At 43.3% G+C, this 114,956-nt stretch overlaps 1 protein-coding gene across 9 annotated transcripts; it reads right to left on the bottom strand.

Moving 5' to 3' along the window:
• Window positions 1-8,533: 8,533 nt before the first annotated feature.
• On the bottom strand, window positions 8,534-110,222 carry PRRC2C (proline rich coiled-coil 2C). 9 transcript variants are annotated; one of them, XM_066622889.1, is made up of 35 exons: window positions 110,135-110,222; window positions 92,646-92,796; window positions 91,849-92,026; window positions 89,472-89,581; window positions 87,207-87,344; window positions 83,264-83,505; window positions 82,816-82,895; window positions 80,249-80,382; window positions 79,553-79,640; window positions 78,711-78,828; window positions 77,385-77,462; window positions 75,910-76,429; window positions 75,156-75,316; window positions 71,229-71,475; window positions 68,783-68,996; window positions 64,122-66,497; window positions 62,141-62,346; window positions 61,793-61,947; window positions 60,346-60,703; window positions 58,993-59,078; window positions 58,438-58,623; window positions 55,282-55,533; window positions 51,211-51,300; window positions 45,884-45,985; window positions 39,323-39,548; window positions 37,052-37,255; window positions 36,556-36,668; window positions 30,738-30,874; window positions 25,679-25,913; window positions 24,813-24,935; window positions 23,160-23,372; window positions 21,069-21,172; window positions 15,490-15,610; window positions 14,227-14,463; window positions 8,534-10,276 (listed from the first exon to the last, which is right to left on the bottom strand). In XM_066622889.1, the coding sequence occupies exons 2-35, from the start codon at window positions 92,758-92,760 to the stop codon at window positions 10,019-10,021; spliced, it is 8,205 nt and encodes a 2,734-aa protein (XP_066478986.1). In that variant the 5' UTR covers window positions 92,761-92,796; window positions 110,135-110,222; the 3' UTR covers window positions 8,534-10,018. The 9 variants fall into 9 exon arrangements, with proteins under 9 accessions (XP_066478986.1, XP_066478987.1, XP_066478989.1 ...); XM_066622890.1 differs by having other exon boundaries at window positions 24,828-24,935; XM_066622892.1 differs by having other exon boundaries at window positions 24,813-24,890.
• Between the last annotated feature and the right edge of the window lie 4,734 nt (window positions 110,223-114,956).

Genomic DNA, 114,956 nt, shown 5'->3' with positions numbered 1-114,956 from the left:
CCATCCCAACTACTGAATTCTGAGGCCTTTTTGTTGGACCAGCAACCTTCAATGAGTCAAGGGATAGCTAGCATGTAAAAGGAAGCATCAGATGTTGGAGACAGTGGCGAAGCTAATGGGGTGCAGGGGGTAGCAGTTGCACCGGGCATCAAGCTTTAGGGGGGGGAACAAGCTGAGCTTGACACTAGTGACCAAAATTGTGAAAATCTTGATATATATGATTAATACCATCATGTTATATATCATTGGAAAGGTAATTTAATGTAGAATGCAATGAAACAAACCCCATTGAAAATAGCTGTAATCTATCAAACATTATGGCCAATTAACCAGAAAATGAAAACACCATTGCCTTATAGAACAAAAAGTGGATTTTCTTAACTCAGAACTGGCCTATGAGAATGACTGTTGTTTAAGAGGTGCCCCTCTTATATTTAGCAAGAGAGGAATAACCATCCCTCTTCACCCCAACACAGTGTCTCAAACCTACCAGGGGCACACTTTTTATTTATTTACTTAATTAATTTGATTTTGTCGAGGGGGGGGGGGGCTATAAATCTTCTTTGACCCCAGGTAGCAGATAGAGGCCTTTTCACTTTTGAAAAAGCCCAGGCAGGATGTCACTTCCAGTTGTGACATCATTTCTGGGGCAACATTTTGAGCTTGGCACCGGGCTACACAATCATTAGCTATGCCACTGGTTGGAGATGTTGATGAGCCCTCACTATCACCCAACCCCTTAGATGTCAAGTTAAGATTCAGATTCATAAAGTTCATAGAGTATATGGTGAATAGGATTTGCTGGAACCTAACCCCATTTTTCTCACAGGGTCAGTGATTCAGCATCTGCTAATTTGGTATCCACTAGGTTTTTCCAGGAACCTAACCCCAGCAGATAATGAGAACTGACTATATGTAATGTACTAATGGCTTTTCTAATATACCTAGGGCCCTGTGCAAGCTAACAGAAAAATGAATATATAAAAATTTTGTTCCAAGAAAAGTCAGATTCTTTAATTTTATAAACAGATTAATTTTATTTGATACTATTATTCTGCTTATGGTTGTCATGGAAAAGGACAAGGAGCTTGTACAGAGCTCCGTAGCCCCTCTCTTTTAGAATTGTTTATTTTACTTTTATATCTTTGCATTCCTATCCAGATGTCAGCTCAGGATGACATACAGAAAATTTTAAAAAAATAGTATTCAAATAAAACCAGCAGGACAGACTGCACATCTGGATCAGCTGAGAGAGAGAAAATACTCTGAGATTTTCCAAAGGGATAAATGCTGCAGCCAGTACCAAATGTGGGTCTTATAAAGGATTCATATGGAATGCTGGCAAATAGTTCACCCTGAGTATGAAGATCACATTCCCTATACGAGGATAAGTTTGTAGAGTGTGATTGGGGATTGAAGAAACAAGTCAACTACTTGCTTTTGCCATGTGACCTTTGTGCAAATCAGAAATTGGTGGGAGCCTGAAATACAATGACAAAGAGGAGCCACAACTCCTCTAAACTAGCTCTGCCAATGTGTTAAGAGTATTGTGAAGCTCAGGGTGACACAGAGAATTAAAAAAAAAAAAATCAAGACCAGATCCTGTCCATCAGTGAGGCCATCACCTCACACAGCGGGTTGGTGGGGGGGGAGGGCTTACCACCCACCTGCCTCCATTGCTGTTTCTCCTGCTCTCGCTGGATTGAAGAAGGAAGAGGAAGTTGGAACAAAAGAGGAGATGTGGAGGGAAGCAGAGTGGTAAGCTGGGGTAGCGAGTGCCAAAGCCCAGTCTGTGAGTCAGAGCTGGCACCTGCTGCAATCCTTCCCTTGAGTGAACAGAGTTAACCATTCCAGCTGGGGCCTTCTTCATTATGGCGCAGTTTGCCCCTGACCTTTGCAGCGACCAACCGTGCATGCCCGGAAATCTGGGTGCAAAGCCTTCAGAGTCAACAAACGGCAGAAGTGGCTGGCTGCCATGAAGGTCAAGGTGATCTGCACCAGAATCCCCTGGGCAGAATGGTAAGCTCCATCTGTACTGGAGGTGCTTTGACTGGGTCCCAGCAGTCTCCACTATGGAGACTGCTGGGCTAGGGTAAGGATGAGGAAGCTGGAGCAAAAGAGGAAATATAGAGGGGAGCAGAGAGAGCTCATGGCTAAGGTGCCATTTACTCTTCCATTGTTGGGAGAAAAAGACCCCATCATATTCTCCAATGAGGAGGTAAAACATACCGATGCTTATTCCAAAAGTAGAGGGGCGAACAAGCAACGTTTATCAGGAATGCACGTTAATCACTGGCTATAGTTCTTTACCTTATGCTATACAGTTTGCAGTAAATAATAATTCAGATCAGACTATGCCTGCAGTCTTATAACTGGAATTCTGCACATACTTCCAAAAGCATATTAAGGGGGCAGACCAAGAGCTTTCTTTGCCACAGGCATAGAAAAGAGAGAAATGAAAATAGTTGATTGCAAGCTGCCACATATAGACAATGCAATGTTATCCAAAACAAATAACCTTCTTCAAAGAAGAAATTGGTGTTCACCCCCCCTTCCCGTGCTTCTACTCTGCTTCCTCTTCCTCCTCTCTGCCCTTAACCAGAGAGGTATCCTTAACCATCCATTTATGTGGAAGCAGGCTGGAATTGTGTCTGACATCCAGTTGACAGTAAGTCTAGTTCGGCTTCACAAATGCAAACACTGACAAGTCAGAATTCTGTGCTGAGTCCCAGCTTGGAAAGCAGCATCCTCCATCTCCCTTCTTAGTTACGCAATAATTAACAGCCAGTCAACAGAGCTCATGACAACAACACCTTGATGTCAATAAACAAACCTGAGACGTGTGTAATGTTTAGAAGACCAGAGTGTAGCTGAAAGGGATGGCAAAAGAACCGTGCTCTCTGGAGCCAGTTGCTTTTCCACACACCTCCTCATTACATGAAGGCTCAATTGCTGAGTTTTATTTTAAGGGGTCTCCTGTGCCTTCTGGAGTACGTTCTCCCAGAACATCAATGCACTGTATATTAACAGATGGCTTTCACTCCAAGTGCCCCAGCTTTATGAGATCACTTATTTCTAAACAAAGAGTGGGTGAAGCATAATGGCTAAGCTGGTGGGCTATAAGCTTGCAAGTCCCATGATGAAGTCTCACCTCTGCCACGGACTTAGGCAAGCTACTACCTCTCAGCACCCCAACCAAAATAATACTGTCTTACCTTGCAGGGGTGTTGGAAGAATCACAGTGACTATGAAGTGCTTCAACCACTGAAAATTGCTAAGTATTATATACACAATTGTTTGATCTGCATAGCTAGTCTGAGTCCAGAATAACTTCCATGCAGCACTGATGTTTTTTGCAGGCTTACTCACATTTGGCATGATATGGAGCTACCTGTATGGAAGTTAATAAACAATAAATCCTTAACCGGTCTTGGTGTGGTGATCTCTTTTTCTTTTTTTCTTTTCTTTTTGGCACTATTTCTTGCAGGAAAAGACATCACTGTGTGCCAATGGAAGGAAAGAGAAGTAGCAGCCACATTTCTGAAGATGTTTAAAAACTTGGGGAGCAGAAAATCAGGTGGTTGCAATGGGGTTTGTAGGAAAACAGGATGCGCATCCCCAGTTGTGTTTGGGGAGTCCAGACAGGTTGAGAGGCAGGTGTTATGTATTATTGGACCTTATTGAGCAGAATATTTCCACCTTACAGCTATTCAGCTGTTACCACTAGAGGGACACAGAGAATTTCCAGCTAAGTGCCTTTGGTTACTTAACTTCCTTCTTTTTCTTAGGGCTATCTGAATCTCTAATTTGGACCTTTCCTTGCTCCTTCCTTCCCAGTTTTCCCTGGGCTTCAGAGGGTGTCAAAGTATTTTTTCTTCAGTATTTACTCCATTCATTCATTCTGCAGTATAAACTGCTTTGTGAACATTTCTGTTGAAAAGCATTATTGTACATTTCTACTAATAATAATTAGCAGGACATCCAAAATCATCAACTGTTCCTGTCCTTACACTGCTCCACAAATGCAGAGTTTCAGGAGGAAAAGTAATTTCCTAAACTGGCCTTCTTAGTATAGCTGCATTAATTCATTGGAACTGAAGATACCTGGGGCTGTGATTGTAAAGAGGGAGGGGAGCAAGTCCCATTTGTTTTGATTGGACTTATGTCCAAATAAGGATGCATAGAAAAGCTGAAAAACAGGATTATCAACTGCCTACTCTCTTCACATTTCCCAGATGAAAGCGGCCAACACTTATGGGTCATTATAACACTCTGTCCTCAGGAGCACTGTTGCATCAAGGAGACCCACGCTTTTTTTGCACATACAGTACTAAAATGAATGACAGAGAAATGCCCTCGACATGGATAAGGCTCTTGATTTCTGGATCAAGGAATTAAGAAAAGGCCCTTGATTTCTTCCAAATGGCCAGTGATCAGAAATTTGGTGTATTCCATTTGGAAGGTATCAAGGCATTTCAAGGGCTGGGCTCTTGTCATTTTAGCATGCTCCATTACACATCACTAAAGGGTCTTATCTGCTTGTTGGAAGCTGTATTAGTTTACTCTGAAATAGCCTGCCCTGCCATCTGTGTGAGGAAATAGACCATACTTTCTTTTTTTAAAACTGACAACTGTTTTAAGACCATTAACCTCACAGTGGAGCAGGTTGTATTTTACTGCTGCAGCTCAAATAGCTTTATCAATGTATGTGCTCTTGGATTGGCAGTGATGAAGGTAAACTGAGAGGTTTACAGTTCGTAATTAGCTCTGCAAATGAGCAGTGGTCTTTTTTGAAGACGCAGCAAGCCTAGTTCCTTACATCAGGTACTGTTTCACTTAACTTGAAATACTCCATCAAAAGAGGTGAGTGGTGTTCTCAATACCAGGTCCTGGAGTAGGCCCAGTGTCAGGGTTTCAGCCTTCATTTTCTCAGAGTTCATGGGAAGGAATAAAATGTGAGGAGAGGCTATTGTCTCCTTGGCTTGATTTTTTGCTGCTCACTCCACCCCTTCCTGAAGTATTACACACCACCAAGCTCACTCCCTTCAGTTGCCATCTTCTACCCCTGATTTGCCAGACATTATGTCTTGGCTCACAGTTTCTAAGTTGCTCAGAAGACTTGGCAACCCTACCTCTTATACCTTATCGGTATTGGCTTGGCCACAGCAGAGTGTGCCAATTTACTCTTACTCTGAAGATAAACATGACAATTTTTCCATAAAAACTGTGGGGGACATGGTACACAAGTGTGACATCATTAAAGACTCCTAGCTAGCCAATCAGAATGAACCACAGGTGACAAATTCACACCTCAGTGACCAGGGTGGGCACCAGGTTAGATGCTGCTTTGAGACACCTCTGATGAGATTAGTGAAGTTTAACCACCAGACTAAAGTGATGCGATCAAGTGGAACCCAAGGGATATCTTACCATTCTTTGCCAATCTCAGAAGCTCCTGGAGTGTGGGAATAAAGCCATCTAGGGAGTCCCATCTAAGCAGCAGTTTGGAATGCAAAGAAGCAAGCAGATAATTCACAGTTCCATCAGGATCAGAGTTTGGACGTGCTGCTGTGAGTCTCCTTCAAAGCTTTTGTTAATATGGCACTGTTGTCTTTGGAAATGGCTTTAAATCAACCTATGAATTTGATGGAAGAACAATATACAAATGTAGCAATTGCTTCTGGCTTTGCTGAAGGCCATTTCAAACATTACCAGGTGTATCTCTTGCCAAGGAGCTGAAACTAATCTACACAGCCTGACAAAGGTACCGTTTAGCAAACATATTTGTTATGTTCACACTTGATGTTTTTACATGTACATGAAAAACATCTTAAGGACATGAGAAGGCCAGTTGCATGACATCGCACTGATCCAGTCCTCCCCCCCCCCACCACAGTGACCCACAGTTGCCTCTGGGATGCTCACAAACAGGCCATCCAAACAATAGCATCTCAAGGAATACCAACACATTCTAGTATTGGAAACAGCATCAATGCTCTGCCTGCTTCTTTGGATCAGACTTCCTCATACAGCTGAGATGCCCTTATGAAGTACACATATTTCAACTATCATCCATGCAAGGTTGTTACCTCATCTTTTACACACAGCCTGCCAGGGCAGTCACAGAATTGTTGAAGCTTCTACCAAGTGCTGACATGGAAACCTTGCGCTGTAGGATACAAGGTGGCAGCAGAAATGCCTAGGAGTATTTTGTTCAAATTCTCCCCAAGGTGACAAATTCCTCCCCATAGATGGGGTACAAAAGCATTCTAGGTTGACTTGCTCTCTTGTCAAAGACTCTATTTTTTTTAATGTTTATTACGGATACAGGACAGGGAAATGGGCTAGACTTAGGGATGGGGAAAAATACACTCAGTTGCACATACTTTGACACAACAGTAGTTCTCCTCCTCTACTGAAACTAAGCTGGAGGCCTCATGGAAGGGGGGAGCGGGGCGGCTGTTGAAGGGATTCAGAGTGTGGTGTTAGGGAGTTCTAGGTAAAAGGGGCAGCCATAAAGGGCAGAATCATTAAGGCTTCAAGATACTGAGGGTGGTAGAGTGGTCACCTGAATTTATCTGGATACAAGAGAGATGACAGGCAGCAGTTATGGCAGGCTTTGAAAGAAGGGATAAGGCATTTGTACTGTCTTTGGATAGTCAAGATCTCTTCAAGTTTCTTCAACTGACTGGAGACCAGCATGGCTTTGTTGTTGATGGTGTTGCCACAGTTCTAGCAGTTAGGCACACCTTTTAAACAGGTGCTTGCAATTAAAGACAGAACATATGCAGACTCTTTTTTTTACAGGCAGAGATGCACCTATTGTGAGGAACATTTGGTAGTTACCTTGAGGCAGATTTGTGGTGCTGTTAAAAAAAGTGGCACAGTGCAATAGATACTGATCCCACAGAAGTGCCCCTGTGTGAGCACCACCAAAAGTATGGAAGCTAACCAATAGTGTAGCTGGACAAATAAATGTCCAACCACATCCAGTGCAGGATGTTGTGCAGTAAATAATTTTGCAGACCCACAAGAGGACACTGTACTGGACTTGGGCTGATGAAACAGATTCAAATATTGGGTTAGCACAGACAAATCTTAGCTCAGTCTGTGAAATTGGAACAATTATTGCAAGGGTGGTTGACATAATTGCTATATAAGAGCATGTTGCACACTAAAACAAAACTATAGAATCTACTACTAAAAGTTGGCCTGCATCTTTTCGCGGCATGCTAATCTGAGCATTAGCTGAAACCAAATAAATCTTTGCGTTTGGGCATAACAGGTAAGCCTGGCTTCCACCCATTTGAATTACTCCCGTTTTCCCCACAGGTCAGGCACCAAGGGACTATGACCAGCTATCCAGAGGTACAGAGGGATGGATGTGAGCTGTGCCTTGTCAGACATCTCTCCTGCTTTCCACTGTGGTGCTCACAGCTCACCTTCTGATCCAGGAGGGCAGAGTTCAGGGCCTTGGCAGCCCTGCAGATGCGCATGCCACTCTGTAGGATTTCACCAAGGGCTGTGGAGCCATCTCAGTCACAACTGCAAGAAGCCTCCATCAGGGATTTCAGCATTTGCCACTAATGATCAGAACCCATACCTGTGCTTCATTAACAGCAGCCCTTCAGGTCACATTCAAAAAAGTCAGTGTGCTGTCTATCCTGATAGATGTGTCCATTTTAACCCACAGAGGTCTGCAGCTCATGTAGATCGGAGAGGAACTCCACCTGTTATAGCCAGCTGGGCTGCATTCTCAAGAGACCACATGCAAGAGGCAACTGATCTGGCTGAACATGAAGCTATACCTGCAAAGTGCACCATTTACTCCCTTGACACAAGAGACATGGATCCTACGGGACAACATGGTTACTGTGCCCCTTCTGCTCCAATGCATTATGCCATTTATTCATCACCAGTTTCCTTGAGCTGTTCATCAACTGGTCACAGATTCTCTAATAATGTGCCACCAGTTCTTCTTGCAGTGTACCCTGGTGAGAAAGGTTCCCCCCCTCGCATGGAAAAACTAGCCCAAATTGACCGGAGCCCCACACCTTGCATCTCTTCCAGCTGTTCAGCCTTCTCCAGGGATTATAATACTTGTCAAGTGTAGGGATGGGATGCTCTTGAGAGTCACAAATCAATGAGTCAGTTGTTGCAGCAGATCTTATGCTTGGTTCCATCATTTAATGCTTCCTGTGGTCAAATGAAGATGGCTTCCTCCATTGGGCAGGTTCTTCATGTACTTTAGCAGCATTCACTGCAAAGATGGATTCTTGAAACACTGCCTAGATAATTTCTATTGCAGACCATATTGATTTTTGCAATAAAAATTGAGGGGCATGGAACTTAAGTCTCTTATAGGCATTCAGTCTCTAATCCTAGCAAGTATTTTGCACTGCTGCCCCCTCCCCTGCAAACACCGGTTCCCAAACTCTCCCTGATAATTTGGGAACTGGTGCCTTAAGGCCACCATAGCCCATTATTACAGTGGGATTTGAATATGGGTAACTAAGCAGGACAATCACAGGCATTTTATTTAGAGAATATTTATTAGTTTCTGTAATCAAACCCATGTAAATAAGACCTTACATATTTAATACAGTGCGTTACCCCTGTACAAATGAAAAAAAAAAGTTTAAACATTTCTAGACCAATATGGCTGTTAATTTCTGTACAATGCAAACTCACAGTACAAGTGGATATCTTCTTCCCAAAGCTGACATCACAGCTAAGTTTCCAAAAATCCAAATTATAATATTTATATAAAAAGATAAACAATAGCATTTCACTAGGCATCAATAGCAGCAACAGACTTTTCCAGCTTCTGCCATTATCCGAACAAATTATACACATTCGACTTTTAACTTGCTCTTTGTTCCAAAAAAGTGTTAGGGAGGGGAAGAAGAGGAGGAAAAGGAAATTTTCAGAGAAAACAGCCAATTCTGTTACTGGTGTGGTGTCTGGTGCCCTCTTATTGACTTCCCAATCACTGCCTGAAAAAAAAGGGCTAGATTTAACATCATTAAAACAGCTCTACTAATAGCACAGTCACAACTACGTATCATAAGCAGGTACAGGATATTTTACATTCACAGAAGTTATCATACAGTACTCTCCTACAGCTAGAATACTAGAAGATACATTACATTAAAAAGGCATTATCTGACTTGATTCTATTTCTCAGCACACAGTGAGCAGGAAGGAGGTGCGATGCAGCTCTGACAGAAGAACGTGCTGCTCTCTTGTGGCACCAAGTCAAGTGCTTGCTGCTCTATACAGAAGAAGCTGAAAACCGTTCTGAGGCAAAGGTCTTCCTTCCCCAAGTATTACTGAGACAGCTCAAATGCGCCTGGCAATATGACTCCTAAACTCTACGCTTTCAGTTTAAGGGTAAAAGGGGGATCAAGGAGCATTGTTTTTCAGCTGAATTCAGCACCATATCAAACCGCAGCAGCAGCCACACTTGGCCTATAGGGAAGTGTGACACAGAACATCAACAAAATGAAGTGTGAGGAGTGCAGGTGTGTGTGTTTCGGAGGGGGCAATTAAGCAGCTCTGTGTGACTTGCCAATTGCATTAAATTCTCTTGGTTCATTATTAAGGGCCAGTGTCCACTCAGGACACTAAGCAATGTAAAACTAAACCCAGTTCCGCCCATTATGGCATTCTCCTCTCTGCCTCTCTTCCCAAAATGAAACAGCAGCAAACAAACGAACAAGAATAGGAGTGTTTACCATCAGCTAACATGCCTCAGCAGCATTATTTCTCATTTTGCATCTCTTGAAGGCTGGACCTGTCTAATAGGTCACACTCATTCATGCAGTGGCATGGAAGCTGCAAGCCCCAAGATCTCCAGACCTTTAGAGCCTATAGCCATATATGTTTGCCAAGGCTAATTAGCATCCACATCCCTTTATGCCACTCTGAGCTTTGAAGGGACACGTCTTGCCCTTTGGGCTACAGGTTTGTGCTACTGTCATTTCATTCCCCTTGTTGGCATAGGTGGACACAGCATTTATGATTTCGTTTCTTCTGTCTTGATGGCCTGAGGTTTGATTGGTCCAGTTCTAACAGGCTTGGGGGCTGTTGTAGGTGCAGGGTTCGGCTTCTCCTCCACTTTGTCCTGACACGCTCCAGAGGAGTCTGCCATTACCTCAGGGGCTTTATTCCCACTGTCACCCACTTTCTGTATTTTGCCTCCAGCTGGTTTGTTCTGCTGCTGCTCAGAGAAGAATCTCTGTGTGGACTGAAGAACTTCTGCTCTCTGCTTTGCCTTAACAAACAAGAAAGAGGTGTTAAAACAGAGCACAGGCCAGAAATAAAGCTACTTATTCTGTGTTTTCAGGTTTTAAGAGAGTCTCATTTAAAGATTCTCAAAAACAGAACCTTGTGTCACCAATTACAGTATGCATCTTGGAGATTTTCTAGTACTATAGCTATTGAAGGCAAGAAAAAATTGCTTGTTGCAACGCTAAGTATTCAGAATTCTTGTGGCTTTAGATCCTATTAGTAACAGTAGCACGGGGATTGGAAGGGACAATGTGGCTATTCAGACCAACAACATAAACCAAGACCATCCACTCCCCCTCCCTACCCAGCTCAGTGTACTCCACAACATGTCATGAGCATAAAGGCACCTGCAAAACAATCAACTGTCAAACTATGTGTGGCACACTCTCCATCCTGGATGCGGCTGGACTTGTTGGAAATTCTGGCCAAGGCTTAATATGGTCTTAAGGATGAAATTGGAAGTTATATCTGCATCCCTATTGTTAGAAATCTTAAGTTTAGAAACGCTCATATTGGCACTAATTTAAAGGCAGCTCCTGACTCTAAAGGAAGAAAATGAAAATTATAAGCAAATAATGGTATCAGAAAAATTTTATGATACCATGGGGTATCAAGGAAGGCCTCTTGCATATCCTTAAACTGGATTACATCAGATTAAGTAACTGCTACCAATGCCTATAAACTCATTAACCTGCCAAATATGGTCAACATGTGATGAGGGCAAATCGCAGAATGCTAGCTATCCAGGCTCCCGTGTCAATGTGCTAGCTAGGCATATCCTTGGACTCCTGCCTATTTGGGTGCTTAACTGCAAAGGGCAGTGCACAAAGAAGATTCCTTCATATGATGTGAAAGGTTTCTGAATTGTGCAGAGGAATTCTGGGAGACATAGTGAGCAGGTCAACTTCTGCTTCCTGTTTAGTGTTAGAATTAGTTTCAAGGCAGAGCTGGAGTGGGAAGAATGGGATGCCCCCTTTAGTGGTAGAATCCAAAACTAGTCCAGCCCAGCCTTGAGCAGTGGAGGGGCAACCCATGTTGTGACAAATGCCCCCTCTTCCCTCCTATAGAGAACAAGAAAACCTTGGTCCAGTAAGCTTTATAACAATGATAAGGAGTATGTGGGGGGGTGGGAGGTGGGGGCTGATCTGCAGATTTGGAGGCCTGCCTATATAACAATTTGTGCTGAATGTAGCTTGAAATGTAACAAACATCAACAGACTGAGATCGCTATGTCCGGAGAAAGCCCTCCTGACTGGCACTTAGCATTCCGTAACACTGCTTATTTCTCAACCCAATCTCTGCATAGGGACACTTTGGGCAGTCACATCTATTGCCCAGTGCTCCAGTAGGCTGTGCAGCAGGACGCGCAGGCAGACATGACTACCTGGAGCATCCCTGTGCAGAGAAAATAAGCAGTGCCATGACGGAAGAGTAAGTGCCATTCATGGGGGGAGGACTTTTTCCAAACCCCATATCCAACCCACGGGCTGGGGTTTGGACAGCCCTGCTCTAAACAACTCTATCTAAGAAAGGCTTACTTTAAAATGACCTTAGAAAATATGAAGACATGGGATTCTGTTCCTGTGAGACAGGAAGTGGGCAAATTTTGAAGACTGGAAAAACCTTGTATTCATGTACTCCCAGGGACACTCAACAGGACCTTTAGGGGTACTTGAAAAAGAATGGAATAATGGCAGAAAAAGGCAGGTCGTGCTCTAGAATGCCTTGCAAGGGCCAGCAAGGCTGTGAAAGCCCCACCAATAGCTAGTGTTTGGTCATCAATTCATGTATGAACCAGTGATTGAAAACCAGCACAGTAAAAAAGCTGGTGCAAAGGCAAAGTCTTCTGATCTTCAAACAGATGAAAAGAGAAAATAAGTAATACATGAAGTCTGGGTATTCATAGAGAGGAGATGAGGGCTTGTATTATTACAAACATTTTGCTAATATGAAGGGTACAATTTATGGAAACGGGCTGCCAAGGGATATGCAAGTGAAAAAGGTTGGGAACCACTGCAGGAGATCCATGAATCAAATCCACCTTTAAGGGGTCTGGTGTGTTAAGCCAGAAGCTGTACATACAAGATACAACCCATAACACATAACTGGGAGTGTGCAATTCAATTCACAACAGAGAGATGGAGCTGCATATATTTGCAACCCTTTTTACTCAGAAGTAGACCCACTGCTTTCCATGGGAGTTATTCTTAGGTAAGGGTGCACTGAATTGTAGACTGGGACTTTATTTCAAATGGAAAGGAGGATCCCATCCTGGTGTTGAAAGAAAAGAAAAAAACCTCTACCAAATGCCCACATTTGCAAAAAGGAACCAGGTTGCAGCAGCATTTGCAAAAGGGAATGGAGGAGAATAAAAGGTTCTTTAGCTGGAATTTCCCAGGAAAGTTACTATAGAAACAAATAATCTCTGCATTGCTTCTAATGAGTCTTCTTTTGCAAGAAATGAAACTTTTCAGAGTTGAAAGGCTCTGCCCTCTGACCCGGAGATAAGGCGAAGTGAGAATTGGAGCTTGATTACTTGGTAAAGATTTTAGGTACTATAGGCCAGTATCTATGGTATTTTAATCCTATATGAACTTTCCAGGAGGTATAAACATATTGCTTTTATTGAATAAGCATTTATCACATATGGCAAAAGCCTCCTTGAAGATGTCCACACCCTTGGCTACTGCGAACCTTCTTCGAGTTAAAACAGCGAAAACACAAACATGGCCTGGGACTCCCCAAATGCAACAGCTGAGTATGCTGCTTCTTGCCTTTATGCAGGCAAAGAATTGTACTGCAAGTAACAGGTGTATGCTTTGTCAAGGACCAAGCTCTGAAGTCATCTGCATATATATACTGTATACGTCCCCCCCCACCCCAATCACCATCAACTATGATTGGACAAGGAGCAGAACTGATTAGAAATTATGGCTATTGTGCTAATGTAAATATTTACCAATCATATAAAGACAGTTCTCTGTCATCTCAGAAAAGCAGTTTCTTCTGTAAGTGTGTAAAATGGAGGATATGTTCAGGAAGTCCCACATTTGCTAGTAAATTGATTGGGCTTTTTGATTTCTGATTTCATTTGATCCTGTGGCAACCTCACACAGACTCTGTATCACAGCTCACATCTAAGGGAAAGAGTGTCTTTTGATTCATCCAGAAGGGTCTCCAAGTGCTTTTCAAGAACAGCGTAATGCAGTGAAATGCAGCTCTGGGTGGGTGAATCTAAAATGTAGGAAGCCAAACACCTTCAAACTGCTGGTAACAGGTGGGACCTTGGGATCTGCAGGGGTTCCTTTCAGGAACCCACTCAAGATACCAAAATCCACTAATCCTGAGGGCCAAATTAAAAGGGTTTTGTTTTTAAAGCATGCCGAAATTGAGTTTCCTGTCTTTGCATGGCCAAACCAAGTTGTTTACAGCTATTTTTAGGCTTGAAAGACCCACTTTTGGGTCTTATGTGGAGGTTCTTTGCTCCTCCCAGGTTCTGGTTGGGAGGGGAAAGGAACCCCCATGTTACCCAGAAGTCAGTCTTTCAAGCCTAAAATAGCTGCAGAGGCTAGGAAATGGCATAGTTTGGCCACATGAAAGTAGGAAACACAATTTTGGCACAATTTTTTTAAAAAAAGAAACCCTTTAAATTTGGACCTTGGAATCTGATGGCATCTGCAGTGAGTTAAATCCATGGATGCCAGACCTATGGATACACCGTACTTCACTCAGCTCCTGCTTTCTTCTAAGACTTAACTACAATTACAGATGCGATCTATAATGCAATAATTGAGTCTAAGTTTCTACTTGGCCATTGCACAAAGGAATGTTTAAAGGACCCAGAGGCAACCTATGTCAAAAATAGTATCTTGCCCTGCAAGCTGTTAAGACTGAACTGTGGTTAACACAGCATGGCCATCCAAAAATACTAACCTTCATGTCTTGTTCAGCCTTCATCGCAGCCTGGGCCTGATTGCCTCTGATTCCAGAGAGTGATCCACAAGGACCCCTGGCCACATGTGGCAAACGAGGGTGGCTCATAAGGCCTGTGGTCATCTGAGGTGGCATCTGACTAGCCAGTGCCATTGGCGGCCTCTGAACAGGCGCTGGGAAGGTGTTAGTATGTGGGGCTCTGACCAATGGAGGGACCAGGTTAGGCTGAGAGAGAATCTAAGTTGGGGAAAAAAACAACAACAAAAGACAGACATTTAGCTGTTAGAAAACTGCCAACCTGATAACACGGTGGCTTCTCTGGGGCAGCATGCCTCTGCTATGCACCAGTGCCAAGCAATGGGTGTATTTTGTCTGTAAAGACTGATCATGTTTAGGGATCTCTAGGAGGAAAAATCCTAAAGGAGGAGGTTGTGCTTAAAAACTGTGTCAGCACACAGACCAAAAGGAGGTGAGGCAGGACCAAATAAGGACAAGCACACTCCAATATATTTCAGAACACTGAAACTGGCAAAAAGCTCGTTTATTCTTTCAAACAAAATTCAGTGCTCTCCAGTTGGAAGAGCAACATCCCAGATAGTAGAAGTCCAAAGAACACACCTCACCTCTTCCTTACAGCTTCTTTACTTCAACTGCACTGTGGATGTACCATCCCCTTTAAAAGGTACTCAATTTTAAAGATTTGCTTTTAGAATTTTGGGTGACTGCTTCACAGCTGCATTTCAAGAGAGTGGCTAAGGCACACAAGTCACTGGGAATTTCTGTGCAAGCCCCAAAGGTAGAGGCTGGGCAAGAGGACAGCTCCACTCTTGCGCCATTCCTCTTATTCACAGTGGAACCTGCACTGTAGATATTCCAGGTGGATTGTGCCCAGAAAGCCTGCAATAATCTTAAGGTGCGCACTGGGACCCTTCTCTCAGGCACTATATTTTCCCCCTCTCCCTTCAAATGTTTAATACTCAGTTGTAGTGAGAGCTGTGCAGAGAAACCTGTGGTTACCTGCATGTGCCAGAGCTGTCCAATTCCTTTACTTCAGGAAAACAGACGTTATTGAAAGACACTTTTACCTGGATATTAGGATGCTTACATCATTTAGATTCAAAATTATGGGAAGTGCAATTAATTGAATATTTGACTGATAAATCTGCTTTTAGGGGCTCTTCATTTGAAACACTAGGTCAAGCTGCACAATCAGTCACACACAGGAAATCCCAGCCCACTGGCAGAAAGCCACTTGCTGCCCACCTGGGGTGCAAACTGAGGAGGAAATGGCTGCGTCATTCTCACAGCTGCCGACTGAAACTGCTTCTGGTAGACAATGGTATTCATTTTATTGGACTGACTGTTGGGACTTGTAGAAGCAGCCCTTAAAGAGAAAACATTTCAAGTCAGTTAACATTCTGGAAATCTCTTTGGTGGTACCTTTTGTTACAATTTTCATATGCTACCTAAATTCAGAAAGAACACTTGATATTTCTTAATAAATGCTATTTGCAACCAATATGACTAGTTAGCCATTCATGGTATATCACTACAATGAGACAAATTCTCCACCACCACACACAAAGGCCCCACAAACAATATGAGGATTAGTCATGTGCATTTTGGTAATTTCTTCTCCATGTAAATGAATATGCACGCATATCTCCTACATGCAGGCAATTCTGCAACACAAATTTTGCTCATAGTACATCTTGTGTACAAGGGTATACAAATTCAGAGAAAAGAAAGCAGCATAATGTGACAACATAATTTCTGAACAGCAATTTAGGACCGGGCATTTAATCAACTGAAGAACATCTGGCTAAATGTGGCATTAATTTGAATTTCTACAAAGAAAGACATGCCAATCTCAACAGCTTGAAGTCTAACTTTCCTTCTGTAAACACAATGAAGTGTTCCCACCCACCCTTTTTCTCTGCAGTCCCATAAAAATTTACTTCTAAGGGTTCAGACCTCCCCAACACCACCAACAGGATGTCATGTGGTGCAGGGTTCTGGAGCGAGGGAAGAATATGTGAAGACTGCAGGTTCCTCTTCGTGCCAACACCCTAGGATCCAAGCCATACACTCCCAAGACCACACTGGGACCTCTTATTGCAGCTACTCTGTGCAATGGGCCTGGTGGCAATCCTGATTACTGGACACCTGTGACACAAATGCTTGTGTTGGGTTTTGATTTTTGAGATCCCTTTTCCTCTCTGGACAAGCCTGCATGGAAGCTTTTCTATAAAGTGGCTTTGCATTCACCCTCAGTATAGAGTGGAACCCACAGGTTTAACAGAGGCAGGGATGGGGGTGGAAATAGGTGAAATAATCATGACAACATGATAATGACCAGAACCAACAGAAAGGCTATGGCTAAATATAATCAAGTGTTTGTGCAACATTTGATAATATTCTACTATAGCCGTAACAGATTTTCAACTGACTGTAGTCCCAACTCCTCCAGAAATTCTCTTTTTCATGTAGGAAGACCTGCTTCTTACCGGGAACAGAGAAATGGCTTTTATAAGTATATGTTTCAACAAGCTGTGATAAATTATCCTGAATCACTAGGCAATTTTCAATTGTTCATCACTAGATGATAATGCTTCCTGTATAAAAATAATCTCCAGTTTTGATTAACAGTTAGAATCCCCCAAATGGTGAAGCTTCTTATGTGAGCCCAAGGGGAGGTTGAGGGCCCCTGACTCCTCCCAGTGCTACGTAGCAAGAAACTTTTACAAGTGAGAGGAATTTCAAAAGCAGCTGGCAATATGGCATGAGAGCAGCAGTTCAAACAAAAACAGTCTAGGTCCTGAACAAAAATTTGCACATATAGCCATCGTAATGTTGTCTTAGGAAGTAGTGAATTTCAAAACAGAGAAAACTTACTGCTTGCATTTTAAAAGGGAGCTGCTTCTATATTTTCACTTTGTCTTAGGGGACACTGAAATTCTGGTATAGGGCATGGCTGTAAATCAGCAAGCCCTCCTTCCTCTATCCTAAGACCAAGCACTAGACTATCCTAATATGAGGTTTTCTCTCGTGCTCTGTGACTCATCCAATCTTCAAATGTTCAATTGTGCAATACTAGGAGTTCAACCAGGACTCTGTAATGCACCTTGTAGAAAAATTTAAAGGGAAGTGAAAACAAGTTGATCTAAGCAACATCCTCCTCATAGAACATTTCACCCAAATAGTGCAAGGTTTTCAGTAGCAGCAGCAAACTATTGGTTGGTTCTCTTTATTCACAGGTTCGGAACCCCCAGATTTGACTCACTGCGGGTTCTGAACATACTGCACTCTCCCGAAGTGGTCCCTTTAAATTGTTTTTAAAAGCAGTTTCTTACCGTTATAGTGCTTCAGGCAGGCTGTCTCCAGTGATAAGAACATCTATTTTTGAGTCATGCCAAGGTTGGCATGACCCCCTTTCTTGGCCATACCAGAATGAGAATCACTTCTGTGTTGTTCTCTTCAGTGTGCCAGGGCCAAGAGAGGGGGGTTGCTTGCCTCAACACAAACTGAAAGTGGCCATTCTAATCTCTGGAGACTGTCTGTGGCTCTGTAAAGGTAAGAATCACAGTTCTGAAACTGTGATTTAAAAGGGACCCCCATTTTTTCAGATTAATTATGGAACAGAACCACCACAGATGCCAAGGGTGGACTGTACAGTCAAATTACCATTCTCAAATATTTGGGGTATAATTCTATGGAAAGACAACTGTTCACATGTGCAGCAATCCATGTTTCCTGCAAAATGTACTGTCCTCCATTTCAAAATACAGGTTGAGTTTCATTAAAAACAACCACTAAAGCAAATCCATTTAAAGAACAAAGTCCCTTTGCTCCAATTTAAAAACAATCTTGCTGACCTTTTGAAATGCACACAGAGGCAATCAGTCTCTCTCCAGGCACTTAGGCTTCACTAGGAGGCAGCAAACCCTCCCTTCACCAGGAGCCCATTATAATCACTGCCATTTAGCCTTCTTTCACGTGCTCGGGGGAGGGGAGGAGTGAAGCCTGGACTGAAGCCTGGATTGTCAGTCCTCTCTCGAATTAATGAGGCCATTGCTAAAAGACTGTTTTGCTTTAAGGGTACTTATGTTGAGATAGAAAAATCTGTGGATAATTAGGTTATACCTGTGATCACTCACATGACTGTCTCTCTACAACAGTAGAAAGCAGTTTTTTAAACTGTGATTTTAAAGGGATACATTTTTCCCCTTCTCCAGAGATCAGCACATTCCTTTCCATTTGCAGTGGTCATTCAGGTTGAGTCAAATCCGTGTATAACAAGGTTGGACCTGTACACCTACTGAAAAAACTCCACAGTCAGGGAATTAGAGGGCAGGTCCTCTCCTGGACTGAGACCTGGTTGAAGACCAGGAAACAGAGAGTGGGTGTCAATGGGCAATTTTCACAATGGAGAGAGGTAAAAACGGTGTGCCCCAAGGATCTGTTCTGGGACGGGAACTTTTCAACCTCTTCATAAATGACTTGGAGACATGGGTGAGCAGTGAGGTGGCTAAGTTTGCAGACAACTCCAAACTTTTCCGAGTGGTGAAGACCAGAAGCGATTGTGAGGACCTCCAGAAGGATCTCTCCAAACTGGCAGAATGGGCAGCAAAATGGCAGATGCGCTTCAATGTCAGTAAGTGTAAAGTCATGCACACTGGGGCAAAAAATCAAAACTTCACATATAGGCTAATGGGTTCTGAGCTGTCTGTGACAGATCAGGAGAGAGATCTTGGGGTGATGGTGGACAGATCGATGTAAGTGTCGACTCAGTGTGCAGTGGCAGTGAAAAAGACCAATTCTATGCTTGGGATAATTAGAAAAGGTATTGAGAACAAAACAGCTAATATTATAATGCGGTTGTACAAATCTATGGTAAGGCCACACCTGAGTATTGCGTCCAGTTCTGGTTGCCACATATCAAAAAAGACATAGTGGAAATGGAAAAGAGAGTGACTAAGATGATTACTGGGCTGCGGCACCTTCCTTATGAGGAAAGGCTATGGCGTTTGGGCCTCTTCAGCCTAGAAAAGAGGCACCTGAGGGGGGACATGATTGAGACATACAAATTATGCATGGGAAGGATAGAGTGGATAGAGAGATGCTCTTTACACTCTCACATAACACCAGGACCAGGGGACATCCGCTAGGTTTCTAGGTTTCCAGGCATAAGAGAAAGGGTCTCCTTTTCTTTTCAACTTTTCATACCTCCTCTGCTTTCCTTTACTAGGAAAGTAAAGGAAACCTTTCCCTTTACTAGGAAAGTAAAGGAAACCTTTCCCTAGCTATGGAAAGGTTTCCTTTTTCTATCTGTCCATCTCTGTTTGCCTCTGGCTATTATTCCTCCCTGCTCTCATTGATTCTTCCCTTCAAGCAATTGTCTGTGGCTGGAGACTTCACTTGGCAGCCTAAACTGGGGAGGGGCATACCCCAAGGCGATAGGAGGAAGAATTTGTTGCATGGCCCTGTCTCTAGAAGGGACAATCTGTACAATGTAAGTTCAATGTTAGTTCTCCCAATTAAAGGATCTCAGTAGGACTGGAAAATACTCCTTTCTGCCCAAAACCTTTGAGATCCACCCTAGGACAGAGTAAACTGAGACAGACTCTCTGAGAAGAGAGCAACTAAGGGCACATTCCTAACCCACTTTCCAGCACCGGCATAAGGGCAATGCAGCTCCGAGGCAAGGGAACAAACATTCCCTTACTTTGAGGAGGGCTCCATGAGTACCACCGAACTGCAGGATGAAGTACACGTCCCACTGGCACAGCTACGCCAGTGCTGGAAAATTGGTTAGGATTTGGCCCTAAGATGATTATTGGGCTGGGGCACCTTCCATTTGGGCCTTTTCAGCCTAGAAAAGAGGTGCCTGAGGGGAGACATGATTGAGACATGCAAAATTATGCATGGGAAGGATAGAGTGGATAGAGAGATGCTCTTTACACTCTCACATAACACCAGAACCAGGGGACATCCACTAAAATTGAGTGTCGGGAGAGTTAGGACAGACAAAAGACAATATTTCTTTACTCAGTGTGTGGTTGGTCTGTGGAACTCCTTGCCACAGGAGGTGGTGATGGCATCTGACCTAGATGCCTTTAAAAAGGGATTGGACCTGTGGGGTCCTGGCTTGAGGGGGACCCTCATATTTGTACGAGGCAGCGGCGGGGCACTGGAGGTTCTCTCCCCCAGAAAAAAGGCCCAGCCACCATGGCCTCAGCAGAGTGTGGGGGGAAGGGGGTTGCGTCACCCGGGCCCTACTCCCCCAGCTGCTAGGGCTTTCTGGCTCCTAGCCAGTCTTTGGTTCATGGGCAGGCTGGGTTATGCTCCCTCCAGCTGCATGCTCCAGACTGACTTCATCCTTGGCCCAGCTGGGCTTTATGCCAATGACCAGCCCCTCCAGGCCCCGCCCCTTCCTCCATGGGAGGGTTAAAAGGCTGACTGGCCTCTCCCAGCCCCTGCCTTCACTGCTTGTGGTAGCCAAATGGCTGGAGCCTGGTGTTCCTCCCCCTCCTCCCTCTCCAGACCAGTACGCCACCTGCTGCTGGCCTTGGAGCCTGTCTCCTCCTTGCCTTGAGCTCCCCTCTCGCCCTGCAAGACTGTTCCATCTGACAAATGTTGATGCAGATGAGCCCTCACTATCACCAATTCCCATATATTTCAAGTTAAGATTTAGGTTCATAAAGTTCATTGAATGTATGGTGAAAAGAGTCTCCTGGAACCTAACCCCATTTTCCCCACAGACTATTTGCTAATTTGGTATCCACTAGGTTTTCCAGGAAAACCTAGTATAATGCTGACTTGTTTTAGAAAGATTTGTTTACCGGAAGGGACTAGAAGTTGGAGTGGTGCTTCTTCCAGTAACTGGGGGTGTGCCTGGTTTAACATCAATGCCGCTTCCAAAGGCCTTCAGGTCCATTTCTGACATCTGAAGAAAAACATTACCCACATTAACTCCAAAGAATAATACATTAAACATAGAGAAGCTCAACAGGGATCCCACTGCACTCATTTAATCACAGAAGCCATCTCTATAAGGCCTTTTGTACAATGACAATAAAGGCTAACTGACAAACATCACACCTTTTCTGAAATGTTTGAATAAAGCAGCTGTTCATTTTCTTACTGCCTAATCCTAATCAGGCCTAGTAGTGCCAGAATGCTCATTCCAGTGGCATAAGGCCCTTTACGGATGTTGCAAAAGGTGATAAGCCATTCAGCATGGCCTGACCACCACTGCAAGCAGTAAGTGGCCAGGTTTGCACACCAGTGGATCAGGGATGCCTGATGGAACTGGTAGGTCAGTGCATGCAATTGGAGGCAGGCGGGAATGGAAGAACGTGTGCTCAAGATATTGGCCAAGCCTCCTGGTGTCCACACAGCAAACATACAGAACTCCCTTTGAGTATAAGTAGTACGAAGGTCCCTTTTCTGAGATCCATGTTCATTCTTTGGACAGATGTAACCATAAATATTATTTGGATGTCATAAGCCCCTTGCATTTACATTCTGAAACAGCGTATCACTGGTCTAAACACACTGGACACAATCAATCCAAGTTGAGCTCCTTTGATTTCCACTTTAAGGAATTTCAGGAGGTGCTCATGTCTGGCTGGATTATGCCCAAAGTCAACACACACACACACACACACACACACACACACTGTTCTGGAGTTTCAATATCTGCCTGCAGCCTTTTGAAGGTCAAGCATACACAAGCCTCCCAAGATAAAATCTCTCTCTTCCAAAAGTCTTATAGAGCAGCGCTTCCCAAATTGTGGGTTGCGACCTGGGGTCTCTCGCCTACCCTTGCTTCTGGATGGCTCCAAATCAGAGCCATTCTGGAACCATTAGGAGGCCCAGAGGCCTCTTCCAGGCCAGCAACCCACCCTATCAGCCTTCAGAATAGCCCACAGAAGTCTCCAGAAATTACTTCCAGAAACCAAAAGTGACTTTCTGAGACTTCTGCAGCCCGCAGAGGCTGATAGAGTTGGTTACCAACCTGGAAGAGGCCTCTGGGGTTTCACAAGACAGAACACTGCATTGCAACCTGACGGGGAAGATGAGTGCCAAAATGTTTGGGAAACGTTGATATAAAGCAGGGCCCCCATCTGGCCCCCAGGAGGTCCCCCCATCAGTGGCGTTCCTAGGGGTTCCCAAGTCCCAATATTCCACCCCATACCCCGTTTCGCCCCCTTCTCCACCCCAACCCCGCGCACCTGACCTGGAAGTAATTGCGGTGACGTCATCATCACCGCAATTACTTCCGTGCAGCTACCTCCTCCATGCCTCCTTTGAAAACAAGGGGGAAGGGAGGAGGCAGCCGAGGCCTCCACAGAGCCTTCCGCGCTGCAGGGGTCTCCATGGTAGCAGTCTGGGGCTGCGTCCAGCAACATCCTCCAGGACATCCTCAGAGGTGAAAGAGGCGTGCCCTGGGCCAGGAAGCGGCACGCACATCCTCCAAAGTCGGAGGAGGCGCGCGCCGCTGCCTCTCAGTCAGCGTCTCTGCGCCAACTGGGCCGCCCCCCTCCTTTATAGGAGGAGACAAGATGGGCACCCTAGAGTGTCAATGCCTCTCTAGGGCGCCTGTCTCCTATCCTCCTATAAAGGAGGAGGGGAGGGGACGGCTCAGTCCATGCCTCTCCGCAGCTCTCCTGGGCGTTACTCCTGGGGGGGCAGGGGCAAGGGTCCAGAGGTGCTCCTGGAGGGTCGCAATTGCGAGGAGTCACAGAACGGAACTAACGCTGATAAACAGGCTCCACCTGTATATTCATTTATGTAAATTTATTTAAATTTGAAATGTAAATTAATTTTTTTTTACCCCTACAACTATATTGTAGATACCCTTGACTAGAATGAGAATTAGCCCACACTTCTTTCTATAGCCATACAGCAACATTTACAAGCACACTTACCTTGCCAGCTATAATGCTGTGCTGAGTTCCAGCTGGAATTAGTCCTCTGAAAGGCTGACCTACTTGTGCTGGCCGACTCAGACTCTGAGCCTGAGGCTGTGGTGGTGGATGCTGTAGTGGAGGTTGGAGAGATTGTGGAAGAGCAATTAAAGGTTGGCCTGCTGATCCAAAATTGGGCAAAGAAAGCTGTGATCCTGGTATAGGTACTGTCACCTGGACAAAAAGACAAGGTAATTATTAGAATCCTTAAGTGCTTCAACTGCTTAAGTGCAGCAAATCAAATTTAGAACATATACATTTTGCTCCCTACACATTGCTAATATTGTGTCTTTTCTTTTAAGCATCTGAAACAATATCCAAGTTCCTTTGAAATCCCCAAGCTTCTCAGTATTTTGTAATTATTCAGAATGCAAGCTGAGGTTGGGCAGGGTTTTCAGAAAGCTGAATGATTTATTGCTTCTTTCCCCTGTCCATATCTCCATGCTCTGTATTCATCTCTGCCATCACTCTTATGAAAATTCAAATTCCAGAAGCAGAGTTCTTGTCTTTCTTTGGGACAGACATGTTTGAGAAATTCTAAAGGCAAGAAATGGTCTAGACAGGAAAATGTTACAAAATTTCTCTTTAGGAAAATACATCTTGGAAAAACCTCAATGTTTTGTATATCTTCACCCCCAGAAATATTTCACCAAGGTCTAATGTAATATACTATATGGGTGACCATATTCATAACAAGGATGCTTACATAATTCTTGTTTCACTGAAAGCAAATTGTGTTACAATAAACCAGAGCTCATTTCAATGGATCCTATCCAGGAGGAGTTCCTGGTGGATTATGCTCAATGTGTACAGATGTGCACCACTATACTAAAGTGGAACTGTGTGCCATCAACAGGAAGCAAGGCATTTATGTTATTGGGACTTCCTGTGGAAGCCACAGTCCCCAGTTCTGGCTTTGAGGAAAACTGTTAAAACTCAAAATTACTTTGCACCATGTTCTTACGTAAATGGAAGTTCTCACTGCTAGCTAACGGTTCCATCTAGATCAGGGATATCAAACTCATTTCATACAGAGGGCCAAAGTTTGCATTCATAGTGCTTGCTGAGGGCCAGAAGTGCCATCATGAAGTAGAAGGTGACATTATTAAGCAGATGATGGTCAGAGATAAGCTCTTTATTCTCAAAGAAGAGAAAATGTGCAAACCTTGATCGTATTTTCAAAATATGAGAGAGCCAAATTATCAAGCTGGGAGAGCCCAGTTATAACAGGGAGGAGATAAATTGCTTCTGGGGGCTACATTCAACCCGTCCTTATGTTTGACACCTCTGATCTAGATAGTAATAAAAGTAATGGGAGTAGACAACTGCCACATTAACACTGGGATGATCACTGGGCAAGAGAATGCTTGATTAAAGAAGCATTCAGGACACTTCTGATAACATACTGAGGTCCATTTCAAAGAATGCCAGCAGTCAGACAACTCTGGATATATTTTAAATATTCTTTGCTTACAACAGTTCTAAACTGCTGTCACCCAGAGCAACTTCATCAAAAGCTAACATGAGCTTTCAAAAGGATATTCTCTTGTCAAGAGAGCATGGTACTACACACAATGCACACACAAACATTAAATACAATTGAAGGCAATTTACCGTGCCATAGTTTACCTGCTGCAGAGCACTGGGAGACTGTGCAGTGTTATAGAAGCTTGTCTGGCCTGGTTGCTGAACCTGTCCAGAATACAAATTTGAGGCCTGGGTAAGAGAAGCTCTGGCCTGAGAAGAGAGAGGTTGACATTTTCTAGGTGACTGACTAGACAAAATTTTTAATCTGAAGAACAGAACAGATTTATGGGCATTTTACTTTGGATTTAATCATTCTCCTTACTAAGTATATTTTATCTGAAGCAGCAGCAGCAGCAAGTATGATGAAAGATATTCCAGATTTTAAACTCATATGCTGCTGTATTTCAAACCCCAGAAATATGTCAAATATGAGCTCTGTAAAATATGAGAGCAAACAATTTTATAAATATGTGAAGGATTTAATGTGTGAATTAAAACTGCACCAGGCTATGCAGCCAAACATTAACATTCTTCTATGAAGGATCTGAAAGTTATGCGAATCCTGCCCCATCAACAGTGTCTCAAACAACATAAATGTAAAAGAATACTTATCAATGATAAAACAGATACAAATAAAGGCCCACACAAACACAGAATGCTGTCTGAGTTACTGGGCAGTGGGTACCCTGATATAATATGGACAGAAAGCCACAACTCTTCCATCAATTTTTGAGGTAGAATAACCCCAGCAGTGGATACATGTCTCAAATCAAGTTCTTTTCTATCCATAGTAGGGATCTGATGACTCACGATGTGGATGACTTTCCATTTTATATACACTTAGAAGTAGCCTCAGGAACAACACAGCTCCAGCACATTTCATTTTATTGCATTAAAACACCACGTAATTCTAACTCCTCAGTAAAGTCTCTGGGGAGTTCTGGCTCTCTGACCTGGAGTAGATGTGTATCAATAAGTTGGGAGCCTCCTAGCCCAGAAGCCTGACTCAGCTGATGCTCATATAGGATAGGAATGGGCTGAGTGTTAGATGTCTGCTGAAATGCAAGGCTTGACTGCGCCTTGGCAAGCTCTTGATGCTGCACTGCTGGGAAGTTGTGTAAGGCTGTGCCAGAAAGAACCACAGGTGATGGCTGAGACAGACCACTTTGCATAAATGCCTGTTGGGATCTAAAAACACAAATTTGGTATGAATTAGTCATTGATGTAAGTATGGTTAAATTAGTAAAAAAGTATCTTTGAGATAAAGATTTGACAGTGCTTGCACTGGGCACCCATTATATTAGACACACATACACACACACCCCCTGGGTGAAAGTCATGCAAATCTCCAAACTGACTATTATTTAATTTTTTAAGAAATTGATCTTTCTAAAACCTTGACTATTTTATAACACATGGATTAAAGGTCTACAACATAGCAATTCTTGACCAATCATTTAACACATATACTTGCTAAAAGTCGAGGCCAACCAACTATTCCAACTTTCCTGCAAAAAGATGCAACACAGAATTTGTAACACCCCCCACTCATTTACATTATTTCAAGTGCTTCTTCTCAAAGTTGAAGGGGAACCTGATACTGTAGACAAAAACAAGCAGTAAGGTTCTTAACAGTAAGAGGGGTAATACTGCAAAACCATATCTACTACAGAGAACCCCATCTTACCCCAATCCCCAGGTGTCCCAAACCTTTTACAAAGTTTGAAGACTGAAACCTAACACAAAAATCCAGCCCAAACCACTGTATTTTGCATGCATCTTCAGCTGATTTGAATATCAAACAAATTAAACAAAATTTCAAAACTTGCATTTCTTATTATAATATAGTAGAAATTTTAGGGCACCTGTCTTGCACAACGTAAGTGGAATAAGTAATTGTGTAGACAAATTTAGAAACGCTAGAGCAGTGTTTCTCAAACTGTGGGTCAGGACCCACTAGGTACCGTATTTTTCGCTCCATAAGACGCACTTTCCCCCCCCCCAAAAGTGGCGGGAAAAGTGTGTGCGTCTTATGGAGCGAATACTGCGGTGCGTGGCCCAGCGAGGAGACCAGAGACGGTAGGAAGCCGGGTGGGTGGAGGAGCTGCTGGCCAGGTAGGCGCCTGGGCGCACTTCGGCAGGGACAGAGCCGCGTCCTGGGCACGTCTACTCAGAAGTAAGCCCCATTCTCGTCAGTGGGGCTTACTCCCGGGTAAGCGCAGCTGGGATCGTGGCCTCCGGGAGCGGAGTGCGCCTCCCTCAGCTGCCACTGGGGAGGAAGGGAAGCGGCTCCAGGCGGTGCTCAGGGTCCTCTCCAGCGCCTCCAGCTGCAGCCCTGCCCACACTGTCCCAGGAGCACCTTTCTTCCGAGGAGACCCGCCAAAGTGCAGACTGCGCTCTCAGTCGGGCACCGGCCAGTCCCCCAGGGGTGGCAGCTCGCATGTCTCGGCGGGGACAGAGCCGCGTCCTGGGCACGTCTACTCGGAAGTAAGCCCCGTTCTCGTCAGCGGGGCTTACTCCCGGGTAAGCGTGGCTGGGATCATGGCCTCTCCAGCGCCTCCAGCTGCATGCCTGCCCACACTGTCCCGAGAGCACCTTTCGTCTGAGGAGACCAGCGGAGGTGCGGACTGGGCTCTCAGTTGGGCACTGGCCGGTCCCCCAACCAGGCTCCTGTTTGTGGCTTGCGAGGCGTCGAGCTGCGGGAGCATGAGGAGGCGATGCTGCCTCCGTGGCTGCCCCGTTCCGCTCGCTCGGGCGCCTCTCCGGCCCGGCTTGTTGCAGAGCACGAGGAAAGCGCTTCCTTCCCTGGGAGCTGCGTGGAGCTGGCGGGCAAGCCGCGAACTTCCTGCCCTGCTCCGGCCGCGGCTGGTGGGGTGGAAAGCCGCTTCCAGAACCAGCCGACCCAGCAGAAGGTCCGCCTCCGCTGGCATCAGAACAGGCAGGCCGCTCATTGCCTGCGCGCTTTCTGGTTCAAATTTCCCTCGCTTGCGCCCTCCCACGCGCTCTCCGCACACCCAGTTTGCGACCCATGTGTGTGGGGGGGGAGGGGTGGACGGCAGCAGCCTCTGGGGGGTTGGCCGCCCCCTCCCCGACTGTCCTGGGATCCCTCGTTCTCCCATGCAGAGCCCTTCTGGCATTCGGGGGCCATGGCCTAAAAGCTCGAGCCTGTGCACAGCTATTCAGAAGTAAGTTCCCTTGTGTGAAACGGGACCTACTCCCTGGTGTAGGATTGCAGCCTGACAGCCCAATCCTCAGCAGGTCTACTAAAAAGGAAGTCCCATTATGTTCAGTGGGGCTTGCTCCCAGGAAAGTGTGCATGCGAACAGCTCACGAATCTTTGAGATGAACTTGAAAGAGGTTGGAATCCTATCCACGCTGACCTGGGAGTAAGTCCCATTGACTATAATGGGACCTATGCCTGAGTTGATAGGCATAATATTGGGCTGAATCCGTTAGGTGTTGTGTAGCTGGACCCTAGCAGTGGTGACAGTGACATTCCTAAACTGTGGGGGGGGGGGGGAGGGGATAAACAGTGTGACACTGTTGGGGGGGATAAACTAGGTGGAGGGGATAAACAGTGTGACACTGCATTTCTTGGTGTGGCATAAACTCTGTGGATCACACAGACTTTAATAATAATAATAACAACTGTAGAGCCGGAGATCTGGAGCCTTCTCTGTTGTTCAATGGTCCCGATCCACAGGCCAACCAACGGTGTCATTCTAAGCACAGGAGCTGGTTGGCAAGGCTGCAATCCTTTGCACGCTTTCCTGAGAGTAAGCCCCATTGAAGTTGGGCTTCTGACAAGCAGAGGATTGTGCTCAAAGGCTTCAGGGATCTCTGGGGAACTGACTTGCGAGTAGACACTGCTTGGGATCCGACTGAGAGCCGAAGCAGAAGGAAATTGTGAAAAAAGCCTACTCGGGAGAAAGGGGAAGAGTCCACTGGAATGTCTACTCAGAAGTAAGCCCCATTATGTTTAATGGGCTTTACTCCTAGGAAAGTTGTGTATAGGACTGCAGCAAAAAAGTTAAAGCAAATGGTTAGTGCTCAACGGTAAACACTGAAGAAATGATACTGACAGTTCCTTCATTTCTTGCAGAAAAATACTACAGTACCTCATTCTATCAGTGCAAGGATGATAAAGCAGAAAAGGCTAGCATATAAAATTCCTTTTAAACTAGAGGTAGTAAAATATGCTAAGGAGCATGGAAATAGAGCAGCGGAGAGACATTTTGGGCCTCCTCCAACTGAAAAAATGATTAGAGAATGGAGGAAACAGGAGGATCAGCTGCAAAAAGCAGATAAAAGTACCAGTAAGCACACTTTCCGTGGGCATGCTGCAAAGTGGCCACAGTTGGAGGTGGACATGAAAGAATGGATCATACATCACCGGAATAATGGCTTCTCTGTCTCGACAAAAATGATCATATTTGAAGCGAAACGCATTTCTATAGAGAAAGGCATTCAGGATTTTACAGGATCACCATCATGGTGCTACAGATTTATGAGGCGATGTGGTCTTGCTATGCGGACCAAAACTAGAATTGCGCAAAAAATGGCAAAAGAATATGAATCTAAGATTCTGTCCTTTCATAAATTTGTTATTGATGCTAGGAAGAAAAATGGCTTTGAAATTGGCCAGATTGGGAATATGGATGAAGTCCCGCTAACCTTTGATGTGCCATCTAATACGACTGTAGATCTGAAGGGTGCCAAAACCATCACTGTGAAAACTTCAGGGCATGAGAAGACCCATTACACTGCTGTGCCGATGGCACCAAATTGCCACCCATGTTGATTTTCAAAAGGAAAACATTTCCAAAAGAAGTGATTCCGCAAGGAGTGGTTGTACATGTACATGAGAAAGGATGGATGGATGAAAATGGAATGAGAATATGGGTTGAAAAGGTGTGGTCCAAACGTCCTGGAGGACTTCTGAAAAAACGTGCCTTATTAGTGCTTGACCAGTTTAGAGCACATATTAGCGAACCAACAAAAAAATGCTTCAAAGAAGTGAAGACTCATTTAGCTGTAATTCCCGGAGGTCTTACCAGCCAGTTGCAACCTCTTGATATTTCCATCAACAAGCCATTTAAGGTCTTAATGAGAGAAGAGTGGAACAAATGGATGGCTGCTGGTAATCATGATCTGACATCTACTGGACGAATGAAGAGGCCCACCATCACTCAAGTTTGTGAATGGGTGAAAACATCATGGGAATCAGTAAAGGAGGAGATCGTTGTACAGTCATTCAAAAAATGTGGCATTAGCAATGCCTTAAATGGAAGTGAAGACTGTATCTTATATGAAGACAGCGAAGAAAGTGATGTCAGTGATTGTGAGCAAATGAGCTTCATAAATTCTGACTCTAGCGATGATGAGTTCTTGGGGTTTCCAGAAAACTAGAGTACTTAGACCTAGACTACTCTCTCCATTTGTTAATGACAGTGATAATGGTTCTTAATGCCACCATTGACTGCTGTTCACTTTACATGGTTCAAATGTTATTCTGTTATAATTTATTAAATATTTATTACACTATTTGGTTCAGAATATTTTTTTTCCTGTTTTCCTCCTCTAAAAACTAGGTGCGTCTTATGGTCAGGTGCGTCTTATGGTGCGAAAAATACGGTAGGTCGTGAGCCAATTTTAGTTGGTCCCCATTCATTTCAATATTTTATTTTTAATCATTAGACTTGATGCTACCATGGTACGTGCCTGCATTTGGGGAAATGTTACAGACCTGTACTTTTAACAAGCTATAATGTATGTTTTTTTAACAATGATAATAAATGGGACTTACTCCTAGGTAAATGTGGGTAGGATTACAGCCTAGGATTGTAAAAAATTTTCCTGCTTGATGACATCACTTCCGGTGGGTCCTGACAGATTCTCATTCTAAAAAGTGGGTCCCGGTGCTAAATGTGTGAGAACCACTACACTAGAGAAAAAGTTTTATGTAAAGGATTGGTTTCAGATTTTGCTTTTTCGCCCCCATTAAATACTTACCTATAGGGCTGCAATGAAGAGTTAAACAATTCTTGAGCTTGGGACACGGCAGGTGCTGCTCCTAAACTCAATTGGGCTTGATGCTGCCCTTGCAGAGGTGCATATATGGGGATTGGAATCTGCTGAACTGAAGTAGGCTGTAAGGAAGAAAGACCGATTACAAGATTTATTTATGAAGCTGCCTAACAAGTAACTCAACCACTAGTCCATCTGGTCATAAGAACAGCCCCGCTGGATCAGGCCATAGGCCCATCTCGTCCAGTTTCCTGTATCTTACAGTGGCCCATCAAATGCCCCAGGGAGCACAACAGATAACAAGAGACCTGCATCCTTGTGACCTCCCCTGCATCTGGCATAGCCCATTTTGAAAATCAGGAGGTTGGACATACACATCATGGTTTGTAACCCATAATGGGTTTTTCTGCCAGAAATTGGTCCAATCCCTTTTTAAAGGCATCTAGGTCAGATGCCATCACCACCTCCTGTGGCAAGGAGTTCCACAGACCAACCACACGCTGAGTAAAGAAATATTGTCTTTTGTCTGTCCTAACTCTCCCGACACTCAATTTTAGTGGATGTCCCCTGGTTCTGGTGTTATGTGAGAGTGTAAAGAGCATCTCTCTATCCACTCTATCCTTCCCATGCATAATTTTGCATGTCTCAATCATGTCTCCCCTCAGGCACCTCTTTTCTAGGCTGAAAAGGCCCAAATGGAAGGTGCCCCAGCCCAATAATCATCTTAGGGCCAAATCCTAACCAATTTTCCAGCACTGGCGTAGCTGTGCCAGTGGGACGTGTACTTCATCCTGCAGTTCGGTGGTACTCATGGAGCCCTCCTCAAAGTAAGGGAATGTTTGTTCCCTTGCCTCGGAGCTGCATTGCCCTTATGCCGGTGCTGGAAAGTGGGTTAGGAATGTGCCCTTAGTTGCTCTCTTCTCAGAGAGTCTGTCTCAGTTTACTCTGTCCTAGGGTGGATCTCAAAGGTTTTGGGCAGAAAGGAGTATTTTCCAGTCCTACTGAGATCCTTTAATTGGGAGAACTAACATTGAACTTACATTGTACAGATTGTCCCTTCTAGAGACAGGGCCATGCAACAAATTCTTCCTCCTATCGCCTTGGGGTATGCCCCTCCCCAGTTTAGGCTGCCAAGTGAAGTCTCCAGCCACAGACAATTGCTTGAAGGGAAGAATCAATGAGAGTAGGGAGGAATAATAGCCAGAGGCAAACAGAGATGGACAGATAGAAAAAGGAAACCTTTCCATAGCTAGGGAGAGCCTAGTAAAGGAAAGCAGAGGAGGTGTGAAAAGCTGAAAAGGAGGAGACCCTTTCTCTTATGCCTGGAAACCTAGAAAGAGAGACTGGCATACTGTTTCTTACTCTTTTGTTCCACATGCAGCCCATCTCAATGGAAAATATGGGGAGAGTATAATGCCCATTCACTGCTGAGAAGGAACATATCAAGTCTCTCTACATAGTATGTCCAACAGCAGTGAATTATGCAATGCGGATTGATTTATTGCACATGAATGACATGCAACATTTGGGCATAGAATCATTCACCATCTGTTAAGGCATACTTAATTTGTTATGTTTAAAGTCAGAACTAAGGACTGCACTGTAGCCCTGTAAATGTCCAAAAGTAGGGCACACAGGAATAAACTTTGGGTAGAATGATTCTCTTGGGTGCACAGAGGTAAACATTCTTATAGGCTGGGGATACATAGGCTTGTATTCATTTTTGACAAGGTAGACAGATTTTCCTCCTTAGGGATACTGGGTAAAAAGAGATTAACAAGGCCTTCAAGAGCCTGAAGTCTGCCTGCCCATGTGGCAAAACCTCAACTGCCCCGTGAATGTCTAGAGTATGCTACACTGTCTTTTTGTGGACTGGACAGTGGTAGAAGGAGGGGAGAATTAATTCCAAAGGGGGATATAACCTGAGATGGGTCTGAGAACACACAGTCCTTAAGGAAGATGCAGAGATCATGTTGCACAAAGTGAGAACCACGGTCTGATATCCTGTGAGCAAAAGAGATTGTCAGGATTTTCCAGTATAACTAAGTGGGATGGAGTAGAGTGGCTCACAAGGTAATCTGGTGAGAGCAACATGAACACTATGTTCAACACCCAGGTAAGGATCTTGCAAACTAGGCAGAAATTGAGCCACACTGTGTGTTTACTTGCAAGTAGCTGACTGTGCTTCAATCTGTTTTAAAGGGGAGGCAGGGAGGAATGCAACACCACCAGAATAGTCCCAATATGATGAATGCAGGCCCCCCAAATCACTCAAGAAGGAAGTCCCCCCTCAAGCTGACAAATGTATTTAACCCCAAAACAGACATATGTGCATGTTTACTCATGAGTAAGCAGTCATGCTGTAGCTCCTATTGAAGGCCAGGCAAAGGGGAATGCTAGGCCACCAAGAATGGTCCCAATTCGATGATAATGTGGAGCTCATAACCACACTCCAGAAGGTCCCTTCTCCACCATAGGAGAAATGATAAAAACAGAGGCTTGAGCTGGTAGGATGAAACTTTTTTCTGTCTTGGAAAGGTAGGTGGATTTCGATAGTGTCATTTTTAAAAAGTGGGTCCCAGTGCTAAAACCACTGCTATAGATCAGGGGTGTCCAAACTTTTTGGCAGGAGGGTCACATCATCTCTCAGACACTTTGTCGGGGGCCGTTGGAAAAAAAGAATTAATTTACATCTCAAATTTGAATAAATTTACATAAATGAATATATCAGAGATTAATCTTATATGAATTAAGGTTTTGCAATAGCTCAAGGCCTATAAAAGGCCTTGCACAAAGCAAGGCCAGCCTTCCTTTGCTGCTGCAGCATCATGGATGTGAAACAGCAAGCAGTGGAGGGAGCCCTTGTCCCACAACTCATGCGAGAGGTCAAACAGTTGGCCATCATGCAGAGAGTAGTTGCATCAGGCCAGCATGGGCTCCAGCAAGTCTCCGGAAGGCCAGAGGCTCATTGGAGACTGGGGCCTCCCTGAGGGCCAGACCGGGAATTCTTGAGGGCCACAAGTGGCCCCAGGGCTGGGGTTCGGGCACCCCTGATCTAGACCATCTTGAAGGAAGGTTATGATGGTTTTGATCGCAGCTTTATAGTTAGTGAATTACTCCTTTCTCTACCAGTGAGATTGTGCCTGCTAACTGACAATAGAAATTCTGTCCAGCAGAACTTCTACAAGAAGTCAAAATGATGTGGATAATCACAGAGCTGTAACTCTTAGCTGGCAATGCTCAGTCCTTGCAAGGTCAGATAAAGCCAAGAAAGCTCTGGGTGAAGGATGGAAACTGGGTTGGGTAGATTTGCAGCAAGAAGAGAAAGAGGTCAAAATGTTCCTACCAACATCTGGATTAGTGGTAAAAAAAATCATGCTTTCCTAGGTCCACTGGGTGTGATAGTATAGTTTCAGTCTTTTCTAGTCTGGTCTTCTGAAGTCCTCAGGCTATGGCTGCTGTTGGTAGGAAGGTGTACAAGAGGTCTCTTGGCCATAGTGCCACTGTGCATTCCCACCATACATTTGTGTTTTCTACTTGGTCCATCTGGTATCAAGAGAAGTAGCATTGGAACTCGCAATGAGAATGGTGCAAAGACTTCCAGAGAAGATTTGACACCTTTTGAAAGAATTCCACACCAGTTACAGGACAAGAACTTGAAGGTGAAGCTGCATCATTCTATGCACCTAGAAGGAGAATCCATTGTGGAAGGTTGGAGTGGAAAGTGGTTCAGGATTCAAATCAATGAAGGCAGATATTGAGCCCTGGAGAAATGCGAGTCTCCATTGCAAAGTCCTGGGATCCTTCAGGACATATTCGTCCTGATCTTGAATCCTTTGAGATTTCTGCTGGGAGTGATCTTCTGCTTCAATTGCTGATGACTGCCCCCAGAAGCTGCAGCATCTGGGAAGGCTACAGAGAGCTCTTCTGAAAGTTGATGAAGCTGCTTTTCTCAGTAATGGCTTGCTTACAGAAGTAAGGAGGATCACAAAAGAATGTTATTGAGATAAGGATATAGATGAATCCCCTGGTACTGCAAGTGTGCCACCATGACGTTAGTGAACACTTATGGCACAGAAGAAAGATCAAATAGGAGCCCTGAACTGGAAGCACTAACTATCATCTGTGAATCAGAAAAAATTTCTGAAGGCTGGGTGCACAGGGAGGTGGTGGCAGGCTTCCATTCCATTATGGAAGATGAAAATTTCCTGTGTTGTAGGATGCCCAAGATGGATTTGAGCATTTTCGTGCAGAGTGTCCCTTTTCTTTTAAAAATAAAACTGTGGAGTCTCTTGAGATTCAGAATGACATACCAACTGCTGTTTTTTTTTTGCTATGACAAAGAAAATTGAATAGATCCTGGTATGCATTCTTGTCCCCGAATCTGCTTGATTGCCCGTATGTCTGAAAGGTGACTTATGGCCTTAATCTGAATCTTGATGGGGGTGGGGGTGGGATGTATTTTTTTTTTGCAATTCTAACTGTTACCTCTTGGGCAGGAGGTCTGATCTAGAGGGTAGAGCCTCCATTTGCCTGAAGATAACATCCGCAGGTCGCCAGTTTGAGGCCACCGGCACCATGCGACCTTGAAGCAGCTGACAAGCTGAGCTGAGTTATTCCATCTGCTCTGAGCGTGGGGGGATGGAGGCCAGAATGTGAAACCAGATCAGAAAGAAACATCTGAATGTTGTGGTTTCTTGAAAGATAGAAACCTTCTTTCAAATTGTAAAAATCCCTATGGGGATTTAATTACCCTGCCTATGTAAACCGCCTTGCATAAAGTCCGAGGAGAAATCTGAGGACCAAGAAAGGCAGTATAGAAATACCTGTATTATTACTACTACTACCACCACCACCACCACCACGTTACTTAATCCAGCATTGGCTCAGCCTCCACAATGAGGGGTGGTGGTTCCTTCGGTTGTTCCAGTGTCACTGGTCAAATTCTTAAGATTGTTTGCTTATGCCTGCTGCCTTAGCCCTGAATGAGTTGCTGGGACTTCTGTCACCTGCTGGACTGTTGCATTGTGACTTGTTATTAGTCCAGTACAAAAGCGAATGTTAGAGACTCTGGTGGTTGCATCTTATCTCAATGAAAAAGCATGACTAGAGTTAGGAATAGCCCATGCACTATCTAGTGTGCTGGGGAAAGCACAGATCTTTGGGACCACTTTTCCCTTTGGTGCCTCCCCTGCTGTCTCTGGTACGCTTACAGAGAGCGAGAGATGGAGTGAGTTGTGGCGAGACAGGATCAGATTGTCACTGAGTGGTGGAAAGAATGGTTGATCTGATTGTCTGTGAGTGGTGGAAAGATCGTGGTGGTGGTGGTGGTGGTGACTGTGTGGAGTTGTCCCCAGTGGTTCCTGAGTGGTGATCCTATGGAGTTAACCTGCACAAAGACATCCTCTTCCATTGCTGGAAGACTTGGGGAGATCTTTTGTATGCAAAACTAGTGCTCTACCATTGACCTATATGGCCCTTCAAGGCAACAATTTGTGTGTGTATTTCACCCCTAGCTAAGAAGGTTAAAGGAGCAGAAAGTACTAATGGCGCTTGTGTTATGGCTGATGCAAACTGAAAGCTGAAGCAGGTACACCAGTAGTTGTAACCAAGCAGCATAATCTTGCTCAATACTATGCCTTCCATTTTAGCAGGCAATACTATGCCTACTAAAAATGTTCCCATATGAAGCACAAGCTGTGGTTGCAACTCACTGGTCTGGACAGAGGGATATTCAAAATAGAGAATGGATGAATACAAGAACCAAGTTTTGCATTTGCTACCCCATCAGCCCTCTAAATACCTGTGAGAGTCCTGGTTGAAAGCCTTGCTGTTGGGCCAGGGAAGGGGGAGCCAGGCGCGCGTGCTGAGTGTTGAATAGATGACTTGTATCCATATAGAAAGCTGGAATCTGAGCTACAGAACCATAACAAAAGATAATCAGTCAACTGGTGCCCATTATATTTTAAAATAATATAAGGTACATGGATTCACCTAGCTGATGAATACATGAGACACAATTTCAAAGGAAGAAAAAAGACTGGTACCAATTTTCAGAAGTCTATGATCATTTTAAAAAGTGTATACATTCTTACTGAACATCAAAATATTTAAATAAATTCGGCTGCAAGAACAAATAGACTGCAAGGATGCATACAAAATAATGTTTGGTTTCTCAGATTTAGAACCAACAAACGAGCAATTTTAAGCAACACTGACCTTGCATATAAGTCAATTTTACATTTAAGATAAGGATACTAAGCTCAGAAACAATGCAATGATTATTCCACACTATTTACCTGCTGCTGACTGAGACACATAGACTTGTGGACTCTGCTGCTGCTGGGCAATAAGGGATGGCATACAGCTTAGCTGGGAAAAGTGGCCAGCAGATGCCAAATTACTGGTCTGTAACTGCTGAGGCTTCACTTTACAGATGTTGGGTGGGTCAGAGGTGGTGGTTGTTTTTGTACTCAGTGAAGAGGTAGTGTATGTTCCAGCTCCTACAACAACAATCAGAAATGTAATGTTTCAATGGTTACTGAAAGCCAGAGTATTAGTTTATATAATTTATATCCTGTTTTTCTACAATAACATGAGCTCAAGGGACCTTCTACACTGTTTTGCAAAATAACTTTTTAACTGACCAACGGTGATTAATAAAGGGCGCCTGGGGAATACGTAACTGTATTCAAATCTCTCATATGCGCTGGTAACTACCTGCAGCTGCTCAATTAGCAGCTCCTTCTAGAAGCAGAAATAAGATTTCCCCAGGTTGTTAAAATAAAGCAGCCAAATGTTCAGTGCACCCTAGAAATACCAACTGCTATTGTAGCAGTGCTTTGATAAAAACATTTCCAGTTCCACTTTCCAGAGATTGAAAAGATCACCTTACACGTCCCAAGTCCCTCTTACAGAGGCATAAATATTGGTATTTATGACAGTTTTGCCAAAAAACAAGCATTTTTTGAAGTCCTGTAAGGTCCCTTTACTTGGATTAACCATGTGCCAGCATTAAATCAGAACTGGATAGATCTAGAACAGCCATTTTCAGTCTTTTTCATCTCATGGCATGCTCACAAGATGCTAAAATTATCAAGGTACACCATTCATTTTTTAACAATTGACAAGGCATACCACACTGCTGGTGGGGGCTTACATCTCCTAATGGCCCTACTATAACTCCTGCAGTACACCAATGTGCCATGGCACACTGGTAGAAAATCATTGATTTAGAACATAATGTTAAATGAGCACAGGGCCAAGGAATATTTGGAACACATGCAAAAAAACCATACAAATACAGATGGGCCCTTTTTACCCTCAGGGTTGGAACATGCAGATTTGACTCACTGTGGGTCCCCAAACCCATGTTAGAGGGCCCCACCTGACCTCCCAGACATGACAGGAAGTGCCTGCCGGTTGTGTCCAGAGGGCATTCTGAGGCCTGGAGAGGCCACGCGTGGTTGCCAGTAAGGGCCCAGACCCATGAATTTGCTTATCAGTGGGTTTTGGCTTATGTGGGGGTTCCAGAAATGGAACCCTTGCTGATGTGGAGGGCCAACCATAGCCAGTTTCTTTAGTAGTTTTCACTATAGCATCTCCAACAGCTGAAGCAGCAGGTTGCTTTTTCAAATGAGTAATAACTTGCTTCATCAGCTGTGGGAGGTACACCATTAAACACAAAGTATGTGTTGGTTGTATGCATGATCCCCTGACACGTAAATAATTAGAAAATTCCTCTGAATCACAGCCCAATTTTTTTTCTTTCAAAAACATTAAATTCTGTACATCAGGGATACCCAAACTGCATGCTGGGGTTGAAGAATGCCATTGACAAATTAAGTTATCACATTTTCCACTCTATGCCACTTTGAGTGGGAGGCCTCTCTAGTAGTCAAAATATTTCAGTATCATCCTGAAATTATAAAGGACACTGAAGAATTCTTGCAATGTTCTCTAAAAGTATTGGTATGGACATAAACATAGCTTTTTGTGCCTACAGAACACCTCCTTCGGGATACACCAATGGTTTTCTTTGCTTAAGGTTGCAATCCTAACCACATTTTCCTGAGAGTAAGTCCCATTGAACAAAACAGGACTTACTGAATAGAACTGGTTAGCATTGTGCCCTAAATTACAATTTGTTTCATTGCTCCAATATTTGATAAAATGCTAGTTGTGCAATTGCAGTGACATGATCTATCGATTACAGCTTGAACCTAAGACTGATTTTCTTTCTAACATCTGGTTGTATAAAAGTTTAATCTGACTTAAAAAAAAATTAATGTGCGTTCCTAACAGCATTTAAAGAATAATTGAATAAAGAATAACAACAACAATAATTATTATTGTTTTGGGTGGAAGGGGAAAGATTAGAAGTCTTCTATTACTATGGTTTAGTTAAGACCCTAGGCTTAAATAAACCAAACCAGCATAGACTAGTTACATATTTCTTTCTAGAACAGACATGAGTAGAGTCTGATGCTTAATTGAGGGTAAACAGCAAGCTGAACAAGATGACGTGAGGGTACCAAGTAACCATCAGGATGTAGTCAAAAGGATTATACCCGACAATGAAGTTGTAGGTGTAACTGAAGCCACTGGAATGGGAGGCATTGGTGCACTTGAGAAAGAGCTGTATGTACCACTGGTTGGTCCACTACTGCTACTGCTGCTCCCACTTGCACTGCCAGCACTACTACCAGCAGTAATTGGAGATGCTGTTGAGGTAACTGGTGAATTCTTCTCCCCCACATTTGGTGAATTCTCCCACGCTTTCCGAGCAGATTCCATCTGTTCAGAAAAAAGAATGGCTTTACTTTAAGAGAGCTATTTAGTAGGTCTTGTTTTCACACAGTTTTATTTTCACATCAAATCACTCTAGAACGTATCTAAATTCCTCTAAGGAGCTGCCAGGAAATGTGAACTGTTGTGAAATATTCATTTGGAATTTCAGATTTTTAAAACAGATTCTCAGTATCTTTCATTAAAAAAAATCTCTTAATGTTTGTTAAGAACACCTGATGAAAGTATATACCTCAGCTATTCCACCTGCATGTTAACAGATGTTAGTGACTGCCAATTCTCCCCCTGCAATTTGTAGCTCCAGACTTGAAAGGTCTCTACCTTTAAGAAAAGAATGTGAACTGAACCAAATGCAGGATAATCCTGCATACTGACCACAATAGATAAGAACAAGTCAGTCAAACTTTTGCTTTTTATACCACATTTGCTGCTTTTAGTTTGTATAACAGCAAACAAAATATTAAATAGGCTTGTGTTCTTAAATATATTGTACTATAACAGGAAGAGCCAAACTGAGGGTCAGATCTGTAACTGCATGTAATTTGCATAGATAAAACAGTGACAAATGATGCCTGTTTTAAGTATTGAGGTGTGCCAACTCTTCAAGAATCTGTACTAAATTTACTTTCTAGGCCTTTCTGACCAATATCTTGCAGTGCAGTGTTTAACAACAACAACAGTATTTATATACCGCTTTTCAACAAAAAGTTCACAAAGCGGTTTACAGAGAAAATCAAATATCTAATGGCTCCCTGTCCCAAAAGGGCTCACAGTCTAAAAAGATGCAAAGGAATACCAGCAGACAGCCACTAGAACAGACAGTGCTGGGGTGAGGTGGGCCCACCAGGTGGGGTGGGGTGAGCAGGGCCCCCTGCTAAATAAAAGAGGAGCACCCACTTGAAAAAGTGCCTCTTACCCAGTTAACTGTTTAAGCTTTGCATAAGTCATTATATGAATACCATCCATGCCCTAAATACAGTTTAACAACCATAGGTAAGGCCCTCATCACGTCTGAAGCAGAAACTCCATCCTACAGATTCTAGAAAAGCATTAAAAAGTTTGTTACCCATTACAATGTCACAAGTTGCCTGTACTAAATGTTTTTAGTGGATATTCAACATTTGATCAGTAATACTATACTTTACCTCTATAGGTTTAACACAAACCCTCAATGTTCTAAGGCAGGGGTGCCCAAACCCTGGCCCCGGGGGCTACTTGCAGCCCTCTGGGGCTCCCAATCCTGCCCATGGGGAGCCCCCAGTCTCCAATGAGCCTCTGGCCCTCCGGAGACTTCCTGGAGCCCATGCTGGCCCAACGCAACTGATCTCAGCATGAGGACGACTGTTCGACCTCTCACCTGAGCTGTGGGACGAGGGCTCCCTCCACTACTTGCTGTTTAACATCTGTGATGCAGCAATGGCAGCGAAGGAAAGACTGGCCAGGTTTTGTGCAAGGCATTTTATAGGCCCTGAGCTATTGCAAGACCTTCATTCATTCATATAAGTTCCAACTCTAATATATTTGTTTATGTAAATTTATTTAAATTTGAAATGTAAATTCTTTTTTATCGGCCCTCGACACAGTGTCAGAGAGATGATGTGGCCCTTCTGCCAAAAAGTTTGGACACCCCTGTTCTACACCAGCAAAGCATTGCAAGTTGTGGAGACATTGATCAGTATTTTACAGCACAATCCTCTGCATACTTACTTGGGAGTAAGTCCCATTGAACATTGGGAAGTTTACTTCTGAGTAAACATGAGTAAGATTTATCTACTAACAGCTGCCTTGGTTGCAAAGGAAGCACAAGGGCTAGCATGATCTTATTGTGCCAACATGTGTTTGAGTTGGCAACCTTCAGTCTCTGAAGACTATGGTATCACTCTGAATGGTGGTTCTGGACGGTCTGTAAGACCGTCATTCATTCATCTAAGTTCCACCTCTAATAAATTCATTTATGTAAATTTATTCAAATTTTAAATGTAAACTAATTATTCTTTTCCCACGCCCCGAAACAGTGTCAGACAGATGATGTGGCCCTCCTGCCAAAATGTTTGGACACCCCTGTTCTAAGGTAATAGCTTTTACCTACAATGTATGCTACAACTTAGCTTCCTGTTGGAATTGGAGCCAGCCATAATCATATTGTTTTAAGATCATGGAACTGACAATTAACCTTTCAAAGCTCTTTTTACTCTGTAAATCTGAACATAACATTTTTCTATATTAAATATTCAATAACCACACAAAAGGCACAACATCTGAATTGCAGAACAAAGTTTCAAGCATACAACATTAACTGACATTGTGGGGGAACAGGGACCAATATCAAAGAATTTCAGACCCTGATCATACCACAATTGAAAAATAACAGATGTACAACACTTTTATCTTTCTAATGTGCATGCTGGCCTTTAAATCTAAACAGAGCCAGGGCAACATTATATTCACAATAACCAATTAAATATACATTTCTTAATATTATGTGTTAAATGTTCATACTGTCCCTGAGATCACCACACACTTTTTTCAGAAGGGAAAAAAAAATTATCACAGTCACAATTTCAGCTAATTAGGCAGCAACATAATTTGCTAATTCAGAAGCACAAGAGTGATACTTAAATTGTACTGTATTAACCTGGAATGCAGTTTAGAGAGGTCTGACAGAAAAAGGCATCACAGCCATGTCAATCTACCACAAGAAAGTGGATGTTTTGCTTAAGTTACTTACATTTATAGGTATGCCCCATTATCTGCGGGGGTTCTGTTCCAAACACACACCCCTCCCATGGATACCATGAATCCGCAGATACCAGGGATGCCCTTTAGAAAGCTAGGGAAAGTACAGAAAAACATTAAAAACAGCTGTGCTTACCTTAGCGCAGTGAGAACACTGCGTTTCGAGGGCTACAGGCAGCCTTCTGAGCTGCCTGCAGCCCCTGGTCTCTCCAAGTCTCCTTCCTTCCCCCAATGTTGCCCCAAAATACAGAGCAATACACTCTCTTCCTGGTTGCAATGCATTCTGAGGTGACACTGGGAGAAGGGGGAAGCCTCAGAGTAACCAGGGGCTGCAGGCAGCTCAGAAGGTTGCTTGCAGCCCTCAAAATGCAGCTGTTTCACTATCCAAAGATAAGCACAGCTATTTCTGGCATTTTTCTTTACTTTCCCTATCTTTATAAAGGCTGTCCCCAGTAATCTCTGGATTTGCAGATAACTGAAACCGCAGATACTGGGGCCTGCCAGTACTTTAAAAATAGATTTCAGTCCAGTGCAATGTCAGTAAAGGTATTTTTCAGAAGTACTTTGAAATGCATGTACTTAATTTCACTTCATAAGAGGCCTAACTGTATATGTATCTAAACGTTATTGATGTATGCCAAAGGAAATAAATACCTCAAACCCTGCCATTATTTTTCAAAAGGCAGAATGCACACTGAAATCTCTCCCACAAAAACTCTGCGGAAACAAGTTTTTTATGCAAATATACATGATCCTGGGAATATAACATGTATAATCAACTATACCAGGATAAAATGTGTAAGTGGAATAAAATTAACTCTAAAAGTTATAGCCTCATACTAAAAACTATTTATTTGTCAATATGGTTCTGGACAACTATCCAATATGTGCTCAAACATTTGCCATATTTAGTAACATCAGAAATGTTGAGTTTCTCTTGCTGCCCCCCTTCAAATAAGCTAATAGCCAAGAGAAAAGTGGGAAAGATTTTCGGTATACCATAAAGTCATTTTCATGATCTACAAGCCTGCAAAGAGTTGCCTGCAAATACTGTATCTGAGTGCTCCTTTCTCATGTATCTGACTGAATGTACAGGTGGCTGCCACAATGAATATTCCCACAAAGATGTGTAGTGGTGCAACCCATGCACCTCCCAGTCAAGCTCTGCACAGCACAGAGCTTGGCAACCTGGAAGTTCAGCCATGACATGACAACATCATTGCCAAACATCCAGAGGTGGCACTGCAATGAGTCATGATGCCGCAATGAGTCGTGATACCACTCGTACAGAGCCCTTATAGCAGCAGTTCCCAAACTTTGCATGGAAGCTGAGACCACTGTAAGTATTTGCAGGGTGGGGGTGACAGTGGTGATGGTACTTCTGTGATTGCGCCGCCACAAAAAAGTGGCTTTCCACATACCTAAGGGTCACTTTGGCCCTCTGGAGGGTGTGGGGAGCCCACAACCCCTTATATAGGCTTCCCTGCTCCTCAAAAGAGCTGATGCAATTGAGACCCACTTCCGGTTTGTAACCTCCAGGTATGCGGGGGGAAAACAGGAATTTTACTTGCCAGGTGAATTCCTGTTCCTGGTAGAGGAAGCGCATTCCAAACTTTCTGGGAAAACCCCTCACGCCAGCACGAGGGAGGGTCAACTGTTAACGATTTTCTTTCTCACAGGGCTGACCATTTTTCCAGACTATATTTTTGGCAACCTTCAGTCTCGAAAGACTATGGTATCGCGCTCTGAATGGTGATTCTGGAACAGCGTCTACTGTGGCTGAAAAGGCCAATTTGGGAGTGACAATCCCTTCCACACTGGGAACAAGTGCAGTCTGTCCCTGGTCTGTCTCCCTGACTATGGGCATTCCTTCTTTGCCTCAGACTGTTGGCCAAGTGTCTCTTCAAACTGGGAAAGGCCATGCTGCACAGCCTGCCTCCAAGCAGGCTGCTCAGAGGCCAGGGTTTCCCACTTGTTGAGGTCCACTCCTTCAGATCCCTCTTGCATATACCTTCAGATACCTCTTGCAGATGTCCTTGTATCGCAGCTGTGGTCTACCTGTAGGGCGCTTTCCTTGCATGAGTTCTCCATAGAGGAGATCCTTTGGGAACCGGCCATCATCCATTCTCACAACATGACCAAGCCAACGCAGGCGTCTCTGTTTCAGTAGTGCATACATGCTAGGGATTCCAGCACGTTCCAGGACTGTGTTGTTTGGAACTTTGTCCTGCCAGGTGATGCCGAGAATGCGTCGGAGGCAGCGCATGTGGAAAGCATTCAGTTTCCTCTCCTGTTGTGAGCGAAGAGTCCATGACTCGCTGCAGTACAGAAGTGTACTCAGGATACAAGCTCTGTAGACCAGGATCTTGGTATGTTCCGTCAGCTTCTTGCTGGACCAGACTATATTACCAAGCTGAAAAAGCAATCAAGCCTCCAACCAGAAGGACACCTTACATGTCCACCGTTGACATGTGATTGTGCATCTTTTTTTCCTTTTCTCTCTCTCTCTCTCTCAAAAAATCTCATTCAACCTCATAGCTTCAACTCTAAGCAAATCGTACTACCCACCTACTATGCTGCAAACACCATCCTTCAATAGCACTTACAGAGGAAGTGGTGAGTGGAATACTCTTTCTCTACCAGGAACAGGAATTCACCTGGTAAGTAAAATTCCCATTTTCCCTGTCAGAGGAAGGGCATTCCGAATGTTCTGGGAAAGCTCCTCGTGCCAGTACAAGGTATGGTCGACTGTTAATGATTTCTCCACACAGGATTAACCGTTTCTCCAATGTGGTTAGGTATGTGGGAAAAACCCCTTTTTCATGGCAGCAGCGCGATAGCAGAAGTGCCATCGTCACCCATTTCCACTGGCTGGGGTGTCGTGACTCCACAGACTGGGAACAGCTGCATTTAGAGAAATGGTGGCTACCATGACAATGTTTTGCCTTTTGAACCAAAGTGACAAACCTTCCCATTTCAGCATCTGAGATCACACTGGGACAGAAATGCAATGTTCTACCTTTTCATTCATTTATAAACACCAAGAATAACTGCAAATAATGCCATCTTTAACAGAAGATAAACAATCCAGTCCAAAAAAAAACAAACTCAATAAGACAACCTGCTTCCACTGTCACTGAGAAGATATAAGCTACTGATACACACAAAAGCTGTTAACATATCAGCAACCATCACCAGTCAATCTCCTATTCAATGTTTCCTACATCAGCCAGCCAATATGTATTACATATTGCTAGATTCAACACTACTTGCTGAAATCAACACACAAGCTACTTCACAGAAATGTTTGTAAGTGCCTATCTATAAGCAGACTGTTTTCCAGATGTTTGTTATGGGGGGGGGGGAGGAAGCATACTTTAATCATGGTAAATCCTGCCTGAAAATCCTACTTGGTGTTAGTTACAAGGTGAGGTTAATTTAATGCACTCCTTTAAATATGCTTGCTCTAAAAACCAAAAAGCTGCTTTTAAAGTTGCTTCTGTGGTTCTGTAATCAACCAGCAAGATCTCAATTAACTCTTTCCCCTGCATGCAAGAAAATGACTCTTAGAGGGATGCAGTACATACCTTGAGGGTGAGGTCGACGGTAGCGGGAGAAACTGGAGTTAGGCTGGAGCTCTGTTGTAGAGTCTCCCTCCTAGGGAGGGGAAGGGTGTGGGGCAGGGGCACCTGAAAGGCAGGCAACACACATCACATTCTAGCTAACTATGATAAAAGCCCCAAACAAAAAGCAAGAGCTCAAGCAATTCTGCTGAACTAGATTGTTTTCTAGGCTTGAGCATTTGGCAAGGATGCTTTGACAGAAGAGGATGGAAAAACCTGACAGGTGGGGGGAAAGGCAATTTGGTTTGTGATCTTGGAAAGCACCAATTACCTTTTGGAATTAATTCCAAAAAATAAAAAATTCATGAGACTTTTTTCTAGTCTGATCCTCAGAGAATCCAAAACCAAGCCTATCAGCTACTGCAGGAAAAGTACTATTTTACCTGACATTTCCCTGACTGGCTTCATAAATTCAAGTTTAAGAGAAACAATCTGAACTTTACTAGATGCTTTCAATAAGATTATTCTCAATGGATTTTCCTGAAGACTTAAATGTTAAGACAAAACGCTGATGTTAAAATTACTTGTCTGTGCTCTTACAATCATCCTTCCTTACACGATTCTGCCACAGAACAGGATGAAGCTAATTTAAAGAATGAGGGTAGATAAAATGTTCAAACCCCATCCATAGGTAACTCTAACTCCAAAAAAGCAATAAGCCAAGGTTGCTAGCACCCAGGAATTACAGAGTGATCTACTGTGGATGTAATATGTCCTTTCAAAAAAGTTTAGAAAACCTTTCAAACCATTATGAACAGAAGGGATGACACAGAAAGCTACACACAGAGCCATAAAACAGAATAAGGTATATTTAAAATCACTAAATCCAATAAAATGGCAACAATTCATCAACTGGAAAGCCTCTTAGAGATGTTACAATCTTGCTCTACTCAAAACACACACTGTAATTAAAATCAGAGATGTAACCTCAAACCAAAATAATTATAGTCATAAAGCTTGCATGTCAAGGAGACACTTTCTGTTGCCAGACATCATATGCCAACTTACACCAGTAGCAGCAGATAGTAACCTAGCAGGCAAATCCATAAAGCCTCTGCAGATTGTTAAAAAACAGACACCATGTAAAAACATTGTGAATTACTGCTGTAATTAACATTCTGTTTTTCAAAGTTCCATATACTGTAAATCCTATTTGGTAGCTACAATTAGCTTCAAAAGCTATTCACAGCTTTTTTAGATGTTCACATATTACAGCAGGAAGCAAAATACTTGGTGGCAAGGAGACATCTGTAGAGGATCTGCGCCTCTGTCAGGAAGGTGTGGTTAATTAAACATAGTGCTTCTAGAATGGCTATTACTTTCATCTCTACACAGTGGTTCCCAAACTGGTGGGTCACGACCCACCAGCCAGGGAAGTACTTGTCCTTGCCCCTTTAATCCCCAGGATTACACTGCTGCTAGGCACAGGTGGGTTTTTTTTAACCTACCTACAGCCAGTGTTGCAGTCCTAGTGGGTCTGGGGGGTGCAGGGAGCCATCATGAAACCAGAAGTGCCTGCTTCCCCCCCCCCCGCTTTTTACACTTTTGCAGGCATGGGGAGCCCTGCAGAGGGTTCCCTGCATCACCTAGACCCCCAAAACGGCCTTCCCCTCTCCTCTGCATTAACATACTGTGCTCCCATCCCCTGTAGGAGTTTGGGAAGCACTTCTCTAGCATAATCTTATGCCAACATTGCAAGGCGACTTAGGGCATAATCCTATCCAACTTTCCAGTGCTGATGCAGCACTGCCAAAGGAGCATGTACTGCAACCTGTGGTGGAGAGGCAGTCACAGAAGCCTCCTCAAGATCAGGGAATGTGTTTCCCCTACCTCGGGGCTGCATTGCAGTTGCATCAGCACAGGAAAGCTGGATAGGATTGGGGCCTTAGAGGTAATCACCCAACTGCTAACCAACTTGCTTCTGATGCTCCTGCTTCTTCTAACACTTAGAGGAACAGAAAGCTATACACATACAGCTTTGAATTCTCTCTGATCATAAATCACTGATAGGCATTTAAGGTTTAAAGTGAGAAATAATAGTTCAATTCAGATATTGTGCAGCTGCTCACCAGGATCAGGAACATCATTTCCTCATGCACTTCTCAACCTTAAGGCACACTTTTCCTCCTCTCTATGGTTTGGGCTAACTCTCTTCCCATGATGTCTGAATTAGGCAAATATTCCCTTGAAGGCCTAAATCCTACTTCAAACTTTGGTTTCAATTTCTGAGTTGAAAGCAACCTATGACATAACCATAATTTTCCCACTAACCATAATTTGCCAAATCCAGATATTGCCACAAACTATAGACATCTCAGTTCTATGCACAGGAGGGGGAAGGAGTGACGGAGAGGAGTGTCCAGGGATATTCCTTACAGGTCACATGACCTCCAAGTTTAATCATGTGTGTTGCAACCATGCATCTGCATTAACAGTATTACACTGTGGAGTCTGCCTGCATTCGTTGAGAGTAAGAGTGCTACTCCTGCAAATGCAAGCATGAAAAACATGCACTCTGCCATTTGTATACTCCATTATTTCCCAAACTACAGATTGCACCCCACTGCTGAGTCTTGACCCAATTTTTGGTGGGTCCTGAAGTGCTGAGCAGAGCCTCTAATGCATTGGTTCTCACACTTTTAACACCAGGACCCACTTTTAAAGAATGAGAATCTGTCAGGACCCACCAGAAGTAATGTCATGATCGAAAGCAGGGAAATTTTAAAGAATCCTTGGCTGTAATCCTACCCACACTTACCCAGGAGTAAGTCCCATTTACTACTATTGTTAAAAGCATATACATAGTAGCCTGTTCAAAATACAGATCTGTAACATTACCCCAAATGCAGTCACATACCATGGCAGCATCAAGTCTAATATATTAAAAATAAAATATTGAAATGAATGGGGACCCACCTGAAATTGGCTCGTGAACCACCTAGTGGGTCCCGACCCACAATTTGAGAAACACTGCTCTAATGTAAACACTGATGGGCAAGATCAGGTAACTAATTGCCTCAAGCCCTGAGGATATTCAAAAATCAGATAGCTGCTAATTACCATGTAAACTGCTCAGTCCCTGGAGTTTGCAACATAGCTACTAATTGCCCTGCAAAAGAGCACAACAGCTATTTTGCAAACTGCAGGAGGAGAGGTCTTTTCAGAGCAATTAGCAGGTAGTCCTTTCACCTTATAAGTGAATTTTGGGAGGGGCAGAATTGGCATCCACCTCTCATTATCTGCTGAATCTTTTCTCATTATCAGCTAATATTGTGCTGGTGCACTCAGGGTGGGGGTGCTTCCTGCAGCTGTGAGGCAGGTGCGTGAGGGTCTGAGGAAGGAGGAGGAGGAGAGAGACAGTGGGCTCCTTGTGAACAGAAGGTAGCACCATGCAGTGGGGATAGGAAGAAACACTTGTATAATAAACAGCTGACAGGGGAGGGGGTTGCTGTAATCATGTCCAGTCAATTACACTCTTTGTTTATTACAAAGTTTGGATTGGGTCAATTTTCTGCATCAAACAGGTATTGGCCTGTGGAGAATTGTTGGGCATATTTGTGTCCACTTCCACACTTGCCCCACCATCTTGGGTACTCCAGCGGAACCTTCACAACCCTAGCAATGATGAGAGATCTCTGGAAGGCTACCTGAGGGCTGCTCTGGAGCTAGGGGGAGTCCAGGGAAGGACCCAAGAGACAGGTGGAGAAGGAGGAAAGGTGAAGCAACCCCCTCCCTACTGCTGAACTCTAAGGTCTAGTTGTTGGGCCAGCAACCTTCAATGAGTCAAGCAATAGCCAGCAGAGGAAGCATCAGATGTTGGAGATGTTGATGATAGTTAGCTATCACCCAGCTCCACTGACTTCAAGGTAAGATTCAGGCTCATGAAGTTCATATGGTGAAGCGGGTCACCTGGAATCTAACCACATTTTCCCCATAGGCTCAATTATTCTGTATCCGCTAATTCGGTATACACTAGGTTTTCCTGGAACCTAAAGTAGCGGATAACAAGATCTGAATGTACCTTGCAAACTCCAGGAGCAAATTGCCCTGCAAAGAGCTGAGCTTCTGCATTTTGCAAGGAGCTGAGCTTCTGCCGTCTGCAAGCAAGTATAAACACAGAGATAAATGTGCCTTAGCCAATGTCGCCGATTAAAATTTTTTGAAGAACCAGAAGATTATATATTTTTTATTTTTCTGTGGAAAAATGGGAAAGTAAAGAAAGCATTCATGAAAGTTCATCAGGGCTGCCTCATCAGGAGAAATGGATCAACTATTTTGTAAATAAAAATATAACTTATAAATAAATAAGTTACTTCTTTCCAGGTTTTGTTTTTTTTTAAGTCTCAAAAACCTAGGTGGGTTGCAATAGAGTGTCATTTCAAAAAGTGGGTTCCAGTGCTAAAATGTTTGGGAACCACTGACATATTCAACTTGGGGAAACTGCTAGTAGGTGAGTAGCACACACAGGCATAGTGTGAGAGGGTAAGAAGATTTTTCATTAATTAAAAAAAACATTTAATCAGCTACATGGCAGAGTGATAATTGATAGTACAGAATCAGGCTATAACAGCGTGAAGATAATATCAAAAATTATGGTACATCGCTCCTGAGCTGCTGGGGATTACATCACATCTCCATATGTTCCCTATTTAAGGATGGCTCCCTACTCATGAAAATGAGGCATATCAGAGAGAAAGCCTAGGCCAAATTTTTTTCTAGTGTGTTAGTTTTCTACAAAGTAAGAATGTGTGTGTCTCAACATGGGGAACAATTCTATGCAATCTTCCACTTGCATTCTGAAGAGGTACAGGCTGAAGAGGGATGTACAAAGTCTTTCCACTAAATGTGTAGCCAAATCCCTAACAAATGCAGAATTAAGCGTTCTGTAAATACAATGTGCACTTCCTTACCGCATGGTATTGCACAAATTAGTATAACATTAAATAATATGTAATGTAAATCATTCTTGGCCTAGCTTGCAGACCTCAAACTTGATTTCTATTCTCAAACAACCCTCAAAATGTTTTCCGAATTCTGGTCACATGGAATAGCCACCTCCCCGCCAACCTTAATTTATCAGGATTCCAAAAACAGATTTTCAGTGTTGCTGTTACCTCACAATATGTCTTATGACAAAGTTTATACAAAGTTTCAACCTACCCCAGTGAATATGTAGAAACAGGGGCTGTACGGTCATAAGTTAGGCTGGAATGGAAACCTAAAATACTGAAACAAATTCCAATACAATAAAAAGTTTATAAATTATGCTCTGAAGACACAAATAAGCTTACATTTGTCACTAAAGCTTCTTCCATCTTTGCACTGCTTGTAGCCACTGTGCTGGAATGAGAAGAAGGTGTTGTATAGTCTGTTACAGACTCCTGCAAAGAAAAGGAGTTGAAGAAGTTAATTTAGATATTCATAAGATCATTCTCTCCTGAAAGAGAGGGATTTGAACACACAAAAAGCTAACCAATGTTTTATTTCACGCCTCTATATAAGGAATTATTATATTAAATGAATAAAGCTTTTTGTATAACTCCACATCTAATTTTATACAAACAACCTTTTTTTACAAAAGCAGTATTATTCACCATTTAGACCGGGGTCTCCAAACCTTTTGGCCGGAGGGCCGCGTCAAATATCTGGCGTGGTGAGGAGGGCCGGAAAATTTTTTTAAATAAATAAATAGAGATGGAACTTAGATGAGTGAATAAATGAATGAATGGGCTCATTCATTCAACCTCTCTGGCCCTCAGAACACCCTCCAGACACAACCAGAGCACAGCTCTGGTCATATTCAGTTGAGTGAGCCAGAGGCTTTCAGGGGACAAAAGGATGGCCCTGGGTCAGAAAGAGGCTTGCTGCAGGCTGCATCTGGCCCCTGGGCTGGGGTTTGGAGACCCCTGATTTAGACTAAGGTCAAACGTAAGGCCCGTGAGTTGGATGTGGCCCCCAGAAGCTCCTTATGTGGCCTTTGGGCACTCTCAGCTGCTCTCAGCTTCTGAACTATGTTGCGGTGTCACTGCTGATGCACGATAATTCGGCTCTCCCATATTTTGAAAATATGATCAAGATTTGTATATTTTCTCTTCTGCCTTTTGCAGCTAATGAGTTCCTAAGTGAGAAAGAGTGCTTATTTCTGATCATGATATCTGCTTAATGATATCACTTTCAGACCCCAGCAGGCATAAGGAATGCTATTCAGCCTGCTGCATGAAACAAGTTTGACACTTCATAAAGGCATATTGACTTGCCAAATGAGTAAATAATTTAAGTAGGTCAATGAAGAATCTTTTTTTGCAGAGCTCTGAATAAGACAATGTGGAAACCTACTACAAATCTTTAGAAATGCATAAGAATGCTTAAAACAGTGGTCCTCAACCTTTAGGAGCCTGAGGACCACTGGGAGACAAACTGGAATTGGCGTGGACCACATGCAATCAGTGCTTCCAAGAGCAATTTCATCAGGGCATACAATGTTTCTTTGGGGCCCTTCCCAAGGGGGGGGGAGGGGAGGGGTGAAACAAAGTAGGAGTGGCAACAGGGGTGGAGAGGGGGCAAAACAGGGCAGTGGGAGGGTGGCAACAGAAGGATAATTTTTGGAGCCCAGGTGTACCTTGTTTCCCAATGTGCAACCCAGGTCTACCTTCCCACACAAGTGTTAGCAATTAGATACAATAAAACCAAACACTCAAAGTATCTAAAAATTTGTTTTAAATATCAAAAATCATTGCAGAAAATTAGATCATCATATTTAGACTCGCACTAGAATGGAAAGTGTCCCGGGTGTACCAAAACATACTTTTGCAGTAGCTGTAGTCCCACAGCTGTGAACTTGATACTCTTTCATGGTAAGCAGATCCACAAGCTAAAGAGCTACTGTAGCAGGCCAGTTTCCTCCTAGTTTTGACAGTGTGCAGGAGAGTCATGTATACATTCCTTGGCCCAGGACATATGGCTTTGTGGCAGCCGCAGCCACTGTGCACCTAACATCCCACAAGAGCAGCAAAAACTTTGGTTCTTAGGCCCCCTTTTTGATCCTGGACCCAGCTACAAATTACCCCTTGTACCCACTCTAATGGGACCTGCATGCAACCATCACCCTTTCACACAAAAAATACAATTAAATTTGTAATATTAGAGAAGATTTCTTAGAGATTTATTTTTGTATAGTAAAGATTTGTGGGTTGCTGCTTTTATTGCTGACTGTGGGCAATTCATTCTCTCTGGTGGTTCATAGGGGAGCATGCTGGAAGTGATCAAAGGCAATCTTTTTTTCCTGAGACTTCAGGATCACTTGCCAGGGTCTCACGGACAACCTGTGGTCCCCAGACCATAGGTTGGGAACCAGTGCTTTAAAAAGTTCCATAGAGCTTTTTCATAAGTTAAACAAACGTAGGAAACAATACACTTCCATCAATTCAAAACAATGCAGAAAAATATTAGGTACACAACAACTACCACTTCTGCCAGAAAGGGAGGTGAGCTGAAGCCTGAAGGAATCCTGTCAACTGCGTCCTCAGAGAACACAGTGAACAGATTTCTCTCTAGATGGTCCCAGACATTCTAAAGTTTACATTGAAGCAAGAACTTTGCATCAGAGTCTCCAACTGCTTCAGTCACATGGTGAAAAATCTGAAAAAGTTGAATCATTTAAATTTCTACAGAAGTTCTATCATATACGTCCAACTTGCAATCTTCTTCTCTGTTAAGAACACATGACTTCTTTCCTATCTTCTGACATAAGAAATTGGGAAGTGAACTGAGCTACTTTCAAAAAAGCTGAATAATTTTATGATTTGCTTTTGTTATCAAACATTGCATAGGTAAAAAACTAACTGGCTTGGAAGGCTGTAATAAGGTCCTTCTATTCACTGCTTAGACCAGGGGTGTCAAACGTGTTTCATACAGAGGGCTGAAGTTAGCATTCATGATGCCTGCTGAGGGCAAGAAGTGACATAATTAAGCAGAAAGTGACATCATTAAGCTGATGATGGCCAGAAATAAGCACTTTGTCCCTACATAGAAATCCATTAATTGCAAATGACAGAAGAGAAAATGTGCAAATCTGTTCATATTTTCAAGATATGAGAGATTCCAATTATCATCCTAGGAGAACCCAATTATAACAGGGGCCAGATAAATTGCTTCTGGAGGCTGCAATCAGGTCACAGACCTTATGTTTGACACCCCGCCTTAGACCAGTGATTTTCAACCACTACATCATGGCACACTGATGTGTGGGAACTTAGGGATAGTCATTTATTAGTAGGGTCACTGTGGGATGTGAGCTCCCCATTGGAGTGTGGTCCAATGTCAATTGTCCAAAAACTGATGGGTGTGCCTTGACAATTTTAACATCTTATCAGCATATGAAAAGATGAAAGTTGACAATCACTGCCTTAGACTGACCACATGGGGGCAGGCATGCAACCATAATGTTATGTATTGAAACCATATTTCCTAAAGCAGGGGTGTCAAACATAAGGCCCGGGGGCCGGATGCGGCCCCTGGAAGCTTTTTATCTGGCCCTCAGGCTCTCAGTTGCTGAGGTGTTACAGCAGAAATGGCAGCTCACATGAAAATTGGGCTTTCCCAAATCTTGAAATATGATCAAGATTTGCTTACTTTCTCTTCTGTCATTTGTAGATAATGAGTTTCTATATGAGAACAGGGTCTGATTTCTGGCCATTAGCTGCTTAATGATGTCACTTTCTGCTTAATGACATCACTTCTGGCCCTCAGCTGGAGCCCTGAATGCTAACTTCGGCCCTCTGTATGAAACGAGTTTGACACCCCTGTCCTAAAGAGCTCTCAAGAAGTCATAGTTTAAGGATGTAAGGAAATTGAGCTAAAGTCACATTTTCAAACAAGCGCAATTTGTTTGAAATACTCCCACCCCCATGAAATCAGAAACAGTCATAATAGTAGCCGATATGTTTTTGTCTTCTGCAGATGTTCTTATCCACCACTAACGTCTGCAATCACAGTGAGCAAATTTTGCATTGCCTGAACTGCTGTCAGGGACTTGCAAGGTATTGTTATTTTCTTACCTCAACCAAGATGTACAACAGGGAAAATCTGGGTAGGGGTAGGCTGTACAATACTCAAGTGTGTTCTCTTATTCATATTCACTTTCAAAAGCAAGTACCATAAGCTTCTGAGAGCAAAACTACAGAAGTTGTAAAACTGAAAATACAACTTCTCCATGAAATACCCCGACATGTTTTTTTATGAACACTATCAGACAAATTCCCACCCCTTTGCCAGTTCAATTCCTTTAAGACATATTCTGCTATACTGAAATTCCAAATATTTGGTGTGACAGGTTTGCCTTTTCCTTCCACTTTGTTCCCTACCTTTTGGGTTGTTCCAAACTCTGAAGTAGACACAGATATCATTGTTCCTATTTCAGTACCAAGTTCAGCAGCTGCCTTGGCTTCTTTGGAGGTGACAGGGTCTGGGCTTCTGACCACAGTAGGACTGGATTTTTCTTGCCCTTCTGAGTCACATTGCTGAGCCTCTTTTACTTTTTTGTTCTTCAGTGATCGCTCTTTTCCAATTGGACCAGGTTTATATTGTTTGCTTTCTACTGGACTCAAATCTGGAAGCTAAACATATTGAGAAATCTTAATGAAAATGTATTCATGTTGAATATGAGAAGTAGGTATGGAAAAACTATGCAGACATGCTATTGTCTTTTAACAGGGCTCATACTCTATATTCAGGTCTGTTTTAGGGACTTTAGGGTACTTTCAGATAAAAAAGGGACCAAAATAGGGATCTCATAAAAACTATAGGAACAAAAAGGGCACTCAAAAGAATAATTAAAAAACCCTACCACTAAGCCAGTTAACCCATTTCTGCTCAGCCCACAGGTGTACACATTTGACCCCTGTTGCGTATATACATTGGGCAGAAATGGCTTAAGATCAAAGCCCCCCCCCCAATCTTTTCATTGCACTCTTTTAGTTAAATTTTTAGCTTGTCTTAATTTTAACTCAACCTTTAAGTTAGATTATTTTAGCTATATTAAACAAAAATAAGGTGTTTAAAAAAAAATTGACCTGGGAGGGGTGTGGGGCTAATTTTTTTTCTAGTCAAAATACAGAAATATACAAAGTACTTTTACACCCCTACTCATATTATTTCTTTTTAATATTTTAATTACATATTACATTTAACTTTGCTTAACAGTTAATTGGTCTTTTTAAGTGGTCCTATTTTGTTAATTGGTCCTTAACAAAGTTAAACTTTTGATCTAATTTTTTGTGTTTTCTGCAAGCACCTATAATCTTCCCATAAAAACAAAACAAAAAATTAGTATAAAATAGTATAAAATAATTTTTAAAAATGTTAACAAGAAGAAACAGCACAAAGAGGCAGTTTAACGATGTACCCAGTGTCAAGGGTAAACCCTTCTGTAAGGGTAAGTCTTGCCTTATGAACCTTTTAAAATTCTTTGAAAAGGTCAACAAGCATGAGGATGCAGACAAACCCATGAATATTGTATATCTGGACTTTCAGAAGGTGTTTAACATGGTCCCTCACCAAAGGCTGCTGAGAAAACTCCACAGTACGGGAATAAGAGGGCAGGTCCTCTTATAGATGAGGATGGTTGAGGATGAGGAAACAGAGAGTGGATATCAATGGCCAATTTTCACAATGGGAAGAGATGAAAAGCAGTGTGCCCCAGGGATCTGGCCTGGGACCAGTACTTTTCAATTTGTTCATAAATGACCTGGAGTCAGGGACAGCATCAAGGTAATCAAGTGCAAGGGACTTTTAGGGACACAGGATTTTAAAAAGGGGAGTTTTAGAGAAGCGCACTTCACATATATTAATTGCCATTTCATAAATGCCTAATGCAGTGGTATTCAAACTTTTCCGGCCAGTGGCTCCCTTGACCCCCGAGGCTGTTGGCCATGACTCCCTATCATGTTCCTGAGGGCTGGAAGTGACATCATTAAACAGGAAGTGGACAGAAATATTAACTATATTATATTATATTTATTATAATATAATATTAAATATATATATTAACTATATTAATCATATCATTAATTAAATGCAGATATTAAAAATATATTATTAATACATAGCAATATACAAGCTCTATAAATGATCAGCTGCCGATCACTGTTGGAGACAGGATGCTGGAGTAGGTAGATTTTGTCTGGTCCAACAGGACTCATTTTTTTAAACTTTGTAAGTATACCAATAGAATTGTTTTATCAAATGAACTTTGTGAACAACCAATCTGACCAACATTACAAACACACACCCCTGTGGACCCCAATCCAACTAGTCATTTCTCCCATTCTCGTTGGACAGGATTGAACCCTTTATTAATTTAATGAAATTAAATTTTTCCAGCAGCTGGCAGGGAAAACAAAAATAGACCATGAAAAATATATCAGAGCTGATAAGGGTTTGGTTAGGAAGCTGATTTGTCTCCTATACTAGGAGATGCACAGCTCAAGCCTATGCATGTCTACTCAGAAGTAAGTCCCATTACAGTCAATGGGGCTTACTCCCAGGAAAGTGTGGATAGGATTGGGCTGGCAATCACTTCATCAATGGCTGATAAGTATTCCCTTCAAATAGCAAGATTCATCACTTTAAAAATACAGCCTCTTCAGTCAAACAACAAGATTAATAAATCACTTTAAAAACAGTGCCCTTTTTCTGCTTCTGGCCAAGTAAAGTGTGTGCTTGTCTCTCCCCTCCCCCATTGCCAACTGCATGGAAGCAACTTTAAGAGTCTTGATACTGGTAAAATAGGAAGCGTTTTATTTGGGGAGGGGGAGGAAAGTGGGACAGTCTGGAGACTGAAAGGGGGGAGTGGAAGAGGGAGGGGGTTGAAAAGAGAGATTTCACTTTGATGAGAAGAGATCCCAGGCTGGGAACTAGGAACCAACCAGACAAGGATCAGCAAGGGTTGAGGACTGCAAGCTGAGCCTGCTCGGTAATTGCCAGATGGGGGTTGGAGTCGAAGAGCTTTGGAAATAACATGCAGTGAACACAGAAGGCGGCAGCCTCGAAGTGGAGGGAGAAGAGGGCGGGGTGGCAGCAGCCACTCTCGCAGTCAACTCTCAGAGGGAGCAGCTGAGCAACTCCTGTTTCTTCTGCTTTAAAAAAAAAGCAGAGGATGGGCAGTTTTCTGCCCAGGGCTGTGACTGTATCTCTTTGAGAGGACAAGAGCCATGCCTCACAGTTTGAATAACACTGGAATGGATTCTTTGTTATACAGCTTGAGACCTAGATTGCATTTGAGTGCTGATTCTACTTTCTTAACTTATGGTGGTGGGGGCTGATGAAGCATACTGGCTAAGACTGACCTGCAGATTGGGACTTCCCTGGCTTGAAGTTCACCCCTGCCATGAATTCTCATAGGCGGATTTAGGCAAACCTCCCCCTCTCATCATATAAACTGCATACAGAGCTTAGCCTCTGTGACCATTGCATTCTCTCTCTTTTTAAAATAAATTACGGAGTAGGAACATTTCACTTACTTTTTGTGCTTTTATAGGTCCTGCCCGAGGCTGTTTTTGCCTTTGCTCTTTTGGTTCAAGAAGCTTTTCTGATGGCTTCTCTGAAACTGGGCCAATTTCATTGTCACTCCCACTAGACACTGGTGCGCCAAACTGAATAGTTTCTATTCCCATTTCAATTCCACCTTCTTGCCCAGGTGTTGTTCCCTAGGAAAATTCCAGGCATTTTACTTTTAAACATAAGCAAACTTTTTACTATAATGCTGCATATTAAATGCTTGAATTAATGCTATAAACAAATATAAATTATTAACATGAAAGGCGAAATTTCACATGAATCAGGTTATATTTCACTCTGATTGCAAGATGCAGCTTACAACCAAAGTTTTTAACAGCCATAAGCACAACAACAGGTGATTATGGTACTGGTTGTTTCACTTGTGAAATAAAACAGGTTAGCAGTTTGAAACCCTACCAGTGAAAGGATACACATATTGCATGCTTGAATTTCACTAACTGGCAAATTACAAGTAAGAGTCTTTTCCACTGGTTGTATTCTTTATGGTTGTTTCTTACCTCTGGAGATGTAGATGACCCAAATGATGTCAAAGGCTTTTTCCATGCACTGACTGAGGGAGGCTGTGGAGGACTAATGGGTCCCACTGAAAGCCCAGACAAGAGAATCAGAATATTTGACAGTAAAGGTGCTGGCTGCAAAGTGACTAATCCACTCATATATAAATTAGTCAAATACTGCATGATATTAGCAACATACCTAATACTTTGGCATGAAAAAGCAAGAGAAAGTTGAAGTAAACTAGTTTTCTATTTAGAGAATATATTAATGAAGGGTATGCTATTCCCAGATAGATTTCCAAGTTATCTACAGCCTCCTCTCATATACGCAGGAGCCAATAGAAATAAGCCAAAAGGCTCAAACAATTAGCATTTGGGGCAAAGCAAAAAAGTTTTTCTGTGTAGTTCACAGCCAAACCCCCATTGTGAAAATTTGAAATATTTATATCCAGTTTCTCCTACATTAAAGTAGCTCTATAAACACTATAACATGATATAAATAAAGCTAAGGGTAACACTACACAGTTGGTAGTAGTAACAAGAACCAAATGCTGCCTGGGATTAATTTAGGAGAGAATGGAACAATGATATGCCAGGAGAGCAAAGGCAATCATAGCTCCAATTATTTAGTCTATCTACAATATTTTTATGTCACCTTTTCCTCACTGATCAAAGTGGTTAACCACAGCTCAAAGTGGTTAACAAAATATACCCAAGAAAAATTATAATTTGACAATAGTCTACATATGCAGACAAAGGACAAGTGGTGGGCTGAAAACTCACCAACCTTCAACTGCTCAAGCAGTCATACAATACTGAGGAATATTCAAAAATAAGGACTGGCAAATGATGCTTTTTTTGCCTGTGTACACAAACCTCAGAACACTTTCATCTCAGAAACTGCTTTGCATGGTGATCCTAAAATAGGTTACTACCTTAATTAGACCAACTATGAGTGCAATCCAAACCCACTTTCCAGCACTGACAGAAGAGTAATGCAACTTCAAGGTAAGGGAACAAACATTCCCTTTGAGGAGGCCTCCATGAGTGCCACCCAACTGCAGGATGCAGCACACGTCCCATTGGCACCGCTATGCCAGTGCTGGAAAGTTGGTTAGGATTTGGACCTAAAATAGTCAGCATGCTTTTGAGTTCTCCAGACTGGGTGTTAAACAAAATAAGGGGGGGGGGGGGGATAGACAAATGACATGTATCATTCTACAAGGTGAAAACCCAAAGTTTCAAATTAAACTTCCAGAACATGGAAAGGTAAGTCAGGTAGGCAAAGATTTCAAGTATATACATATTCTTGCATGTCTAACGAGCTGGAAAAAAATGAAGAATTCTGCTTACATTTTTTAGAGACGTCACTGAGGACCGCCGTAGGTTGCACTTTATTATCCCACAATTCAGTTCCTACAGCATTATGAGAAGATGCGTTTTGAAGAGCTTTGCTTGTTGCTGAATACTCTGTGCTGCTGTTTGTTGTACAAGTTGCCTGTGTTTGTGGCTGAACTGCAGCCTGAGGACTTGGAATCTGAGGGACACACTGTGGTGGGAGCTGAGCCTGAACTTGTGGTTGAGACTGAGCTTGAACTTGTTGAGCAACGGCAGCTGCAGCAGTAGCCTGTTGTTGCTTTTTAGCAAATCTTGGTGGTAGTTTGGAATTTGGGCCCCTTCCTTTTTCATTTGAACTCTTTTTGGTCCAGACCTAAAAATAAAACAGATTTTTAAGAGCTTGAAGACTGTCAAGGAAAGTTGGAATGCTAAATACTGATTTTTTTTACTTGTTAATAAGTATATGCTCTTAACAAATTTCTTGAATTTTTAGCTTAATAGCAACTAAAATGGCTGACAAGAGATTTATAAAATCAGATGGTATATGTAGGAAAGAGTGAAAACGTACATAGACACAATATAAAAAAAGCCATCCACTAAGATTGACTGGAGGCAGTGCAAGACCAAAACTATCAAGTACATTTTAAAAACCCATTTCCATTGAAGGAGGATGTCCACTAACAAAAAATCACTTAAAAGTAAAGAGAAAGGATTAGATGAACAAAGGGGCAAGGCATATCGATTACCTGTTACAACTTGCCACAAAGTAGCCACAACTTACTTTTCCAGAGCCATTATACCAACTACCACCAGATGCTGGGGGTTATCTTCAACAGATTCTGGCTGTAAACTTCCCTGAGGCATTGGGTGAACACTTCCAGTTAACAGTATGCTAGGCAGGCCATATATTTAACACAGTGCGGCAATGGTTATGACTTGCAAACAGAACACTGGAAAATCTGCTATAAAGCCAAGCAGCAGATTCTGTTTGTAGGTGAAATGACAAACCTCAAAATGACTGTCTTTTGGAGAATTATAATAAGTCTAAACATGCCCTTTAACTTTTTTTTTTTTTAAAGAGAACAACAAATATTGTCAGGGAACATGACAGAAATGTGTTTTAATGGAGTATTCACTATGTCAGTAATGCCTAATGTTTTGTAAATTTAAGGGTTTTGTAATTCAGTTTTTTAATCCCTGTTCCTACTGCCCAACATTTCCACTCAAAGGAAGCTTCCAACAATAAAATCATGAATGCATCAACTCTGCTTATTCTATACGATTCCAAATGCTACTAAAGTCAGTGCTTATTCTGAAGAAAAATTGTGTCACTGATTTTCACTTAGGTCAATGAGAATGACCCACACAAACACAAGGGCAGGAATGCTCAACGTATGTACAAAGTTTTAGAATGTGTAAAAATACCTATTCAAAAAAAGTGATAGCCTGTTTGATCTTTTACCTGCACTGTTTGTTCTTCCTTCTTCCTGCGTTCTTCGTCCTGCAAGCGTTTTTGTTGCTTTTTTGACACCACTTCAGTAAAGCCATCATTGTTTAAATTGGACTGGGAATCTTCAACTACAGTTACTTCTGGGTGGTCATCAATAATAACAACACCTGTACAAGATACACATTTTAGTTGGAAATGCACACAACTCTAATTGAAATCATCACTATCAACCAATCGGTTGGTGTAACTGCAAGGAAAAAAATTACAAAACTTAGTATTGCTTATTCTACTTTAGACTACCAAGGATGCTTCTTTCAAAAGAATACAACCAGACCTTCAAAAAGAACCATCAATACATACTTGCATAGTTGTTGAGGTCGAACTGAGAGATTGCGTCTACTTTTTCCTTGGGTTTCTTGGGACCAGTTTTAGGCTCTTCTCGCTTCTTATTGTTGGCATCCTTGGAGCCCTTCAGTGCAGTAGTGCTGTTCCCACTTTCTTCTAGGTGTAAACTGCTGCTAACTGGCTCTGCACTGATCACAACTGGTGCTTGTTCTTCAAATGGTCTGTAGCAGGAAAAACACACAACCCAGACAGGAAATCATTAGAAGCATCACAGACAAGATGTGTGGGGGAAAAATAGTTCTATGAAGCACTTTACTGAACAAGGCAGTAGTTAAAATAATGAGCGTCACTATATGACCAAAATACTAAGAGGACGCTGACAAATGTGAAATGGCTCAGAAGATTTATGAAAATGGCAAAAGGTCTCTAACAACATCACAGGGAGAAAACGGACAGAGTTATGTACCACACCAGAGGTACCAAGATTAAGGTGGAAGCATATACTGACTTTTCCAAATAAATAAAATTGATCACTTTATCCAGGAGGACAGGCGATGCTAGCAGATTTAATTTTAGTTCAACAAAAAGGCCAATGGGAGTTATTCTAAAAATGATATCTCTTGTTCTGAAGCTTATCCATTCTTTTTCACTGCTCTCAGAACTGACTCTGCTCTTCTCTCACTAAAGGGAAACATACTTTAGATGTGAAGTCCTTGAAGTACATTTCTGAAGGATTATAAGCAGTTACCCTCTAGTATCCCATGTCTGCTCCTTGTAAGAGGGCAAGAGATTTCCTGTCCTAAGTAGTTGGAAAAGATGACAATACCACCATGGTTTATCAACTCCAAGGAGCACACATTTTTTCTAGAATTCTAAGTCCACACTGAGGAAGGGCAGCTACCATAGCACTGTTCTTCCATCAATGCTCTCCTGGTAGTGGTATACTGATATTTATACATAGTGACTTACCAAAACATGCCTGAATGTGTTTCGATTAAAAGAGATACTGAAAATATGCCAGCTATATACAGGACAACACATATAGAATGCTAATGTTTCATTAGCAAATTCTTATGCTTTCAAAAAATCCTCCTGCTATTATTAATAGGCTTTCTGGAGAGCAATTACATTTATTTCAAATGGGGGGGGGGAATCAAACTTTTTGAGTTTGCTAAATTTTGAAATAAGTGCAAAAGAGCTTTATTTCACAGCATGCTGTAACATAGAGATGACCCATTACTAAACCATCCGCAGCTTGTCGAAACAGTCAAAAACCTGGTGATTATGAGTTCAAATGCTGGAAAATGAACAGTTATTTCAATATTTATGGTTGGAGACTAAAATTTACTACATGCCTGTGAATGCACTATAGCTATCAGATTCCTAAGCACACCAATTTTCAGCAATGAAACGACCCAAATGCAAAAATCTTGTTAACTCATAACCAAGGATATAAGCTCAAAAAGGTAAAAAAAACTGGAGTTACAGGATTTTTTCCAACTAGAGCAGTTATTTTCAACTAGTGTGCTGTAGCACATTGTTGTCCCATGAATGGTCTGCACTTGTGCCTCGGGAGTTTGGGAGAAGGTCATTTATTAGTAGGGCCATTGTGGTATATGAGCCCCCTACCAGTAGTGCAGTGTGCCTTATCAATTGTCAAAAAACTGATGGCATGCCCTGACAATTTTAGTGCCTTGGCAGTGTGCCACAAGAAAAAAAAGGTTGAAATGCTAAGCTAGAGACATTTGCTTTTTGGGGGACAGGAAATCATTGTTGAGACTTTCATTTTACATAGCTTCCTGTCTCCTCCATAGCCTAATGCACCATAATTGTAACTTATCCTTTTCTTTTCCAATGGGAACAATGTACTTAGCATATCTATTTCAAACAATTACAACCTGTTGAATAAAGGTCATGTCTCTTCAATCTAATACAATCCATTCTAATTTTAAAGCTCATAATGGACTAAGAATTTGGCAGAACTGCACTAACTTACCCCCTTTTCCCACTTCTTGTTGGAGGGCCACTTCTTCTTTCATTTCTTGGCCCCGAGAAATTCCGTCCAGATTTTGGTGGTCCACTGTTACCACGGCGATTCTGTCGATCAATTCCAGGTCGCTGGCTGGAAAAACTTCTCTTGGCTATTTCCCTTTTGGGGACCAATGTGGTTTCTCCCATCTTAACAGCTACCTGTGCAGTCACATCTGCTAGTTTTTTCTCATCTCTCTCACGTCGCTCATTGAAGTCACTACTTTCTGACGCTGTTTCCCATTCTTCATTTGCTTGGTCTGAGGAGTTCTGATTGGACAAGTCTGGAGTCTTACTTCCTGAAACATCCAAAGTAGTGCTTGATTGCTCATTAACAGCATTGCTCACTCCAGCATTTGCTGAGGAACTGGGTGTAGTTTCATTTATTTTTGCTGCCTCTCTTTCTTTAAGACGTCTAAAACGAGGAGGCTTGTCTTGCCGGGGAGGTCGAGCAGGCCTTTGCCTTCGAGGTCTCTCTCTAGTAGGATCAAACTTCCTTTCAAACTTTGCAGGTGGTATTTTATCCAATGGTATGGAACCATAAGGCTCATGCCGTCGAGGGGGCTCCCCGTCTTCAACTTTGGAGGCTTCTATCTGCCTTGGGTTCCACTGATTCTCTCTGTATCCTGGTCTCCTAATTGTAGATGGCCGAGGTGGACGACCAACTGGATCTCTACCCCCACGTCTAAACATCCCCCCTCTGCCACGTCTAGAAGGTTCTCCTTTAGGAAGAAAACCTGGTTTAGGCTTATTCTCATCATCTCTTCCATATGTTTTGTCTAGCATTCTACTGTCACCTCGAATACTATTTTCAGGTTTGAAAGACAAAAGGGCTTTTGTAGGCTTTTTGACATCTGTCTTTTCTTCTCTTTTGGGGTGTTTGCCCTTATTTAAGCTGTCCTTGTCTGAAAGGAGGGTGTCACTTGCACTTTCATGTACTTCACTGTCAGAGTCAGTTTCTGAGCCTCTCTGCCGTCGCCGTTTGGGAACAACTTCAAAATCAGAGCTCTCACTACGGGTTTCGCTCTCTTCTCGCTGCCTAAGAGGACCAGAAGGTACATGCTCCACTCTTGGCTTAGTGTCTCTGTAATGTGGATAGTCTCTATTGTGACCTCTCCCTCCCCGGCCTCTGCCTCCATAAGAGCCTCTATAACTGCGCCCCCTAGAATAATACTCTCCACGACCTCTACCTCTGTATCCTTGGTCTGGGAACCAGTCCCTATCCCTAGCTTCTTTCCAGTAGGTTCTGGGAGGCAAACCAGGTTCTCTCCTTACAGGTCTGGTTTCTATACGAGGTTTCTCTACAGTTTGTTCCTTGCTGATCACTTTATCTGGCTGTTTTTCTTCTTTTATTGTGCTGACAGGTTGCAGGACTGGTGGCTGCTGAACAGTAAGGGATGGAAGTTCAATTTCAGTTTGTGGACTTGGTGGTTGGGGTACAGTAGGTGGGGGTGTGTGGACTGCAGGGGGCTGTTGAGATACAGGAGGTACTACTGTTGCCTGCTGGACAACATGAAGCTGCTGAGTTGTGGGTGTAACTGTAGTCTGTGCAGGACTGTCTGCACACTCTGACATTTGTAGTGTGCTTTGCACCACATTTTTGCTGTTTGTAATGGTCTTCTCTGTTTCTAGCCTAGGTGGTGGCACCTGAGGTTGTTCCCTTTTCTCAGTCTTGCTAACTCTTTCACTTGTGAGTTTTTCTCCCTCCCTCTCCTTCTTCTGCTCACGCTCTTCTCTTTGTTCACGCTCTTCCTTCATATCTCGAAGGATAGGTTTTTTAATAGGACCAGACCTTCTCACTGGCCTGTCACTACCTTCTTCTCTTCTGCCATAACCTGGTCTTGGTCCCCACCTAGTTTCAGATTTTGGCTTGAAAGGTTTTTCTGGTTTTGGTCCTTCTGATAGTCTATTACTTGTGAACCCTTCTTTTTTTGGTTTGCTATCCAATCTTTCCAGTACTGGTTCTTTCGCCTCAACGCGTCTGTTGTTTATTTTGGAAGCAATTCCTTGTGTATCATTCCCTTGTTCTTCTGCTTTCAGAGAATGGCTTGACCCATGAGTAACATTCCTCTTCAGAGAAGAGCTACACTCTTCTACAAGTACCTGTTCTTCTTGGGAGAGCTGCGTGACATTTTCCACAGTTACTTCAAAGTTGACTACAGGAGAAGGTGTGTCAGTCTGGTGGGGCTGTGCATCTTCCAAAGTTTGCCCTGAAGATTTCTGTGCGCTCACTTCACTGGAGTCTTTGAAGAAATCTGTCTTTGTATGCGAGTCCAACTGATTGTGTTCTGCAGAGTAAACTGCCTGAACAGTCATTTGTTCTTCATCCAAAAGGGCTTCAGGTCTAAATGAAAAATAAAGCCACATTTTCATCTGAAACATTATCAGTATCTATTCGTTGTAACATGTTAAAATGAAATTTTGTTTGCCTGCTGTAGTTTCTGATCACATCTATTCAGTTAAGAGACCATTTCTATAGAAACAGACTAAAAAGCTACAAAAATTGTAGGGCCAGGCCTTCCAAAACTTTGCACACTAATAGATTATAAACACAACCAGAAATAAGTGATGAAAGCATTAGGCAACGAAAGCATTATGAACACCTTTTTAACCAAGAAGTTTAATCTGGTCATTAAGTCATAAGTGCAAAAGTACAAACTATGAAATTAAATACTGAATATTTTAAAAAGATTTTTTTTTACAATCGCAAATCTAATTAGTAGTTTGATTGACCTTCAGAAAGAATTGAAATGCCTCCGAAAATAATCACAGATCCAACAATTTTAATGTGCAAGGCTTTAAAAAAAGTTTTTAATTCCTCTCTGATAGGGAGTACTTCTTTATAGACAACAGCCCATCTGCAAATATACTGCTTAGCAAAGATTCAAAGCCAAACTAGACATTTCACAAAGACACACAAGGAGACGGACCACTTAGTAATAGATTCAAATGCACAGAAACTCTGAAAATTAAGAACAGAAGAGTGAAGTTGCAGGAAGGGACATTTATGCTTCTCTGCTTAACCCTTCTCCCAAAGAGGAAAAGATACAGAGAGCTATCTCTTCCCACCCCAACATGGTAAAAAGCAACTTGGAAGAGAAATATTTTGAACAAATAGGATGGGAAAGGTTAACAGCTCCCTCTGCCCTCTATTTGTCTTACAGTTTCCTGTAGCTGCTTTTCAGTTTCAAAATGTTTTTTTGGGAGGCTGTTTATGCATTTCCTATGTAATGTCTAGTATAGGTTATAGCAAACTGTGGGTCATGACCCAATGTCCAATGGGTCCCCCTACCCATGTCTAAAATGGTAAAAATGAAATTAACACCACTATAACACAAAAGTGATCTTATAAAATAAATTGCAACATCCTGTTCAATTAATGAAATAACACCAACATGTACCTATTAAAGAGTCTGTGGATCGTACCAAGCGCTTCTGACTGTGTTTCTATGCTCCTAACTCCCTTAGAGCTCTGTTGCTTTAGCTGGCTGTAGAGTCTTCTGAGCATGCTCAGAAGCTGCTAAGGAAAATGCATGGAGCCCTATGGAAAGTGAAACAGCCAGTGCGTGTTTACTCATGAGTAGGCAACTGTGCCTCGATTTATTGGAAAGGGCAGGCCAAGAGATTTGTTTCCATAGCAATTCAATGCTATGTTCAATTCCATGGGTTCTAGTTGCTATTTTCTCAATGTTTTAATTTGTTTGTGTTTGGCAGCATTAGGTTCACTGTAGTGCAAACAAGTAGCATGCAAATCTTAAGTGGCTTCTGTACGTTTAATTCAAATAGCTATGTAGTTAAATTCTTTGGGTGTGGGTGTGGTGTGAGCGAGAGAGGTATTTTATGCCTGTTTTATTCCTGTGGCTATGTCTGACAGCCACAGGCATAACACCACTTTCAGCCTCCCCCTATTTTAGGAGTACACCACCACCCATGAAAAAATAAAACTGTTTTAGACTGCCTGTACCAATGGGTCCTGGGTTAGGTCCTTCCACCCACCTTTGCATCTGGCTGGCTCCAAATTGGAGCTCTCCAGATGCAGATGGAGGTCACACTGGGCTTCCACAGGCCTTCAGAAGCAGCCAGAAAGTCAATTCCGGTTTACTTCCAGATTCATGAAAGTGACTTCTAGTTGCTTTCAAAAGGCCACAAGCCTTCTGAGGCCTATCAAGGTGCGGGAGAAGGCGGTGAATTGCAGTGTCCTCCGCCACAGTGGATTGCGGTGGGGGGAAGTTTGAGAACCCCTGGGTTATAGGTTTCGCAGGCCTACCACTCAACTAGTAGAAGATTAGAAAAAATTCCATGACTCCAGGAAGGTCTCTTTTGAGACGTCTTGTCATCAAACACATGATGCTGCTAACCATCTTATTAGCTGAACTATAGCAGATTGAGTTGGAATGTCATTTCCCTTTGAGTATGTATTTATTAGCTGACTAACCAACACAAACATACCCAACAGAATGTACGTCTTCCTAAAGCTATAAATACCTGTTATAAAGAAGGGATCTGACAATATCTGATACTTCTGACAGTAAGGGATCTACAACAATTTTTGCGTGAAATGCATAGGATATGATAGGGTTGGGTAAAAATAAATCAAACACTGTATGGCAAGATATTCCTGAAGCTTACCTTAAATCTTCAGTTTCTTCTAGGATTTTGGGAGATGTACTAGCTTGCTGAGAATCCGTATGAGGATACGGATCTGACCCCCACATCATGCGTTGTTCTGACAATGGCACAGCATGCTCCCTTGCTGATCGAGGCATGTGATCAAAAGACTCTGAACCAGTTCCTGCCCCTTCTATCTGGTCCCGCCTTAGAAGCGGCTTAGGTGGTATAATTCCTGTGAAGAAGATATGTGGATTAAGAAGTGAACCAAATTTGTCAAACAGGTATTTAAGGAGGTAGGTTTGGGGATAGACATTGACATGTAGTGTATTAGCAAGCCCCAGGTATTTCCATTTTGCTATGGTCTTTCAACCCTAGTTTGTCTGCATTTTGTTGATGTGGCCTTGCCTCCAAGCACCTAGAAGTAGCAGAGAAGACAGTAGCAGAATGGGTGCCACACACTAGGATGAAAATGCTCCAAGGTATCCCCCCCCATCCAGTTTTAGCCTTTGTGGTGATAGCAAGAACCACAATTTTATTCTAGAACAGGGTTATCCAAACTTTTTAGCAGGAAGGCCACATCATCACTCTGACACTGTGTTGGTAACTGGGAAAAAAGAATTAATTTACATTCCAAATTTGAATAAATTTACATAAATGAATATATTAGAGATGGAACTTATATGACTGAAAGAAGGTTTCACAATAGCGCAAGGCCTATAAAAGAGATTTCTTGCTCAGTGAGACACTAGTGATCAAAGGCAATTTCTTCCCTGAGAGGTTATGGATCACTTCTCAGGATCTCGTGGACCACCAGTGGTGTAAAGGAATGTTATATTGACAACAGAGTTGAAAAGAAAAGATACTAAGAGTGTCATCCAAACTGGAGGGTCGCAAACGTGCTGTAAAGCACATTTGCGCATCCTCGAGGGGAAGCCAGACCAGCGCTCCGAGAAGTGCCGGCCTGTGGAGGCTGACATAAGCCTCCACACCAGCTTCCCCTCAGCCGCTTGCGTCAGCCTGCCTGCGCCAACACAAGCAGAAAAGGTAGGCGGGGGTGGGGAGGAGGAGGGAGGGAGGCGTTCCTGAGTGGGGGAAGGGAGGACGATGGGCGGCCCTGGGGGCAGGCGGGCAGGGAGCGGGAGGTGGGACTGGGATCTGGCAGTTATGCCGATCCCAACCCCTGTTCCCGGGGAGAACGGAGCTGCTTCAAGCTGCTCCGCTCTTCTCGGACTTGCGCCACCTCCAGAGGTGGTGCAAGTCCAAGGAGACCCATTGTGGCCAGCAGCCCTTACCCAGGAGTAAGGGGAGACATTTCCCCTTACGTCTGGCTGAGCCACTTCTGGCCACAGTCCTGCGCTGTATACAGTGCAAGCCTCCTGGTTTGCCTGTTCCAGCGCAGGTTAGGATTGTGTCCAAAGGCAAATAAAACTGCCTCAATATTGTGAATTTCCATGGTTTTTTTTTCTTCTTCCTAAAAAGAAGAGAGCAGAATTTCCTCTTGCAATAAGACTTCTGATAAAATATTACTGATAGACTGTGCCTGCAGACAATGCCATTTCTACAACAGGGATTTTCTAAGATGTGAATTTAGATTAAAAGGTCAGTAACAGCTGGACTTTCTGTTCTGAGGTTGAAAGGCCTCCAACAGCTTTCACTAGGAATAGAGATCAACAAAGAAACCATAGAGCAATCACGATGTCTTACCATGTGTAACCTTAACTATGTAGGTGTGCTTATCTGTAGCCACTGAGAATGTTGACAAGCCCAGTGGCACCACTGTTCCTACATTAAGAATTCTAAGAAGCAGGAAACAAGCAAAACTCAGTTTATGCTGTGAATGAAGGCTCAAGGCAATCATCTCTCCACAAAGACTGCCATATAACTGCCATATTTAAAACAATTTAATTTAAAAACTAGTCTTTCTGCCAAAAGGCATTAACATCCCATAAGAACAGCCATCATAAGAAAACAGCAAACAAAAATTTGTCATTTTAGAAGCACTAATTAAACTAATTCAGAAAAAGTCAGTTACCTACTGATCAAACTGTGTACACCAATATAGTGAAGAAAACAAACACTACAATAAGTTAAATAAAATCACAAGATCCCATAATGGATAGGCATTGCCTAATGCTTAAAAGAATAGTAATGGTCTGGGTAATTTTCCTTAGGAGAGAATTTTTAGTCAGGGCACAACCACTGAAAAGGTCCCTCTAGAAACCGAATGTACACAGGTGAGGCAGCCTCCAAAACTATCTTAACTGCCAGCCAAGTTCATGAAGGAGGAGGCACAAAGACCACAAAGGCTTTAAAGATCAAAAGCAGCATTTTTTGCATTATTTCAATGAAGTCAATGAATATAGGTGAAATATGCCTACTCACACACCAAGTTTTTAAGCAACTGCCACATGGTTCCTGATCAGCGGTTTCTATTTTAATACTGATAATATACAGTGAGATGTACCTGGATGGATGGGTGGCATATCCATAGCAGGTCTCCCTGACATCATTCGTGGATCCACATAAGACTGCATCATGAGCCACCGTGGATCAAAGCCCATAGAAGCCAAATGTGGGGGGTGTGGCTGCATGGGTTGGTACAGTGGTCGATGTGATGGTGGGGGGACAGGACCGCCAGAAGGCTGTGATGGTGTAGATTGTGGTATGACCCCCTGCTGCTGCTGCTGCCATTGCTGCTGTTTCATCTGCTCCTTCAAAAAAAAAAATCAATATGATGAGTTTTGATACACTAAGAAATCACTTGAAATAACATTTGAGGCAAGACTGATTTCTGGAACAGGTTTCAGAGCCTTTTCAGTCACACTCATGTTACTTATGTTCACTTCAAGGAAGATACACCCCAAAATTCACTGCACACATAATGCTCTCAATAACAAAACTTTGAATTGTGATTATAATGGAAACCTTAGTCAATATTCACCATGGTGAAGGGAATGCAGATCCATACCTTAGACACAGTTAAAGATGTCAGCAGAAAAGCAGATGGTGAAATTAGAAATCTTTTTTAGCATTAAGAGTCACAATAGAAAAATATTGGGCTATATCCTAACTTGCACAAGCAAACTTCTCTGCATCTCTTTCTCACAAAGCTGCTCTTAGGAATTGGCCAACAATCAGGAACAGCCTGGAATTGGGCCTTGGGAGTATTTAATTTAATGTAGCTTTATTTCTATAGAAACAGAACCTCAATCTTCTACTGAGATCAGGGGACAGGGACACTCTGGGCAGTTATGACTGCCCGGATGCCTGTTGCACAGCCTGCTGTGATGCTGGGCGGAAGGTGTGTCTGCCCAGAACTTCCCTGTCCCCTGCTCTCAGTAGAAGTCATGCAGCAACCTGGCAGAACAGTAAGCTGTGGTCTGAATGGCGACTGCATTTTCGTTACACAATGGGCACGAGTTTGGCAACCGCTGTCCTTGAGCACTGAGAGTGCTTGCTTTTTCAAAATCCTGTCTTCCCCCTTACAGTTCCCTAACCTGTTCCTGAAGTGCCTGCTGTGGGAAGGAGGGGGGTCAGGTAAAAATTTGTTTGTGCAGATTTTCTTTCTCCTACAGGAGTCCCCTACAGGAGTTTCCCTTCCACTAAGTCAGTGAACTTGGAAAATATGCATGCTTTAGTTACACTGTGTAAATATTTGCATACCTTTATAAACATGACAGGTGGCAAACTAATAACAGACAGATTGTTAAACCAAGCTTACAAAGCACTACTACTTAGACTTATGAATCAGGAAGGTTGCCACCTGTCAGCAACCGGATGTTGTCCCTGTCTACCTTACAATAAAGTTGAGTAACTTGGGTCTGCAATCAAAAATTTAATGAAATATTTAGCCTAAAACTTACCACACTCTTTAAGATTCCACATCCACACTCTTATTCAAACTCAAACAGACCTTTATTAGCATATAATGTTGGCATATAATCTTTATTGGCATATAATGTTATAATATAATATTGGCAATATAATATATATTGGCATATAATATGATGCCATATAATGGCACATATATAATAATAAAAACAGCAGATACAGACCTAAGATAATTAAGATTACTACAAACAGCTACATGATGATCAAGGAGGTTCAGGGTAATTACCTCATAAAGATATACTGTCAGTTAGATGTTATCTCTTAATCCTTTTTACCACCACTTGCTGTAAATAAACCACCACCCTCTCAGTTACATTGCTGGAAACATCATTCAACAAATACTGTATTTTAACATGATCAGGATATTCCTTTTTGTCTATTAAAATCGGGTTTAAGTATTTGGCTCTGATATCACCATATATAGGGCATTGCAGTAGCATATGTTGGAGAGTTTCAATGCAGCCCTGATTACAGAAGCAGCATCTAGTGGAATAAGGTCTCCCGCTAAATCTACCAAACAGGACTTCTGATGGTAAAACATTAAATCTAGCGAGTGAAAAAACACAACGTTCCTTAGAACTACTTAAGAACGAGAAATATGCAGCCATCTTTCTGGGTTTCACACCCACTATCAGATTCAAGAGGGAGCAAACCTCATTTGCCATAGAATATAGATTCTGATTTTCTATATCTAAAAATCTTCGCTTGATCTTCCAGAATGCTTCTATTTGAGATAGTAAGCACAAGGAAATTAAATCTATGCCCATGGTTCTGATCTTATGTTCCACAATAGTCAGCCAATTTGGGACACTGCTTTCTAGGAGCATTTGATGGAGAGAACAATAATGTACTCAGAGCCAATACTTAACTGTCCTCAGCCATGCTTTTGTTCCAATTAACATTTGTCCAGTTTCCAGACAGATAGCAGCGTTATGGCACACAGCAGGGAGGACCCAATATTTTTCTGAGGAATTTAGCCTGTACTCTCTCCAATAAATGATTAACAGCTCCGATCCAAATCGGAACACCAAATAATAGTTGGGAAACCACCTTGGCATTAAACATCCTTACTGTCACAGGGACAAAACAGTTGCCCTGGTTATAATAAAAGTGTGTAACAGAATGAGCAGTAAAGTTGGCTAAATTGATTGCTCTATTGCGTTGAGTAGTCCATGCGGTGCTATGCTGGAGATGGACGCCCAAATACTTGAAACTCAACTTGTTCTATTATTTCCCCCTTAATTATCCAATTTTGAGGCTTCCATGTTTTAGAGAACACTAAAATTTTTGATTTTTCAAAATTCATTTTCAATTTATTAATAGCCAAATACTCAAGAATTCTATTCAGTGCTTGTCTTAGCCCAAAACAGGAGTGAGAAAGCAGTACTGCATCATCTGCATACAAATTTATTGGTATACATAAAGAACCCAATTTGGGGTAATGTCCCTCAACTTGGCTTAAAAAAGGAGCAAGATCGTTTAAGAAGAGAGTAAACAAAGATGGGACCAGGATACATCCTTGCTTAACACCTATATTGGTTGTTATTTTGGGAGTCAATTCATCAGATGACGTACATCTAATTTGGCAGTTCATCCCAGTATACAAATTCCTTATTAGGCATAAAAGCCTTGTATCAAAGTTCATTTTAATTAATTTGTTCCAAAGTAGATTCCTATTGATGGAGTCAAAAACCCCTTTGAGGTCCAAGACTGCTGTACAGAATTTCCGATTTGGCTTGGTAGTATATTTCTTAATCATGTGAACTAACATTAAACAGTGATCTATGATAGAAGCTCCCTGGCGGAAACCATTTTGTTCTGGTCCTAGAATCCTCTGTTCCTCCATCCAAACAGTAAGTTTGGACAGAAGAGGTTTCGTGTAGTTTACCTGGTATTGAGAGAAGACTTATTGGTCGATAATTCGCCGTGCTTGACTGGTCTCCTTTTTTATGTATTAGCACCACCAATGCATTTTTCCAATCTTCCAGGATTAGGTCTGTCTTATCAATTATTGTAAACAAGGAGGCAAATAAGGGAGCCCACCATTCCATATCAAATTTTAATACCTCTGCTGGAATAACGTGCAGTCCAGGGGCCCTCCCAGGTTTAAGAGAAGAAATCAGCTCTTTGACTTCTTCTATATTTACAGGGGGCCAATTTGGGACATCCTTCAAACCTGTATCAGAAGTTCTCGTGCTAAGTTCTTCACCCTGATAAAATAGGTTTGAAAAATGTTGCTGCCACATCTGTGGAAGGATTACAGATGGACTCATAGTATTATCTCTGAGAGATCGCAAAACAATAGCCCCAAATAATTTGCTATCATTATGAATTACCACCACTAAAAGTATCCTCCATTGAACCATGGCAAATTCCTGTCTTTTCCTTTTCAGGAGTAATTGGAAATGTTTTTTTAAATCAAAGTAGCTAGCTCAGATGGATACTACCCCACACACTCTTATTAAACATATACTTGAGCCTTCAGATGGCAGCACTTTACCTGTTGCCTCTGAAATCTTGGAGGCAATGACTTTTGGAACTGTTTTGAATACCCAGAGGAAATAGCAGGGCGAGGCTGAGCACCTGAATCAGGCTCACTTTCATGAGAGGTTTCTTTTTCATTATGATTGCTTTCTTGCGTGGTGGAAACAGCCTGACATTCTGCCCAAGAGAAGAGGAAGAGGTAAGATTATCATCACATACAATGCAAGTCAAAGAAAATCCCTGACACCAATTTTACAAATTGAAATAAGAACCAAGAACTTTAAATACCAATACAGGTGGATAGTTTTAGCCCTGTTGGGCAGTAATAAAAAGAGACTGGAGAAAACTGTACAAATAGTACTGAAAAGAAAAATGTTACCCTTGTATCACATTTGGCATGCAAACTGGGCACGTGTGGAATAGGATTCAGTGGGCCTCATAGGGCACACTGGCCATTAACTTACACAGTACAATTGTGTAAGAAATTTCATTTTAAATAGCACATTCTGTAGGTGTAGCTTCTCCATAAAGCAGTAATCCATGGTCAGGATATGGAACAGCAACATACACCTGCAGATTAAAACTGTGTTTGCAGATACTTTTTGGAGAATAGTCACTCTTTCTATAAACAGGGCAATTATGTCTGTTTTTGCCAATGTTAGGTATCTAAAATGTCCAAAGAATTATGTGGCACAACTTAGAAAGGAATACATGTAAAATTCTGTTTTGGGGTCACAAAATGTTACTTGCTTTAAAAAAAATGTACAGACCTCTTTCCTCCTTATTGCTACTTTCATTTTCTTGGGATATCTCTACTATCACAGGGGTAGCAACTGGTTCTTGTGGGTCAGCCACTTCAGGTTCAGATTTCAATTCCACTTCTTTCACCTCCTTTTCCTGCTCTTTCTCCTGTTCTTTTTTGCTTTCTTGGATTTCTTTTTCTTCTCCTTCCTGTTCCACTTCTTTCTCTTTCTCGTTTGCTTTTTCCCTCTCCTTTTCAGTGTCTCTGTCGACTCTCTCTTTTTCTTTCAGTGGGTCTTCCCGGGATGGTTTTGGTACACAGCCAAATTTTTCATTTAACCGTTTGAGCTTCTCAGCACATGCTGCTTTTCTTTGCTCTTCCATTCTTCGCTCTTCTTCCTCTCGTCTTTTACGGGCTCGCTCTACTGCTGCAGATATTTCAGCTTGCTGTCTTCGCCTCTGCTTCCAAATCTCATCTTCATCAGGTACTATCCTAGGAGGAAAGGGTCCTTGTCTTCCTGGTCCTGCCAGGCGATCTGGAAGTGGATGCTACAGATTTTTTTAAATAAAAAAGAAAAAATAGAACCTTGAGTTTCTTCAAATAATGAAAAGGACTATATTTTAACTAGGAATATGTTTACACTTAAAAAGTACTACAGCATGCTCGATAGCTCTAAAGGGGATTTTAAATTACAGGGGCCCTCCCTGTAGCTGCAGATTCACTTATCCACAGATCGGGTCTGCTCCCTCCGCGCCCCCTCCAGAGGTAAAGGGAGCTCTGCTCACCTCATCTTTGAAAGGTCCTCTGAGCCCTACAGTGAAAAAAATGCAACTTCCAGTTTCATGGAGAAACTGGAAGTGACGTTTTTAATGCCTTATGAAGCATTGGGAGGCCCAGGGAAGCCTTTTGGTCATGCCTGTACATAGTAGCCTATTGAAAGTACAGATCTGTAACATTTTCCCAAATGCAGTTACATACCATGGTAGCATCAAGTCTAATATAGTAAAAATAAATAAAAATAGTAAAAATAAAAACACATTAAAACCTACCAGAAATGGTCTCGTGACCCACCTAGGGGGTCCACAATTTAAGAAACACTGATTTACTGCACTGTGGCAGGGAATCAAAGGTGTTCCATCAGAGGTTCTAATAGTGCAGCCCCAGCACTCCTGAAGCCTTCAGAACCTCATGAGGGGCTGCATTTGGGAAAGAAAAATCAACCACAGTGAAGTTCTTTCTATAGTTAAAAGAATACTTAAGAATCACTTCCTACACACTCACAGGACTCTTTGTATTCTGACCTATGAATTCAAACAAGGGAAAGGGGAACCAATGAAAAATTAAGCTGCTCAATATATTACATGCAATATATATCACTGCCACTGCATGTTTATCATATTATTCCTACCAAGCACAATCAACTAACAGAGACAAAGGAATGTACACATTCGACGGTTATACCTAAAAGGTAGGATTTCTACTCGCAAGTTGTTTAGCTCATACCTGATGAACAGATTTTGAATGGATCCCAGAACTACCCCTCTCAAGCACTGAAGACTGTGCTGGTGACAGACCCCGCTCCTGTTAGTTCAAATAAACCATATTATAAATATTTATGAAAACCAAAACATCATAGTGTTAACTATTTTAAACTAGGTGAAACTGATTTTACATAGGGACAAAAGTACATTGTAGAGAAGTAAACTTTGTCTTAACATACTCCAAACTTTAAAAGTATAGAAACAATCTAATATATGGCTCATGTCATTCATCCTCAGTACCTATGTCTTAGGTATTAGACATAGATCTTAGAAAGCCTGTTTTTAGAGTTTTAAGTCAATTTTCAAAATACTGCTTCTTTTTAAAAGAAACAAACCCTGTCAGCAGGCTCACATCTAACAATCAATAAGAAAAAAGTAAAAGAGGGGAAATCTGGAAGCTGAAACATCTTAGCTTGGAAAGACAGTATCAAAGAGATGAATTTCCAGGTGCTGTTCTTCTGAAGCCTTTCTGAAACTGACAATATTAGGATCAATACATCCTTAGTCTTGTGGGAGGCTTATCTACACAGCAATTATTGTAATGAACTCGTTTCCCATTCCACTGACTTTAATCCCTGGAGTTCATATATGCAGAAGGATTCCAGTTGCAATGATCCCGAGTGGTAGGTCCCCCTCCTGGCTAACATGGGACTGTAAAACCACTGTAGAATGCATGTTCTCCATGATCAACTCCCATATCATCACAGGGGAGAAGCTGTATTTTTCTTTTCCAAGGGCATTTAACTGCACATTACAGTCACAAACCAAGGACACATTTGCCATGCTAATGCCACCTAAAATGAATTTTAGTGAATAGGTGCATGTGTAAGTAAAGTCTTAGGTCCCAATCCAATCCAAGTTTCCAGTGCTGATGCAGCTGCAATGCAGCCATGGTAAGGGATCCAAGTAGTTAAAGAAATAGACAAGTTATGACAGAGGACAGGGGCAAGAAGGAACAGAAGTTGATTAAGTAGACAGCTAGATTTGGGCAACCAAGCACAAGAGGTATGAAAATCAACTTGGAAAGGTTCTAAAGGTTGATCTGGAGGTTTGGTTTGCACTATAAGAACACAAGAACAGCCCCACTGGATCAGGCCATAGGCCCATCTAGTCCAACTTCCTGTATCTCACAGTGGCCCACCAAATGGCCCACTATGAATAGAGTTTTCTCTTATTTGCAGTTTGTTCTACAAAACTTCCCAAGTTCTCCTGAGAGACCACAAAATGATGACTTATTCCCTCAGGAAATGTGCAGACAATATACTTGGCAATAATAATAAAAACATACCTGGTCAAACGGACTGCTTTTGCTATAGGGTCCTCTGGAGCTGACTGACTGTAGAGGAGTGGGGGGTGATACATGTTCTTCTGTATCTTTCTTCTCCAATTTTTTTGTAGGTTCATTACTGGAGAAAGGTCATTCAGAAAAAAAGACATGTTCTATGTGCTAGCCTGTTTAATCACATCTATTTTTTAATCCTTGTGTTAAAGAACCTTGTGTTAGCCAGCTGGTTGACTGGCAGATATCTGCTTTGTAACTACAGCTGATAACAAGCTATAAATAATCACAAACTGAAGAAGAAATAATAGCATGTACAGCTCTCAAAATACAATGCAATCTTGGTATCTTTAGGCTTGAAAACCCACTTCCGGGTCATATGGGTTCCTGGCTCCTCCCAGGATCACTGCAGAATGCATCATGATGCATTCTGGGGCGACTGTGGGAGGAGCCAGGAATCTCTGTGAGACCTGGAAGTGGATCTTTCAAGCCTAAAAATCATGCTGGTGGGTTGGAAATGGTGTGACCACGCAAAGATAGAAAAAGCAATTTTGGTGCTCCTTTAAACAATGCTTTTAAAGTGGACCCCAGTATCTGCAGATATCCACGGATGCTGGACCCATGGATACTGAGGTCACACTGTACTATGGATGATGGTAATGCAAGAACAGTGCTGTGAAGCAGGGTAGACCAGAGCTTTATAGCACAGCATATATGAACACCTCCACCCACTACATCAGCTTGGATTTCTGGATATTTGTTGCTATATCTCACACTGACATATAACTTGCTCACTGTTAATGTTCCCAAAACATATTAATTTTATAAATGTGCATATTTCAATAAGTCACCTGCTGTCCTGTTCTTTCTGGCTACTTCCTTGCTCATCATCATCACTGAAGTTCAACTGTTCCGTATAATCTACTTCACTTTGGGCTCCTAGAGTGAAAAAGAATGAGAAGTTAGCAATGCAAACACTTTCTACACCCAATGAGCTAAAGCAGTGGTTCTCAAACATTTCAGCATAAGGACCCACTTTTTTTAAAAACAACACTATCCTGGGACCCACTTTGCTTTATAAGACTTTAAAAGAGGTGATCTAGAAAGAAATAATATTTTTATTTACAAGTAATATTTTATTTATGTATTTGCAAAAAACTCTACCCATTTCTCATAATGAGGCAGCCCAAATGAACAGCTACAGAACTTGAGGGGTTTAGTTATGTGACCCAGCCTTCACCCCCCACCACAACCTGTCATTGATGGACTGGAAAAAAACACATCAGTAAAGACGATGCTCAAACATTTATCTCCCTAAATTTACACAACCTTGCAAACTGCTGGGGTTCAAGTCTTTGCAGGGCAGTTAGTTATCTGATTTTTGAAGAGCCTCAGGACTTGAGGCAATTATCAGATCTCTCCATCACCCGTGTTTTTATTGGCGGTTCTTTGGGATCCACCAGAAAGTGGGTCATGACACACCAAGTGGGTCCCGACCTAGTTTCAAAAATGATGAGCTAAATATTTTGAGAGATTAATATTCTTACCAGCCCAGCCCTCATCAGCCTCAGCATCCAAATTATCAAATTTATCAAGTTCTTTGAGTTCACTAGCACTTAGGATGGATGGGCGTTCTACAGTTTCTGAGCTCCGTGAAGAGGGTCCTCTTCCCCTTAGTCCTCTAGGATAAAGGAATACAATGAATCAGTTTGGATTAAAACACCAATATTTAAGTTAATAACTGGAGAGATTTAATCAAATAGTTTTAGCTCAAGATATTTCAGAAAAGCACAAGTTTCACAAATAGAATTATTTACTATTGCTAAATGTCAGAAATCAAAATTTTTAAAAGCCACTTTGGTACTGGACAAGAAAAACACTGAAGTTCTTGCTAACACATAGGTGTCTGGGATTCCCCCAGTTCTGCTGAAAGAGCATGACAGAGACACAATATCAATCATAATAGAATACACAAAGCATATTCATCAACAACATATAGCACAAATTATAATTAATGTTTATACATGTTACTGTAGGGAAGAGTGTCCAAATCCTGGCCCGGAGGCCAAATTTGGCCCTCTGGAGGATTTTATTAAGTCCCCAAAGTTCCCCAGGGCGCAATCCTAACCAACTTTCCAGCACTGACATAGCTGTGCAAATGTGGCGTGCACTATATCCTGCAGTGGGGAGGCAGTCAAGGGGGCAACCTCAAGGTAAGGGCATGCCTGTTGCCTTACTTTGGGGCTGCACTGCGGCTAGGCCAGTGCTAGAAAGTTGGTTAGGATTGCACCCCCAGTCTCTCAGGGCTAAAAATAACTCAGACGCACTTTCAGGTATATATCACATTCAGCCACTAGAAGTGCTGAATGTAACGAAATTACATTCAGCACCTCTAGTGGCTGAATGAGTTACATGACAATGCTGAGACACCAGGGCTATAAATATAAATACAATGTTTGTTAAACTTAAAACGGAGCAGAAATCAAAACAAAAAGTTTAAGATTTGCGTTGTAGGATGCTTGATGCTCTTTCAAAATTCATTCCCTCCTCATCCTGTGCAACTCAATTTTGCCTTTTGTTCCCTTCCTCCCACCCCCACTCAATTATTGTATTCAATCATCAGTTCTCCATGTATTTATTATTTATTTCTGGCCCTCAGAACTGAGTCAGTTACATGATATAGCCCTCCTGCCGAAAAGTTTGGACACCCCCACTCCTAGGGGATAAGGTCAGTCTGGCTCTACTATCACATAACCCAGTGGTTATCAAACTTTCCCGGCCCACGGCTCCTCTGATCCATGTGGTCATTGGCCACGGCTCCCTATTACATCACCTCTCGTCAGTTACTCCCAAAATGGGGATGAAGGTGTTATAATTATACACTAGAAACAAAAAAACAGCTGCCAGCACTCTGAGGCTGCAATCCTGACCACACTTACCTGACAGTAAGCCCTACTGAACAAAATAGAACTTACTTCTGAGTAGACCTGGTTAGGAATGTGCCCTGAGTTTGTTATCAGCACACCTGGAGAGTTTTGAAAAGGGATGTTTTTTCTTTCTTGTAAGGGGGGGAAAGTGATGAATTTGCTGGGGGAGGGGAAAACTTTGTTTTGTGTGTGTCTGTTAATTGCAGACTGATGTGAAACTGAGACCCAGAGACTGTTTGGCTGCAATCCTAACCTTACTTTCCTGGGATTAAGTCCCATTGAACACAACAGGACTTACTTCCGAGTAGACCTAGCTAGGATTGTGGCTTTTGTCTTATAATAGCACCAACATGAAAAGTACCCCCCCCCCCCAAGAAAAGAAGGCAGGAGAAAAAAGGGGGAGGGCTGAAAAGGAATGGGTATTTTTATTTTATAATCAATTTTTGGAGACAGCTTGACTGATCAAGAGCGGCTTTTTTTTCTTTTTTTGAAGGGGGAAGAAAAAGAGAAAGGTGAAGATCCTTGGTTAAGCTGACACAGACCCCAAGGCTATGTGGGTCTACTCAGAAGTAAGTCCCATTTGAGTCAATGGGCTTACTCCCATGAAGGTGTGGATAGGATTGCAGCCACACAGAGCAAGATTACAACTCACCCCCAAAGTAGATGGGGGCATGCTCACACATATACACCCCAACTTGCAGATGCCACCCCTATTCCCCCCAGGCAAGACGGAAGAATGCAGGCTGTGGCATTTGGACCCCCCCCCCACTAAGAGCAGGCTGGGCTCCCTCCTTCCCAAGTGGAGGAAAGTGCTGCGTTGCCTGTATTTACTGGTGGAGCTCTCTCTAGGTCAGGCTTCTCTCCTAGTTTGAAGCCTGCCAGGAGCGCGCCCTGTGCTGATGAGATGCAGCACCTCCGCAGCTGCCCAGCCAGCCTTCTCTCCACCACCTCCCCCCACCATGTTTCACACACCCTCCCCACCTCACACTGCCCCAGCCCAGCAAGTAGGGAGGCAGCATGTGTAGCTGAGCAGAGCAGCTATGGCCTCCTCTCTCCCCAAGATGCCTAACAACGCCCCAGGGGCTAGCCACATCTCCCTAGGGAGTCCGATGCACAGATTGAATACCTCAGACATAACCGGATGATGAATTATTATTCAATGGAAGTTGAGCCATGGGCATTCTTACCTACTGGCCTCGGATGGAGAAGGGAACCTGCTAGGTCCGGACACTGGAGGATATGCCAATTTAGGGTACTGACTGAACATCTAGGAAAAGAAATCAGATAACAGCTGCAACAACAGAAGCATGTTCTGTTCACAAGTACCACAGAAACAATAGCTTATGAAAGTAAAAGATTTTGCATCCAGAATTGAAGCTTACTCAAATTCAACAAAGACTACAGACAGCTTCAAAGGCTACAGAACATTTACACATGCACAGTGGCCAGTTATTTAAGGGTGCTGGCTTTCACAACCAAAAAGACAATAGAAGCAGAGATGGTGGATGCATAACTTGAGGAAACACCTCACTTTGTCTCTGGTTCCATCGACAAACACATCCTCTATAGTCCACTTTCCTTGCAACTCAAGAACCATGCAAGATGCCATACAAGATTTTGATGCACATTACTTACATACGGTGGGATCATTGCTCTGTATTGAGGAAGGATCCCAGGCTGCTGTTGACCATTCAACTTGGGTGGTAAAGGCTGTGCTATTCTAATATCTCTCTTCTCTGTTGCTTTCAGGCTATCATTCTGTTCTACTGGTCCAGGCACAATACCATCTTCTGAACCAAGAGGTTTTGCTTCTTGATCAGTTGGTGAATTTGGAGAGTTCATATTCCTGCCTCCACCTTCTCTCCAGCTAGCAACATCTGTGTTGGAAAAGGGGAGACCAAGTTTTGAATCACATTTGTTTTGTGTTGTGCAGAGAAGTGGATTTTTATAAAGGACAATCTAATGGCTTGGTTTATCTCTCCATTAAAAAAAAAAAACACCCTTCCAATTACAGAAAACTAGCAGCTGAAGAGAAACTGCAACTTGTAGCTATACAAAAAGAACAAATCAGAATCACTCCTGAGAGCCAATTACATTGCTGCAACAACTTGGCTGCAGTTAAGGGTGGAAAGAGACATTCTAAGAGACACAGGACTGTACTCAGTGGCGTCGCTAGGGGTGTGTGGACTGCACCGGGTGACACGCCCTGGGGGTGACGTGCTAAAATTGGGGCTTTAGGAGCTACCCCCATCATGCCATACACCGTTGGATGCGGAATTCCCAGCAGAATGCAATGCAAAAAACGGAATTGAAGTATCGCCTTTCCTTCAAAACTTATGGCCAAAAAACCAGAAATAAAAAAATGCACAGAGCCCTATGGAAAGTGAGGCATATCATGCGTTTACTCGTGAGTAGGCGTACTTGCCATAGTTCATCGGAAAGGACAGGCTGAGAGAAATCCAACGACATCTGAATGGTCAAGAGCCAATGAATGCAGCCCGCCAAAACACAAAAGGGAGAAGGAGGCCCCTGCCTCCCTCCCAGCTGCAGTCTACTGAGCCCTATGGAAACCAAAGCAGCTTCACAGTCGCGTTTACTCACGAGTAGGCAGACGTGCCTTGGCTGGTGGTCAGGCCAGGCAAAGGGGAATGTGAGGACACCAGAACGGTCTTAATCCAATGGAGCTGGAGCACAAATGCTCCAGAGGGCAGCCTCCCCCCTACTAAAAAGGACAAAAAAGAGGCTTCAACTGGTAAGGGGAAAGTTTCTATTTTGCACTTGTAAAGCCAGGTGGGTCTTGATATGCTTAAAATAGAAGAACTTTAAACTGGGCACTGGGGAGGGCTGGAAAACTCAGATTCTTTTGGAGGGGGGGTGTTATTGACAACTATGGGACTTACTTCTGAGTAGACATGCATAGGCTTGAGCTCACAGGCTGCAATCCTACCTACACTTTCCTGAGAGTAAGCTCCATTGACCACAATAGGACTTACTTCAGAGTAGATTCACTTGGTGAAACAGGACTGGCTCCCCCTTATTTAATTATTTCTTTCATTTTAATTTAATTATTTATAATTATTTATTTTAATTTCCTTGATGATATCACTTCTGGCCATGACATCACTTCTGGTGGGTCCTGGACAGACTGTCATTCTAAAAAGTGGGTCCCAGTGCTAAAAGTCTAAGAACTGCTGCAATAAGTTGTTACTAAGTTGACATAGGGGTGTGTGTGTGTGTGAATCTACAAGTTTTCAAAATCATTAAAATCAGAATTTGGAGGAATAATCCCATCATGTTATATATCAATCAATGCGTAATTTCGTGCAGAATGCAATAAAACAAACCACATTGAAATATCTGTGTCCTAACAAAAGGTACAGCCAAAAAACCAGTGGGGGCGGGGCGATGGTACATCACTACGCCCACCACCTGGGGCATTGCCCCGCCCACTGCACGAGGTGATGCGCAGGCCTCCCACATCGGGTGACACGAATCCTAGTGACACCACTGGCTGTACCCTTGAATGTGACTCCCTTCTTCTACAGAGCATAGCTATGAACGGAAGGATGGATGCTTGCCATGCTAATGTGTGTGCTATAAGAGAAGTAACCAGGCTTTCCCCTACAAGGAATAATAGTGTGTGAACTTGAATAAAGTGCTTACCTTAGCAGCACTGAGCTGTTAAATGGATAGCGCACTGTGGCCACTGTTTGAGCTGACCAAACTAAGCCCCCTGAAATCTAGAACTTTAAATTTTTTGGGGGGGGGGACGGGGACTAGCTCAAAGTACAGATATCATCACATCATGATTAAAGAAACTGAACTATGGTTCAACTGATGTTTGAAACAAATACCCATGTTTTGTGACTGGTTGGCAAACCAGAATCAGAATCTATAGTTCGAAGTGGATTTATAACCCTGATTCCAGAGACCACTGCTCCAAAAAATGAGTAAGTTCAGCATACTAGAAAATGAAAGACAAGAAGCAGCTCTCAACTATGTAGGTTTGAGTTTCATCTAAAGTTGAATTATGCTGCATTCACAGCATGGTTCAGCACAGTGCCTGAAGGGAGCTAAGTAGCAACATCCTGAACAGTCAACTGATAAAAGATTTCTAATGATTTTAAGCATTAAGTTCCATCTAAGCTGGGGAAGTTTAGGACATGACAACAGTGACAAAAGAGCACTGGCAGTTTTTAGTTGCCTGTGGTGATAAAAGGAAGACAAACTACAAACAAACTGTGTCTATAAGAGATCTGTTCCCAGACCCCCCACTACGGATACTGGAACCCATGGAGAAGCACATCTGCAAGTTGAGTCGAAGAACTACCCAACATGACCAGGGATATTCTCTTGTCACATTTGGAGATGTTCTGAGAGTTGAAGGTGCTGCAACTCTGGAGGCCTCTGGAAGTGTCTTTTTGGCACTTCTGGAGGAGTTTCTGAGGCCCACAAAGGCTGCACGTGGCCTCTGCGGGCCTCAGAAACACCTCCCAGATGTGACCAGCGAATCACTCTCATCACTTCTGAGAGATCAAACAAGGCCCTCCACTGTGGGGTTCTGAACTCACGGGTGAGTAAAATACACGGGTTCTGAACCAATGGGTAAAGAGACCTGTACAGGAAACTGGAAGGAATTTTTTCTGTTTTTAAATAACATTAGGTCTAGTGCAGAAAAGAACACCTTCCAAAGCCCTAAAAATTAAAGTCTTTGTCTATGCACTTCCAAAATAATCAATGAAGGCAATAAGAAACATATTTCAATTTGCAATTAAAATGCTAATTACAGGTTGAGCCTCATTATTCGCCTGGGTTCCTTTCCAAGCGCTCACGTGAATGGCAAAAAAAATGCACTATAGCAAATCAACTTAAAAAACAAAGTTTCTTTGCTCCGGTGATTTAAAAACAGCCTTGCTGACCTTTGTGATGTAAGATAAGTGTCATTAAGAAGACAATCCATCAGTCATCCTCCAGGCGCTTACAAAGGCGCTTCACTCAGTCCCTCCCTTCACCAATGCAAAGTGATCATCTTTCTTTCACATGCTCAGGGGGAAGGGAGGGGTCACTTGGAGAGAGGTTTGATGGACTGTCAGCCAGCTGCCCTGTCTCTCTCTCTCTCATTAAAAGTAGGCTATTGTTAAAGGACTGTTCAGTTTTTTAAAATGATTTTAAAGGGATGCATTTTTCCCCTTCTCCAGGGATCAGCACATTCCTTCTCATTTGCAGTGGCCATTCATGTTGAGTCAAATCTGCGTATAACAATGGATATGTATAACAAGGCTGAACCTGTATATAAATATTTATTAATATAATAACTCTTTTCAATAAATGGTTTCCTGTCCTTAAAGGATTCACAGTATAAAGAGATGGAAGACACCATCGACAGCCATGGAAAAGACGCCACACTGGGTTGAATGGAAACAAATCGATTAAACAAAATCCTAGATATGTTACAGTCTTTCAAAGAACAAATAAGCATTTAATTCACATATTAATTGAAGCATCTCAACATGGAATACAGCTGTCATTTTGGTCTAAGATGAACACAAAGATATTCCTACAGTTTACATTTACTTACTTTGAGGTCGTAAACTGGGACCAGGACCATAAGGCTCTTCTACTGCATCCTTCTCTTTACCTGTCTTTTCTTGATCACCTGCTGCCTGCAAACTAGGAAACTCTTGCTGGAAATAGCTATTTATTTGAACTCCAGGACCTGTGTCAGGTGTAAAAAAAAAAAGGCAAGCAGTCACTTGGACTGACTCTCTGACTAACTGACTTTCTGACGCACTAATTCACAGACTGGCAAACAAAAAACTGGCACCCTGACTGACGAACTGCACACTAGAGCACTGACTAACCGACTAACGGAGTAATCCAACAGACTGCTGAGTGGTGGAGAGCTGAGGTGGTGCTGCTGTACCCGAAAGGACTGCTGCTTGAAGGAGGGACCCTCCAGATTTACAGGCAAGCCAGCCACCTACTAGTCTCCTTCCTGCTGGTGCTGGGGTACAGTGGTAGTTTTTGCAGTCTGCTAGATCTAGCTGTGGTTAAGCTGGGGGAACTAATTAGTATAAAGTGGGCATAAGTCCTTTACACAAAGAACAAGAGCTTGGCAGAACAATTATGGATATTAACACGATATGGATTTTCATTGAAGTCCCAGAATTTGATCACTTTCATAAAGTTCATTCTAACTAGTCTTGAAATAACTGCTGACTTATTTGAAAAGAAAAAAACTTCAGCTCTCAAGATGACTTTGGGGCCAAGTGACACAACTATTAAACATTCTTACTGCACTTTTCTCTCAATGAACAAAAACAAATTTTTTAGATTGCTCTTGATGGCAGTGTTTTTTTTTCAAAACCAAGGGAAAAATGCAATGATAGATGGGGTAAAACCAGTCAATGCCATGTCAACACTATTTGCCCCACAAAACAACAATGTTATGCAAGAAGATATGCATCCAAGTGTTAAGTTTTAAACACAAGCTCAGTTCAGCTGTTACTGAACATAATGTGAGAAGACAACTGTTCAGAAGACTAGTTTTGCAAGGAAGAAACTGTAGCAACTGAATTGCAATGGCAAAGCTGTTCAGAAAGAAACAGCTTTTCAACACAGGAATTCCCAAACTGTGTGTTGTGTGCCAAGATTAAATGGGCCTAGAAAGATGAAGATACTACAATGGATTAATATACCTTACTGTGCTTAGAGCAGGAAAGCACTGTACAGTACTGTTCATTCCCCAAATAGTAGTAACATGATTCTGAAGGTACACTGAGATTCTCTGATGGAGTTGCAGGTACAGCTGACAAACACATGAGAGGGTCAGAAGCATCCCTACTGTCCCAAAGTAGGTTCCAATCCCAAATTCTGACTGATTAGGCAAAGGTGGGACCGCAAGTGGCAAAATCAACTGGGCTAGCTCCAGTTGCAAAGAAGATCCCTGTCCACTGGTTTGGAAACTGATTAAAAGATTATACATTTTCTTTTGAGTGTAAAAATGAAACATGACAAATTTAATCCATAGAGGAGTATTTATAGTCTAAATAAGTTTTTAATTCAATACGGACTAGAAGACTCTCAGAAGTACCTTTCTCAGTTACTGTACTCAGTTCAATCCACAATAATAAGACCAAACTTAGTCCTATCTACACTTAGATCTATTAATTTTTAGTATATTATGTTGTCAAGAGCCTATGTTAGGATGCTGTGATGGGTCGTATGTATGTTCAGTTGTATACTATGAATGTATTGTTTTTAAGCTGGTCGGTGACCGTAATAAAACTGAACTGAACTGAATCCAAGTCCATACAAAGACAAATTTTAATTTCTTTCCCAGATATCCGATGTATTAAATATTGGTGAAATGCTACTGCATTGCTAGAGAATTTAGGCATTGGATTATACTCTTATGGAGCATACGCAACAGATATAGAAGTCATGCATCCTCTTCTGACCAGAAGCAAAACAAAGACCCAAAGCCTTCAAAGCGCAGCTACAAGTAACTGTACATCCACCTACATCTGGGCAGCTTGGACCTGTTACCCGCAATGGATAAGCAGGTTCATTCATGTAAAGAGCACATTAGTCTCCCCCTCCCCCATTGTATGAAACCACCATCCAACTGCTTTTCAGAAAATGTATTCAACCTTCACTGCTACTAATTTGTTACCAAGCTACCATATAGAGATGCATAAGACTATTTTAAGATTAGTTGAATGGACATACAAGCCTCCAAGTAAAAGACTGTTTTTTTTTTTGCCAAGTACAATTTTCTCCTATGTAAGCTTTTAAGCAGAAGTACTACTCCACTAGACTAGCCCTCCCCTTCTCCACTTACCATCACCCTGCCCACCTTGCTTGGTATTGGCCCATGATTTGGCAACAGGAGCTACTTCTGGAGGAGCAGGAACTGTAGGTTTGGGCTGGGGCTGTGGCACTTCTGGCTGTCTGAATGACAAGAGAAATGATATGTGAAGAAATAAATCTTACAATAAAAATGTTGAAGAAAGCACTGACTGAAAAAGCAAGTTGCAATAGCAAAATGAGAGTTCAAATAGGCTGCCTAACTCTAGGGACCAATCCTATCCAACTTTCTAGCATTACTGCAGCCATGCTAACAGCATGTGTGCTGCATCCTGTGGAGGAGGAGTAGTCTCAGAGGCCTCCGCAATGTACAGGAATGTTTGTGCCATTACCTAATGGCTGCATTGTGACTGTATTGACACTGGAAAGTTGGATAGCATTGGGCCCTTAGTCATTAAAGCAAATGTTTGCAGTTGGGACAAGGTATATACAACTCTACAATTTGTGGTATTGCAGGACAAGATAAAAGCAAATTTTATTTTTCACTTATTTTTTATTATTTTTCATTTTTCAGACTGCCTTTCCTCCAAGGAGCTCAGGATGGTGTGCATAGTTCCTCCCTTTCCTCCTTTTATCCCCCATGTGAGGTAGGTGAGGTTGAGAGATGGTGACTGACCAGTCACCCAGGAAGTTACATGGTTGAGTGGGGATTTGAATCTGGATCTTCCAGACTGAAGTCTAACTCCCAAACCACTGCACCATCCTGGCTCTCCTCTTCGGTTTGTTCTCAATACTTCTCTTCATTTTCCCATAATCAGCTTTCGGAAGTGGAGTCCTCCGTCCAGGGGTTATCAAACTGGTGGACTGCGACCCACCAGACTGGGAATGACTGTTTCTAACCCCTTAAGGGGCAGGAATGATGCTAAGGCAGCAACATGATCCCCAGGACTGGGCCACTGCCAAAGACAAGTGGCAGGGTTTAAATTTACTTAAAGGCAGCTCCGACCTCAGGGGGGTGCAGGGAGTCCCAAGGAGCCCTCTGCAGGTCTCCCTAAGTCTCCAAAACACTAAAAACAGTGCTCGGAAGCCACCTCCGGCTTTCGATTATGAAACTGGAAGTTTCCAATTGCTATTTTTACTGTTTTGGAGGTTGGAGGGGCCCTGCAGAGGGCTTCATGGGACTCTCCGGAGGCCGGTGATGACTTTAGGGAAGTTTAATCCTGGGGATCATGTCACTGTTGTCGCCACTCCCCTGCAACAACCTTCTGTGGTTCTCAAACTTCCTGGGAGTTTTAGAACCACTGCCTTAGCCAACAATTTTCTCTCTAAAGCCATGATGCAGAACAGGCAGAAAGAACTGCAGGAGAACACATAATGGGAGTTTGTGTGAACATGATGTATTTAAAGTCACAGCACTATCATTTCTACATCTGCTTTTCAGAGCAGACAGAATGAATTAGCCTGTTAACAATTGGGGTAAATTTTTTTTGGTGTGGTGGTGGCAGTGAATGAACCAATCCAAAACTGCTTTAATTAGAAAGCAAATGGTGAGGGCAAGTGAGGAAATGGATGAACTGATACAGCCACTGATACATTTCTTATTTGTACATAAGCCACAGTTGTCATGGCAATCAAGGGAAAAAGGACAGTTCAAGATGGACTATTCTTTAAGGTTCTCCATGTTTTAGAGGGGCTACTCTCTCCCAAATTTCAGTAAACAATCTTCACATAAAATTTATTGATTTACTGACTTTCATGAACATGACACTCTTGAACCAACCAGAGATTATGCAAGGAATGGACAGAGTGGATAGAGAGATGCTCTGGTAGAGATACCAGAACCAGGGACATCCACTAAAATTGAGAGTTAGGAGAGTTAGGACAAAGGAAAGTATTTATTTACCCTTTGTGTAATTAGTCTGTAGAACTCCTTGCCACAGGAAGTAGTGATGGCATCTCGCTTGGATGCCTTTAAGAAGGGATTGGACAAATTTCTAGAGGAAAAGTCCATCACAGGTTACAAGTCATGATAGGTATGTGCAAGCTCCTGATTTTAGAAGTAAGCTACCCTAGAATGCCAGATACAGGGGAGGGCACCAGGACGCAGGTAGTGTCTTGTCGTCTTGTGTGCTCCCTGCTCCATGGTGGGCCACTGTAAGATACAGGAAGCTGGACTAGATGGGCCTATGGCCTGATCCTGCAGGGCTCTTATGTTCTTATTCCTGAAAGGTGCCCCAATGCAAACATATCTATCTTCTTAGCAAGAGTGTCCCTATTTTCCCCCCAATAAAGGGGAGATCCATATTTTCACAAGCTCCAAGAGCACACATCTGTTCCAGTGCTCCAAACACTATTTTACTCTCTATCCTAATTCTCCTGTAGCATATCCTATCACATAAACTTTAACTCACTTTTCTTCCTCATGTTGCTCTTGCTTAGAAGCCCATCCGGTGCCATCCTTCGGCACAATGTTTATGTTAGGATCATTGCCTTTGTTTTCTGCTTTGAGACTGGGGAGGTTAGCAGGTGGAGGCATCCTCCGTGAAACTGCAACTTTTCCAAGACTCTGCAATCCATGGCGTGCTGTAACTGTACCATAAGTCAACAGTTTAAGCAGGTAATATACATGCACATCGATAAATGTATACCTTTATTTCAACTAATTATTATTCCAAGCAACACTCACCAATACGCAGTTACTTTCTGTGTGTGTACACCCTCCATACCCCACAAGATGAATATGAGGAAAAATCAACCTCTGTTTCTAAGCTAACATAAAGATAGGACTATAATATTTAAAAAACCAACACTGTTAAATTGCTTGATAATAACATACATTGAACAGCCACACATCTATTTTCTCAATATCCTGACCCAACATAAATTATCTACTTAAAATATTAAGTAATATGACTCCTTAAGAGAAGACCAAATAGGTTTCTGAATTTCCCATTCTGAAATGCCTACACTTGTTCTTAGAAATCTAATGTGCAAATAGATCATCCAGTCTTGACACGACACATGAAATGCAACTATTTACAAGCACACAGTAGCTTCAGATTAAACTAAAAACTTTTTAGCTGTGGTGTTCGTGCGCATAATGGTAGCTAATATGAAACAACATGAATTCTAAAGTGTTTCACCTCAAACAAGCATATCGGTAATAAGGATATTTCACAAGCGCAATAGCAGCTCACAGTTTACATACCTGTAGTCTTCTGTGTTTCCAGAGTCTTTCCCTTGTAAGTATTAAATAGGCTAAGGGTTGTATATTTGGTTTTTCCATCCTTTGCTTTTGTGCTCTGGCCTGACTTCTCCGACATTTCAATTCATCAAGTCCGGAACCTCTTTGCTCACCCCTCAAAACAAAATGGTGAAAAAAAATTAGACAAAAAATCTCTACAATGAAAATAATCTCTTTTGATAAGTTCTTCTAATACACTAATTTTTTTAAAAGGCACAGCTGCTATGAGAATTAGGGCATCCAGAAAAAGGTACAACTGCAACTGTCCCATGGAAGTCTTGCTGCAGTTCCATATTATGATTTATTAATGTAATTGAAAGCACTCTTCTCCCAAAACATATAGTCATTCACCACTATCATGAGGGTTAGGTTCCTGCAAACCCCTATGGGTCTCAAATTTGTGGGTACAGAACCACTAATCCTATGGCATCAATAGGATTCCATACTAGGAGTTTAGGGGGTCAAGGATGTCTTACCTGCTGCCTCCTGAAGTTTCCCAGCTATTAAAAGCACTTTCTGCTAGTCAAGATGCCATTTGGAGTGTCCCTGCTATACACAGGAACTTCCTGAATGCAGTAAGGACATTCAAAATGGTGCCCACGACCAGTGCAGAGCGCTTTGAATTGGCCAGGGAAAACCTGAGCTTTCCCTGGCCATTCCAAAAGCACTGTGCACTGGTCGCAGGCAGCATTCTGATGTCCCTGCTGCATCTGGAAGGTCTCTGTTCGCCAGCAGAGACTTTCTGAAAGCAGCAGGGATGGTGGAAAAGAAGGCCCACCTCATGAATGTTGGTCTCAATCTTGCTCCTCCAGGATACGTGAATTCACAACTAGCAAATTCACATATGCCGAGGATTGACTATATGTTTGCTTTGCTCTAGCCCAGTGATTTTCAAGCTTTCTGAACTCACAGCACAATGACAAGGTGCTAAATTTGTCAAGCACGCCACCACTTTTTTATTACATTACAACTAATAAATATAATCAAATTAATTTAATTAATAGAATTAAATTACACTAAATGATTCCTTATTATCTAATTTCTGTTTTTAAATTACAAACCCATCCATGTCTAGTAAGTTCAGGGGTCCCCTCAGGGATGTGATTCACTCACACATACTGTGCATACAGAACACCCTGCTCTCCAAGAGGTTGTTACAAGAACTGCAATGCTTCTCGTGAGGAAAGTAGGAATGGGAAGCAGGAATGTGCCAAGTACATCACTAAGCCCAACATGTGACTCAATGCAGCTGTTTCAAACTGCTTGTTCTACTTGTGCAGCTGCGCAAGGCTCCTCTGGTCGAATGGCATACTTGAGACCAGTGGTGTCACTAGGGTTCATGTCACCCAGTGTGGGATGAAAGCGCATCACCCCCCATGCAGTGGGGCAACACCCCAGGTGGTGGGCATGGTGACATACCATCACTCTGCCCCCACTGGTTTTTTGGCTGTACCTTTTGATAGAACATAGATAGAACACATTCTGCATGAAATTACGCATTAATTGATATATAACATGATGGTATTATTCCTGGGGGCTGGGGATAAGAATAGGCCCTCTGTTTGGCTGTACTTGTCGTAAGAGGCGACTAAACAGCCACCGGGTAGATGGGACTCGTCAGCCTGGGAAGGCAGCTCATCTGAGAGAAGGAAAACTCTGATCCCAAACCTCCACTGCCTTGTGGCTACATCCAGTTATGGAAAAGGCTTCAGGAGTCAACCTCGAGGCAAAATCAGGAGCCGGAGTCCCTGAGGCAGTTCATGGCTGAACACAGTCACGTTCTGGCAACTCCTGCGACGCCGCTGGAACCAACCGTATTGGCCTCTGCCTTTCCATTGGACCATTCCAGCGACGTGGAGAGGGGGGATTTGCTGCATGGGTAACAGCCTATCCTCCATACCTACTTTACCCAGGCTTCGCGCACTGGAGAGGACACTCTGTTCCAGAACCACCATTCAGAGCGCGACACCATAGTCTTCTGAGACTGAAGGATGCCAACAACAGGTATTATTCCTCCAAACTGTGATTTTGATCACTAGTGATGTCGCATACACCCCCGGGTGTCAGCTTACTAACATCTTATTGCAGCAGTTCTCAAACTTTTAGCACTGGGACCCACTTTTTAGAATGACAATCTGCCCAAGACCCACCAGAAGTGATGTCATGGTGGAAGTGACATCATCAGGCAAATTAAAATAAATAAGTATAAATAACTAAAGTAAAACAAATAATTAAATAAGCCGAAGCCAGCCCTGTTCCACCAAGTGAATTTCCTCTGTTGCCTACCTGCAATAACACCCCCCCCCCTCCAAAATCAGTAAGGTTTTCAGCTCTACCCAGTGCCCAGTTCAATTTAAGAACTTCTGTTTAAACCAGATCACTGTCAGGATCCACCTGGCTTTGCAAGTCTTAAAAAAGTTCACCTTATCAGCTGAAGCCTCTGTTTTGATCCTTTATAGTGTGGGGGGGAGCTGCTTTCTGGAACATTTGTTGAGCTCCAGTTCCAACAGATCAGGACCATTCTGGTGGCTTCACATTCCCCTTTGCCTGGCCTGACCACCAGCCAAGGCACGTTTGCTTACTCACAAGTAAACTCGACTGTGAGGCTTAGTTTCACTTTCCATAGGGCTCAATACATTCATCTGCTTGGAGGGAGGGACTTCCTTTTCAGGTGTTTTTGGGGATCAAGACCATTCTGGTGTCGTTGGATTCCTCTCAGCCTGCCCTTTCCGACGGACTAAGGCAGGTTCGCCTACTTGAGAGTAAACATGTGATACGGCTCAGTTTCACTTTCCAAAGGGCTCCATGCATTTTTGGTTCTCCGGTTTTTTTGGCCATAACGTTTGCCAGAAAGGAGATATTTCACTCTGGTTTTTTGCATTGCATTCTGTATCCAATGGTATATAACATGACAGTATTACTCCAAACCACCACAATTTTAGCGTGGCACCCCCCAGTGCGCATCACCTCCCCTTTGCGCATCACCAGTGCGGCCTGAATCCACCACACCCTCCTAGATGCCATTGCTTGAGGTACATTTTTTGCACAATGGTCTGACACAGCACACCGGTTGGAAACCACTGCTCTAGCCACTGCCAAAGCACAAGGCAGACCCATTCCAGTTGCAACACTTCAGCCAAACTGAAAGAACGTAGCCAAAACGCTGATGTACCAAGTTAGCAAGTAAACATGGTTTCACCTCACTGGGGGTCCCAAACCTGCAGATCTGCCCACCTGTAATGCTCTCAACGCTTCAGAGACCTTTGTTAGGATCGGTGAGGCTGTGGGTGGCCTCCCCGATCCTCAGAAGTCCTTCTGAAGCCTGTAAGTGCTAATTTTTGGTCTTCCAGAGGCCTCAGAAGGCATCCTAAGGGTGGGGGAGGCTGCGTACTGTCTCCCCGGTTCTCAGAAGGGCTCCGAATACAACCGGAGCAGAGCTCCTGTCACAACTGGAGAATCTAGTTGCCACAATCTAAAGATCTGATTACACAGGCCTACAAAATTGAGGGTCACAAAAGTTTTTCCCAAACTTTATGGTGGTTTGATATGAATTTGGGGTGCCAATTCCAAAAATGGCATGCGTTTTGCCCTATCACATCTAGTTTTGGAGATACAGTATAGCCAGCAGTATAGTTTCGTATAGTAAGCAGCTTCCTCATGAGAAAGCCTACACCATGGTTCCAGGAGGAGGAGGAGGAGCCAACAGTGGACGAACAGACATGTCCCGAGGAGCTCCTAGGAGATAGTTTGCTTTCCCCCAAATACTGCAGGTCTGAAGAGGACCTGAAGATCTTCGTTAGGAGAGACAAGATCTTCATCAGTGCAGGTATCTGGGAAACTGAAAGCCTGGGGGCGGGGCTTTCTTCTCAGAGAAATCTAACCATTTGTGACAGTATTGGGGGAGGTGCAGTGAGCTGCAATCAAGCTGCTGGCTCCGTGCTGAGATACCATATGGAGAAAAAAAAAGCGTGAAGTGTAAAGTTTAAGCTGGAAATTTAAGATAAGCAAGTGTTAATATTGTCCCTGGCTCTGATTGACTGATTTGGCTAAAAGCCCTGGATATACTGGAGGCGTTAATGAGAGACCTTTTTAAGGAGGTTGAAAGTGCTCTTTTTCTCTGTCGCGGAATAAATTGGTGGTGGATTACAATTACAACTATAAGTTGGGTGTGAACTAATATCCAGAATTATTCTTGGACATAATTGGATATAACTATAATTCTCATTAGATCTGAAAGAGCTTTGTTTTCTCTGCACCAGAGGCGGTGAGACTGTTTTCTTTCATTTTGTTTTTCTCTCCGTTAACCACACTGAACTGTTATCTGCAAGAGGTATGTAAGGAATGCAGATGCCAGAGTAGTAATGACATGGTGGAAGCGAGGAGAATAATATGTTGTGGACATCTAGTGGACTAGAGAGAAATTGCAAAATGGACACTGTTCCAGAAACTTGGATACAGAAAATCTTGATTAATACGGAGAGATTGCTTGTTATGGAGCGAGAACAGCCGATTGGTTCTCGCAGATTCAAGCCAGTCTGGAGACTCTTTCCCAACAGATAGATGTCTGTAAGGAACAATTGGAATTTGTGAAGAAACAAGCAGAGGGTAAACAAGGGAGCAAAAAAGCGGACAAGGAGGAAAATCAACAGGATGATCAACAGGACGAAGAAGAGGCGCTGATGGAGATCAAGAAAGATAAGACAGACAGAGTAACAGGAGTGCACAAATCACAAAATTTGTTGGAACAAGGAGAAAATCTATCCCAGTTAACTGGAAGAATGAACAAAACCCTATATAAGAAAATGTGGATTTATCAGATTCTGTTATAGACATAAATTATTAAAGATATTACAGGAGGAAAAAATTGAAAGTAAGAAAGAAAAAGAACCCTGAGGGGTAATCTGAGGGTTAAAGAAAATTGGAGGATTTATTCAGCTCATAACAATGGCCCAAATTTATTTGAAGAAAAAAAAAGAAAACGTTTGAAATAGATAAATATGAATTAGAATGTATTAAAAAAATATAGCTGGAAATGTAAATGAGCAGAAGAATTGTTTTATATTTGGTTATGTCAAAGAAAAAAGTGTAATTAGTTTGGAGAATTAGATTGGAGTTGAAATAGCTGAGGTGATAATTTTGGTAATTAGATTATTTTGTTTTAATATTAATGAGCAATTGAAGTTAGTTTACGCTTGGTAGAAAGTGAATATTTAGAAAATATAGTATAGGGCATTAGGAAAAATTCATTGTATATTATATAAACAAATGGATAAATCAATAAGAGGTAGAAATAGATGAGTAAGTAGATTAGGAGATATAGTATGATTAATTAGTAACGGTATATGGCATTTAGCACTTCTAAATGTATGTTATATGTTTGTATGTCGGTGTGTGTTAAAAAATGTCAATGTTCTTCTCCCAGGCAAGTAGCACAGAGGTCTCCAAACATTGGTCGGCAGGCCACATCCAGCCCTTCAGAGGATTTTATCCAGCCCAAGAGGTTCCCCAGCCTCTCAGGGCTAGAAATAGCTCAAAAGATGCACTTCCAGATCTCTCTGCATGGGTATATACCACATTCAGCCACTACAGGTGCTGAATGTAATGCAACGCAATGGAATAATTTCATTTCATTACATTCTAATGGGTGAATGCAATATATACCCATGCTTTTTCAGTGTTTTGTTTTTTTTCAAAATCCATTCCCTCCCCTTTCTGGGCAAGTCAATTTTGCCCTCTGCTTCCCCCAATCCTTTTTCCAAATCCATTTCCTCCCTTTCCTGTGCAAGACAATTTTGTCCTCTGTTCCTTTCCTCCTATTCCCACAATGTTTTTAATAAAACTGTCAGCAAATTGCTTCACCATGTATTTATTTCCAGCCCTCCACACCATGTCAAATATACAATGCAGTCCTCAGGCAGAAAATTTTGGAGACCCCTGCCTTAACACACTGGAATCTTTCTGCAAAGATCCAGTTTATTTTGAGGAAATCATTAAAAAGACTTTCTTTCTATTTAAGACCAGTGTTTGTCAACTGATCTCTGCACCATCCCAGAAGACCTAGAATGGTTTGGTCACTCATATGCAAATAGCCAAATCAGTAAACCTTTACTACTTCATTAGCACCTGGTCATCATGACTAGGTAAGCAATGACCAACTAGAAAAGCTTCATGCCTTCCCTCCCATGGAACATCAATAGATATGCAGATATAGTTATACTGTGGCAATGAAACAAATGGGGGAACAGGTTCAGGTTACTCAGAAAGCAATTAAAGATCAGTCACAACAATTGTATTCAATGTCTGACTGAAAGAAAGCTCATGCAAGGTGCTGCCCAAGTTTCACTGATTCCCTTCTTCCCTCTACAGCAGCAGTTCTCACACATTTAGCAGCAGGATCCACTTTTTAGAATGAGAATCTGTCAAGATCCACTGGAAGTGACATCATCAAGCAGGAAGAGTTTTAACAATCCTAGGCTGCAATCCTACCAAACTTACCCAGGAGTAAGTCCCATTTACTATCATTGTTGGAAGAATATACATAGTAGCTTGTTAAAAGTACAGGTCTGTAACATTTCCCCAAATGCAGTCACATACCATAGTAGCATCAAGCCTAATATATTAAAAATATTGAAATGCATGGGGACCCACCTGAAATTGACTTGCAACCCACCTAGTCCCAATCTACAGGTTGAGAAAACTCTGTTCTACAGTCTACCATCCCATGCTGTTCCAGAGAGTCACCTGCCCTTCAGGGGATCAAGAACTTTTGTTCTATTCATTGTGCCTTCTAAAGTGGCGGTCTCAACTTTTTTGAACAAACTGAAACTGCCACAGAATCTGTGCCTAGAGACTGTGTGTAAAATGGAATCAGCAACAAAAACAATGAAAAGCTGTAAGGCTTTGCATCTAGATGGGTATCCCAGTGAATAGTATCAAGTCCCAAAAATACACTGTTAGCCCTCCTAAACATCAGAGAACAAAAAACAAACACACAGATGACAGATAAGAATCAACAGAAGGCACCCCTCTTCATACTTCCTAAACCAGACCAAGTTCTATTTCTCTGTTCTAGCTACAGACCAATACCCTTGATAAACTGACAGAAAAAAACTTTGCTACAGCACCAACCGCATGTCTTAAACAGATCTAATCCATGTTGTTCAAATCAACATGTTAATGCAAATCACAATATGCCAATCACACATGGTTCTTTATTTGCATACTATGAGTAGAGACAGTCTAAAATTCCAGAGAATTTATTTTGGGTTTTATTTTGGGGAGAATTTCGGTATTATCCCAAAATAAAATTGCTGAAAGCTGTGTTATGTGTTTTAATTCAAAAATTAGGTTTTAATCAATTTTAACCATTTTTATCAATTCTAATTGCTGCAATATAGGGTGTATATTGTCAGCAGACCGTACAGTACAGCTTTAGTACAATTACATGGGCAAAAGATGGAATTGCAGAGGTTCCTTGAAATGCAAAACAGAGACTATTTAGGGAGTGCACGCTGCTGCACAACTATATACCCAACAACAATGAACCTAATGCTGTCAAACACAAAGGAAGCACAACAACATAGCAACTTCTGGAAACATTTTAAACTCTTGAGAATAGTCACTTAACGCAATAGAAGTGAACATAAAGACAAAATAAAATGCAGAAGCAATGTAAACCAGCTCACCTCAACAGACCCTGCTGCCAGACAAGCCTTTATACTGACATTCACTGATCTGAGGCTTCAAGGAGGCACTTCTGGGTTCAGCATTGACGAGCATGCTCAGAAGACTCTACAGATGTTTTAGAAATAGTAGTAGCCGCTCGTGGTATATAAACAAAGACATGGAGAATGCAGCTCAGCCAGGAGTGTACTTAAGGGCTTGGAAACTGTCTGCAAGCTCTCAAAATGGTCAGCAGACAATGAATGAGTAGGCAGTTTAAAAAGTAAATTTCTGGTTAATTTGTGGATTTAGCAAGATTTTGTGTTTTGTGTCTTTAAAAGCCCAATTCCATGTTAAATTGTGGTGTTTCACAATTATCATTTTAGACTGCCCCAACTATGAGACATAACTATAGCTCCTTATTGGTTTTGTCACTGAATGCAGAAAAGGCCCCTGATGTGCTAAAGAACCCTCAAGCCAGTCTCTCTCTGTTCTTTAGTAATCACTCATTTTTTTTAAACGCACACAAAGGTTCTTTATTTTAAAAAGTTCAATTGGGATTAGTTACCAATGATCTGCGATCAGACAGCTTTCATATGTTGAAGGAACAGGCTGGAGTGCCCTTTCTCACCCATATTAATTGGTCTGGCTTTAGCATGTGCTATGATGAAAGGTACAGAAAGGGTCCCATAGTATAGTGCAGTAGTTCTCAAACTGTGTGTCAATGGACCATCAGGGAGTCATTTGGTGGTCTGAGAAACTGACAGGGTAGATTAGGCTAGGGACAGCAAGGGTTAAACAACCTGCTACAAAGGGAGGGAGCACTGCTGCCCAATCACTGTTATAGTTACAGAGGCTTGAGTGGCTGGTAAACTTTTTTTAGATCGATCCTGATGCTAAAAAGTTTGCGAACCACTGGTATAGTACCTTTAATATTTATAACTTGCCAACAGGACATGCCAACATTATAAACTCATGATACATGCTGATGATGCACTGGTGTTACTTTCAGAGCCTGAATACTCTGTCCCAGCCGATGACTCTTTTCAGTGATTGGGGGGAGGGGGAGTCTCAGAGTACCATATTCACTTGCTAAACTGATTAAGTGCCAAGGACTTATTATCCCAATAAATATCTGATCCACAATTTATTTTAACCTGAAAGGTCCCTCCTAGACATTCATGAACAGGCTTCCTTGATAGTAAGTCTCTGGGCCAAAATCAAATAATCTTATGGACCCAAGCACCATCTACTTCTTGAGGGGGCTTTCAATTCATATTCTCTTTAGAGAGGATGTGTGTTTTGTAACATAGATTTCTTATTTACAAAGTGTATATATCGCCAATGACTACTTAAAAACAGTTTCAGCTATTGGTGGAACGGGAGGGGGGGCTTCTATCTTAAACACCCAAGTAGATTCTTCCAGCAGTTGTTCAGCAGCAAGCATTAGGTCAACCAGCAGTCTCACCTCCACCCACTCGAAATATCCTCACATGTGCTAACATACTAGTTTGACATGTAGTGGATATTTAATTAGGGTATGATCCTTGTGTATATTTATATAATTTACATACATATGTATATTTATTTTGTATAATCATATATATTAATTTTGACTATGAAATAAAAATAAGAAGCAGAATAAATGTTTTAAAGTCTGGAATATTAAAAATCTTAACTAATTAGTTAGGATGATAATTTCAAAACCTTTAGATCTCTTGCAAGCTGAATTCAACCTTCTAGCCAGGGCCTGAAGGCAATACAGTCGAATCTCAGTATCTGCAGGGGATCCATTCTTGGACCCCCCCTCCCCCCATGATACTGAAACCTGCTGTTTTGCCTGGGGCTTTCTGACCAGGGCTAGGGGTTCTTCTGGGATCCAAGGTAGAAGCAAGTCTAGTCCAAGGTTGTCATAAAAGAACTTTATTCATCTAAAACAGGGCTCTCCAGACTTCAGCCTGTGGGCTAGATCCAACATCTACCTAATCCCTCCCCCGCATGAACGGTGCTTACCGTTCCATGAGGGAGCCTCCCGTTCACACAGCAGATCACCCCTGACCTTTGTGCTTGCCAGCCACTTCTGGGGTCTTTCACACTGGCTGGCTTCTTACTTAGATTTCTGGGTATGCACAGCTGGTCAGCACAAAGGTTGGGGGTGACTGCAGTTCGAGAGGAAGGCCCCCAGGTGGAATGGTTTCATCCATGCTGGTAATGGCTTTACCGGGTGTGCAGCAGTCACCACTTTGGAGATGCCTCTGGATGCCTGGAGGTGCTCCTAGATTTTAGACCAGCGTCTCCGAAGTGGAGACTGCTGGTCTAAAATCTAAGAGAAACAACTCAGAGGAGCACCTACAGGCATCCAGAGGCATTTCCAGGCACAAAACTTACCATGTTTCTAGGCATAAGACATACTGTATAAAGGCATCTCCGTAAGACCTACAGTGTCCCCAGACGATTCACAGGGCCAGCGAGGCTGGGAGCAAGGCAATGTCTGAATACAGGCCCTAACAGAGACTTAGGAGTTTACTGCACCGCACTGATTTAATGTATTGATGTATCAGGAAATCAGTACTAATTAGCAAGAAATGGACTAACTAAATAAGTAATATATGTTACTGTAAATATGAACTATTGTCTGGGTTCTCATTATTAGGCGACATCTTATAAGACATGTGCAGCAGATAATTGGCCAGGCTGATACAAGCAAGAGTTGTTCCCATCATTTGGAAGAAGGGCTATCAAGCACATACATCTAAGTTGATACACATGAAGACAAAACATAGCCTGTGGTTTTGGAGTAGACAAACATCTTATTGCCCCACTCTCATAATATTGGGCAGGTACAGCTGCTAAGGTCTTCTTCTCATGGAAACAGGTCAGTGGAAAAGCAGACAGTTCCCAGAACTTGAACTGGCTGTCACACCCATAGATAAGCGAATCCATGGGTCAGTCCAATATAACTGCTGGGCACAACCAGCGATGTTCTCTGGTTGTGTCTGGAAGTGCTCTGAGATCCAGCACCTCTGGAGGCCTTTCTGAGGCCAGCAGAAAGCCTTCTATATTTGACTGGAGAACACCTGCAGTCATGTCCAAGAGCACAGGTGAGTTAAATCTGCTGATCCCAAATCCATGGATAAGGAAGACAAACCTGTATATTCAGCTGAAGCAGTCCTTTGACTCTAAATTTGAGACCAATTATATGGATCTGTTTCAGGCTGGTTTTCAACTTAAATCAAAACTGCCTTGGTCACACTGGATGACAATTTGCACCCAAAGACAGAGTGTGAACTGTTGATTCTCTTGGACTTCTTAATAATTTGATATTATCAACCATTAGATCAGAGTTTTTCAGACTGGAGGGTCGCTACGCCCCAGCCTGAGAGCCCTGGCCTCTTTGCCCTTAAGGGGCAGGGGCAGCCAGGAAGCAAGGAGCCAGGAAGCAAGGAGCTTGGTTGCACTTACCACAGCCTCCTGGGGGTACAGCGAGCCTCTGCAGGGCTTCCCAGGTCAGCAGCAGTGAAAGTGGAGTGGTTTTGGGGAGCCAGAGCGCAATCACTCACTTTCACTGCTGCTGACACGGGAGTCCTGCAGACGCTTGTGCAGGGCTCCCTGCACCCAGGGACAGCTGCGGCAGGGACTGGTGAATGCACCCCAGTCCCTGCAGCTCCCCTGAGCAGCATGATCCTGGGGATCGCGTCGCTGCATCCTCCTTGCCCCCGCAAGGACTTACTGTGGGTTTCAAACTCCAGGAGAGTTTGAAAACCGCAGTATTATATCTTTCTGGACCATCCAGTGCCGATACTATCACATAAAGGTAGACCCATTCATTCCTCAAAAAAACTCAGGCAGAGAAGGCAATATTTTACTGCTGCAATAATTGCCTGGAACTCTGTGCACACTTGAGTCTTACAGAAGGAAATGGTATTCCTTCTGTAAGGCTGCAGTTGTTGAGACAGATGTGCCTTAAGTGATCTATAAATTAATAAGTTAATAACTTAAAGAGTCTTATTTTCTCCTTTTCAAAAGTAAGTTTCTCATAATTAAAATGTCTGAAAACATGGGTGATTGCCAGCAAGTTCTAACATTCAAAATATAGCATTTTCCGAGCTTTACATATGGTCTCTCCTTCATGGCCTCAGGAAATTTTCTGTTTCAGGTAACGTTCCCCACTGTAGCCACCCTCATTTTATTTCTTATCTCATCTTGCCAAAAAATTAGAGCCAAGGCACATGTGACATTAAATTCTCTTATAAGCTTAAGTACCAGACATGTAGGGCTGCAATTTAGATATTTTAAGGCTAAACAGCTGTGGAGGGAGGATTTTCAGTAGGAAAACAGCACAGACAGGAATGATTAAATACCCTGATCATGCTGCAGTTCCACTCTGAATCATGGTCCTGCACAGTTGTTCCTCATGAATAAACTGGAGCCTCTAACTACATGCAGAGATATTTAACACTATATGTAGTATAACTTATATGTAGTATAAGTTTCTATGCAAACTGAAATACCAGATTCATAACAAAACATTTAATCAGTAATACCTGCAATACACTGCAATTAATTGAACATTAAGAGCACAGTTTGCGCAAATCTTTACACAGAGCACTCACTGCTTGAATGAGAAATAATTTACAAAATTTGTCTGTGAGCTTATGCAATTATATTACAATTCTGTGCCTTTCTATTAAGTTATTTTAATCATCATGTGACTAACAGTATCCTTCTTGATCAGGGGTGTCCAAACTCTTTTTGGCAGGAGGGCCACATCATCTCTCTGACACTGTGTCAGGGGCCAGGAAAAAAAAGAATTAATTTACATTTCAAATTTGAATAAATTTACATTAATGAATATATTAGAGATGGAACTTGTATGAATGAATGAAGGTCTTGCAATAGCTTAAGGCAGGGGTGCCCAAACATTTTGACAAGAGGGCCACATAATGTCTCTGACACTGAGTCGGGGGCCAGGAAAAAAAAATGAATAAATTTACATTTCAAATTTGAATAAATTTACATAAATGAATTTATTAGAGATGGAACTTATATGAATGAATGAAGGTCTTGCAGTAGCTCAAGGCCTATAAAAGGCCTTGCACAAAGCAAGGCTAGCCTTTCCTTCGCTGCCGCTGTGCATCACAGGCATGAAACAGCAAGCAGTGGAGGGAGCCCTTGTCCCACAGCTCAGGTGAGAGGTCGAACAGTCGTCATAATGCTGAGAAAAGTTGCGTTGGGCCAACATGGGCTCCAGCAAATCTCCGGAGGGCCAGAGGCTCATTGGAAACTGGGAGCTCCTCAAGGGCCAGATTGGGAGCCCCCGAGGGCCGCAAGTGGCCCCCAGACTGGGGTTTGGGCACCCCTGGCTTAAGGCCTTGCACAAAGCAAAGCCGGCCTTCTGTTTGCTGCCACTGCTGCATCACAGACATGAAACAGCAAGCAGCGGAGGGAGCCCTCATCCAACAGATCACGCAAGAGGTCGAATGGTTGGCCTTCACGCTGAGAGCGGTTGCATCAGGCTCCAGCAAGTCTCTGGAGGGCCAGAGGCTCACTGGAGCCTTGGGACTCCCTGCGGGCCAGATTGAGAGTCCTTGAGGGCCGCAAGTAGCCCCAGGGCCAGGGTTTGGGCATCCCTGTTCTTGATGGACTACCAGCAGCCTGCATCAAAACTAACCTCACTGCCACAGTGTAACAAAAAAAATTAGCACCCACGAAAACTTAATGCCTGGAATAAGTAATCAATGTACTCAATAAAGTAGTGGTTCTCAAACTTTTTGGCACCAGGACACACTTTTTAGAATGACAATCTGTCAGGTCCCACCAGAGGTGATATCATTGACCTGGAAGTGATGCCATGGACAGAAGTGACATTATCAAGCAGAAAAAACCCCATATGACAAAAATCTAGTAAGTTAGTAAATTAAAAGTTTACAGTAAGTTTAAAAAAATTATTTAAAACAAAGATACCTTCCTAACATTCCCAAACAGTTGCTGATCTGCTTAAAAACAATTCCCCAAACATCCCAAAGGCTGCAATCCTACCTATACTTACCTGGGAGTAAGCCCCATTGACTCTCACTGTTAAAAGCATATACATAGTAGCCTATTAAAAGTCTGAGAAATGCTGCGATAGAGCACACTCCCAGGAAAGCACGTAGGATTGTAGAGATGTGCTGCAATCCTATGCCCATGTTCTTGGGTGTCCCCTGGGGGCTGGGGGATAAGAACAGGCCCTCAGTTCGACTGTACTTGTCATAAGAGGTGACTAAACAGCCACCGGGTAGATGGGACTCATTAGCCTGGGAAGGCAGCTCATCTAAGAGGAGGAAAACTCTGATCCCAAACCTCCACTGCCTTGTGGCTATAACCAGTTATGGAAAAGGCTTCAGGAGTCAACCTCGAGGCAAAACCTCAAGCCAGAGTCCCTGAGGTAGTTCACGGCTGTATACAGTCATGCTCTGGCAACTCCTGCAACAATGCTAGAACCAACCATATTGGCTTTTGCCTTTCCATTGGGCCATTTCAGTGATGTGGAAAGGGGAGATTTGCTGCATATATTCTCTACCCAGGCTTTGCGCACTGGAGAGGACACTCCAACTTTACCATACAGTGTCGGTACAACACAGGAAGCAGCAGTTTACCAGTTAATTGGCCTTTTCAGCCACACCAGACGCTGTCCCAAAACTACTTTTCAAGACTGAAGGATGTTCTTGGGAGTAGGCCCCAGTGAACACAATGGGATTTACTCCTGCATAGGCCTGGCCTGTCTTCTCTTCCAATACACCAGGGACTTCAGAGGTTACCGTTTTTTGAATAGTTCCATTCAGTGGAGTAAAACCATGAGAAGAGAAACCTTCATTACTTTTGTTTCAGCAGAACCCAGATGCCCAAAGAATAAAGTGTAATAAGAGGCTGTACGTACAACAGCAAGAACAGCAAAGTTTCATGGTTCTATACATTAGGAACACCGCTTAATTGTGCTTTGTTTTCCCTGAATTGCACCAGATGCAAGTGGGACGGTGGACAACACATTCAAAGGAACACACCATGCCAATGTTCAAATGAGATGAAGGAGGGGCACAGGGGCTTGCCTCCACTTACCAGAACCTGCAGCAGCCCCCATGCCACCCTCCACAGGGCCCCCCACACTGCGGAGACCCTCAAAATTGCAATCGCGACCATTTCTGTTTTGCGTTCACGAAACCAGAAGTAGACTCGTGTTCGCAATTTTTACTGATTTTGCAGAATGGGGAGACCCTCAAAATTGCAATCGCGACCATTTCTGTTTTGCGTTCACGAAACCAGAAGTAGACTCGTGTTCGCAATTTTTACTGATTCTGCAGAATGGGGAGCCCTGCAGTGGCTATGCGGGGCCTCCCCGCACACCGCACCCCTGGGAGGCTGTTGCAGGCTCTGGTAAGTGGCAGCGAGCCCCTGCACCTCTGCAAAGCAGCGCAATCTAGGGGATCAAGTTGCTGCCATCCCCCCCACCATGCCCCTTAAGGAGGTAGAGGCCAGGGCTCTCTCACTGGGGCATCGTAATGCCCCAGAGTTTGAGAACCACTGAACTATGATTTGGGTGCTTATTGCAAATTAAACCAAACACTGCTTAATAAACTAGAATTACCTGAGAAAAGTAGCAAGGCTAATTTATAAAAGTTGCATTCTGGCTGTATTTGATATCCAAAAGCATCCACAGAATCAGACTATGGTCAAGAAAATCAGGAACAGGATTATGGCTGTAATCTTGATACAAATATCATAAATCAAGTGGGAATCTCCACTTTTACAGTTAAGACGGAAATTTTTAGCTTGCTCCTTTGCACAAGCCAAAGAAAGATATCCTTATCATAGTTTCTTTCATGATAGGTGATTATGGGGCACTTGTCACTTAGTACCCACTAATGCAGTGGTCCTCAAACTGGTGGGTCGCAACCCACTAGTTTGTGTAAAGGTTCCCCATCACTTTAAGGGGTGGGGGAAGGGGAGAGGCAGGAAAGCTATCCCCAGGATCACGTCTATATGGGGGGGCGAGGGCGGGTGCTTGTGATTTACTTGTGCTTGTGAAGGCAGGGCTGCAGCAGGCTGCAGGTAGCCCTGCGCAGCCCTTCCCGAGGTTTGCAACTTTCCCTGAAAGTGGGCGCAAAGCACTTTTGCAGGAGGTGCTTTGCGCCCGCTTTCAGTGAAAGTTCCAATCCTTGGGGAGCGCTGCAGAGGCTGCGCAGGGCTGCCTGCACCTCCTGCAGCCCTACCTTCACAAGCACAAGCAAGACACAAGCACCCCCCTCGCCCCCCCTTAACGACATGATACCCAGGACACAAAGCCCTAGCCCCTCCCCCACAAGAACTTACTGTGGGAGTAAAGCTCCCTCAAAGTTTGCGAACCACTGCACTAATGGATTGTGCAAGAACTACTAACTAGATGATGCAGAACACAAAGTCACAAGAAGAGCATAATTTTCACAGAGTTAGAAGTCATAAGATTACTTCACAAAGAATAAATCGGCACATTACTGTTTTTCATTGACAAACTTTACATTTTCTGTATTAGGTATGAGACGTTCAGGGCCCAAACCTACTCAGTGTTTCAGCAGGGCATGTGCCACAACCTGTGGTGGAGGGACAGTTACAGAGGCCTCCTCAAGGTAAGTGAACATTTGATCCCTTACCTTGGGGCTGCATGGTGACTGCATCAGCGCTGGAAAGTTGGATAGGATTGGGTCCTGTTTGCTTTACAGTTCAAATATTCAATTCTCTTTCTAAGAGTCACCTTTAATGCTCCCCTTTTATGCTTCCTGGCATTTTCACAGCAGCTGTTCCCATGGCAATGTGCTCTAGTCTGATGCTGTGGCTATGGAGGATTGGGCCATTGTTTTTTTTAAGCCTTTTAAAAGTCATTTCAGTATGGGCTACTTTAAAGTGCTGCCAGAGCTGAACCTCACACATACAACCCAACTTTCTTCATCAGTACTGAGAGAAAATTGATGGTGAACCACAATAAAACCGTTAAGCCTTAAGTATGCCAGTAGACGCTTTTCCCCCTTGAGTTCACATGGAAGTAAACCCACAGTAGCGAAGGGGGCACAGGTTCCAATCCCATCCAGTTTTCCAGTGCAGCCGTGCCAATGGGGTGTACTCTGCATCCTGCGGTGGGAAGGCAGTCAAAGGCCTCAACAAGGTGTGGAGCATTTGCTCCCTTGCCTCGGGCTGCACTGCAGCAGCACCAGCGCAGGAGAATTGGAGAGCATCGGCCCCACAGTGAGAGCGCTTCGCATTTCATCGCCTCCACGTTCCTTCGGAGGCACAGGACACCTAAAGCAGGGGCCCAACGGGGCTGACTCCTAACTTCAGGGCAAGGCGGGACCGCTGCCTCGATCAGCCCTCCAGGTCCCGTTTAGTCACAGAGGTTACTCATTTTCCCCCCGAGGGAGGGAGGAAAGGACCGCCGGAAGCTCCGCGGGAAGAAAGGAAGGGCGTCGGGGGAAAAAAGCGAGGCACGCCGGGGGGGGGGCAGAGAAGGGGCTGGAGGGAGGGAAACGCTCGCAGGAGCCACCGAGGCGAGGAAAGGGGGCCCCGTCCCTTCGCTCCCCCCCCCCCGCGACCGCTTCCTCCCAGCACAGCAGCGGCTGCGCCTCTTCCCAGCCCGCCCCGAAGCGGGAGAGAACGGGCTCTTCCTCGCCTCTCACCCTTCCCCGGCAGGCGCTCTCCGGGGCCGCCGCCCTCGCCCCCGGCTCCTCCACCACAACGCCGCCCTCACAGAAAGCCTCCCCCTCCCGCCCCAGCCGCGCGCTCACCGAGGCCGACTCCGGAGCAGTCCACCCACAAGCCGCTTCCACACTCAACGGGCCAAGATGGCGGGCGGGCAGCCAAGCCGGCGGCGCCTCACAGCGTCTGACGTCACCGCGCACGCGCCGCGGCGAGCCACATGACATCGCACGGCTTCCTCCTCCTCCTTCCATAGAGTGAATGCCTAGAGTTGCACAGGAGGCTCCGCTCAGGGGTGGCTGCTAGTGGGGAATGAACGCAGGAGTTCGGCTCAGCAGGGAGGTAGAGCCTCCCTACCGTAGACCTGCGAAAAGCAGCGCCACGGCTGAGCATGAGCCTCCCTACCGTAGTCCTTAGGAAAGAAGCCACCGTATGAGGCACCCAAGCACACTCAACCCCACGCCCTGTGCACTTTCCTGGGAGTGAGCCCCACTGCCTCTAAGGGGCTGACTTCTGAGGAGACAGGCAGTGGAGGAGCTCTGAGGCTGCAGTCCTGTCCACACTTTCCTGGGAGGAAGCCCCACTGCCTCTACTGGGACTGACTTCTGAGGAGACAGGCAGAGGAGGGGCTCTGAGGCTGCAGTCCTGTCCACACTTTCCTGGGAGGAAGCCCCACTGCCTCTACTGGGACTGACTTCTGAGCAAACAGGCAGAGGAGGAGCTCTGAGGCTGCAGTCCTGGCCACACTTTCCTGGGAGGAAGCCCCACTGCCTCTACTGGGACTGACTTCTGAGGAGACAGGCAGTGGAGGGGCTCTGAGGCTGCAGTCCTGTCCACACTTTCCAGGGAGGAAGCCCCACTGCCTCTAATGGGAGTGACTTCTGAGGAGACAGGCAGTGGAGGGGCTCTGAGGCTGCAGTCCTGTCCACACTTTCCTGGGAGGAAGCCCCACTGCCTCTAATGGGAGTGACTTCTGAGGAGACAGGCAGTGGAGGGGCTCTGAGGCTGCAGTCCTGTCCACACTTTCCTGGGAGGAAGCCCCACTGCCTCTAATGGGAGTGACTTCTGAGCAGACAGGCAGAGGAGGGGCTCTGAGGCTGCAGTCCTGTCCACACTTTCCTGGGAGGAAGCCCCACTGCCTCTAATGGGAGTGACTTCTGAGCAGACAGGCAGAGGAGGAGCTCTGAGGCTGCAGTCCTGTCCACACTTTCCTGGGAGGAAGCCCCACTGCCTCTAATGGGAGTGACTTCTGAGCAGACAGGCAGTGGAGGGGCTCTGAGGCTGCAGTCCTGTCCACACTTTCCTGGGAGGAAGCCCCACTGCCTCTAATGGGAGTGACTTCTGAGCAGACAGGCAGAGGAGGAGCTCTGAGGCTGCAGTCCTGTCCACACTTTCCTGGGAGGAAGCCCCACTGCCTCTAATGGGAGTGACTTCTGAGCAGACAGGCAGTGGAGGGGCTCTGAGGCTGCAGTCCTGTCCACACTTTCCAGGGAGGAAGCCCCACTGCCTCTAATGGGAGTGACTTCTGAGGAGACAGGCAGAGGAGGAGCTCTGAGGCTGCAGTCCTGTCCACACTTTCCTGGGAGGAAGCCCCACTGCCTCTAATGGGAGTGACTTCTGAGCAGACAGGCAGTGGAGGGGCTCTGAGGCTGCAGTCCTGTCCACACTTTCCTGGGAGGAAGCCCCACTGCCTCTAATGGGAGTGACTTCTGAGCAGACAGGCAGAGGAGGAGCTCTGAGGCTGCAGTCCTGTCCACACTTTCCAGGGAGGAAGCCCCACTGCCTCTAATGGGAGTGACTTCTGAGCAGACAGGCAGAGGAGGAGCTCTGAGGCTGCAGTCCTGTCCACACTTTCCTGGGAGGAAGCCCCACTGCCTCTACTGGGACTGACTTCTGAGGAGACAGGCAGTGGAGGGGCTCTGAGGCTGCAGTCCTGTCCACACTTTCCAGGGAGGAAGCCCCACTGCCTCTAATGGGAGTGACTTCTGAGGAGACAGGCAGAGGAGGAGCTCTGAGGCTGCAGTCCTGTCCACACTTTCCTGGGAGGAAGCCCCACTGCCTCTAATGGGAGTGACTTCTGAGCAGACAGGCAGTGGAGGGGCTCTGAGGCTGCAGTCCTGTCCACACTTTCCTGGGAGGAAGCCCCACTGCCTCTAATGGGAGTGACTTCTGAGCAGACAGGCAGAGGAGGAGCTCTGAGGCTGCAGTCCTGTCCACACTTTCCAGGGAGGAAGCCCCACTGCCTCTAATGGGAGTGACTTCTGAGCAGACAGGCAGTGGAGGGGCTCTGAGGCTGCAGTCCTGTCCACACTTTCCTGGGAGGAAGCCCCACTGCCTCTAATGGGAGTGACTTCTGAGGAGACAGGCAGTGGAGGGGCTCTGAGGCTGCAGTCCTGTCCACACTTTCCTGGGAGGAAGCCCCACTGCCTCTAATGGGAGTGACTTCTGAGGAGACAGGCAGTGGAGGGGCTCTGAGGCTGCAGTCCTGTCCACACTTTCCTGGGAGGAAGCCCCACTGCCTCTAATGGGAGTGACTTCTGAGCAGACAGGCAGAGGAGGGGCTCTGAGGCTGCAGTCCTGTCCACACTTTCCTGGGAGGAAGCCCCACTGCCTCTAATGGGAGTGACTTCTGAGCAGACAGGCAGAGGAGGAGCTCTGAGGCTGCAGTCCTGTCCACACTTTCCTGGGAGGAAGCCCCACTGCCTCTAATGGGAGTGACTTCTGAGCAGACAGGCAGTGGAGGGGCTCTGAGGCTGCAGTCCTGTCCACACTTTCCTGGGAGGAAGCCCCACTGCCTCTAATGGGAGTGACTTCTGAGCAGACAGGCAGAGGAGGAGCTCTGAAGCTGCAGTCCTGTCCACACTTTCCTGGGAGGAAGCCCCACTGCCTCTAATGGGAGTGACTTCTGAGTAGACAGGCAGAGGAGGGGCTCTGAGGCTGCAGTCCTGGCCACACTTTCCTGGGAGGAAGCCCCACTGCCTCTAATGAGACTGACTTCTGAGTAGACATGCATAGGATTGGGCTGTGAGTCCAAAAAAGCAAGAATTCGTGACTTGACTGCTCCTTTTTGTCGCTCTTCTGTACACAACTAGTGCCTCGGGTTCTCTGTCACTTTCACTGTATGAGTGACTAAAATGTGGCTTATAATGCAAAGCTGGATTTTTCCTTTATTGTATAGACCAGGGGTGTCAAACTCATTTCATACAGCAGGCCAAACAGCATTCATGGCGCCTGCTGAGGGCCAGAAGTGACATTGTTAAGTAGAAAGTGATGTAATTAAGCAGGTCATGAACAGAAATAAGCACTTTTGGGCCCAAATCCTTACCGACTTTCCAGCAGTGACACAGTGGGGCACGTGCTGCATCCTGCAGTTGGGTGGCACTCAGGGAGACCTCCTCAGAGTAGGGGAATGTTTATTCCCTTATCTAGGAGCTGCATTGCCCTTATGTTGGTGCTGGAATGTGGGTTCGGATTGCGCCCTCTATCACTTAGGAACATTAGCTGCAAATGGCAGAAGAGAAAATATGCAAATCTTGATATTTCCAAGATACAGGAGATTAATTATCATGTGGGCTGCCCTTTCAGCAGTGACACCTCAGTACAGCTCAGCCGCTGAGAGCTGCTGATGGTGGTGCTGGGAGAGTCCAAGGGCCAGATAAAGAGCTTCCAGAGGCTGCATCAGGCATGATGCCCCTGGTATAGATAGTATGGATTATAGTTTTTTTTCCCCTTTTCTCTGTGCCTCCCTCAAATAGGGTGCCAAAACCTCCCTCTAAGCTAGAAATGAACAGTGAAAAGATTATGGCACTTGCACCATCTACAGGGAACTTGCATGAACTTCAGGGCATTTTCTGTCAACTAGCTGTCCATGCCAGTGCACAAGATGATCATCATGAGTGTTGCATAAAAAGTTAGCAGAAGGACCATTAGAAACATTATCCAACAGGGATAATCAACACCTAGGGTGTACACGCACACACACCATCACTAAAGTTTTGCCTTTCTTCACATTTTTCTGGTTACTGCATGTTAAGCTAAGCAAATGAATAAGAAGAGTGGGAATCAGAAAAAAAGGTACCACTAGACAGAATGAAAGAAGTACTGTAAGAAGAATTCTGGTAAACTTTAAAGTTTGCACACTATTTTGTGATGGTTTGGTTTGCCTTAAATTCTAAAAGGTGTCAATGGCTTACTCTCCCTGTGAGGAAAAAGTTCACACAGGGCCACCCAGTAAAAAGAGATGGACAACAATTCTGTGGCAAATCAAAGGATAATGCACACTAACAGTAGTTCCAATAGAATTCTATACAGCCCAATGCTATTCATGTTCACTCGCTTGTTGCCAGCTCTTGAAATACCTCATTTTGGTACCAAAAAATCCCAAAAGGTCAGAGACTTGTTCAAGAGACACAAGAGAGAACCTAGTGAAGTCAAGAGGCAGGGCCTAGTGATAGTGGTGCCCATGCATCCAGAGGCAGAGTCCACAGAAGACATCTTCTTCAGCAGAGACACTGAGCTCAGGCCCCAAAAAAGGGGCTCATAATACTTGCCTCAAAGGGAGCCACTCTTTTGACAGGAAGACACACAGCAGAGAAAGTATGTCATTCTCACCACAACATCCACTTTGTTCACTTGGCAGAAATGATGTCTGAGGCATACACTTGCCAGGAGGAGTCAAATCCTTATAGCACAGAATTATCTGCATGAAGGAGTGTACAGCTTTTTAGCTGGGAAGGATACACTAGGAAAACCAACAATAGGAGATACAACAGCAAGCTCACACAGATCAACCTTGGTAACTCAACAGAAAAAAGCACTACAGTACTATGGTAGAGATGACAATTCAAGTTCAGTCAACAAAAATTTTTTTTGAATAGATCATTATGAAGCAGAACTTGTCTTCTGGATGCT

The sequence above is a fragment of the Tiliqua scincoides genome, chromosome 4 (genome assembly GCF_035046505.1).
Source record: "Tiliqua scincoides isolate rTilSci1 chromosome 4, rTilSci1.hap2, whole genome shotgun sequence".
Classification (NCBI taxonomy): domain Eukaryota; kingdom Metazoa; phylum Chordata; class Lepidosauria; order Squamata; family Scincidae; genus Tiliqua; species Tiliqua scincoides.
Note: the sequence above shows the minus strand (reverse complement) of the source record. Positions and strands in the feature narration are given on the sequence as shown.

Coding starts and splice junctions, on each gene's coding strand:
- PRRC2C (XM_066622889.1), bottom strand. CDS start 92,760: ATGTCGGAGAAGTCAGGCCAGAGCACAAAAGCAAAGGATGGAAAAACC. Junction 83,506..87,206: donor TCCCAGTTTACGACCTCAAA/GTAAGTAAATGT, acceptor TTTCCAACACAG/ATGTTGCTAGCTGGAGAGAA. Junction 75,317..75,909: donor TAGCAATAAGGAGGAAAGAG/GTCTGTACATTT, acceptor TCTCTTGGGCAG/AATGTCAGGCTGTTTCCACC.